At 43.6% G+C, this 144,179-nt stretch overlaps 2 protein-coding genes across 2 annotated transcripts; one reads left to right on the top strand and one right to left on the bottom strand.

Moving 5' to 3' along the window:
• Positions 1–31,256: 31,256 nt before the first annotated feature.
• Positions 31,257–96,243, top strand: TRPC5 (transient receptor potential cation channel subfamily C member 5). Its single transcript, XM_009977884.1, has 10 exons — positions 31,257–31,634; positions 48,008–48,529; positions 64,338–64,674; positions 67,847–67,986; positions 72,006–72,328; positions 76,534–76,729; positions 92,536–92,742; positions 92,918–92,959; positions 94,699–94,788; positions 95,509–96,243. Exons 1-10 carry the CDS (start codon positions 31,257–31,259, stop codon positions 96,241–96,243), a joined length of 2,970 nt encoding a protein of 989 aa, XP_009976186.1.
• A 15,756-nt stretch (positions 96,244–111,999) lies between these two features.
• ALG13 (ALG13 UDP-N-acetylglucosaminyltransferase subunit) lies at positions 112,000–141,997 on the bottom strand. The gene is made up of 28 exons (XM_086619913.1): positions 141,917–141,997; positions 141,426–141,588; positions 141,065–141,203; positions 139,269–139,362; positions 137,191–137,433; positions 136,744–136,827; positions 135,926–135,976; positions 135,120–135,166; positions 134,112–134,184; positions 132,200–132,281; positions 131,671–131,851; positions 130,708–130,783; positions 129,893–130,001; positions 128,637–128,701; positions 127,631–127,731; positions 126,728–126,855; positions 125,801–126,026; positions 125,523–125,636; positions 125,154–125,310; positions 123,054–123,186; positions 122,575–122,610; positions 122,387–122,442; positions 121,692–121,754; positions 121,165–121,336; positions 119,739–119,861; positions 114,452–114,492; positions 113,418–113,601; positions 112,000–112,265 (listed from the first exon to the last, which is right to left on the bottom strand). Exons 1-28 carry the CDS (start codon positions 141,995–141,997, stop codon positions 112,000–112,002), a joined length of 3,288 nt encoding a protein of 1,095 aa, XP_086476039.1.
• Positions 141,998–144,179: the final 2,182 nt, after the last annotated feature.

Raw genomic sequence — 144,179 nt, 5'->3', positions numbered from 1 at the left:
AGCTTTCCTGGCATGTGTGTGTGTGTGTGCCCGCGGTGTGCGGACCGTGCTGCGGGGCGCTGGTGCGGGGAGGGGTGTGCGGTGGGCGTGAGGGGAGCCTGCACCGTGTGCGCTCGCGTGTGAGGGGTGGGTGGGTGTACGTGCGCGTGTGAGACGGAGGAGGCGGTACGTGTGTGTGTGTGTGTGTGTGTGTGTGCGCGCCCGCGCGAGGGGCGGCTGTATCCGCGCGTGTGAGGAGCGGCGTGTGCCCGAGCGGGAGGGCGCGGGGCGCTGCGTGTGCCCGGGCGCGACGCTCCGCTTCGGCTGCGGGCCCGGCTGCCGCCGCGGGGCGGTGGGAGGCGGCGGGGGCGGCAGGGACCACCGCGCGGACCCGGCTTTTTTTTTTTTTTTTTTTTTTTTTGAGTCGCAGCCCTGCCCGGCGCCTGCCCGCTGCCCGGGCGAGGAGCGCGATGCCGCGCCCGCCCTGCCCTGCCCGCTGGCGGCCCCGCGGCTCCGCGCCGCCGGCGACGGCGTAGCGCGCCCGCCTCGGGCGCACCGGCTGGGCAGCGCGGGCGGGGCGGCAATGGGGGCTCCCGCCCCCCGCGGCGCTGGGCGCGGAGCGGATTACAAATGAGCGGCGCGGCCCGGCGCCCCGGGCCCGCGGGCACCCCGGCATGTAGAGCCTGACGGAGCGGCGCGGAGGTGAGCGGCCCCCGGGGCGGGAGGGCGACGGGGCGGCAGGCGGGCGCGCACCTCGCCGGGGGAGCGGCCCCTCGGCGGCGGGGCCAGGCGGGAGGACGGGGCGGAGAGCCCCCTCGGTGCCCTCCCGAACTTGGAGCCGCGGCTGCTAAATACTCTCCTCGCCCCGCGTCCTCACCGCGTGTGACAGGGGCCGCTCCGTTCCATCGCCCCCCACCCCCCCGCGGGCACAAGCACCCCCTGCCCCGGCTCGGCGGGTCTCTCCCGCCGAAGTTGGCAGCGCCGGAGCGGCCGCGGTGCAGCGGGGCCGGGGCGGGCGGGCGACGCGGCCGCGCTTCCCCCGCGGGAGTTGCCGGCACCGCCGGGACTCGCAGCCTGATGGACGGTGCCGAATTTTAGCCGCCCTTGCGCTAAATGACAGCACGAACGGCGCGCACCGTGCCGGCCACCTGCATCCTCGCAGGTACGGGTGAAACACAAATGTAAATGGTTATTAATTAGGGCATCTTTTGACCCGGTCGTGAGTCGTCTCGCTGACCCACGAGCCCGCAAAACGGGCAAGGTAACTGCGATATATATCGGGCGGGGGGGGGGGGGTGTTCTCTGCTGCGATGCTCGCAGAGGAAATGCCTCGTTTATCGTCCCCTCGGTCCGCAGACGATCGGGCATCTTGCAGTTTATAGTTTATCAAATTCGGCAGCCTAAAAAAAAAAAAAGTCAAGGGCTGATTTTCAAGACTTTTCCTAAGTTCATTTGTTTACTATGGAGCCGTGACTTCCATGGTCTGTTTGGTATAAAAACATTCTGCTTGTGTGATATTTTTGGTGGCATTGACAACAGATTTGTTAGTCACGGTTATGAATATGGTAATGTGCAAGTCTTCCATTAAATTCTCCATCCTCTAGGTAACATGGTTGAACAGCCACTTAGGAAGTCTTGCATTCTCACTGCTGCTGCAAGGGAGCAACATCGCTTTGAACTTCCAACCCGTTTGATCACTTCCTCTTAACTTGCCCACTGTATTATAAAAAATATTTCATCTTCCTGATGGTCAAACGTACACCCTAAGTTTTGTGTCAGGTGCACCTCCTTGCCAGCAAGCTTATGTAATGCGGCGCCCTGTGCAGAATGCCAGAGGAGATGGAAGGAAAGATTTTTGGAAAGAGGATGGTCCTGTGATTACAGTGCTTCTGTGTGCGTGTGTGCATGTCCCCGTGGGAGAAGAACTGAGGAGGGTTATTTAATTCTGTTCTGTGGACATCCTGCCTGATCCTGGGCAAGTCTGTCAGTCTTCTTCAGTGTTGCTTGCCTTCTCCGTAAAATATGGCTTATTCTGTGTTGCTGCTTCTCAGGGCTGTGTGGAGCTACTCAGAAGCCCTTGAAAACACTTTTCAGCCAGGGAGGTACTGTGTAAATGCAAATTACTAAATTGCTGTTTTAAAAATGCTTTGAGAAGTTAAAGTGGTATCTTTAGGCACTTTATTGAAACTGTAGCCAAATGTCTTTCCAGACAGCTCCCAAGCAGACTAAAGGAACTATTTTCTTGAGTAATACTTCCCTGAAAAGAATCTAGTGTCATTTCTCAAGAAAAGGGAAAAAAAAAAAAATCACATTTTGGTGTTATCAGACGTGTCCCTCTTTGTTCTGTCCATGAATATTTACCCCCGGTTCTCTGCATGTAACTTGGCAGTAATTATCAGCTGAAGAAACACTTCAGTCCTAGACTGTTAAAGCTGTAAGCGGTGGATGAAGACGTGAAAGAGCTTACCCTGACCATGACATCAAACTGGTCCACTGTGAGCCCACTGGTCTCTGTGGTGTGGCTTTGCTTTTCCATTTGGTTGGACTTTTACTCTGAGATACAGCAATGATCAGTACACTGTCAGCTAGGAGCAAGTCTTCCTGGGCAAGAACTATGCCTCGGATACTGCTACAGGGAACATTTCTAGCATTAAAAATAAAGGAAAAGATCCAGGTGCTGGCCTTTTTTTAAGCTGTGAAAAGAAACTAGATGGAAAAGGACTTGAGTTTGAGACTAACCTCTCATCAGCTTTAATTTATCTTGCAAGTACGTAGAACATTAACAGAATTCCTTATTTTTATTACTGGGATTCTGAGAGAATTCTTTATATTTTGATGTGCATTGCTTTCATTCTAGCATATTGAAATCTCGCTGGTTTTGTAATGTGTTTTTTAAAAGGCATTGTTATTTTTCCTAACCACCTTGTGCTTTGTTAGAGTCTCTGGATAGCTTCTACTCAGAATTGCATTTGAGTTAATGCAAGACACAAAATTAATTGATTAGCTTGCTTTTTGCAAAGGTTTATTTTCAGACAACCTTAAAAAATTATTAGAATGTCAATTCTGAGGTCTTTTCATGGTGTGGATTTAGTAGACAAGGTACTGTCAGCTGAGTTACGAGTCTTTCTAATAATATGATTATGGGGTTTTTTGAGAGGTATAGTTCTTGAAAACATACCTCAGAGGAGAAAATTCACAAAAGCTATGTGCAAATAATTTTTTTTTTCTACACCAGATGGAAGAGCTCGATAATCACCACTCAAGGGTGGCTAAAATTAGTTTGAAACAGAAAAGATTATTCCTACAAGTACAGTAGTATAATTTGTATGAAATGAGCCAAATCCTACTAATTGTTACACTGGTGTAAATACAGAGTAATTCCTTTGCCTGGAGTTTCTCCTTCTTTATGAAGTAATGTAGAACACAGGAGATCGTGATGCTGTTGAATTTTGACATGTCTGTAGGAAAGGTCAGTTCTTCTTGAAACCCAGTGGCAGGATACGGCCTGGAACTTAACAGCCCCCCCCGTTCTCATGTTCACATCAGCGTAATATTCCCTCCCTGAGACTCCAATTCAAAATTTGCTGTAATGTGATTGTGAGTAGAGGGTTGCTGAATGACTCAGATGAATGTAGCTCGGAGTAAACAAACATGTAAATCATTTCTGGCTAGAGAGAGACAAGGGAAAACACGAGAGAGAAGATAAAAGCCAACCTGAAGGATAAGACATTTCTAATGATACGATCATCAAGGATCACCAAGTTCAGCAGGATTCAACCATCAGGAACTCAGGAGTGGGTTTGCCACAGTCTTTTACCTTTGGTAATGAGAGGGACCTGTGTGAAGTGAGTGCCTAAATGCAAGTATTACAAGCAAGCAGAGTTTCCCGGTTGCTTGGGCTGATAGTCTGGTACAAAGGTGAGCAGACTCATGTCAAAAGCTGCATTTGGGCACGTTTAAACAGCCCACTATGAGAGCGGGGAATCAGGTGTACTGCCTGTCTCGGAGAGGCAGGATGCTGCCAGTGACTAATAGGTAGTCTCTGCAATGTCCAATTTGGGAAAAATACACGCTAGCAAGCGATTCCTGGAAGTTTCTGAACCCAAAACCCTGGACAGCAATGTGCTGTTGGTATGAGTAACTGCAGAAGGATCCAGACCCAGCTCGTGGTTCAGATTAAGAAGTACTAAAGCAAGTCAGTGGCTTTGAAGCAACTGTAGGTTTCTCCTTAGCTCCGTGAGTCTCGCACAAAATCAGATCAAGGCGAAGGCTATTTTCGTTTGTTTTTCCTGCCGAGGGAGATGACCAGTAGCACAAATCACTGCAACAAAGCATCTTGCCAGTTGTGTCCTCTTTTGAATGGCCAGGCCCAGTGCAGTTAAAAGACAGAGAAGATGGAGCTGTCTCTGTGTGTGGAAGACTGCAGTCACGGGAAAGCTGGGGCAGGGTTTTATCTCTTTCAGCTGTCTGAGCTATTACGCTTCAGTGTGTTTTCAGGGTAAGTTAGGGTAAGTTCCCTCTTGGGGAAGCAAGAAATGTGCTGGCATCCAGGGTTGAAATAAGGAGAGCTGGGGCTGGTCCCCTTCTGCTGCACAAGGATCCGTTTTCCAGAGCTCTGCCTCCCTGCTGACTAACCTGCCTCCTGTTTTGGCCCCTTTTACCATCATGGACAAAAGAAGATGCTGTGGTGTTGTGTGGAGTTGTTCAACTTGAAACCTGTGCTCTTCCTGAGATTTCCTGTCTAGGAAAGCAATGAGGAGTCCTTAGAGTGAAGTGTGGCCATAGGTACGGCATCCTTGCGGTGTTTTCTAGGAGATGATGGCTGTGAAGGGGAGGAACTGGAGAGACACGGTATATTTCCATATGTGTGCGAGTAGCAGGTAGACCTGAGTCCTCATTTCTCCATTTTTTACTGTCTTTAGAGTGCATCAGGTTTTATATAGTGTTGGTCACAGTGGACATGATAGAGACTTGACTTAGACAGCAGGATAATTTTGCTAATAGAAATTATGGGTGTTTGTGTTAGATCGTTAGACATGTATTATTATTTATTCTCAGCTCAGTCTCTGGATTCAAGCCAGGAAGCTACTTTGTCCTTATTCCCTTCTCCTTTCTCTCAGTCTCTCTCCCTCTTCATGTGCAGTGAACACGTTCCAGTGAGAACTGAAGCAATGTCTTGGCTCCTCTCATGTGTCCTGCATCCCTTTTGCATCCTTAGAGACGAATGTGATTCAATGTTTGGGGAAGACTGACTTAAGCACCTGAATAGAGTCAGATGTGTTTCCTATCATGTCTGCTAATTGAATTGTAATGCTCATTACCACAGGATGCTGTGGAGGGCAAAAGCATAAGCAGGTTGAAAAAAGATGAGACGAGTTCACAACGAGCAGAATGTGGATAGGAAACACGATGGTCTGGATGTAACCTCTGGCTCTCTACACTGTGAATTGCCTGATGCAGGGAGAGTGCAGAAGGGAACAGTCACTGTAAATGCAGTGGACACAGACTGCTCCCCATCACCAGAGATAACATCCTGGGATAGAAGAACCATGGGTCTAATCTGTTCCTGTGTTCTCCCAGCACCAACACACACAGCTTGCTAAAACAACAATTCATTTTCTTCTTGGTAAAATAAAAAAAAGAAGAACAGAGCTTATGGAATAGTGTTTACTGGGCATTTTGGTTCCAGAATGATAACCAGAGTAGAGATTTCAGCCTGCTCTCACAGGTATTAATGGATTAACATAGGAAGCTGCAAGAATTTCATTGTGTGAAGCCTTACTGGCAAAGCAGTGTGAGAGGATGAAGCCTTCTGGGGCTCAGGGCTCTGGCTGGGACAAGAAGATGAAATAATTCCACTCTCTCCGTCAGTCTTTGTGTCCTGTTTGTTCTGGTTTGTGCTGCATCATGAAATGGAGGTGGTGATCTCTTACTTAGCCCAGAGCCGCAGTTAATGGAAATATCTGCATTATGTGTATTGGGGTATTCGAAAGTTTCCAGGTGGAAACTTCCAGGTTTCTAAAATTGCCCTAATGCCCTAAAATTGTTCCTAATGGGAACAAGAGGAATAAAGATTCCTAAGATGCCAGCACCTCGTCACTGACTGTTCACTCATTTCTCTTGGGAGGTCGAGTTAGATGCAGGGACATGGTCACTGAATAAATGGACAAGGGGCTGTGAGATGGGCCCCCAGGGTACAGCTAGGAAGGCTATTTCAAAGAGAAGCATCTGCTGCAAGAGGGGGATTTTTTAACAGTAGAGGAGAGGTTACATTGGCAAAGGAAGTAAAGCCTGGGAAGAGGAAGAGGGCAGGAGAGCTCAGAGAACGTTTGAACGAAAGATGTGAAGCCTTGCAGTGTATTTAAGGCTACAGTGAAAATCCTTTACCCAGATCTTTCTTTCCATCAGGGGATCCTCATTTGGGAAGAGCAGACTGAGCCACTGAAGAATCCTAAGTGTCTTCCTAAGTTTGCTTCTCCTGCAATATCCTGTTTCTTCAGCAAGAAAACAAAGACTAACCTCCCTCTTGGGAGTCGGTGAGGGCCATATCTGGAGCTGACTGTGCCCAGTGGCTCCACAGGGGTTGCTGGAGAGAACAGGGCTGCCCAGCCAGCAGCTGTGTTCTCCACCAGCCTCCTGGCTCCTCAGCAGGGACAGCAGCTCCCAGGAGGTCCTGGCTGACACCCCATTGCCAGCTCCCACTGTCAGGGTGTGCACAACAGGAGATGGATACAACATGGCCATATCACTGTTCCTGACAGCCACTGAGTCCCAACTCTGTGCCATACATAAAAGAACCCAGACCAGGAGTGTGTAGGAAAGGGGCTTCAGGCTTCTCAGACTCAAGGTCTAAAACGAGTGTATGCCTTAAAAAGCACGTCTTTGTTTAAGCCTGGAGCTCTGTGTTTATGGAGTGTTAGGGCAAATGTTCTGACATTTGTCTGTGGGTTTCCCCTAATCTTGAAATCATGCCAAGTTTGAAGTGATACCTTTCCAGCTCTCCTTACTTCTTCACCATACACGGGGATCGATGCTGGTGTGCACACGTGCACGCTACTGCGATACGTTACAGTCCTGCAAGCACGCGCGCCTGTGCACGCACACAAAATGGCTCCACTTCCACGTTCTCTCCTGCAGTTTTCCCTCCACCCTGTCTATAACCTAATCAAACAGGCTGAGCAGCTGGTGAGTGGGCGCCTTGCCTGTCAAAGACATGGGTATGAATATCAGCAGTCAACAAGCCATCACATTAGCTATTGGCACAAAATGTAATCAGTGAGGGTAGACACCCCTCCCAAAAATAAACCCATTGCTGTCCGTAGAAGCCACATGAACCCCTGGTTGACTGGAATAGTTCGGGAAAAGAAAGAAGTTGAAGAGTGACTGAAAGTAATATATGTAGGATGCTGCAATGAATGTAAGGAAAAAGTGTTTTAGAAGTCTTCTAGCGCTTCATGCAAGGGTTTCTGACCAATCCTCAGTCAAAAATAGTTCATCTGCACTGGCCATACATCTATGGAGTGGGTCAGGCAGCACAAATGTTAGCAGATCTTTCTGGGTCGTCTTCTGATTTTGCCAAAGATTTGAATGTGCTCATCAATGGAACAGGACAGAAAATGGGGTGTTTCTTCTTACCAAAATCTTATAGATCATAGAATCATAGAATCATAGAATGGTTAGGGTTGGAAGAGACCTTAAAGATCATCTAGGTCCAACCCCCCTGCCATGGGCAGGGACACCCTCCACTACACCAGGTTGCCCAAAGCCTCGTCCAACCTGGCCTTGAACACTGCCAGGGATGGGGCATCCACAACTTCTCTGGGCAACCTGTTCCACTGCCTCACCACTCTCAGAGTGAAAAATTTCTTTCTTATATCCCAAAATGTCATTCCAGCCTACAAACCTGACAGTCACCAAGCCCCGAAAGTTTGTAATTATTTAGGCAAAATGGAGCATCTAGAGAAGCCAAGAGCCTGGTACTTAAATCACCCAGCAGAGGGCTGGGGAAAGAAGAGGAAAGGCTGGGATTCAGGCCACCAACACAAGGGTGGGCCTGGCCCAAGGTCGGTTTTATCTTTCTTCTGTGGAAGAAAGATCAGATTTGTCAGAGCTATTAGCTCTGTTTGGTCCCTGCTTGGAGACATTTCCAGTCCAAGGCTAAGCTCAATTCTCAGAATTCCCAATTCTTGCCTGGCTGAAGGGAAATGTGATTCTAATGGGCCTGTCCTCTTTCACCAGTCCTGGGACTGGCCATGGATCAAATTGTCGGTGAAATCCGAAGGGACTGTCTGGACTGATGAGGTGAGCACAGAAGCAACAGTGGGAAATGAAAAAATTCCCACCGACTTTATTGAGCTTCCGGTCTGGGCTTGAAGAACAATGTTTTATTTCAGATGGTTCTCACTGTCCTCTGAGTGGCTTATTTTCATTCTTTTTTAAGGACCAATAGCTGATGGTACCAAAATTCAGGGTGAAGTATTTGGGGTGTAATGAAGGACCAGGATGGCTGCCGTGACCTTCTCATGCACATTTGGATTAATCTTTCTCTCTTACAAAAATCAACTGGAAACAAAGCTCCTTCCCCTGTGTCACTGACCAATGCAGAGCAGGTCAGTTCAGGGCTGTTTTGTGTGTTTGCTTTTTTAGGATCAGAGCCTTTCTCTTTTTTCCTGCTTCTGCATCCAAAGCTTCTCTTCAGTGACCAGAGATGTGTACGTGGAGCAGGGACACCTGCCTTCACCAGCGTGGCAGGCAACTTGTGAAGGTGACCTCTTCAGAAGCATCTTTCTGTCCCTCCCAGAATGGGGGCTGACTCAGCCCAGGAGTTTGGGCTTGTGTTCAGGCTCAGCCCTCAGTAAGCATGGATAAAAACGGCTGGATAAAAGCTGAGTGCGTTGTTTTGCGCTGTGACAGGCTCAGGGGAAGGGAACTAAGAAGTTGCTCCAGATAGTGTCACAGAGATGTGATTCGTGCAGTCCTGCTACATAGCCCCTTTCATGGCAGTGCTCTTTTAGAGTCCGTTAATCTGGTTATTCTGCTTGGCTGAAGTCCTTTAGCTGCCAAACTTGCAGCACTGAGGCTGCGGTGCTGCGAGAGGATCCTGTGCCTGATTGTTCTTACGTTTGAACCAGGATAAAACCACAAACACCTGTCAAATCTCTGCTGCTGTCAGATTATTCACAGCAACTACATTGTTAGATGGATTTTGTTGTTTATGGACATTCCAAAACCTGATCTAGATTCTACAAATGGATCTGGTATTCCTGGATGTTTGGCCAAACACATTTTTGCCAGCAATGGCTTGTAGACTGGTCTCTCACTTTCTGTGATGCCTGTAGGAAAATTTGGGCAGCCACACGACGTGGCTGATCTTGATCCAGACACTGATGCTTGAGCCTGAGAGCCTGCTCTGTTGAAAAGCCCTCCAGTACTACTGGCAAAGCGAGTGCTGCTGCACACACTACGGCACGGGGTGTCCTCCCTTTCCAAGTGATAACCGTGCATGAGTGGGTACACGCTGGGGCGTACGGCAGCGTGCAGTCACAGAACAGTGAGGCTTGGTCCGTAGCGTGTTCCTGTGCTTAAATGTTGAAGTGTTACGAAGAGAATGCAGAGTTAAAAAGAAATCAAATTAGGCTTTTGGTCCTTATTCATTTCTAGAAAATCTGGAGTATGTTAAATGGCATTAGTACTGTGCCCATATTGCAGTTGCTGTTTAAATCGGCTTTATGGATTGAGCCTCTTAACGTGGAGTTAGGATAGATTAGCAGTATCGTCACCCATTTTACAGACAAGGAAGGAGAAACTCAGCAGCGTACCCATGATGATGCAAGATCGAGAAGTCAAAGCCAGGTCTTTCACTTCCATGGTGCTGTGCCACACAAAGCTGTCACTGAGTTCAGTTTATTAATTCAGAAGCAAAAGAACAGTGTGCTGCTAATAACATGGTTACACGGGGATACCAACATGCTGTATAGATTTTGTGATGAATGGATTCCCGTTCCAATCCTCTTTTATAGCCCCAACATATGCAATATGCCTTTGTGAGCATTACATGAGGAATCAAGTCATAAAGAACTGAGGCTTCACACTGGGGGGCACAAAGCTCAGCCCACTTCCCACAAAGAGTCCATTGGCAGGGGGGCAGTCGCACACACGCACGTCGTGTTGTTATGACCAGCTTAAACTCAATATTGAACATGTCCAGTGCTAAAATGGGACTGGCAGTTAGGAAGAAAGGACCATAAAGTAGGATATTTATGAAATAATTATGAAGCACTCTTAGATGGAAGATCCAAGCAAGAGAGTTTGTAGAAGGAGCTCCTGTAGAAGTTTGTTGAAGAAGTGTGCAGGTTGATTCTTTGTCTCTGTCTTGCTGGATGATGGGGAATGGGTCAAGCTGTGGGCAGTCTTTTTTTCTCCATTACATAGGTGTCAATCTCATTGCTGCTAAGGTCAGCCCAAAGCAAAGGTAAATGACTGAATTCTAATCTACAGCTATGAAAAGTGAAGAATATGGGCAGGTCTTCTCTTCAGTGGAAGTAAAGTCTTTTATAGGAAAGATCATTTATAAATACCATGGATAACTGATGCTATTCAAAAGTACTGGTTTGTTTCCAAATTAACCAACACATAAGTAGACCTACTCTTTTCTCATTTAAATTCATTCTTTTTTTATCTTGGTTTGGATCCAGAGGCCTGATCTACTGTTTTTTATCCAACACGCCTGTTGAATCCATATGGATCAATTCTCATTATCAAGAGCATCAAGTTGGTCCTAAAGAGAACCTCTTGCTCCTAGAAGATGAACCCTGGAAAGAGCCTTCTCAGTCTGCAGAATTTTTCTAGCCTAGATGGCCCACCTCTGTGCAATGGAGATGCTAGAGACACAGAGGAGTGTTCGAATACCAAAAGGTTTTTTAGTTCGACCATCTCCATTTTCATAGATGTTTGCAGAATGACTTGCACTTTGCAAGTCCATGGGAACTGATGACTAAACAAAGTAATGGACTGTTCCTGGTGGAAATCCAGTCATCTATTCACATTAGACCAGCCTAGTATGTGTTTGTACCACAACTGACAGTGCCTTTCATGTATGGGCGGATGAGGAGACTTTATGGGGCAGAAAAACATAGATTTAGCCCATAGGAAGTATTAGAAACCAACCGCATGTGATTGTTTCTATAAAGAATCCTATTTGTATTTGCTACAGCCCAGGAACATGCTGTAGCATGTTGAACATCTTCTTTACCCTCCTGAGTAATGTCAGTACAGTCTTTGCAGAGCACTCTCCAATGTTTCCTCTTGCCAAGACTCCGTACTTCTGCTTACAGATATATAAGGTGCCAGGAGATGGTCCTGCAAAGTTGTGCTTTATTTGGTCCTCAAGCTCCCCTGCTGCAGACATCCAAGCCTAGCAAAGCGCTGGTGACATACAGATAGTGACATACTCCTAAATTGCCACTTGGTCCCTTCTCTTGGCTTTTGGGGGTGCTGAGTAGGGAGGATAGAGCCCAAAAGTGAGAGCGACAGTAGACTGACTCAAAACACAGCAGGCTTTGGGGCCGAGAACTGAATTTCAGTAACAGCATGTGACAGACTACATCGGTGGGACATGAAACGAGAAGCAAAGCACGGAAATACTTTGATGTGCTACCAAAGCTTTGCAATGCCTTCCCTGCTGAGTTAGAGGAGAGTTTTAATTTGGTGAGTCTAGTCGATGGCCTCAGCCCAGCTGTAAGGAAGCAGAAAGGAGTCCAGAATAGTGGCTTCTCTTTCCAGTTTTACCTGTGCGATTAGGAGTTATATCACCGAAGTCAGCAAGACAAGTGAATCTGCATAAGCAGAATGAAATTCAGGGCGCATAAGACACATTTGAAACAATTTGGCTCTGCTTTGCCTGAAGTAATGGGAAGGAAGAGCATAGTAAATTAATAACACTAGAACGGAAAATAGAAAAGGAAGTTAAAAGAAAGGAGAGCTCTAAGTATTTTCTTGCACGAAAATGACATATAAATATATACAGACTTAATTAGGAGAAGGTTACTTGAAATCTCGAAGCCAGCTATCAGCTTCTCACTTTCTCACAATATTTTGTTACAGCCTACTATAAAAAAAAGCATTTAATTAAAACAGATCTATTCATCCAAGCGTGCAGGCGTTACGACGAGACACTTGTTTCCAGAACTTGGGTCTTTTTGTTCAACTTCACGGAAAGTAATAATATCCTGGAAAAGCTATCTCCCATGTTAATAGGCAATATTCATCCCTCGTACCTGAGCATTGGTTTGTTCTGTGTCTTTGCCCTGAGCCTAGCAGACTGCAAACACACTGTGAGATTTTGTCCCGTGTTTTATATGTGTAAAAGGGAGGATTTTCCCTGAGATATTTCCAGTTGCAATGCCATAGTTGCTTATAGTGCTTACTTAGACTTCTCGGTGTGCCCTGAGGATTTGCAGTCCTATGCTAATGTAATACATAAAGTAGAGTCACCTTGACTTCACATTTATCAGCTTATGCAAGTGCTAACCTTTTACTGCACTGCAACAGAAATGTCATTCCTGTTCAGCCTCGAGATGACAAACAAACAGCTTCATTGTCAATAACAGATTTAGGAGGCTGGTGGGCCCACTGGCTGGTGCAGTGGCTTTGGGAGCATCGTTCTTGTCAAACACTACACAAACCAGAGTGGGCAATCTTGGTTTTTTGCCCCAGGGAGGGATGATGTTTGTTTGTTTGAATGGTTTCACCTTTTTCAGGCTTTAAGGAGGACATACTTGAGGTATGCTGAACATTTCATGCCAGCTTTCCACTCGCTGTCTGTGGCATTACCTGGTGCAGCGTTTGTGCTTGTTCTGGGGCAGCTTGAGCTGCAGGATCCTTGGCAGGAATGCAGTATCCCTAGAGCTATCACTGCCCCTCATTTTCTCTTATAGAAAGCTGAAGTCCAGAATGAAATTTGGGAAACATATGGATAGCATTTGACTTTCTCAACCTGAAATGTCAGCCAGGTAACATTTGTGAAACCAGTACAGCCAGACATCAGGCAATAGTCACTGTGTAACAGCCTGGACCGTTCTGCTAAGGATTTACAAGGAGACTCAGTAGCTTGCCTGAAGTATAGGAGAATTCTTGGAGGAGTCCAGCTTCTTTCACCCAGACCACTCGCTCCTGTAGCAACCTTTGAAGGTGATGCATGGTATCTTGGCTAAGTCAGCAAGAGGTGTGGGACTGGCTTTATTGTTAGCATGATATGTTGAGCAGTTTTGTTGGCCTCAGAGGGCATCTCACTAACCGAGTGGGACACTGTTTGCTTTACCTGACCTAGCACATCCAGAGCAAGCTTTAGTGCTGCTGTCATTAAAAGCACCATTGAAAACTCAAAGCACAAATAAAGGGAAGCTGGGCAATAATTCTCACAGAAAAAAAAAAAAAGTATTTCAAGGCCCAGAATATGCCCTTAGCAAAACATTTTGATTTTGCCAAGGAAAATAAGTCATCCATGACTGAGCGAGGGTGGACTGTTCTGTGACACCTCAGGGATGAAAGAAAATCCAGAGTATAAGGAGGAAAAAGAAGCACTTGAGGTAGAAAAGCATCTGCAACTTGGAATCCCTCCAAATTGCAGACTCTGAATAAATGCCACTCGGAGCCTCAAGGCCTGACCTTGGGGAAAGGTGCAAGGACTGTAGTGCCTTCCTTCCTATCGCAAGAGCACGGGGGCAGGAGGCAAGCAGGCACCACGGGGACAAAAGAACAACAGTGACATGGCTAGCGCAGGGTGTGATGCACAACAGTGTGCCAGGGTCAGTCGGGTCAGCAGCAAGCAGTAACCTTTATTTATTTTAAGGTAGAGCTTGGAACAGAAGCAGGGCAGAGGGAGGAGCTGTAGTCACCATGATGCTATGGGTAGAGCCCAGGGCTTATAGCCCTCCTCCCCTTCATCATTCGTCTTCCCCATGGAGCTATAGAGACAACCAGTGGGAAAAAAGACAATCTGTGTGTTCAAGTAACTGATTTCTAACAACCACAAAAGTGCTTGGATTCATCCAGAGGGGACACTTACTAAGCTGACACGGAATGAATTAATTGCAGAAGACTTTGACTGTGTCTTTTAGGAGACAGGAGAAATTCCTGAGTGCGTAGGATTAAACTGAGACATTTAAGAGATGCACCAATTCTCAGTCCAGCTGAAACACCCCTCTTTGATGGAGAAAGGCTGACAAAGGAGTGGATGAGTTCCTTGCCCTGGGAACTGTAGGATGAGCAGTAGCAGCAGCAACATCCCTTGCTCATTGTGGGGAGAAAGGAGGTACTTGTGCCCACGTCTACAGAGCCAAATAGGTGAATAGCTAACATTGCCACTATCTACAGTCAGGGAACTCTTCGTGGGCATGGCTCATGCCCTATAGTTTTCCATGCTTGCATATGCCTGTATGAAAGCTGGAGAACACGTACGTGGCTCTACGCAGCTGTAGGCTGCTGTTCTGGCTGGGGATGCTGCACGGGAGAACAGTATTTTTGTGGTTGTCAGAGGTGCTTGCTGGTAGTAAGGTCTACCCTGCTATGTTTTGATCAGAAATCAGGAAAGATGGCCCTGAACTGTAGCTCTGAAAATAGCTCTGGAAGGAAAAAGCCAGACCTGCTGGGTCAAAGGTATGCAAACAAGAAAGCAAATAGCAAGCAACTGGTCTAATGCATTTTAGACAAAATTGAAAAGAGGTCTTTGCTGTCAGGCAAAATCCAGCTAAAAAAGAGAATTCAAGTGCTCCTCAGAGTGCTGGAGGGCACAGGAAAGTCGGTGCTGAACCTAGCTTCCCACTTGAGAGCTGTGCTGTGTATTTGATGGGCAGGGGATGAAAATCTCAGAGAAATAGGGCCTGAAGAAGCTGAGGAAGGATAGCTAGGCTACGAGTACTGTAACATTAAACAAAAAGATATCTCTGGTCCATCATGGCACTTCAGAACACAGGGCCCAGGAAATGTAACCTCAGTATGTTGAGAAGAATTTGGCCTTGGTTCATCAGTGTAAAAAATTCATCGTTTTATTTATTTTCTCATCCATGTGCTAGCTGAAACTAGCTACTAAATACAAACCCATTCCTTTATTACAGTTACGGAAAGGGACCTGAAAAATGAGAAAGTCTTGAGAAAATTGTGGACCTGACTCCTTTTGGTGAAGCCAAATGAAGTCCTGTAGCCAGTAGGGATGCAGGGTTATTCTAAAGAGTCAAAGAATTAATTTTAGATTTGTGACAATGTACCCCCAGGCAAAAGCAGGCTCATTAATTAACCATGCGGTCCACCCAGGAACAGCTCAGAATTTGAAGGAAGTCCCAATTTTCCCTCGTAATGATGCATGTAACATATCATGCCTTCCATAGATACACTTTTTGCCGTCATTTTTGCTATTCTGTTATGAAAACTTGATTGTGGGTAATAAAATTTAATGGACAGTGTACAAGAATGCTAATGGCTAATTAGATTAACAAAAAAAAAAAGTGTAAAATAGGATTGTTAGTAACCGTAGAGCTTGAAATTATAGAACTGTACATGGTCATTATGCCCATGTCGGTTGAAAGTGTAAGTGAAAAAAAATCCCCAGGTCTTCATTTAGTGCCTTTGCCAGTTGTTTGTTATACAAGCTGGGTTTAGCCTTTTGGATCTGTTTTTCAATCAGACGCTTTATCTGCTTTATGTGTCTGGAAAGAACAGTGCTGACAGTATCTTGAAAATGAGAGCTGTGCAGTGAAAGTTATCGAAGCTGGGAGGAAGGCAAACAATTAATTCTAGAAACAGAATACATTTCTGTAACAGCAGTCAAGACCAGGGCCACTTGGTGTCCTTATTGTAGCCACCAGTGATGCCATATACCTAAAAGCAAATGAGAGAAGCAAAGAGAAGTACAGACCTGAAAAACTACTTGCCCAAAGGTGCACCAAAAAGGCAGTGGAAAAATCCCCAATTTGCCGTGTCACTGGGATGTGGCTGTCAGATACATCAAATGCTGCTGCTAAAACTCCCAGCTAGAATCCTGATTTCTTTTCAACCCCAGAGAAGCTCTCAGGCACTTCAAGGATTTCACCCACCCTTATTTTGCCATGTTTGATGGAGTATACTTCATAACAGACAGACCCCATCCTGGTGGGAACCACCAGATCCTTCACATAACTGACATGAGAGGCCAAAGTCAGAGCAGAGCTGGGGACTAACCTCATTTCCCACACGTTAATTCTGCGGTTTCTGCAGTCATCCCTGAGGTCATCCCCCCGGAGAGCTTTGAAGGTTTGTGGAAAGCTGAGCCTCAGGTAGCTGGACAGTGGGGATCTTTGCTGCATACTCATTTCTCCAGTTAGTGTCAAAAGACCTGCTCCTCTGGAAATAACTCTCAGAAGGGGGGATTACATTGTGAACTCTGTGTCCACAGCAGGAGGTAGTTCTGAGTCCAGGACTGGGGTCAGACGGAGCAAGCAGAGCGTGGAAGTGCCTCTCCAGTCTTTACTCATTAAAGTAACACATGCCAGGTGAAACGGCATCTGAGTGATGTCTGACATCTGCAGTGGTCCCTCCAGCAGTTTGCATAGTTATTTAAATTCTCTGTCTGTGTGTTTCTTGTGTTTCAGTGAACACCTTGAACATAGCTCCCTTTCTGTTCACTTGTATAATTTTTGTTCATGCAGCCCCTTTTAGGTGGGGCAAAATACGTGAAGGTGTCTTCAGGTACCACCCAAGCATGGAGGTAGGAAAGATAAATAATGCAAACCGGTAACTTTCCATCTCCTCTCTTGTATAAGGACTGGAATTGCAATCAGCATTGATGCCTTGATGATCATGCCCCAGAATTGGCCCCCCACTGAGATGGACAGGACTGTTCAGACCTCCCTGAGCCTTTTGTTCCTTTCCCAGGCTCTCTGCTAGCTCCTGTAGCTGTCTAAGCATCAGATACCCACATTTGCAGAAATTCTTCACACCCGTTGTAGATGGAAGCTTTCAGATAAGAAATCAAGAGGGAAAAAAGCAAGAGGAAAGCAAAAGAAAACGAGGATTTGAGAGAACAGAGCCTGTCAGGAGAGACTAGCAGTGCATCATCACTGCACATCTGCTGCTCCAGCGCCTTGTTCTGGTGAAAGCATCAGTAGGGAAAACAACTGTGCTACATGAAGCCTTACTCTCCTCTGCAGTCTTCCACGTGTGGTTCAGTCAGTGGTGAAGATGTGAGCCTGGAGTGGCATGAGGTTCTTTGATGGCCCCAGGCTTCCTGTCGAAAGCTGATAGCGTCTCCTGCTTTTCTTTATTTAGAAAAGTGGGGCGATGATACTTTCTGTTTTGCAGGGAGGCCCAAGCAGACGTGCTAGCAAGCAAGGATTTGCAGGAGGAGAGCTCTTAGGCCTAGGGCTTTAAAGAAAAAGGAAAGAAATATGAAAATAGTGCCTATCTGGTAATACACATGCTGTTTGCATTTCTGTCGATAGCCACAGTTGTGACTGTGCTTAAATAAAGTTGACTAGTGTTAACATGTTTTCTCAGCTGATTTTAAGCTCTGCATGGCAGTAATAGAGGTGTCTTGGAGTAGAGAAGCTTCAGCAGGCCTTGGCTGTAAGTAGGCATGTATAGAAATGCATTTCTTCCCTGCCAAAAGTGGTGTTAAATTGGTGGCTGTTTTATCTGATTGAATCAAAGGGATCCTCTCCCGCTACATGTGAACAAGGGTGTCTGATATCTAGCTGGCATGGTTTAATGGCCTTACAGAACTGTCTTCATGGAGAATACCCAGTGATGCTTCTGCACTGTGTTGACTGAGTGATAACACCCTTTTATTTTTATAAATAGCAGAGCAGGCAGTCCTTAAACTGTGCGGGCGTGAGTCACTGTTCAAAATGCCACGGATGCCCTGACCTGCCTGGTACCAGAGCAGAGAACAAAGACATCCCTTGCTGCACAGACCATGCTGTTTGTTTTTTTTCCAGCCAGGAAAGGGCTTACGGAGAAGGTGGTGTCATGGCCTGCAGAGAAGGTCTGGCATGGCCAAATCAAGCAGCCATAGTACTGCTGAGTCCATGGGCTCCAAAGCCCCACTTCTCCCCTCTCTGCCCCATACCTCAGATCTGCAAACTTTGGCTTAAAGTTAATGAGCTTTTTAAACCTAGGGAATTTGGGACACTTTCTGTCTGGTTTCTGCATCAATGAAGTTCACTCAGTGACTCACACTCTTTACTTCACACCCTAGAGGCTAGAAACTTTTTTTTTTTTCCCCCCAGAAGAAGACATTCTCATGTAATTATTGAACTCCCAAAGCTCAGGGCTGAAAATAAACCCCAGCAAATGCGGCTAGACTCCCAAGAAAGTGACAAGTATGGCATGACTGTAATCTAGTGTAGTCTAGTCGTGCAGACTGTGAACAGTTATGGAGAGCACACAACCCTGGGGAAAACTGCTCTCCTGGGGTGAGACAACTCCTTGATGCGCTGCTAAGAGTGATACTGCTTGTGTGGCTTTCTCCTGGTGTGGTTTATCCTCAATCTCAATGGCAAAACAGTACCTTTCAGAGTCACTTTACAGATAGTGCATTGCTGCTCCATTGGCAGAGATAGGTATCTCGTAAGCCATCTGTACTGTAAGAAACAATGCTGTCTTGTCAGGGAGATGGTGAGAACCATATCCCACATGTTGGATATCTGCGATTTAGCAGCTCTGCGTAGACATCCAGGAAAGACAGGGGTATAAAAAGCACAGCTAAAGGTGCGTCAGGAATGCACATGTAGGAAGAAACCTCAAGAAGCCAAGAACAAAGACATTCTGCAGGTGGATGTTTGAGTAAGTTAAGCAATTAGTCACCTTCCTTTGCTTTCAGTGCTTGCTGTTCCGTTCATGTGCAGTAAATCACAATTGTGATGTCTGTCTACCATGATCTGGCCTACATTTTACGTAGAAGCCAGGAAAACATAAACCAATTCTGCAAAGCGACGTTCAGGGCAAGCAGAAGAGCAGGGCATTAAAATTGAAGGTGCATGGGGAGGACAGGGACCATGCATTGTCTCATGCCTCGTTCCTTTGCCAGAAATATAATTCTCCCGCCTGGCAGAGATATCTGAGAGATGCCCAAAGGATGGGAGGGGGACAGAGGTCTGTGGCACCCCAGTAACTCCCAGCAGGTTCCAGACACCAGTTACGAGGGATAGCTGGAAGACAGCAGAAGTAAAGAGCCTTTAGAGAGCCTTGGAGGGGAAAGGATATCAGTGTCAAGAGACGAAAAGAAAACTAGTAGAGACAGCCGTGGTAATTACCACTTCAGGGGTGATTTTCATTAACCTGCAAGATCTTCCTCTGAGCAGAGAGCAGACAGAAAAGGGAAAAGTGAAGCTGTGTCAGAAGAGACTGAGAGGGAGGAGGAGGAGGGAGAAAAGGAGGACAGGACACTCACTCGAGAGAACCTGGGAGAGAAAAAGTAAACCCCTGGACCAGTCTGTGAAGACAGACCCAGGGGCAAGGTGTTTGTTAAATATTTTCTTTTAAAAGTTTGCAAAACATTAATATTTTAAATAGTTTATTCCTCATTAGCATAATTAAGAATCCACAAGTCTAAACTCTCTGAAAACAGAATTAACAAATTAGCAGGTGCAGGAATGTGGAAGCAAGAGGTTTGGGAAAACAGAGCTTGCAAATCTTCAGCATTAAGGAGAGCAGTGAAATTGCGCCAAGCCTTATTTATGGATTTGTGCATTTCCTTTGCATCGGCCCACTCCTGCAGCCAGAGGAATACAGCTCATTTTAAACATGAACCCCCTGCAGTTATACTGTAGCTGAGCCTAAAACTGAGAGCATACAAAATAAATCTCTTCTGAAGAAAAACTGATGAGCCTCACCTCAGATGTCTCTTGAAAGCCAAGATATCTTGAATGAACACTTAACAGGGAAGCAAGCTGCAAAATTAAATCCAAAAGAAAATGGGAGAAAATTTTAGAATAATATCTTGAAGAAAGAAAAGACAAAAAAAAAAAAAAGCAGCGGCATTAAGTTATACTGCAGGCAAGAACGTGGGGAGGAAGAAAAAGCATCCTATGCCCATGTGAGAAGTTCTCCTTAGGAAGACCAGGGACTGACTTCCAATATAATGTCCTGCAGATTTTTCAGCATGTGACAGAGTAGCCTGAGGAATACTTTAAACAAGGTATTTCCCTAGAAAGGTGGGACATTTCCATTTTTTATCATCACTTCTTGTGCATCCTTTCATGGGACAGAACTACTGCCCCCTCATCAGGGCACGGGCCCAGGAGAGGGAAGGCACTGCCAAGAGGCTGGAAAAGGGTGCCAGGCGGCTTCCACTGCAAGATCATGGGGCAGGACCTGTCTGCAAACTTCAGACCTGAGCCCAAGGAAGAGAGACTGCAGCATTCCTGTTAACCACAGCGGCGGGCTGTAAGGTGAGGAGCAGCTGTGGGCAGAGGCGAAGCTCCTGCTTGGTTCTCTCTCTACAGAAGGCAACAGTAGGGCAGGGGAAGAGCATTGCGCATCCCTCTAAAGGGGCTCAGTGACTCAGCTCCCCAGGGGGCATTCCGACTCCAGATTGTTCTGGCACTGTGCTTGTCTCAGTAGACACCAAGGGATCTGTTACATACATTAAGCCAAACATACATATGTATGTGTATTTCTGGGCAGTTCTGGCCAATCATCACTTGCTGTCATGCAAGGATGAAGCAAGTCACTTCACTTCTGCTTGCTGCGGATTTCCTCTCCGTACGACGAGAGGATGAATGTTGTCTGTCCTTTGTCTGTCCTTTTAGATCTGGGGTTGAAAAGCTACATAAGAGATGGGTGGTTTTATTGTTGGTAGCCAAAGGGCACAAGGTAGGGCACGCAAAGATTAAGAAATAATATGGTTACTCCTACAAATCTCTGACCTGAATCTGTGACTTTGTAAGAATGATCTGGTAGTTGAGTAGGCAAGTTTTATACTGGAGACATTACTGAGGAACCTTATTAGGGCATTAATAGAAGCAAATATCTGTGTCCTCTGCATTTCTTACTTACAAGCAGTGTAACAGTGTTACTCCTCTTCCATGCTGCTTAATCTCTGTGCAGAATTTTTTTGTGTCTTTTAGATTCGCATGCTTAATTCTCTTGAGAACAACGTTTTTCCATTTTAAATGAATGTGTTTTTATCTCCTCCAGCCTTTCTATGTGTCTTCAAAAACCGTCCAGTTTGCAGTTCTAGGCTCTTTCCTGAGCTATCTTAATGAACTAGGATTTGGCTTTGCTGCTTTATTTTATCTGCAGACTGTTCTGTTTATTCTCATTGTCAGGGGGAGCTCCCTCTCATTTTCTTTCCATGAAGATTTCTCTTTTCTTCTTTTCAGTGTGGCATTTCCACCTCCCCATAAAATGCCCCACTTCACTGCACAGCCGAGGCAGTCATTTTGTCTCAACAGAAGTGGCAGTGAAGGATGCTGTGACCAAGCCTGACTTGTGCAAAAACATGACTGAGAGAAACTGTGATTGCACTACCATTGCCATCTGTAATGCTTAAGTCTCCATCATTTTAAAACAGCACATTCAGCAAGACCTTTTGCTTGTAGAAATGTTTCTCCTTCTCAGCCTTACAGCCATCCAGGTGGCTCAGACTGCAGGATTTGCAGGACCAGCCAGGGTCCAACGCGGTGGGGAAGCCGCAGGAGAGGGGACTGTTGCCTGCATCAGCTGGTGCTAGTGAAGGAGAGGTAATCCCCCCACGCCAAGTTGTGCTGCATTCAGATCAGTCACCTGCTCGAAGTACTTCAAGTACTTTGGATTTTTCAGAATTTTCTTCCTCTGTCTGGAAGCCCTCAAGAAATCTCTCTCCTGTGAAAGTTTTAGAAAGGAGAGATGTCTGAAAGCTGTTCCCTTTGCACAGAGTGCTGGCACACAGGCATCCCTGCCAGGCGCTAGCACCCTCAGGGGAGCAGGGCAGCAGCACCTTGCCCATCCGGAGCTCTCTCTTTGGTCCCATTTGTGCAAATGACTGCGAAATGCAAGTGGTGTGCTCGCTGCCCTTGGGGCACACATCCCTTGTGTTCCTGTCCCCAGTGTTCTGTTGCTGCAGGGAATTTGGGTTTTAATCTCTCCCTATCTACCATAGTTTGGAAATTAACTCAGGGAAGCAGTATTCATGGGTCTTGCACTTTTTCATCTCCAAAAGGTGCTGCAGGTGAATACAGTATTGTCTAAAACAGCTTTTCTTTTCAGTTGGGAAACATCTACGTAAGAACTGAGCACAGGATTTTTCTTTTTCCTTCCAAGAACCTCCAGTCTGGTTTGAATGACAAAATCAGGAGCAATACTAAAACACAGAGCTGGAGTTACTACTGCACAGTAACCCCAGAGACTGTCAGCGCAGGGTCTGCCGGTGACGGCTGCCGCATGTGCCGGGTCTTGGCTGTATTTTCACATGGATGCCACTGGAAACGGTTCCAGCAGAGCTTGTTCAGAAACAGTGACTGATAACCACTAATAAATCCACCCATTACTGGACAAGAAACAGAGCCTGAGCAACTGCCACTGTTAGCTGTTTTTAGCTTGCTGCAACTGCCCTGTCCCCATCCTGGCGACTGTGCCATCATCTTGTCTTTTCCTTTTGCGACGGAGCGGTTTCCTTGCGCTTTCGGGCAGGCTGAAGCAGGTCTAACAGTCCGTACTGCCATCAGCTCTCCTAGAGACCGTGTTCACAGATTATCTTGTTGATTGAAGAAACGATTACAACGCTCGTTGAGCCAGAGTGGGAACAGGCAAAAAAAAAAAAAAAAATTCTCTTCAGCAGCTACGGCAGCTGGAGATTGCACGTGGCAGAAACGGTGGACGTAGAGCACAGAGATGATAATGATGCCATGCCACATTAGTGCTGCATTAGCAGATAAGACGACGAGGTGGCTTGCTTGACAGTATTTCTCAGTTCAGTTGACATCTCTTTTTTGTTGTTAGATGGTGGAAAATGGATAGATAGCCCATCTCAAAAGAGTAGGGGACAGAGCAATGACGTCAGACAGACAAAATAAGCATTCTGTTCTGGCTGCATTTGCAAAGATACACACTATGAATATATTCCAGGCTTTTATTTTTATTTTTTTTTTAAGCTCCTCACAACGGTACCTTTTTATTTATTCACACCCGTGTGAGGTCTGTGTGGAAAGAAGTGGGAGAATTACAAACTGTAAGTACTTCATTGTAATAGTAGCTAAAAGCATGTGCTGCAGCCATTATCACCAGGAAGTCATTTTAATCACTTTAGTAGCCCAGACTGATTTTTGTTGAGGCAATACTGAAATATTCCAGGGATAGGTCAATACTCCCCCCTCCTTCTGCCTCCCAAATAGGAACTTTGCAGTTGGCTCTACACCAGAGGCTTTTTCTGTTACCCTTTCCGTGCTGGAAGTTGTGTGTTGCTTTCAGGACAGATGAAACCAAATCAGGGCTACCTAGACCCTGCAAAGACCACACTGGCAGAGCTGGAGATAGACAAGGATGACTACAGGCCCCTGTTCTGCATGGCTGCTTAGGCCATGTGCAAATCACAACGGCAAGGACTAGATGTCCTGTTTATTACTGTCCAGAGATCAGAGAAAGCACTCTGAAGCCAAACATACTAGCAACTTTCCTGGAATGCAAACACTATACATGTGTGCACAGAACAAATTTACTGATGGATAAATGCAGGCAAGCTTGATATTAGCTTTTGCTGTCATTTCCCACGAAAGGGTACTGTTTGTTGTTTGAATTCACTTGCAGAGTATAAGGCTGAGCAGTGTCACACCAGCTTGCTCACAGGCTGTAATGGATTCTTGTTTAAGCCCTTGTGTCTAGGGCTTGTCCAGATTAATATGAAATGCTGCAACTTGTTCTGTGCAACTAGACTGAAGCTAAGGAAGGTTATAACACAAACTAGGGGTTTCCTAATGCTGTTTCCGTGGTGACTTTCACCCTTAAATGACGCTAGTGCATCCTTTTCAGGCAAGAGGTCTTAAGATGCATGTGTGATGGAGGAGTAGGTAAAAGAAATATGTTGAGCTGAGCCTGGCAAGTACAAATCTTTTCCCTCCATGGCAAAGCAGAGTCTCCCAGAGGAGTGTTTTCCCATGCACTGTTAAAACTCGGGGCATTACTCATTTGGATGAATTAAGTAGCCTGCCCACAAAATGTAGTGACTGTGTATCTACTGAAATGTTGTTACATATATTTTAAAATATGGCTAAAATACGCTAAAATAAACATTTAAGAAGTTTCCCATTGAGGAAAAACTAGCTTATTTAAGTCCCAGATGTACAAAACTTAAATGTCTGAACAACACCTTTTTGTAATACAGTTCTGCTGAAGAGAACACAAGCTCAGCAGGTGGAGATGAAGGACAGAGAACCATTGGGGGAAAAGGAGAGAAGAATAACTTTTCTGGGTTGCTATAGATGATCATCACTAGCAGTGAATCAGTGGTAGCCCACCTCTGCAGCTCCCCAGAAAAAACCCTTTTGAGAATGTCCTGGTCCTGTGAAGCAATGGTCTGCTCCTGTCCCCAGTGTTAGGAAGGACTCAAGTGCTGAAGCAGTAGGTTCAATAGAGAAACCTAGCAAGAACAGAACAAAATTCACAGTTGGCTTGAAGAGGAAAGCAAGGAGTATCAAATGCCTCATCTTTTTAAATGGTTAGGCTTATGATGCGAGTTCTTCTCTATGGTCACATCAGTCAGATGGGAAGAAGGGCTTGTGTGCTTGCAAACTTGTCACTTTTGTTTCCAACTGCAGCAGTTAGATATAACAAATGCAAAAGGCTTTTCCTGCAAATTTTCCTTACTTACATCCGCAACAAGTATAGTTATAATGGAACTTTCCATCTCTCCAAAACTGAATCTTCCTTTTCCATCCTGAACACCGGCCCTGGCTACCAGCTAGCTGACTTTGATTCTGCAGAGATACGGCGAGGTGGAGCCTTGCATCTACAAACCCCCGTGCGAAACCTAAGGGATGTTTCAGGCCTGTGGAGAATGGGAGATGGAAAGTGGTAAATTTTGCAATGCTCCCTACTTCCTGGGCAAATTTGTGCTACAGAGTTACACTGGCTCTCAGTGAGGCTGTGTCAAGCATAGAGAGCTTATTCATCTAGTAGAGAATTCAGCTGTGCCAAGATTTCCATCCTCCAGCATTAGGCAGCCTTGTGGATGTCCTGGGCTGACATGATTGAGCACCCTAAAGCCAGAAGACTGGGAAGTGAGTTTGATTCTTAAGTTTTAGTTAAGACCACTGATTGCTCAGAGAGGAACAGGTGCTTTCTTAAGCCCAGCAGTATCTCCGAGTGTACTACACACACGATATCTTTTGTAATGATATTTTTACATATACATACATATATATCTACCCATATGTGGTTGGTCATGACTCATCGATTGATTATGCAGCGGAAGAGAATTATACCAAAGAGTTGGCCTTTCCAAATCAAACATACATATCTTTGATAATTGTCATCGTCTCTAGGAAGTTAAGAATTGCAGCTGGGACTTGAGTCAAATTATGACATTTTGAGTTACTGGCAAAGAATTTTCTTTTGGCTTCTGTAAATTTGTAATCTGAAGTTTGAGGTTGTCTTCTTTTACAAACACTTCTCAGATTAGAACGTTACATGCAGTACCCCAGTGACTGTATGTATTCTTAACTATACCTGAAGTGGTGATGAGTGAAGAACGTTCTAAGAAGAATTTTTCTCTGCATCTTCTAAGGACACATCCTCCAACATGAATCACGAATGACTGCAGCCTTGCGTTTTTATCGCATACTCTATTAGTGCTCTCCCTTTCACTCATCTTGGGCAGTGAAACTAGATTACTCATCTCCAATTTTATTAGCTGTCAGTTTTTCATTTTTGTGTTGTACTGCAACCCTGCAAGTTTTGGAAAGCACTTATTCCAGGGGAATGATGTATCTTATACAACTTATGAGCTGAATATAAACTTCCTGAGATCATGGAGCTTTTGCTAAAGGGAATTTACACAGCCATATATACCAGAAGGTCATTGCAATTTTATAATTTTAAAGTACTTCTGAGGGTATACATTTATTCAGTAGTGGGTCTTTTTGCATTTAAAAGCATCACAAAAAATTCCTGCTTCTGACCAAAAAGGTGATGAGGTGATGCAGAGACATCATGAGAAGCAGTGAGACTTAGGGTTGCAATCTGGTTCCCACTGAACTCCATGGAAAAAGCCATTTTCTGGAACAAGAGGGTATCTTTGCAGAAGAAAAGGAATTGCAGAATGTTACAAAGTCAGTTTTATTTCCTCAAACAGTAGGAGGTATAAGCTTAGTCAGGCATTGTTAGTAAATAAGATCTAGAGCACTTAAAAGAAGGATCCAATCACAAATTCAATTGGTCCATTAACTACATGTAATATTATTTACTTAAGCGGCCCTTCTGGACTATTTCATAATTCAGGTTTATAACCTTTTTAAAAAAGATCAATATTACGAAGCACACAGCCTCTGAGGATGGTGAAAGAGTCAGGCTGTTTTAGCGGTTATGGTCCATGATTGCCAGACCTGAAGCCCAGACTAGAAATGCAAAATGAGGAAAATATTCTCCTTGAAATAGTTAACAGAAGTACCCTTGGAGAGGAGGGTGGAGGGAAGCAGTGAAGGAAGATGTGTTGCAGCAGATCAGTTCTTTTATGGGGCAGATACAACTAGAAAATACAGGCAGGCTTTCCAGCACATAAACCCTCTGCAGATCTGAGAGAGAAGGTGTAGTGACATTTAAAGCCACACACAGAGTTTTGCCAACATGTGTCAGAGCGAATCTCCAGTAGGAGGGAACAACCAACCACTCTATTTGCAACTTGGCAGATGGGGTGTTTTGTTGTCTGCTCTAATGTGCGATGTGACTTGGCTGCTCGTACCAAGTCCCATCAAGTGGGAAAGGTGGCTCTCCTCTATTGGTCTTGTGTTCAAGACCCAGTATTTGGTTTGTTCCCCAGGTAGTCAGATGCTCACATCAGCTGGGAGCGATGAGCACCGATATCTCAGTTCAATACCCCTCCAAGTCTCTGCTGCTTCCATTGCACAGGGAGCGCAGCAATCGGGAGCGGTGGTGCTTTTCCACCTCTTAATCGGCGTTGTGAAAAGTCAGATGATGATAAAAGCAAATAAAAGCAAGGAAGACCCTATTTTATAATGGGCTGCGACTACATGGATGTAAACCAGCAGCAGCTCCCACCCTCTCAGTTATACTCATCCCATTTCATACAGGTCATTCTGATTCCCGTGAGACAGTGCATGTAAAGTGGGAAATGAGGGATGGTTCAACTGCTAACATATCCTAAAAAAATTTGTAGTGAAAACTCATGAAATTTTTAGTAGCAAAAGGCAGTGCTGCTGAGCGACCTTTGCCTGTATCTTCATTAACCATGTCTCTAACTAATGGCCACTATTCAGTGCTGCTCCCCTGCTCTTGTTTCTCCTTTCCCTCTCCCCACTCATTCTTGCACATCGCTCCTTTGCCTTTTCCTGTGCTACCACACCTCACTCGAAACTTTGGGCTGTTTTCATGGTGTTCTCTCTCCGACAAGAAACATGAGAAAAGAAAGGTAATTTTCATTCTTTCTGTTGTCTCCTCCCCCTTGGTGCTGCAGCGATCTCTGGTTCACCTGGGCATGATACATCAGTGTGATGAACTGACCATTTGGTACCAAGTCATGATCCAGGATGGGAGACATGCCAAGGTGTAGAGGACAGTGTCTGTAGAGAGTGCTGACTGTAGATTTCCCCTCGACTGAGGTAATACTATTCCCTTGTGATGGTAACATGTCCATCCCAAGAGTCCAGTCCAAAAGCAGGCAGCAGGAGATCCCAACAAACCCACCTGTGCAGCTGTGATGCCATTTCACTCTTCAGAGTGAAAAAAAATGGCCTTGTTGATGCAGGGGATAGATGGCGTCTGAACTGAGTGCTGGAAGACGCAGGCAAATTTTTGCAGGGATAGAAAAACCATTTGGTGTTATTAGACAAAGTAGTGTGGCTGGAAACCTTCCTTCTCCAACCCAGACAAGCTGTTTCTGCCAAGTGTGGCTGCTTTTCAGAGGCTAAAGCTCTCGTTTCTGTGCCAGGCAACATAGAAGTGGTGTCAGGCTGAAATGGCTTGAAGATTTGAACTAATAGTTCAGGCAGAAAGACGTCCCAACTGGAGAGAGGTGATAGAGTCCAAATTGAGTGGTAAGTCCTCTTCCCCTGACTTTGCATAGTTTGTTGTGTGGTTCTCAGTTTTTCTACACCTGTTTGTGCTGCAGGCATCACCATTGCATTAGCCAGTCGTTGGGTATTGTCTGATGCATCTGCAATCAGGCATAGTCTGGGAAAAATGTTCCTTGCCCCAAATATTAACTCAAGTAGCAGAAAATGCCACTCTATGAAGAGAATTCATATGGAAGACCTGCGTTTTCAGGCTCTCTGCACAGATTCCAAAATTGTAATGTGAATGTTTCTATTTTCACTACCTTTCAAGTACTTCATTGTTTCTCCTCTCTAAGCACCTATGCATTGCCTATCCCTTTTTTTACCTCGATTTAATCAATATTTTTGTCATTTTTTAACTGTTAAACAGGAGACAGTACCACTCTGAGACAGACAAGTAGTCTATGGTCTACCAGCATTGTCTCTTTCCTTCACCGAGAGATGCTGCCTCCAGGAGACTGGTGGTGTTGGGAAGAGACAGCTAGAGAGCAGTGATCCTTGGGCTCATTCGTTCCATCCACGTGTTTGACTGATGCTCTGTTAGCCAGTTTTGGAAGAGAAAGACATCAGGTTTGGAAGGTCCATCTGTAATTGTGCTGGATCTCAGGCTGCGGGGCCGTTTTGCTGAAATCTTCCATGTAATCCAGGCAGACATGTATTTGTTTTGATACTGCATGCTGTCATTTCCAAAGCCAGTCAAGAGTGTCTGTTTGTTAGGCTAGGTGAACGATGGCATGAGAAAAATTCAGGACAAATCATTCATTTTATGAGTCTCTCCTGTTTGGTTTTATTGCAGCTTCTTAAGTGCTTGAAGTAATAACAAAATGCTTTCTTGGACTGGGGTTGTACTGGGAGATGGGATCTCACTGAGAAGTTAAGATATCTGAAGCTTTCTTTTCTTTCTACAAAATTGTTGGAAAGGAAAGGGATCCAATTCTGGCATGATGTTTCATAAGGTGACATTTGTTATAACTCATTGCAAATGTTACTCACCATCTACAAAACATTCAATTAAACTGAAGAGCAGTGAAAAATATCCAGTTCCACTTTAGTAGCTGTACTTCTCACCAGAATCCCTCAGGTTTTTTGGAGCAAATGGATTCGCCATGGAAACCTCCACACAGTGGCTGCTGTCCTCTGCCACCAGTCCCACTGGTTGGCGTTCTCTGCTCCTGTGAGCTGGATTGTCACACGAGGACAAAATTTCTCTTCCCATTTGGGCTTATCCTTACTTTCCCAAAGATCTCTTTTGTCCTTGCTTGTTATCAGACCTGTTCTGCATCCTTTTGTGTCTTGTCAGCATTTCAGTGGGAATTGGCTGGACCCCGCAGGGATAACGTTTTCAAAAACAAAATCTGAAAAATGACCTGTGATCCTTAGTCCTTTTGAAAATCAGAGTAGTTGGTTATACCTGTAGTTTATTGAGACCTCAAGCTCCTAAGTCACTCGAGATTGTTCCTTAGTTCTAAAAGCTTTAGTGGCCTAACATTTCTGTAGAAAATAAGCCAATATATTTATGATGGTTTCTATTCAGATCATAGGTCCTTTGCCTCTAACGCCTTTGTGTGTGTGTCTTCTGGTTGAAGCATATGTGCAGAGGGAAATGTAGCAATTTCTCTGGAAGTGTAACAACCAAAAACTTTTCTCCTCCTTGTAGAAAACCAGGATGCTAAGCACATTTGTTGAGATGCCAAACGCGTCGTTACAAGCTCCCTGGCTCCCCAGGAAATTCGCAGATGTAACTTTGCGGTATGCTACAGCCACCCACTGTTTTGCAGTGTCAGCTGGGCTGGAGCTCAGATCCACCCACTCCCGCCACACTGGGCCCATTGCACTGGAGCTGAAGGCAAAACGCAAATTGGCTCCGCTGAAGACGGTTGCCTCATGGCATGCAGTGGGATGGTAATAACAGAACCCATGACGTCTCGCTCCTGGTTCGGCACCTGAACCACGAGATCCTCCTTCTCATTGTCTCTTTACCAAAACCTCCTCTTTCCCCTGGATAGAGCACTAAAATGGAGCAAAACTCTGGCTAATTTGCTGTAGGAAACCATTGAGCTTTGGGCAAGGAGGTGGAATAAGTCATCCAATTAGTTATAGCTGCTGGTGTCCCCTGGTCCTGATTTGGTGTGGTTTGTCGATGCCAAACAGAGGTAGATGAGCATAGATCCTTTTTTTTTCCTTCTATGTGAATACCTGCCCAGCCTATGTTTCCTACAACTTCAGTCACCTGCTAGGCTCTTCGAGCTGTGGGGAGGAACAGTAATTATGAAGTTTGCTACTTGTTCTGGGGCAGGATTTACTTCTCATTTTCCTAGACCCTAAGCAACATCCCTGTCTCTGGAGAGCAAGAGTGGTGGCTTTCTACATCAGCCTGTCTTTAGGTCCTATTTATAAATGTGGAGAGTGAGAAAATACATTTAAAAACATGCAAGCTTTAAAAATAAAACCGTGACCTAGTCAAACAGTAAACATTAGGGAAAAATAAAAACCTATTTTAAGAGATGGTAGCAGAGAAGCAGCAAAAATAATCAAAGTAAATCTTATTACTTTAAGTAGGAGGGTGTAAATTAGCAGCTCCCATCACTGACAGTTCAGAGATGCTGAGGACCTGGCTCAGCAGTGAAAAAGGAGGGAAGTGAAAAAACGTTGAGTGGGAAATAAAGAGGAGAAATCCATCTACTTGCACATGCAATAGATTATCCATAAACAACAAGATCATGCTTCTGACCAGATAAAAGAAATCAATGGCACAGTGTTTAAACCAGATTTTAAAATACCCTGAGTGTCTGTCATTCTGCATTCCTCTTCTGAGCAGCAGTGTAACCTTTATTTTTTCAGGTAGCCTTTTAATGTGAGGTTGCTCAGGGGGTGTTACAGTCACTGTGTTGAGAATAAAACAGCTTAAAAAGGAATCGGAAGCTTTTACCACGATGGACTTTTGGAAGTTTGTCCCTTGTGAGGAGCAGATGGAGGTTGCTCGTCTGTTTTGTCACTTAACACGTGCTGCTTCTTCCCCCATAGGTTGCCCGGTCACTATGAACAATGGCCCAGCTATACTACAAAAAGGTAAACTATTCACCGTACAGAGACCGGATCCCGTTGCAGATCGTGCGAGCGGAGGCAGAGCTCTCAGCGGAAGAGAAGGCCTACCTCAGCGCCGTGGAGAAGGGGGACTATGCCAGCGTGAAACATGCCTTGCAAGAGGCAGAGATCTACTACAACATCAACATTAACTGTATGGATCCTCTTGGTCGCAGTGCCCTTTTAATAGCCATAGAGAATGAAAATCTGGAGATCATGGAGCTGCTCTTGAGCCACAGTGTGTATGTGGGAGATGCTCTGCTGTATGCAATACGGAAAGAGGTGGTGGGAGCTGTGGAGCTGCTGCTGAATTACAGGAAGCCGAGTGGTGAAAAACAGGTTAGTCGAGTGTTGCAGTTCAGTTTCAAGCTATTGTCCTGCGTTAAGAAGTAGTACTGCAGGGAGAGGTGCTGTGCAGGAGTCATAAACAAAGTCTTTAATGTAGGTCCGTTGCCTTAAATGCCCGGAGCAGACGTGGGCAGTCCTGTTTGGATGATAACTTTCCAGACTGAGCAACCACGTTCTGCCTGACTTAAATACTCAGCATTTTCAGTGTCCCTCAGTGTTCTTTTCAGCCGTACGGTGGTTGTGAACGTACTGATTTATAGGTTGATTTATAGACGCGCACTTTGTAAAGGAATTTGAGGCTGACTGAAATTATATTACAATCTATAAATATGAACTATTGCCGTGCTGTTGTACTGCTATTAAGTGGAATTGCTTTTCATAAGTAAATCCTAAAAACACACAAGCTTATAAATAACCGTACGCAAGCAAACAATCTGCTGGGTTTCAGTACTTAGCCATAGTACAGACGTATCATCTCGGTCTCCATCTCCAGAGAGCTGCAGCTCAGAAATGCTGAGGCAGCACATAACGTTACAGCACGAGATAAGCTGCTATATATCTGAGCAGCGAGCAGCTAGGACTTGTAGGAAGGATCCTTAGCTATGAAGCCATCAGTAAGGTACATGAGGATCTTTGTGAACACCCACAAAGTCAGAATCCTGTCACTTCAAGTGTCACATATCACACTGTCCCTAACGTTTCTTTTTTTCCTTTTTTGCTTCTTTTCATTTGCAAGTACTACTGCCAATAACTCGAATAGTTTATATACATTACTGACCACAGACAATTTTTGCATGTTCACTGCCTAGAAAGGAACATTCAAAACTCGGATAATCCTTATATATCAAGCCTTGTTTTGAAGTCTACTTGAACACATCTCTCTGTGTGTGAAAGAAGAAAACAATTAATACCAGTCAATCATGGAAGAAAATGTTTTCAATTTTATGTAGCCAAAGCAAACAATAAATATCAACCCTGGGAACATTCAAGAGTGCTCTGCTTAATACTTAGAAACGGCAGCGTTCTGCATGCTGTAGCAATGTGATTCTAATGTGTGGTTTATGCATTAGAGAGATGAAGAATCTCTTCTATCAGACCTAAAAATTGAAATGTTAATACTAGGCTTTAGTCTGACAAAATGTAAGTAGCAAACTACAGACCATACATGGAGAATGAGACATTTTTTTTCTTGGTCTTCTAGAAAGTTTGACCATCATCTAGGCCAACAGGACAGAAAGTAGAACAGAAGAAAAGCTTTTTTCACTAGCATGAGGAACTGCCAGTAATTGCAGGTTAATGACAAGTTTCTCCTGAAATGTCATGGAAAGCAAGTGATGGGATTCATGTGGGTTTCTCTAAGAGCTCTTGAATACTGAAACTTGCGTCCACTCAAACTCACGGCCTTGCTGGTTTAACTGGACAGAGACAGAGGTCCATGAAATGAGGTTAATTTATTGCAGCTGAAATTCAGCTCCAACGTTTCTGGTTCAGTGACACATTTCATAGTAGATTTGTTTCATTTTTCTTTCTCTCTCTGCCAGTGTGCAGCTATCCTTCTGTAGCTAGGTTTGTATCTGCTGCGAAGTTTTACAACTTGAAGGAGAACATGTGTGTGGGAGAAGAGATGCAGTGCCAGTTTCAGCTTTATTTACAAGGTTTGTTACAAGACCAGATTTCATCAGTACGTTTTAGACTAGTACTGGCTTGATGCAAGATCCTAGGTACAAACTCGGATTAACTTCCCTGGCTGTGGTTCAGGCTCTTCTGTAGATCTCAGGAAGCATTTGGCAGTAGAGGGTAGCAGGACTGGACTTCCATTTCAGCATTTTCACTGATTGTTCATGCAGTGATGGTAATTAACATTTATTTCATGTACAGTGATATAACATTAAATGGAAAGAAGCGCTTAGTTAAGCAAAACTGGGACAAAGTCGATTAGCTTGTCAAATCACAAAGCTAATATAGGAAGGGTTTCTGAACACAAGTTCCTGATGCTAATTCCACAGCAGTATTGATATATGTTCAGTAATTATCTGTGCTGGACCCTTTCTCAGAGAGTCCTTTGGGAATGCCATACCTAATTGCTTTCACAAAAAGCACCTGACAAATCAGATCAGCACAGCTTTGTCCTAATCAGCTACGTATATGTTCCAAAACATATAGAAAACCTGCTTTTTCGGTTGAGTAGTAACAAAAATCCACACTTCATGGAATGGTTTCTGCCTGGCTGAGAAATTTGTAAGATAGTGTCACAACACTTCTTGTATATAAGGTTTAGTATGATCTGTTCATTAATTGTACACAAGGTTCAGTCTGCCTGAACGACCCTGTGTGAAGGCAGCGCCTTGACTCGCGTGTAGCAGCAGCCTGTTTCCAGGTAGGGGCTCTCTGTCTTTGCTGCACTCTGGGCAAAGGTGCAGAAGCAGCATCTTCTGCTTGCTCTCTCTTAAATGTTCCATACATGGTCTTTATTCATCTGAGCCCGGGGTCTGTGAAAACCTGTTAGTTCCCATTTTCCTGCTGTCTGCCTCTCAGAGGTTATTATTTGACTCTGTACCAAAGTCTCATTTCTCCAACTGCCAGGCATGAAGAGCTGTTGCTATTTGCGTCTGTTCACATCAGCTCAGTTAATTGTTGTCTTTGCGTCTCAAAAGCAGCTGAATAGCATCATGCAGCATAATCCATTTTATGAGCACGTATCTTCACTCATTCCCACAACCTTATCATCGTACCACCATCCTGACGGAAAACGTTACAGGTTGCATTACTTCAGCCTCTTGTGGGGTTGCAGTCACTGTATCTGGTTAGCAAAAGATACACTCAAGACAAGGTAGAAAACCATGGCCCCTTATACAGACTTGACCTGCAAACCAGTTTTGCTCCCCAGCCACGGTTTCTAAAAGGTGATGTGTCCTGGGTGCTCCATACCTGTCTCGAGAGCTGCCCAAGGGGAAGAGCTCTGCTTCTCCTCTGTATTATGACCTTTCCAGGGAGCAGAAGTAAAAAAAACCACGTTCAACTATAAGAAGTGACCTTTGTCATGTTCCTTATGTAAAAGAATCAGAGTCTCATTGACGATGTAAGGGACAGGGAGAAACGGATGAAAAGACTGGGCGGCAGAGATGCCCGTGTCCTGTTATTAAGTGAAGGCAGGCAGTCATTACTCTGCAAACCTTTGCTAGACTGCTGTTTAAGCGCCATTTACTGAAAATACCATGACAATGGCAGGGGTAAGTCATAGCCAGTAACTATAACAACACGCTTCTCCGCACTGCAGCCGTGCGTGTAAGGGGTGTCTCGGGAGAGGAAGAAATTACTCTGTTTACATGTGGAGCGTATGGGAGCCGGGAGCATGAACCACCTCTTGCTAGAGGCTGCTGCAAGGCACATGATAGATGAGTGTGCTGAACGGTGCTGTGTTCGAGTAGATGTATTTCCTTTTAGGTTTGTGTCCAGGCAAGGTTCACAGGCTATTTTAAGAACTTAACGTTTCTCCTAAAATCTGTTCTGCCCAGTCCTGACAACTTCCAGCCACGGTTTTGTGTACTGCTCTGAGAGTCTCTTGATAAAGCTGGGGAGAATGCTTCACCAGGTCCAGCCAGAATAACTCCATGGCTAATAAAGTTACAGCTCTTCTGAAAGATACTGTCACTTGTGGGAGATTTTGGATTCAGTGAGACAATCATCATGGTGCAAATGTCTTACTTTTGCCACCACGTGAAGACCATAGACGTGTGCTGGTGTGCTTCACTCCGAGCAAAGAGTAAAGCCCAGGCTTTAAATGACCCATTCTCTTCTTCAGATCAGAGCTAACCTCTCCTCAAATATGCCACACCATGCTCTGAGGTACACTCAGACTTTTTTTTTTTACTGTCAGCGTGCAAGTGTGGTCCAAAGTGCAATGGAAGATGCCTGCGTGCAGAGCACGTGATGCTGCACACCGTGACAGCCCTGCCCACCCATCCTAGTGTGGGTAGGAGCTTTGCTGACCCCAGCGGGACGTGGTCTGGATCTGGCACAGCACGAAGAGCTGAATTGTCAGGGAAATAAAGGAAAATTCAATTATCTACTCAAAATAGATTAAGTAACAAAAGAGCTTTTCTAGTTCTGTGGTTTTTACAAATTCATTTGTTATTTCTAAATGTGACGTAATTTACTCCAATTAATCCTCCCAGCTTTTTTTTTTAAACCATAGCTGGCTTTGGCCAGTCACTTTGTATTGCTGATTGGTCACTTGAATCATAGGATAGTTTGTTTTTCCCCAAATAGATGACAGACATTTGGAAAGCAAGGAGCCTGTTCATGTATATTAAGAGGAACAACAGAACAAACTAATATTCATGGAACCTGGAGGGTATGCAAGTGTTGCTTTTCCTGTGGAGATTAGTAGTCAGTGAGTATGTGTTCTCCAGGAAATCAAAGCGAGCCTTATCTGGTGCTTTGATAGTTACTGGTTGCTTTTCAGGACAGTGAAGAGGCTGATGCGGTACAGGTGTGCTGCAGCCTGCTTGGCATGGCAATCCTACTCAGGTCTTCCACACAATGAGTGTCATGTTTTCCAAATAAGACGACAGACCACTGAATAATCATCAGAAGGAGTGGGGATAGGTTAGAAACAGTAAAAATCAGCACACACACAAGCAGGGTTGACTTTGGCTCAGACTTGTTGAATCAAGTGGCTCATCTCTTTTGGGGTAGGAATGTTGAGCTGCCAGGTTGTCTGTGCACAGGACAGGTCCAATACATACAATGGCAAAACAAGACTTTTTGTACTATTCTATAGGTACACGTCAAAAGCAGAGATCTGGCTGGGGTCCTATGGGATTGGAATTAACAGAGAACTTGAAATTACTTCTCTCATTTTTTTGATTCAGTACTACCACAGGAGCAAGGCAATGTGTATATGAAGCCTGTTGGAACAAATTCTCTTTTCCAATAAAATCTTCTGTCTCCCAACCTATTGGATCTTTTGAGTTTTGGCATTTTTTTCCTAAAAGTCGTATCAGAATTTTTTTTACTATACAAATATCAATATAGTGGGTTATGTTTTCAGCCAGGCTGGAGTCTGTACCTAAACTGCACCAGCAAAGAGCAGGAAATATGTGTCTGAAAATTCACATTTTCCTACATACTTGATTCACTTACAATTTATCATTAGTAATAGTTGTACTTCCAGACAGTTTGAAGCCTGCTGAAATCAGTACAAATTTTCCCTTTGACTCCAGATGAGGTCTTCAGGGGCATCTTCTTAATGGCCTCTTGTGTGAATTTTGTGAAGTGGTCTCGGTTCTCTACTGAACGTGCATCATAGCTCACAGGGTAGCGCTGTCAGTTTGCACAGATCTCGCATCGTTTTTTCGCCTTGCTACAGTGGATGTGTTTGCAGCACAACAGACGCAGTCTGTGCTGACTGCTGAGCCCTCCTCCCGTTCTTTAAGAAGCTGTAATCAGTCATCTGAGCTACTACATGTTCATGGTGTAGCCATAAGCACCTTTACGGGTAGCTGTTTTCTTCACAACAATCAGAGCTGACATCAAATGTTTACATAAGGATGATACTAGCATCTCTCTGGTATCTGCCAAAATTAGCAATTTGCTCATGGCAGATGGCTCCAGATTAAGCTGGTTCACAGATGGGACTACAAATGCAATTCCTCAATAACGAGAATAAAAAGAAAAGAGATCTCAGTATTTATGGCTGTGATTCAGTTTGTTTCGACGGTCCAAAGGCCTTCTGAATCAATGAGATCTCAACAGATACCTATCCGTATGTCTTCCGAAAGAACGAGCTTTACAGAAATAAACCCTGGAAGAATATGGTTGTGAAGAGGAATCTATAAAGAATGAAAGGCAAGTTTTCAGTCTTAGCTGCTAATCCTCAGATACCTGCTGGTGGAAGGTTGCTGCACTTGATAGTATTAGTGAACTTAAAACGTGACCTCAAAAATCCTCTCTCAGCTGATGAGCTGATGAGTGAAAACGTGCCTTAATCTTTGCGTAAATATCATAGATCAACAGCCTAGAGACAATCTTTTGTGAACCGGAAATTATATGTCGCATTAAACCATTTTATTCTTGCCCAAATCCAGTAACTTTCTTGATACAATGTGGTTTAGCTTAATTTTCCTCCTGACAGAGGGTTTTGTCCTGTATGCAGAGTCCAGTGCAAAATTTAGCTCTTACCACCAACAGCCCTTGATTTCCGCAGACTTGCTGTCACTTACTGGCTGTAGAAGCTCATCGCTAGCGTTGTCAGCCCTGTGCTGTCACTGACAGGACTTCTGAAGTCCACGGAAGCAGATCAGTTGTCAGGTATCTTGTGACATAAAAGCTAGATTCTGCAGGCATTAGAAAGAGAAGAGTTGTAGAAGCAGCTGATGTTCCTCATGCCCTGGCTGAGTGGTTACTGTGGATCTGCCTCACCTGCAAGCAAAGTGCACAGAGGTACCCTGTGGCAGGACCAGAGGATCTGGGGTTTGCAGCTGTGAGAAGTGTTACCCTGCCTCCTTCAGCAAAAGGTTTGTGTTTCTTTTAAAGATGGAGAGATTTGTGGACTTCCCAGCTAAAATTGCTGAGCCTTGCAACACTACCTCCTAACCAGTAAGCTGAGGATGGACACGGGGAGATCTGCGTAGCCGTTTGGCAGTGTTAACCATTGCATACCAGCAATATTTGTGTTCTTCCTTGAGTTTAAAAAGTTCAGCTAATTCAGGAAGGTGTTGCTGAAACCTGGGCATATGTATCAAGAAAGTCTATAGGCATGACCTGTTCTCAGTGCGTTCTTGCTATTGAGCACTGAAACAGAGAGGGTGACAGGCTGTACAGATGCTGTGCCCTTTGGTATGACTCAAACGAGCCATTTTCATGTTAATGGGAGAGGTCCAAATTGAAAAAGGAAGGCTGAACCTGGTTAGATACACTCTGAGCAAGAGCAGGTTCTGAAGAATAGAAGCAGTTGAACTGGCCACCAGATCTCAGTGTGAAAATATTTGAAAGGCACAATAAGGAAGGAAGATTGTGTGTGAAAACAGAAAACTAGCTGTTACTGCTCCAAAGCCTAATGGCTCTGCTAGGATCCAAGCTTTTCATTATTTTTATTGATGCAGTAATAATTCACAGCTATAGTTAACTTGCCTTTGACATTGGCGGCTGCCTTCGAAATGAATTCCATCTAATTAAACTAAGCAACAGAGAAATCAAAGACCACTTCAGTTAATGATTACATTTAACTGGGAATTTCTTTCCTCCCTCCCTGCTGCCTTCCTCCCCAAATAATCTTAAATCTGTGAGGAGGAGATGTGAGGTAAAAGGAGGAACCCGGGTGATATATCGAATAAACCTAACAAGTAGCACTGGGGTTAGGGCTCACAGGCTGCAGTGCCAGCGACCAGACATCTGACAGTGGCAAATAAGTCACTGGCTCCTTCTCCTGGGCCAACATAAAGTCTGTTATTAGTTCCAAGGGGAGCCAGTGAGGTCAGGCCAAGAACTTGATCACAGCATGCACAAACATGTCATGCTTGTAATTTAACATACAGACAGGTGCAGAAGTTGGGAATGCACTGTTATAAGAGATGCTTCCCGGGGAATTATCTTTATTAATTTGTGGGAGTAAGCTTAGCACTTGCCTGCGTTCTGCACACTGTATTTTTAGTCAGGAGTGATGGGTGCATGGGATCCAGCTGAGTGGACTGCCTGCAACAAACTATTTGTAGGGGGAAGAATATCCTGTTTGTGTTCTTACACAAGTAAACTTTTGGTCTCTCTATAGATTTTTTGATTAAGGTGCTAAGTTTCAAAAAAACTTATTCCATTACCTCCCTAGCATCCATGAATGTGCCTAGTTTACTCACCACCCTTTACTCATAAGCCCTAATTACAGCATTAGCTGCTCCCTTACATCACACAAAACATGTTTTTGCCTCTGGTTTGTGTGACTTCTGAAACCCAGAAGGGGCTTTTGACATGGCTATCTAAATCCATTGGTACAAATATGCAAGAGAGTCTGCCTGGTGCAATAGTTGCAACACATCTTCCAAGGAAACAAAGCTCTTGGATCTATAAAGAACTGCAGGATGGTCTAGAAGGAGTCCCCTAGTCCTTATCTGGCTGTTGAACAGAGCTGTGCTTGGGTTTGCAAAGTAGGATGGCACTGTTATGGCATGTTTAGCCCTGTGATGGGTAGTCTTCTGGTGGCAACAGCAGTGCATGTGTGCGCATCAAAAGGGCATTAACTGAGAGGAATATTCTCGCTCTTTGTCTCCACATTGTTACAGCCAGGGAATGCTGTAATCCAAGGCCTGTGCTGTCATTGCCTTGGGAGAACACGTTGGAAAACCGCTCAAGCCTGCAAGAGGCTCAGGGTGATATGCATCGTCGGTGCTGAATTCACGGCAGCGCGAGAGGGCTTGTGTGCTCCTCTGAAATACTCTTCAGGCAGACAGATGAGTTCGAGCCAGTCTCTGAAGCATGAGTGGCATAGCACTGGCTAGATGTTCTGAACTACTGAGCATTAGAAATAACAAAGGAAGTCACTGCCTGAGTGGTAATAAAGGAAGATCACGACCACGCAGATTTTATTCTCGTGTGAGACCCTGCCACCTGTCTAGATTGTCATTTCTCTGCTATCACAAATTGAGGTCTTTTCAGAAGCCATAGTGTCTTCTTGGTTAGTATAACACCACCAAAAGCACAGCTTAATAGTCAAAATGGGGAGAAACGCAGCCTCCTGCTTTGTGAGCATCAAGAAGTGTTTTGTGCATCATACAGCACTGGGCTGGCTGCTGCTTCTTTTTTTTTTTCTTCCAAGGAATGTGATTGAATAGGAACACAACCTCACTCTCCCAAGCAAAAGGCCCTCCCTTTTCAAGCCCTGTTAGCAACATATTACCTCACCTAAACTTAATGAAACATCTCTCATCCGCACACAGTAATAAATTACAGGAAATAGGGACATTCTATGTACAAAGATGACATAAAAGGCTATAGATAGCATGGTTATTAGCCTATATTGGTACATCGTGTCCTTGTTACCACTAAGATTAGAAAATACAGAGACCAGATAAAATGAATTAAAAAACTGGATAACTCTTCCCTCCCAGAATAAATCTTGGAAAATATTAGAAAAAGAGTAGCCATAATAAAACAAAGATTGCCTTGAAGACAGAGCCTGCAAATTTCCAGCTAACCATGGACCGTATTTCAGCATGTTTGAGGTCAGGGGAAAGCTTATCCGTAAAATGAAAAAATATCTAAGGTACTGTGACGTTCAAGGCCTTTGGTGTAGTTCAGAAATTTACAGGACTGGATTAAGAAAGCTCTTTAACAAAATTCATTTTCAAACTTAAAAACAACATCAAAAATTGTTAGGGTTTAGTCTTTATTTTTTCCCAAAACAGCTGCTCCTATCACAGAATAATTCTTAAAACGATAATGAAGAAATGTGAAAAAAAACAATCAAACAGCATTTTATGTTTCCACATGGGGAGAAAACCCAACTTCAGGCACACATGAACTACTCTGCCTAGCTGAGCTTCAGGAGACAATTCAATTTACTCTCGTGTCAGCAATACTAGACTTCCACCCAAGTTGGTATCAGAGGATCTCAGGAGATGGACCTAGCAAGCAGCCAGGGAATCTCTGCATTTTGGCAAGGCTTTAGTAGACCCATAACATGCTGCGAGCCAGGTTCTGATGTCCCTTTATGCCACCTTCTCCAGCTGCTTCCTTAAAGCCTGGATTTGTAACAGTCCCAAACTTCTGTCTCTTGTTCATTTTAACTGGACAGTTTAACTGTAGACCCAGGCTACGTAAGCATATGATAAAACCAAGATTAATTTGATAGTTGGTCATATCATAGAGATAACGTGACATAGCATGTAAGTTGTGGCTACAGTGAACTTCTCAACCCTTCTTACACAGATGAGAAGTCATAACCAGGAGAGGGTGCAATTGCTCATGGCACAACACTGGTCTTACTGCTCTAAACTAGGGTAGGCACTCGCTAGCCCCTCTTCCTGCTGAATTCAGTCGTTCTTAGCTGGAGCAAGACACAGGAATAGAGGGTAAAGCAGACCTCAAGACTGCACTTCATTTACATACAAGAGGTTCAAACACAAGCGAACTCATTAACAGCATCCCTCTGCCACTTGGAGAATGAACTCCACACTGCCTGCACCCTTCATTTCATCAAGTGCCTTATCTTATTTGCTCCACCTGCATCCTAAAGGGAGAGTGGCTTAGAAGAGAGAGTGCTCTGTCTGCAATAAGTTGCCATAGGCCATTTAAATGCGTATTTGCAAAATCCTTTCCTTCTGGAGGCTTCCCTCTGGATTCCTTTTTTAATTCCCAACAAAAGAGAAGTAGTTATGTGGCATCAACCACAAATGGTGACATCTTTTGACAACCTTTTTGGCTGTGCTGCATTTCCTAAACACATGGCTGAACACAACAAGCTCTGATGCAGTTCTGCCACTGTCAAATGCACTAGGTTTCAGTTTAGCTCTGAAAACTAATCCCTTGGGTCTGTCTCCATTTTTAAACACATGCATAAGAAGCCAAATTAAAACTTGAAGAATCTAGAGCACATATGTCTGGATTAACGTATTTTGCTTTTGTTTATTGGTTGCAGGGGAAGAAGTTTGATTATACAAGTATCACAAATCTAATTTTTCACATTATTTCAGTAGTAATGCATTATATCATGCTATCTTTTAGTCAAAGATACCCATTTCAGTGTTAACATGTACCATCTAGTAACCTTGTATCAGCATTTGGCTTGCTAGGAGGCACTAAAAGGTACTAATTTTCTCTATTTTGCAGTTAAAAGTCTGAGGGACCTTACAGGCATGTAAGTCACTGCAGATTTTAGACCAGAAGCAGACTATTCTTCATCTGGATATTCCCAGACATCTGTATTGATCACTGGAATACTTGAATAACAGTAGCAGAGCTTGCCCAAAAGTACATCTACAACCCTGTGTGCTTTATGCCAGAGTTACGAACTTGTTCATAACCAGTACAAAAGCCCTGAAAGTACATTACTTTTTTTTGTTATCAGTTTGTGTTGTTCATGATATTTCATTAACTAAATTACATCATTTCATTCAGTGAATTGCTCTTCAGAGAAAAAACAGCCTCCCTATTAACACAGATACTGTCATCGCTCTGATACAAGATGCCTCTCAAGACATCTCCGATTAAGATACTCAGTTATTGAAAGCAGCACCACTGCATCACCTAAAATGAATGCTTAAATTTATAGAAGCATGTAACATTTTTCCAGAGTCCCACATAAGGAAACAAAAGGCCATAGGGTTCTGTCAATGAAAGAATTTGTTTATGGGTTCAGGCAAGGAGGAGGATTCAATTGGTCCTGCCAGTCACAATATGCATTTTTTTTTTTCAGGACCCTTTGGCTGGTGCCATGGCTGATTGGCAGTCTAGCAACACTGACTCTGTCTCTCATTCTCTATTTATAGAGCTGCAGCTAGAAGTACCACAGGACTGCAATTCTGAACAAAATCACAGTCACTGCTAAAGCTCCTTTGACCGCTGAGCCTTGCACTAAATTGATGTAGTACAAAAATCTTCCTTTCAGGATGACAGAAATTGGCTGTGCCTGTTACCGTGCTTGTGGATGGCATAGGCACTTCCCCCATAGGGCTGCACGCAGAAAAACAAACTAGAAACAGGAAATCCTTGCTCAATAAGTTACCCAAGCTTCCATTTCTGTGTTTCATCTGAAGTTTTCCAGTGAGGTTTAGTAAAATATTGTTCTGGCAATTGGAAAATCTTTTATAACATATAGTGGTATCAAAAAGTTACGCAAGCTGAAAATAATGCAGACTAATATATTTATAGTTTGTCATGGTTATACTTACGATTTGTTACACTGGTCCAGGTGAAGAGCTAGTTTATGGAATGGAGATGGCTTGAAAATGTGACAATTCCACCTGTAACAGGCAAAAGGATAATTAGTTATTTTCAAACAAAAGTGGCAGCATTCTCAATGCCAGGCAGGATGCATATTTAGACAGTCTCTGACCCAAGAAGCTTACAATTAGAGATTGATGGAACTGAGAAAGTAAAGGATTTTGTAGTTAGGTTTTGCTTTACTTTCCAGATACTCGGTTTGCAGTTCAGGTCTGAAGCACAGAAGGGTTATCTGGAGAGAACACAGCTGAGAGCACCAGTAAAGGCAAACACCGAGACCTGAACACGAAGGGAGACTGGTGGCTGGTAGGGTGACCTGACCCTAATCAGGAGGACTGTCAGTGTAGAGGTGCAGAAAATCATAAGATGCAGAAAAAGAAACAGAAAAGCATCCCCAAATAGCACAAATAGTCATTAGACAGAACCAGGCTCTTTCAACATTTTGCACTTGACTGGCAAGTTCCTTTGCTGCAAAACAGCTTTTTTTTTCTCCACCTAGATGTCCTTTTTTATATGCACAGATAGATGACAGATGCTGTAGAAACAGTATAGCTTGCTTTGAAATCATCTAGTGTTTAAACCTGGGTATTAGCTTCCCTGGTCTGTGAAAGGTGCATTGTATCAGTCTTTCAGTTTGGTTGAGGAGCATGCTTTTGAGGTGGATCTCCATCATCTCCCCATTTACTGTGCTCTGGTTCCATTGCTGAGCAGTTTCACAGCACTTGAGCTGGATTGCTTTTACACAACACTGAAGCCGAAGATGTGCTCCAAGGGCACTCAGATACCAGACTAGAGTAAGTCCAAAGTAAAACTCCTAGAAGACCTACAACGAGGCCATCGGGTCTTCAGTGCCAGGTTTTGATTGCTCTGTAGTTCTCCTTCCCTTGCACTGTGCTGGTTGATAGCATCAGCAGAGATTCCTACTCTTCCTATCCAGAGCTGCTTTCCAGCAGTGCACTTTTTACCAGAAAACTTGTTTTTCCATTCAGAGGAAAGCTTAGCTATACTGAGCAGTGCTGTGCTTTTATGTGCACTAATCCTCCATGTTCTTCTCGAATGAATTAAGCTTGTTTCTCCCCCACCACCACCTTTTAAAAATACAGGAGATTTCTCACTCGCTGCAGTATCCTTCCAAGAAGCAGCAGTACAGTGGTAAGCAGCCTGCCTTTATGAGAATTAAGCCTGGAAAGACAGTAACGAGCATTCCGTCACTTGTTGTTAATGACAGCATTAATTTCTTAACCGAACATTACCAGGATGAAACACAGACAAGGCACTCACTCCTGCCCACGTAGTGACAATAAGGTTCTGAAGGACTCGGCTTAACAGCTTGTGTCAGGTGATGAGGTTAATGGAAAAGAATTTGTTATTCAGGTCACTTAATGAAAGTAACCTTGGAAGAGCTTAGCAGAGCCCTTGGGGTAGAATAATTTATTCTTTTTCTGCTTCCATCACTGTAAGTTAACCCAAGACAGAGAAGAAGCTGATCTAAACGTGAACTTAACCTGTCAGAGTAGTGCAGGAGGAACATCAGCAATTACGATGCATTAGTGTAATCTCTGCTGCCCCTCCTGTGCCAATACATAGAGCCCAGCCTTCGGAGCAAAGGCTTGCTTTGCATAGCCCCATCTTTAAAACAAGGCATTTAGCTAAGATGCAAGTTACCAAAACACTGTGCAAGAAGACAACAACAATATTCACAACAAGACATCCAAAGACCACGCATTGGCTAAAAATTGTTATCAGCCAGGCACAGAAAAGAGAGGCCACAGCAGCCATCATTCACACCAGTCCTGTTCTCTGGTGTTTTGCTGCTCAGCTATAATCAGAAATAAGCTTCAGCTCCTGTGATTTGAGGCCTTCCACTGATCTGTTCCCAGACCCCAGGGAGCCTCTATGTCTCTGCACCACCATTTCCCTTCTTATCCCTTAATTAAAAGTGCTGCAAGCTGCCCAGGAAAACATGCCTTCCACACAGCAGCTGCCAGAGACCTGACAAAGCAGAGCTGCATTTTTGGGGTGGGGGCTTGTGATACCAGCCAGAATAAGGGATGGGAGATCTCTTGATAGATATCAAGAGATATCTATCTGATTTTATCCCAAACCTTGGCACAACCATTTTGAGAGCCCTAGATCCAGATTTAGAAAAATCTTAGGAGTAGACAGAAGCAGACAAGATTAGCACCATCCCCACCTGTACCATTACTACCTTGTCTGCAAGTGCCCATTTCATGTTTTCAGCAACATGAATAGCTCATCTGCATAAAGCTGAAAATCCTTTTCACAGCCCTGGGTACAATAACTTCCATATAGAAAAACAAGATTAAACTTGACAGTAATAGGAGTGATAGAGGGGGAAAGCGTTCTTCCTTTGAGGCAGAGCATACAGCAGCCAATGACTGACTGAAAAAGGAGAAGAAGAAGGATAAATGCAGTTATTCAAGTATCAGGGCTTTAAAAAAAATGCTTCTGAGAGAGAGAAAAAAGAAAAACACGTACCTTTCTCTTGACATTTAACAAACCACCTAAACAAAGGAAAAGAAAGTAAGTCAAAGACCTTACAAAGAGAGCTGCTTTCAGCAGTTTATCACTATATACCTTAAAATACATTTATCCAACCTTGCTAAGAGACACCAAGCCCTCCATGACCCACGGCAAATCCTCACTACCATTCTTTCTCCTTCCCCATGAGCCATATTTATAGGCTCCCTCCTGGCTGCCTCTGTGGGGACCAGCCTTGTTAGCAAAGCCTCTTTACACCTGTGTGTCTGCAGGCTGCCAGAGATTTAACTCCTCCCATGCTGCGCCCAGGGTAGCAGACTTGTATTATTCCCAAAAATACCTCTTGCCACGCAGCGAGCTGCAGGACATGACCCTGCATCTCCGTGCGGCGCCGACCTTTGGGAGAGCGTTGTGTATTGTTGCAGCTGGGTTATGTATGTGTATATATGTATATATATATGGGTTATGCAGAGGTTTATCAATCAACTACAGCCCAGGAGGCTTTAGATCGTTAGTGCTATGGAGGCATTTAACTCCCAGAGAACTCAGATTCAGCGGTTGGAGGTTTCACTGTCTCATAACCCATCTCAGGTATATCATAGAATCACGGAACGGTTTGGGTTGGAAGGGACCTTAAAGATCATCCAGTTCCAACCCCCTGCCATGGGCAGGGACACCCTCCACTACACCAGGTTGCCCAAAGCCCCATCCAACCTGGCCTTGAACACTTCCAGGGATGGGGCATCCACACTTCTCTGGGCAACCCGTTCCAGTACCTCACCACCCTCAATGTAAAGAATTTCTTTCTTATATCCTACAGAAGGATTTCTAACCGGTTACTTCATGCTACTTTATCGCTGCTTTACTTTTGGATTTCTACACTCAGTAATGTTTCCTGTCATTAGGACTCTTTGACAACAGCTTCTCTGAAATTCTCTGACATTTGCAAGGGGAAACAGGCCTACTGCTCACCAAAACCAGCAATCACCCCCCTTGAGCAGCAGGATGCCAACTGCCAGGGCAAGAGTGGTGGGCACACGAAGTACAGTATGCTTGAGTAATGATTAACACACAACAAAGAGAGCTGTCTGTGCTGCAAATGGAAACACACTGCGTGCTTGGGATGTAAGAGCGTTTTGGTCTAATTTTGCACTCTGCATATAGTAATAAGACACAACAGGGTGTGCATTAAGCTCATCTTTTGAGAAGTGCAGCAGTAGCTGAATAATGCACACCCTGGAGTGTCTTATTTGTAGTGGACTATGGCTCATTAATTTTACATTTAAATTTTTTCAAAACCATTAAAAAAAAACCCCAACCAATCTATTCTGAGGGCAGTTATGTAACGTATCCTTCCAGTGAAAAGTATTTTCAAATAAAAACAGTAGGGAAAAGGTGAGGAAGAGCTTTGCTCAACTGCAGACCAGTGTTTGGTTTGGTTTGTGTAGGGCCTGCTACGAGCAGGTTCTTGGCCTGCTATTGCAGATATAGAATGCAAATAGTGTTAGTTATGGAAATCTATTCAGTGTTCACTCTTTGCTAGGCTTTCCTTTCTTTTTGTGTGATTACTCATGCCTTTCGTCTTCCCTTTTTCCTACAAAAGTCAACCTTTTGGTATAAGAACCAATACCCACTTCAGAAGAGGTTCACGTACAAAGCATTCAGATGGGCCTGTGACTGACTTTTACACCAGACTGGGAACTGAAGGGTCAGAAGTTCCTGCTTGGGAGGCAGACAGGCACGATTTGGGGAAAGATGGTTTTGCCAGAATAGCAGGGGGTGTGTGTGCATGGATACAATAAGATTTAAAGAACAGAAGGTGTTACAAAAACTGTTTTGTTATGACATCACTTCAAAAGTATGAAGGGGAAACATCTGAGTTCTGCTGTTCCACATGAAATATGACTATGGTTTATCCCTTTATATAGGTTCCAACCTTGATGATGGACACTCAGTTTTCGGAATTCACTCCAGATATCACCCCAATAATGCTGGCGGCTCACACCAACAACTATGAAATCATCAAACTGCTTGTCCAAAGACGGGTAACAATTCCACGCCCACACCAGATCAGATGCAACTGTGTGGAATGTGTCTCCAGTTCAGAGGTGGACAGCCTGAGGCATTCCAGGTCAAGGCTGAACATCTACAAAGCCTTAGCCAGCCCTTCGTTGATTGCCTTATCAAGTGAGGATCCCATCTTGACGGCCTTCCGACTGGGCTGGGAGCTGAAGGAGCTCAGCAAAGTGGAAAATGAGTTCAAGGCTGAATATGAAGAGCTTTCACAGCAGTGCAAGCGTTTTGCTAAGGACCTTTTGGATCAAGCACGGAGTTCCCGAGAATTGGAGATCATTCTCAATCACAGAGATGATCAAAGCGAAGAGCTGGATCCCCAAAAATGTCATGATTTGGCAAAGCTAAAGGTAGCAATAAAGTATCACCAGAAAGAGGTAAGAGTCATCTAAATGCAAAGGCGTGTGAAGGCTTCATGTATTGGGTGAAGTGATTCCTTTCTCTAGTCTCCATGGGTTTGTTCAGGGTGGCTCGCTGAGAGCCAGCAGGGTTGAGTTTGGATGGAGTGGAGAACAAAGTGCAAACAAGTTGGCCACAAACCAGGAGGTTCAGTGCATCATAGTCACAGTGTGAATCTGATGATAGTTGAGGGCAGCAGGACTGAGACTTGCTGCAGTGGGTTATGGCTTCTATGGCACCAACGCTTTCAAAGATACTTGAATCCCATTTCGTTGTAACCCATCCCCCTGCAGAGAACATCTTTCAGAGATTTCCAGGTTTGTTACCTCTGAAAGCTTTTCCAAGTAGCTGTTTTTATACAGGAACCAAAAGCTAGAAGGGGTTACCTGGCTCATGAAGATCGTGACTGCAGGAAATAATATAATATACGATTCACATCCTTCAGCCACCAGACACTACCTAGCACCTATTCAGCACTATTCATAAGGGGCAGAGAAACGACAGCAGCAAAAGAGAGCAGGAGAGATCAAGAACACTGACACTGTTCCAGTTCTCCATGTTACCAGCAGTTTTGTTAGGTGAAAATGCTCATGTCATGCTAGGAAGTGAATCACATCATGCAAATACTTCTTCACACCTGAGACACCTCAGATTCATTCTTGCTCCTTGATTCATCCATGTTTTAGGAACTGGGAAGTAATTCCCAGAAATTCAAACTCCTGCCCATACCAAAAGAAAGGAAAGACAAACTTCAGCTAAAGGGCAGAGAGCCTTTCAGAAGCCCTGCAAGTCAAAGATTTATAAGTTGATTCAATGAAGGCCACAAACCTGAGGAGAATGCAGACAACACTTTCATTCGTTGGCTCTGGATTTTCCTTTCCAAACTTGGAAAGAATTTAGTAGATGATATATTACTGTTGGCCAGTGATGTTCCGGGTTATCTGAAGGAGGAATTTAGCTTGCTTGGTTGAGGAACTGAACTGCAATGTCTATTACATTCTTCTGTGTCCAGAGAGTGACAGGAGTGGTGGAAAATCCTGCCGCATTGCTCTCTTCACTGCATTCCCCACATTTGACGCTTTGTTTTATGCGTTGACCCAGATGAGGACAGCCTGATACGATACATTCCACCTTCCTTAATGGCTGCTCATGTCATCCGACGTACAAGAGGCAAGAAGCGAAAGATGCAGATTTTCCTTTCTTCCCTTTGGTCTGTCACGCCTCCCGAGTATCAGCCCCTTGATGCAACAAGCTGGAGCCAAAGCCTGAAGCTTTCAGGGATCTAGCATGTGGTCACTTACTGCTCCTCCTGGGCTGCTCCAGTGAAGTGTCAGCACGGTTCAGTGGCTTCATGTCAGGTTGTGTTTCTTCTGCCAGCTGACAGGGTTAGGTAACACCATAAGTGCCTTAGGGACATGAACAAGTCTGGAGAAGGGTAGTACAGTATATCAGGTCAAATGTTCCTTGAAGCTAAGAAGGGCCACAAGCTCTACTGTTTCTTTTTACTGGCCTGATAGCCGCAGCCACCGCAGCCACGTACACCCTTCAGGAGCCAGGACATCACTGGCACTGCATATGTAGACCACTGCTGATTTCCATGACTTGTCATGGTTCAGGCTCACTGTTGACATCCAGGCACAAATCTGTGGCTGCCCTTACCTTGTGTTCACATTGAGAAACTGCAAGTTTGAAGGTGTTTGCTGTGTTTGAAAGGTAGTGCTGAACAGTCCTGAAGCTCTTTTAATTCAAAGTAACAAATTTTAATCTTTACTTGCTTGCTTGACAGTTTTTATCTCGTTTTTTTTAGGCATATTTGACTGAATTCCAAGCATATGGACAAACTCCATGTTTTGTGACATATTCATGACAGTTCCAGCATATAAGGGATAGCAAATATGCTCTGTGTTGCCAGCTAAAGTCAGTGCTGTTTCCAGGTAGAATACTGGTGGGCAGAGACAGAAAGAGTGAGTTTGGGAAACCAGCACAATTGAACCCCCTCATCCTCCCTGGTTATTCACAAATACCTGATGCATCCTGCAGGATGGTGTTTGTATGCAATAAAATATTGCAGTGGTTTTCTTACCATGATAATTAGTCCAATATAAAACACCAAGCAAGATGCAAACATCATTGCCAGCTTCTGAAAGAAATGAGTAGGAACATTTGTCAGGGAGACACTGAGAAATGCCTTTTAATCAAGATAAAAGAGTATCAGACGGAGAGAATTTTTGTAGGGACAGGAAGGAAAATAGAAACAAGTTTGATTTTGTGAAAGACAGTTCTGCAGAGAGAAACAGAAGCTTTTAAAAAGTAGATCATCTTGTTCCACTGAAGCTTTTTATGTCTTAATGTTGAATGGGATTGGATTGGATTGGATTGGATTGGATTGGATTGGATTGGATCGAGAAACTTTTTATATCTTAATGTTGACAAAGCTACAAGTCAGATCTCTGGTAGCCTAAGAAAAAAACCCAAAGTGGACCTTAGTTATCTTCTGAGGCTGTAAATTGTTACCCCAGTTGTTAGTTCTTTATATTCAGCATGAAGAATGCATAATCTCACATGAATTTTAGACTAATTGCTAGACAAATTTCCTGCAGTTTTTTTCTTTTTGAGTGAAATAAACCTCAAAATTTCCCCCCATATATGAAATTGTTCCATTTCAGCTTAATCGTGCAGATATGGTCAAGATTCTTTCTAGAGAAGTTGTTAAGAGGGAATTGGTAAAGAGATCATTCCCTTAGGATGGAGGGGCAGTACTGTGTGTTTGAGTAGGAAGATCTTACTTTTTCTTTGCACCAGCATAAGTGATCTGGGAATTCAAGAGTACTCTTCATCGGACCAATTATTCAGTGTTCTTCTCTCCAAGGCATTTCAGATGAACTCACTGTGCCTTTTCTTTTTGCCCCCATTGCACTCTCATACTGAAGAGTAGGTGCTGGTTTGTTCCAGGTATGGAAAAGTAACAGCATTCAAATTTCTAGTCTAGGTTGACGATCTCCGGCAGTGAACGTACAGGACTGAAAAAAAGTCCTGATAGGAAAAGACAGACATCTATGGGCAGTTCTTGCTCCAAACTGGGCCCTTGGAGGAGAGCTTTTTAAAGCTAGTTAGGCTGCTAAATATGCAGGTAAATAGACAATAAGTTTTTAAACAGAGTATAATGTAGTTAAGTGCCTAAATACTGTTGGAGATTAGACACTTATCTTGCTGAAGCATTTTGAAATTCCAGGGCTGAATTAGCTGCATTTTTTGGCACCTAGCTACTGGAGAGAAATCTGATCCTGTACATTAAGTTTTAGCAAACAATTAGCAATCAGCCTTACCACGGACACAAATCCCTGTTCTCTGCACTGAATCCAGTAAACGTACTCATGGTATACACAACTTCATCTTTTGATCTGGCCTGCGTGCCTCGGTCTTCACAGTGAGCAACCTGGACGAGGGCTGGATTAGCGAGGGAACCACCTCAGTTCAGTCCTACCTCCAGAGGAACAGCAGCCTCATCACAAAGGCTCCAGCTCAGTCTGTGTCCCCAGGTAAATCCCACTGTCACTGCATTTCTGCCTCTTGACACAGGTATGGGTTTCGTCTTTACAAAGGTAGAAGAATCTCCCATTTTTTTTTTTTTCTACAAAAAAGCCTGGGAGGTACAAGTGTTGATTTCTCCCAAATGTTACATGTGTTAAGTATTTTATAAACTGACTAATGTGTCGCTCATGAGGAAGAAGACTTTTTTCCTTTGGAGGAGGGCCAAAGCAATGGAGAAGAAATTTCTTGCTTTTCGTGTTTGTTTTTAATAAGCCCATATATCCTAGAAGGTAAATTACTGTTTACAGAGAAGAAAAAATTTCAATTATACAGGAAAGATTAAAATGTGCCCTAAGGGAGCTTTGTAGTATATTTTATGGTAGTAAATGTTAAAACTATGCTGTGCCATGCTCACAAGCTCCCTCTCCATCTCATCTTTAAGTGTAGAATGGTTGTGTCCTCAGTTTCAAATTACAAAAAGGCCTTGATCATTTCTTTAGAAGACAAGAAGGATTTAATAGTTGTAATTGCTGTTTGCATGGCAGTCACAAAATATTAGAAAAAAATGAGGACAGCTCTAGTACTCTGCAAAACATGATGAGTTGGATTCAGCACAGGCATGTTGGCTTTCTCCAAGTCCACTTTAGAAATAAATTTTTTGTAGGATCACAGGAATTCAGGGTCTAAGAGACAAGTAGGCTTTTCATAAATACTCTGTAGTATAGCACATTTGTCTTCTTATTATTACTTTTCAAATTCTTTTATTCATGACTAATTTTGGAAGGAGAAAGCTGCTGAAGACTTAATACAAAAAGGCACAGCTCAGCTGTTGAGGATCAGTCTTCACTGTGCTGTTCTGGCACCAAATTAGCTCTGCATTTGTTAATTTGTTTGCATTTCTAAGAAAAGATGGGGAAAAGTCATCTCTTAGGATCTTGCCAGTCACGTAAAGCACACTTGTATGTACAGTGTACCATCGCTGTATTAGAGAATCAGAGCTTAGGCTGAGTGCAAATATAATTTTTATGTCCTTTAAGGTTTTTTTATGTTGCCAAAATAATGTAAAGCAACCACAATGTAGCAGTGAATCGGGTCTAAAAGGGCAGATTTCCCCTTGCATGTAACATTCTGCTAAGCCATAAGAATAGCAATATAGACTCAGCCTGTTGCTGCTGTCCTGCTCTCCATCACAGGTCGTTCACATCTTCAGAATGAAGTGAAACATCACAGTAGTGGGTTTTTAGTGCTTTGCATTTTTCTGGTACTGGTCGTTGCAGATGGCTGTGCAGGTTTGGTTTGTATGTCTGTAAGAAACACGCACAATGCAAGGCACTCCGAAAAAAAATGCATTTTACCTATGATTATATTGCTTAGCACTTCCACTGAATTAGATCAAAGGACTACATGAAATTCCTTCTCAGAAATCTAAGTCTCTCTTACTCACTGTACTCTGAATCAATGACAGAAAAGGAGAGAAGTAGAATGTTTGCTTTTCTAATTTAAAACCAGTGCTCTTTGCTGTTCTCTCTTCAGGATGAAACTTCAAAAATTTTAGTTCTTTTTTTCTAAGACATTTACATAGACAAGTACCTCCTGAGATACAGTACTGGAGCGAATGAATAATCATTCCTGCCACGCCACGTATTTTTCAGCTGTGTCTTGACTCTTGTCAACTGCGTGGCTGCAGTTAGAAGCACAGCATCATTCTCCAGGGAGCATCCATAAACCTGGCAAATTTCTAAGGGCACTTCAGTTAGTGTACAAAAAGAGCTTTTAAAAATATCAGAGATGCCTGAAAAATGAAGTGCGAGGTCTGTGAAAATCAAAGCTCATCTCCTGCACCTTGTTCACCTGTTTTGAAAGCCACTCAGGTGGTATCTTGATGGACAGCCAGCGATCTTTGCTTGCAGGCAGTGCTAAGTTATTCTGCTCTGGTTTTGTCTGTTTTCTTGCCACACTGCCTGGAGGTACAATGATACAGGGCTGAATATTTGTATTATGCTCTTTAAAGGCACAATAAAAAGCTAGTTTTTTGGTGAGGCTGCACAGCTCAGAAGATTAATAAACATGCTTTTACTTTCAGGTTTCTAGAATGAAATCATACCATGTCATGAAAATATTTTTATTGGGACTAGATGAGGGAAGCAGAGCTGCTCCTTGTGGAAGCTTTTTTGCTTTCTAGTGACCTGAAACATCCGTATCCCCTAGGGTATTAGATGGTGAGGATGGTGTGGTTACGCTACCTCCAGATCTGTCCTACACCACAAACCTGAATGTAAGTTTAGGGATTTCAAAAGCACTCAATGTCCAAATGTCACCTTTCCTTTTCCAACAGCATTCATTCATTTATTATTGCATGCAGCAAAGTTACCATCTGATATGTGACCAGTGGCCTATGCTAAATGAAGCTGGTTTTTCTCAGACTCAATCCCAGCAGGCAGATGACCACATTACAAAATCTTCCATGCATGTGGTGCTAGCTGAGCTGTTACCAACAGTCCCAGCAGCAGGACTTTGGGGTGGCAGGTGGGGAGACTTATCTGCATTTTCACCCTTAGGACAGCCTTTCCTGGTGGGAATTTCGGTGGGGTAGGAGGGCGAGTGGTGCAAATTAGCATGGAAATTCAACTTGTACAGCTGCGTTGTGTTACAAAAATGAGGACAAGTGGCATTTAAGTGTAACTTCTCTCCAAACTTGGAAGAAGAAATATTCAGAGAATTGATGGTCCATCAGTTTGACAAAGTGGACTTGAATATTTATTTGAGGAAACAGTATTATTTGGTATATTATTCACGTAACACCAAAATGTTCTAACTTGATGAAGGTTAGCCACATATTGCAGCTGTCACAGAACAGAACTGCAGCAGACTATCTTTTGACAGCAAAATCATCTCTGACTAATCTTGCCATGCACAAATTTGAAAAAACAACATAAGACCAGTATGTCAGTCAAGGACAAGGACTCTGCTTGTGTTAGTGTAATGCCTGGATCATTCTTTAAGTCATTTTTGGTGCCTTGTGCCTCTGACTTAAATGATCTCTTGGACAAAGACAGGAAATATGTTGAAAGCTAAAGGGATTGTCACTGTTTTAAGAACATTCACGAGTGATTTAGTGAGTTTGTCAGTTCCCTTAAGTTCATGTATCACATCAGTCTTCTTGCCAGCAAGAGAAGAGGCTTGGGAAATCAAAGGTAAAGTACAGGACATGATTGATTGGCTTTCTATAGACAACAGAAACTGGAAAGGAGAAGTGACGCCTTGTATATTGTATAAGCCAAGTGTTCAGTCTCACTGTGTCTGAAGCTATAGAGTGCCTTTCAGAGTCGGCTTTACATCAGGAGTGAAGAATATTTCATGTTATTTCATACTTCACTTCGAATGATACCCTGAAATAATAAAACTCTGTGGAAAAAAATATTCATAGAAGCATAGAATGGTTTGGGTTGGAAGGGACCTCAAAGATCATCCAGTTCCAACCCCTCTGCCATGGGCAGGGAAACCCTCCACTACACCAGGTTGCTCAAAGCTGCTCATATTGCTATGGATTCTCCCTTTTGGGTATCGAAGTGGGCATTGTTATTTATCCGATTTCTGTGAATTTCAGCTTTACTTCTGTCCCTTAGTGAAGAGTGTTATGAAACTCTATAGAGAAAAGAACTGAGATTCCACTCCCCTTACACCTTTTATGTATACATCAGATCCATCAGCATCCAGACGAGCCATTTAGGTGTCTCACGATTGAGAACAGTTACCTCACAGTTCTTCACTCCAAGAAAAGTGAGATGGGTTAATCATAAACCTCCCCCCCCAAATGGAGATCTTGTGCAGGATGGCATTTAAAAGCTGTGACTGCAGTTTTTGTGTTCGTATTCTTTCTCTACAAACCCCAGCTGGCTGAGTAAACATCCTTCAGCAAATCATATGTCCTTCTCACCCTACAACAGTGATATTACTCAGAACCAGAGGCAGCCTTTAGAAGTTCCCAAGAATGAGAGAATTGTTTATAGTATGCTGGTCTATTCTTTCCTGGATAGAATGAATCATAGACTCATAGAATGGTTTGAGATGGAAGGGACCTCAAAGATATCTAGTTCCAGCCCCCCTGCCATGGGCAGGGACACCCTCCACTACACCAGGTTGCTCAAAGCCTCATCCAACCTGGCCTTGAACACTGCCAGGGATGGGGCAGCCACAGCTTCTCTGGGCAACCTGTGCCAGTGCCTCACCACCCTCTGAGTGAAAAATTTCTTCCTTAGATCTAATCAAAATCTCCCCTCTTTCAGTTTAAATCCATTGCCCCTTGTCCTGTCACTACACACCCTTGTGAGAAGCCCCTCTCCAGCTTTCTTGTAGCCCCTTTAGGTACTGGAAGGCTGCAATAAGATCACCCCGGAGCCTTCTCTTCTCCAGGCTGAACAGCCCCAACTCTCTCAGCCTGTCTCCATAGCAGAGGTGCTCCAGCCCTCGGATCATTTTCGTGGCCTTCTCTGGACCCGCTCCAATGGCTCCATGTCCTTCCTTTTTTTAACACTAATAGGGTAAAGTAGGAATGTACTTAAAAACACTTGTGAATGACTTTTAAAATTCTCATGTTTGCTTTACTTATCACTTATTTAATGTAAATGTTAGAAATTCACTAGGGAGAATAAACCCAGCCTTTCACTTAAAAGTCAATACCTTCTCCACTTCAGCTAAAGCCTGTGAGAGCTCCAGATATTCATTTGCAAGATTTGTAACTCCTGAAGTGCTGACTGCAAGAGGACTTAGGAAACTCTACCAGATTTGTCTCTAAACAGTTTTTAGCCTGAGTGTTTTTTCAGTAGGATGTGTCCGGTATTCCCTGTTCAGCTCTTGGAAACTAGTTGGTGTGTTGTGAAATCACTGACTCTTAGGTCTATGGCTCGTGTTCAGCACTTGCTGGCACTGCAGCACTCTGCCTTTGGAAACCCAGTCTATACCTACTTAATCTTTGTAACAGAACTATATCCTGGAATGTTTGCTGAAAGACATCCTACAGGAATTTATTTATCAACTGTAGTCTGCTGTCTGCTAAAATAAATGCTGAAAAGTTTTGCTTATGTCTGGAGTCTTGCTCAGGGTCTTACCCAGGGAACGCGTGTTCCGGCGGAGCGTTTGCTCCCAGAGGATGGCTTCCAGAAGCACCGTTCAGCAGCTTGCCTTTGTTCAGTGCAGAATTTATTCCTGCACTTAAATCCTGCTGACACAGGCCATAAATGCAAACCTATAGCTAAACACATGTTTAAGTGCTCTCAGTGAAGATGGATTTAATGTCAAGCTTAAATACTTTGTTAATTGCTTCTTCCATGGGTGGGTACCCAGGATTTGCAAGCCTCTACCTTTGTCCTACAATATGTGGGACCGCTTTTATTGAAATATTTAAGCCAATCCAACTTAAACTTGTGAAAACTATGAATTTTGGTCAAACTGTAGCAGGCTTTTAGGGGTTATTCAGTTTCCTTTTGTCAGCGTTCACGTCACTGGTGATTTTAAGAACAGATTAGACAAAATTCAATCAATTGCTACTGCTTAAGCTGCGTTCATGTCTGCTGCCATCAAGAGATGTGTTATGGATAGGAGATCTTTAGTTAAGATTCATATGTCATCATCACTTAAACTATTTTAAGAACAGATTAGACAAAATTCTGCATAATTTGAGGCCATATGTTCATCTGTGGAGGATCTGGAGTTTGTTTTATTCACCAGCAGAGGGATTGAACAATTTGGGTAGAACCTGGCTTTCCTGAAGGACTCTTCCAGCTCAGCTAGTGTTCTTCTTAATGGCTGGAATGACTGCCATTTGGATTTGCATCAGTGCTTCACTGTTAGTAGTAACAGGCATGTGAGTAGCAGCTGTTTTTGATAGGATGTTCATCCTCTATTTTCCTGAGAAAAAACTATGATCTCTTGGAAGTGCCTGATGAGGAATGTTGAGTTGTAGTCCCTTTTCTCCAAGTTACACAGCCTCTCCTCCAACTTCATTGTCTCATTTCTTCCTTTCTTTTTCCTTTTGCAGAAAGTACTTAATTAACAGGATGAACAACCATTAGGTGTTTACCCTCTGCAACTCACACTTCAGCAGCAGAATGTAAATAACTTTGCAGTCATTAACAAGGTTGAGCTTTAAAAAGAACTGTGCTACAAAAGAGGATTTTCTTATTCATCTCACTGTTTGCAACACTGCAGACTTGAGGAGGCTGGTATTTCTTATGTAGAATATCTGATCTCAGAGGGCTTACTGGCTCTCTGCAGCAGACATCAAATTAGGCCACAGATAGTTTCTCTCTTCTGTTTTGGGCTAACTTAGAAACGTAGCTCTTTGAGTATTGCCCACTGGAATTTCCTTTAAGAGTAATCAAACTGATAGAACAACTGCATTTCCATTCTTCCTCAGAAGATCCTGTCCTTGGTACAAAACAGAGGCAGAGTGGTTTGTCTGTTGCTCTGGAAGTGTGTTGTGCTACTTGGTTCTGAGCAGGAGCATCTGCAGGATTTGGGAGGACAGGAAGAAGATGGATTTTAAAAGTTCATTTCTTTGCATGCCATTTCACGTTCCTGAAGTCCAAGTTAAAGAGAATCATTTCACTGAACAGCGTGGTCCATCCGCCTGCTGACATTGTGCCAAGTGTTACACCACGTTTGGGCTATTGGGCAGCGTGTATTAAACTTTGTGGCATAAGACATAAAAACTTGGCATTGATTGATAAACCCAAGCCTGTGGTAGGACTGACAGTGTAGGAATTTCCTGTATCTTCATGGGAGGAAAGACATTCTAGTCAATTGATTCTGAAAACTCAAGTAGAAAAGGCTGTGCTCTCCCCAGTCCACCTGCAGTTGTAGTGATGTGTGTGGGGTAGGTACTTCTGTGCCAGGGTAGGTCACCCCTCGGAGGAGCGTAGTCCTGCTGCTCCCAGCCCTGCCTGGGCACACTGGGCTTGCCAGCCCCAAGGGCAGACGTGTCTTCGGAGACATCTCCCTCCAGCCGGGCAGAGAGAGGCTGCAAGGCAGCACCTCTGCAGGATGGGACAGGGCTTTCTACCGAGTGGAGGATGGCAATGGCATTTATCCTTCTAATGACAGAATCGGATTCTCAGGAAATCTACCTTCTTTACAGATCTAGCTAAAATATATACTTGTGCTACTACATCAGGCCCTGCAGTTGCCCACTTGTCAGACAGACTGCAAAATCTAGCTTAGTTCATGTGAAAATCTGCCTTTCCAAAGCCAAAATACCTTTAATTGTAGAGGGCAGCAGCATGTAATAATACCCTCAAACCCAGTAACCTCGCAGGTATTCAGCTGCCATGTTTTAGGTGCTGTGGGATACAGTGCTGTTGGCGAGATCTAACCCGTTGAAATGAGTGTCAGGCGGGAACTAAAGCTAATTCCATGGCTCCCACGCCACATTTGGCTCTCATTGGGAGCTGACGTAGCTGACTGATAGAAGAACTCGGTCCTGCTTATTAACACAGAGCTCTGCAGTTACAAATTAGTGCTTATTCATCTATGAAGAGCATTCGCTATCACCATCCGCAGCGAGAGTAGAGAAAAGAACTCCAACAAACTCCCAGCAGAAGAGCCTGTTGGCAGCCTTCACCATAATCAGAATAAACGCAGAGATACTGTGCTCAGCCCCTGTGATGTCTATCAGGGAGCTATTTCAGTTGCTCCCTGAGGCATTCACATCTCAGCCCATCTGTGTCTGATCCTAAATTACTTATGACTGCGAGAGATAAGGGATTTCCCCATAGATAAGGGGAGGGAGGGTGGAACATAATTTCTGCATTTGATATTTATATTAATGGCAGAGCATGCAGAAAGCATGAGAGGTAGAATTTAGGTGACATAAAAATATCAGTAAAGATTAGATATTAAGAAAAAGACACTCATCCAGCAGCTGCTTTTTTCCCTTAAAAATTTTCCCTTTGGTAGAGGATCAGGTGACAATGAGTATGATGAACATTGAAAATGAAATTTTCTAATAGCACAATTCAGCTGCAAGCCAAATGTTACACAAAGACCCTGGCAAGACTGAAAGAAGAAAGAGAGAACATAAAAGACTTTGCATTGCAGTAGTTTCTACTCTCAAAGCACTTCCCAACCATGATTGAAGTTGCTGATCTCACTTCTTGGAAAGGCAGAGATACTTATCCCCATTTTCAGAAGCCAGGAGACTGAGCATCTCGCCCACTGGTGACACAGTGGTGTTGTCCTCGCAAGATGGTACTGAGTTGCATCTTATCTCCTAGTCATTAAGTGAACTGCATCGTCTGCTAGGGACAGGTTCTGTTCAATAGCTAATGGAGAAGGAGCTTGCTCTTTGAATTACCTCCCCCAGAAATGCATCTACAGGCTTTGTCTACAGGTAGGGACGATCCTGGAAAAAGTTATGCCAGCACTACCACAGGCTTCATAGCACTGAATGTTTAGTTCATACATTAGTTGAACTGGGTATAAATGCCAGCTTTTGGAAGCATTTCTTGTCATTAATGCAGCTGTCAGAACGTTCTCCATCATGTCTGTGGGATGATGTCTTGTGCTGCTGTTTGTAACAGAGATTGGAAGCTCCTGTAATGCAGCAGTCCTTGAAAAACATGCTCGACTCTGGGCTTGTTGTGTCGGAGAAATACACTGCTGGCAAGTCATATGCTCATCTTCTTAAACAAATAGAGAGCTTCTAGTACAGCACATCTGCCTCTGATTCCGGACCATCTACAGCACTGCAGTCTTTTACAGGATCACGATCTCTCCTTTTCATTGTGCAGAAACTTTAACTGATACCAAATCCTGTCACATACAGTATGGTCATGTGAAGTGATAAAAGACTCTCATACACACATGTGCTCTTTCTATCTACGGCAAGTGAAAGGCTTTGCAAAAAGGTGAAAAAACATATTTAGGACTCTCCTTACGTGGAAACTGAACTTGTACTGAGGAAAGGACTTGACATAAATAGTGTTGGAGAAGTCAGCCTGCTTTTCCAGATCTCAGTTCTGCCTATTTGCAAAGTAGAAATAAGATTGTTTCCTTAACTTTAGGAAGAAATTTGAAATTATGGATGATAACAAAAGTTCCACGATATTGTTACAGTTTCAGGCTACTTCACACTTAAAAGGGCTTAAGCTGAGCTTTTTCATGTTTTGATATTTTATGTGCATTGATTTAGCAGTATTAATCCTAGACAATCTTTAATGAGTTGAGCATTCAGTGGTTTGGTCTAGTCAATGAATTTGATGGTTTAGTCTAGGTGACAACACCTAGAAGTAAAAATGAGACGACCATTCACAAGATTACTTAGGGAAATAGCTAATTTCTGGATTCTTTCAAGTTACCATGAAGCTACTGAAAAGCAATTGGTTCTTTAGGCAGCACACCGAGGGCTTAATTGACTTTCATTATTATTCAGAATTCCAGTGCTTCTGCACACTGGAAATTTTGGTTTTCAGCCAGCTGTAGTCCTTGCATTACTTGAGATCTAAGCTGCGGTATTTACTAATTTTAAATCTGTGATTAATAAGTTGGACTAATAGGAGTTAGTAAAAGCTTACATTGGTAAGTGGTTAGCCTTACCTTTAATAAAGACAGCATTTGATGGTTTGTGACATTAGGGAGAGTTTTTCTCTGTGGTGTGCTTTAATTTCCCTTAGGCCATTTTCAGTGAGGTTAGGATGGGCTTGATTGGAAAATTTAATGGCTTTTTCCGTTTCCATTCCCGTTTGCCAAGCTGGTCTTTAAAGCTGCTCTTTCATGATGTGTGAATTTCTCTCCATTTGAAGAACTAACATCAGATACAACACAGAAAGCAGATTTTAGAAATGAGCTATTAGGCAGAGAAAGGGCACTTTTAAGACGCTTGCAAGTTGCACAGCAACCAGAGGAACATGTAGTCATTTGATTTCTCAAATGACTCTGACTTTGACTCAAGGGAAAAACAGTTTTATTCTCCCCTTAGAGCTTTCTATCATATGTGATAAAGAGAAAATGTGTTCATACATTTTCCCCTAAAAAAAAAGTTGTACCTCATCTCTGAGAAACAGCAGCATCTATTACCATGTAAATTGCTGCAAAACACATCTGGTCACAGCTCCTGTTTGTGATCTTAAATGAGAAAATAGAGCAGTGTAACTTTCCGTTTCTTCCAGCTTTTAGACGTAATGCGCTGACCCTTCTGAAATCATAGCTTGAAACCCAACCAAATGACAATTGAAACTTGATGTTTTTTCAGTTTCTGTAGAATTGTTTCTTTCATCACTGTCCCCAGACTTGGAATTTTACAGTAACATTTTCTGATCATTACAGGCAACCAGGTACTGGCTTTTTCTGGAGATCATCACCATATCAACTATTGTCTAGTTTCTGCTGCGTGCATGTGTCTGTTGATTCCAAAGCAGACACATTTCTGATTTTCTTTTCTAGTGCCCTCTGGAGCACAGTCCTCTCAATATTGGGTCGTTTTGGTGTGAATGAATAGTTAAAAGATACTGGTGCGTGCTAAAGCTTTTATTAAGAAGTTGTCTCTTTCACATTGAATCTGATCTCCTGGTGACAAAGACCTCTGGGAAGTCGTAGATGATGAGAAGAGCCTTGTAACTGTCTCATAAATGCACATGTGATGGCTGATGCAGTATTAACCCAGGCCATGTCTACACTGAGGGCAGTGGTGTCTCCACAGGAGCTTCTGCCACGGTTGAAAAAATCATATCAGTTTGGGGTGGCAAAACAGTAAGACTCTTGTATTCAGAAGCTGGTCCCTGTGCTACCATGGCATATCCTTCCAAGAGCTGGTTTAAATTGTAGTGGTGAAAGCGTGCTTTGCCTGATAACATCTTCGCTGAGGGCGAAGAAGATCCTGGTGGGACTACATCCCTCCCAGAGATCCCTTTTAAATACAGACGAGCCAAGTGTAATAAGCAGTACTGTCATCTTCAGGTTACTTGCCGCTTTGAGTCTCCTTTAAAAGAGGACTTTTCTCCTTGATAAATGCTGCCAGTACTACTGTGTCCATTGGAAGTGTGATTCTTTCTGGTACAGCTGTGTCTGATCATACATGCAGTTGTATTGCTACAGGAGTATGTTTATCGATAACTATATCCATACTAGGACAGTTTTTCTGGTTTAACTACAGCAAAGTAAGTATAACAAGCATCCTCAGAACAAGAGTTGAGATTTTGAGATTTCCTTCTGAACTTGCAGAACCCAGTTAGAAATCTGAATTTAGTAGATCAGAAGTATATCTTCATTAGGATGGATCAGAAATCAAATACATAAAGAAAAACACAGTTGTCTTGGTCTAGCTATGGGTCTGAAAAGTTTTGAAAACCATGGGGCTGACCAAGTATGATCAGGAACATAAAATCTTGTGGCATAGACCAGAAATATCGTGGCTTGAGTTTGAAATTCAAAAGACTGTTAGGTATTAGAACAGTCTGAAGTAGTTGCACCCTGAGCATGACTGGTATGAAGCCACCAAGATGCAGTAAATCACCATCACAATCCCATTTTTTACGGAGTGAAAGTAAACTTCCAAGTGTCACTTTTGGTACTGTGATCAAAGATTTCCTTTTGCCTCCGCTTAATCTCTTACATTTTACAAGCGCTCTCTTCCGTAACGGCGAGGCACGTTGACAAATGTGCTGCCCTGCTTCCCAACAGACGTCACCTGGTTGAACCCCACATTCCTGCATGCTTTCTCGTGCCCAGCCCATCCCACACACACATATGTTGGCCTCCTTGCACTGAACCACGTGCAGCACCCCACACACTTCTGGAGCCTCCCTCTCTCTCACACACACACTCTCAGAGCTTTACACCTTTTCCCTCCTGTCTCATCTTTCAGTCACTTCTTAAAGATGCTGACAGTGATTTGTTTGAGGCAGCTGAAACCTGAAACATTCTGAAAAGAAACGTGCTGAAAGAGAAACTCATGGGAAGAGAAAAAGCTCATAGTAATTTTCGTTGTATCACTTTTACACGAGGCTTCATGTGTGGTGAGTGATCTACATAAGGATGCTTCAAAAAGAAAAAACCTCGGAGAAGAAATCTTAAATCCTTGTAGGAAAAATAAGAGCGAAATCTCCCTCCTTTCTTCCCTCTGTCTCCAAAATATGCTTTTCCACCCCATAGCCAGCCCCAAACTTAATTTGAGAGTCTGTGTGGGCTCTAACACATACATGAGGGGGAGTGCACATGAAGTACCAGTCAGTAATAATATTTCTTTTTTTTTTTCCTCCTCAGTTTGTTGCTCAGCCAAACTGCCAGCAGCTACTAGCAACGCTTTGGTATGATGGTTTTCCAGGATGGAGGCGGAAACACTGGGCAGTGAAACTCTTGACCTGTGTCACCATTGGACTGCTATTTCCTGTGCTATCCGTGGCATATCTGATTGCACCGAAGAGCAGGCTGGGACTGTTCATTAAAAAGCCATTTATAAAGTTTATCTGCCACACCGGCTCTTACCTAACCTTCCTCTTCATGCTCCTGCTGGCGTCGCAGCACATCGTCAGGACCGACCTTCACATGCAGGGACCACCTCCCACCATCGTGGAGTGGATGATCCTGCCCTGGGTTCTAGGTAAATCACAAACACCGAAGTGCCTGAGCCACAGTCGCCTGACTCGCACCCACGGCAACTGTGCGGAGACTCATTCCTGATCCCAGCATCATCAGCATGTAAAGAGATTTGGCAGCCAGCTTCAGAAACTGCATGGAACAGCTGGGCTCCTTCTGGAACAACAGATCCTGTTGGCCTAGGGCTTTTCTGCTGTTCATATTGCCATCTGACATGCCTTTAGACATGACCCTGAGTAATCCGCAGCAGACACAGCTCTCTCCCTGCTTCCCCCGTGCTCTGTGTGAGGAACGGGTCAGGAATTAGCTTCTGGGTCATGCCAGTAACAAATAGTGTCACTTCTGCTGGCTTAGTTCTGCCGGCTGGTGCATGGCAGGAGGCAGCGCCAAGAGCTTGCCTCTTCTTCACCTTCTCCCTGATCTGCTCCCGAGCCAGTGTGCAGGTACCAAGGCTGTTTATTCCTGGGCTGCCAGGCTCCCAAATAGCCTGCAGGAAGGCAGCAAAGGGAAAACAAATCTCACTGCGCCTTACGCCTCTGTGCTGATAAACACTGACCAAATCAATATCAGGAGCTCCAATATAAGGAGAAGGAGGGAGCAGTTATTATCAGAAGGTTAAACGTGAGGCTGTTACCCGAGGGAGAAGAGCAGAGAAGCATAGTTGGATATATTTTTGATGAGAGAGAAGTATTTACCCTCTCAAACTGAGCTCCAACACAACAGGAGGACTCCATCAGAAGCAGGATCTCCTCTAATTAAGCTCCCATCTCCCTTGCTGTGCCGTTAACACGTAGCACCACTGTGAACTGGTTTGTTACTAGGAGGCCTTGCTCATGAGCAGTGTTTCTCACACCTTTCTAGCTCTCCTCCAAGCCTCTGTCCGTGCAGCCCAGGTCATTTCAGTGCAAAAGCCCAGAGGTCAGGGAACAGTGAATTGCAGCTCTCTAGTAGGGGTCAGTGGCGCGGAAAGCCACACTGATGGGCTTTCTGAGGACATCTCTCACAAACTCTCTGAGTCTCTGGAGCTCTCCTTACGGCTCCTCAATGCTTCCCACGGGTCCACCTCTGCTTTCCTGTGCCTGCTGGCTCCTCTCCTGGTTAACACTGCGCCCCAGCTCCTCGTCTCTGTGCTGACTCTGGGTCAGGCTGGTTCTGTGCTGGATGAACATAGCTGTTCCCCCCTGCCAAACCTAAAATTGCTGATGGAAAACAAGGAAAGAAAGTAAAAGTTGCAGAAATGTTCACAAATCACTTTCCATCGTGACCCAGGGCACTTTGCTCCTTGCATAGCTTTACCACAACTTACAAACAGTAACTCAAGCCTCATTATCTTGTTAAACTGATTTATGGCATTGAAATGCATGTGTTGGTAGAAACTTCAGAGTGAGCTGGGAAGGGTAAATGTCTTTTCTGAGCTTAGGTGATCTCTTCCCTTTATCCTTAACTTCATGGTTAAAATTGAGGGAAATGGAAGGCATTTGAGCAAAATTGATTTGCAGATGAAAGGGATAATCCATTAAAAAACCCTTTCAAAATCACCTCTTACAGCTCTCTGCTCTTCTTTTTGAGTTCCTTTGTTTCGGATAAATAGGGATATTGTGGGACTGTTTATTAAGTGGAGAAATTAGAACAGTTTCACCAGATTAAAGGTTATTATTTAAGAAATATCTTCCACTATAAAAGGAGAGAACAGGCACGCACAGCATTGCCGTAACTATAGTAACGAGCAATGATAACTCACTATAAATACAGTGTATGAGTTCTTCAACAGGCTTCTCTCCATTGATTTATTTTATTTTATGTTTTTGTAGGCATGCAAAGATTTGGAGACAGCTGTAATAAAATTACCTTATTGGCCTTGACATTATGCTTGCCTGACCACTGACCTGCTGGCTGGCAGCTGAAGAGCTAAGATTGATATTTGGATGCTTGCAGCAGTTCATTTTAACATTATCTGCTCTTCAGATTGAACTTTCAGGTCCTAAAACTTGAGTTGCAAGTAGCATTCCAGTGACCACTGCAGTATCCTGTGGTTAGGCATGGGTAGCAATTTGGGTCACTATATTGGTAATGCACCTGGAGGTGTATTTTGTTGGTTTGTTTTTCTTTTCACACGTTTCAGGTCTTCATTCAAGGATAATGTTGTAAACTGGGTAATTCAAAATATCTGGAGGCTCTAAAGGCATTCTCAGAAGCATGTATGTGATGAAGGAGCTGAGCTGCCATTTGCTTTTTAATGGGACTTAGGCTCTCAAAAATACTTGAACAGTTCTACAGTAAAGGCCATGTAAGTTACTTAAAGTTAGAATTGTATGCCAGGTGAGTTTAGCAGTCTGGTAATGAACTTCAGAAGCTGCCCCTCACCCCTCCAGCTGCAAGGAGGTATAGCGAAGGTTAGCAAGTGCCAAAAATTATTAGCAGAAGGCATTTCAGAGTTGAGATGATGGGCTCTGGCTGTATCCTCGGGAACAAACATTCACCTCGCAAAACCCATAGCCATATTTGACATTAGGTGAGTCACTGCTGAGAGATGCGATGCCAGGCTGCAGTGCCCTTTTTCATGCTGAGTCCTACCTTTTTTCACAAATAGTCCCTATGGGCTTCTTGTGCAGCAAGATGCATAAATACAGTGACTGAGCATAGAGAATGAATTCACTTCTTCCTGCTTTGGTGTGATATTTCCAGGTCAGAGAGGAAATGTACTGGCACGCAGAAGTTGGTACTGGTGTTGCATGTTTTGCAGAGAAAGTCAGGAAATACCAGTACTGTCCAACTGAGCAATGAATTACTTACAGTTTCTATACGAGCAGACAATCTATTAGAAACTAAACCAAATACAGTTGCTTAAATAGTATATTCGTGTAGAACAAATTTCATCTGGGCCAATCCACTCATACGAGTTATAATTAACATCTGTTTCAAGCAGTCTCCTTGTGTGTATATCTGGAGTCCTGGATAGGAAACATAGGTCTTTTCCATATCTCTCTAGACTACCTTCCCCACAGAGTTGTAAAATGTCTCATAATCAGCAGTATTATACTTTGTAGAAGACAGGAGAGATGAGACATTTTTTCCAAGCTGTTAATTATAATTGTCTTTTATTGCACCAGATACACACAGTGCTTTAATAGCAAATAATACCTCGTCACGACAACGAACTCTCTTTCTCTCTACAGGTTTTATCTGGGGAGAAATCAAGGAAATGTGGGATGGTGGATTCAATGAGTACGTACATGACTGGTGGAATCTGATGGATTTTGCAATGAACTCCCTTTATCTTGCAACCATCTCCCTTAAAATTGTTGCCTACGTCAAGGTACAGTAACTTGAGAGAGAGAATTTGTAACTTGCTTGTGAGAACTGTAGTACACAGGGTAGAAACTGTCAAAAACAAAATTACAGATCAAATAGAAGAGCTGCTTTTCAAGCGGTCTAGTTTTGAAAATTCCCCTGGAAAGCTTATTAATTTGTTTGGAGAATGATCATCCTTCTCTTTCCTGACTCTTTGATTAAGACTGAAGTAGATTGTTTGGGCATTGGGTACAATTTTCCCCACTTGCTGTCTGTTTTGTAGCTACTCAGTTGGCAAATATATGTTTTGTTTTCCATACTGACACACTGGACCTCTTTCAACGATGCTACACATAGTGAGAATGTGATTTATAAATAAACCAGTAAAGGGAAAACAAGAACAGGGTTATCTGAAAACATCTACAGGCAAGACTTACAATCCGTAGTCCTAGATCTGTGGATTACTAATCAGAAGTTTGTGAAAAGTCTACTAAGAAAAGCAAGCCTGCTATATAAAGGAGTCAACATACTCTCTTCAATATATAGTTCTAACCTATAGGCAAGGAAATTACAAAGGAGCATGCTGGAGCTTTAACACCGTGTAGATTCTTCACTGTCATGTTCCATTTATGGTGAGAACACACATCAGAGCTCATCCTCAAAAGCACCTTCCACATTTATAAACTTCTGATGCTCTCAGTTAGCGTATGCACGTTTTGAAGCCAGAGGATGGCCTGAAGCACTTTCCTTCTGTCTCTTTTTTTTCAAAGCCACAGACAAGACACAAATGGCCTCCTGCAAACTTCCTTATGCAATGGCTCTCTGACTTCAGCTGGAGCTGCGTGCTTGGCCTGATTCTTTTCTTGGTATGAATCAGCAGTAACTTCACAACCGTTCTAATGTAATTACACAGGTGTAAATCAAGTAACTGGAGTCTGCTCCTTGGCCACTTTGTAGTTTTGCTGTGCTACTGTGTTGGTTTTGCCCTGGTAGAAGGGTACTACTTCTTTTAGCCCAGCTCCTAATAACTAGGACAAGCACTTCCCCAAAGCAACCTTGTTTAGTCCTGCCCAAGCCCAAGCATGCATGCAGGCAGAGAGGAGAAAAAAAAAAAAAAAAAGAAAATTTCACAAAGCTCATTGACTCCAGAATGGCAAAGCTTTTATAAAAAACTCTTTAACGAGCAGTCCTGCTATGGGGCCTTTTTAAAATCCAGACGGCTGCATAGTGGTGAGTTAGTTTTTCAAAAGGAAAAGCTTTAAGATAGTTGCTGCTCCCTGAAGAGGCAGCTCTTTAACAGCATCAAAGCAGGAACAGATTACATCTTTTTTCTCCCAACATTCAGAACCAGTGAGGAAGTTACAAGCTTGAAAGGTTGGTCTTTAAACTGTGAGCAATACAAAAAAATGCTGGAAATCGTTAAGATTCATGAGCAAATCTTAAAATGTTAACAATCTCGTTCTTTCTCACACACAAATTACTAGAAGAGCTGTGCATCCACTGCTTTCTAGTCGCACACTGAGATTTAAACTCATAGCCAAACCACACGCGCAAAGGAAGGCCAGCTTTGTTTATGTACTCTGAAAGAACTACAGAAGCAGGCTAACTACAAAGACCTATATGCCAGCACACAAAAGATTGCCTACAGGAATACATCTCCTTGAGTATGGATCAGACCACTTGGATTAAACCTGCTCTAAGGTCTGCTCCTGTCAAGGACCAATGTCAGACAATTGAGAGGTGCAGAAAATCTTATACAGGAGTATAGCTCTGAACCAGTGTGCTTACAGAAGTTCTCTTCTGACCTATGTCACTTAGAGGTTGCAATATGCTCAGAAACATGAGGATTTATAACGTCGATAATGGCTTCAAAACCTTTTGCAACATGACTTATAAAGGTTTTCGTTATTTATAGAACAGCCCTGAGCTGGAAAAAGCTGGTATATACGCCAATATGCCATATTCTAACACTTCTTAGAACTTCAAAAGGACTACATGGACATTTAGCTCTCTGCCAAATATCAGAAAAATAAATTGCATACTGACACTAATGTTTTCCATCCTTGTTTTTATATGGATACTTTTTTTTTCTTGATTTGACTGGTTCCAAGACCTGGCCCTAATACTGTTCAATACCGATGAAATCTTCAGGCTAATTATAGGTTAAAAATACTTTCTTAACTGTTTTTCATTTGCTGCGTTGAATTATCATGTAATGATGAAGGGTAAATGTGACTGCTTGGTGTAACCTAGTTGTACTACTCTGTCTACATCTGTGCTGTGTTTCACCCAAACAACTCCAGCCTTCCCAGAGACCCAGCCTCGTTAGATACCTCTGAAATCTTCTGTTTCTCTATTAGCTCTGATGCTAGGCTGCTCTGAAGAGACTACTGTTTTCCAAGCAAGGATATACCATCAGTTTATAAAGGGCCAAAATATGACCCTAACAAGTTGCTTTTAAAATAGATGTGAGATGAAGATGACCTTTTCACATACCTTTAAATGCAGTCTGTGCTAAACCCTAGCAGAGACCCTGGGCTGCTGTGTCCAGCCAGCATGCAGAACAGAATTGTGAAGAACCGTGCAAATCTGCTGTCTAGGCAGGGGAAGCTTTCCCATCCCAACCATCCGCCTCCACTGCTGGATACTGGCAAAAAGTTAACGTCTGCCATGTGAACATGTAAACATTTTAAGTAAACAGTAAACATTTTGAGACCCATCTTCAAATCAAGTTAACAGACTCAAGCCGTGACGTTCATGGAGTAAAGAAGAGTTTGGAAATGTCAGAAGCAATCAGAGGTCATGCTGAAACGCCTTTGTATCATGTCTCAGCTCCTTCTTACAGAGGAATAGTTCAAAATACCAACTTGCTTTTAGCTGTGTCCTTGAAAAAATTGTGAGCTGGTATCTTGGACCTTCAGGTTTAAATAGAAAGTCCGTGCAAACTCAGCTGTTGGTATGATATTGATACCATTTCCTTTTAAAAGGGACAAAAATTATTTTCAGAGTCCTAAACACGCTGGCTACTAATTATTTTCAGAGTCCTAAACACGCTGGCTAATATTAGCTATATTATTCTAAGTACATTTTTACCTTTTATACATGTTAAATGAGCAGAGACAAATGTTAAAAGGACAATTATTCCTTGATGTTAAAATGTCTTTGACTCCATTCTGTTGTGCCAGTGTAGTTAAGCCAGGGGAGTCACATTTATACAACCAGCTCTTCTGTGTAACCTGTTTGCATCTGGCTGCACTTTGCTCAGAAATGCTGCTGCTTTTACGGTTACATTACGAACCATGTTAATGTTATAATTGATGCACTCAGATGTATCCAGTATTTCAGCTGTAATTATGACCTCTGCTTTAGCAACTCTCCTAAAATTGCCATGACAAATTAACTAATAAGAAAATTAATATGAAGAAAGCATTTTGGTTCTGGGCTGTTGGCACTTTTTTTGAGATTACTAGGGAAGGAAAGCATCCATTTCTTACACTCAATAGTTCATTGCTTTCCTTCTTCCCTCCCTTCTCCCTCCCTCGCATTATTCCTCGAATGTACAGTGCTTTTAATGTGCCGTCATATTTAGGAAGAAAAACAGGTAATTGGAAATTTCTGACCTGAACCTGCTAAAGGGCAGTCTGAACCCCTTTAAATGTTGAAAGAGAAGGAGATTGGGTATGAACCCATGGACCTGAAGAACCCACAAACAGTGAAAAGGTCTGTTTTCTAAATTTAAGCTAAGAATAGCCAACATACCATAAGCCTCTCAAGAAAAACTGGTCCCACAAGTACCCATATTGGGGTCATAATCTCAGAGAGATAGTTCATAAGTTCATTAAACCTAAGCCTCTGCCTTGATGAAGTCAGCTTCAATCCTGAATCCCGAATGTTAGTCTAAGACTTAAGAGTTTAAAAGCATTTCCTGTGTCACCAGAACCTGGTTAGAATTTACATGTGAAGCATTAGTAGCAGCAGGTGTGACTTTTCGAGTTAGAGTAATTGCAACATAACTCACTTTTATACCCTTGTTATTTCTTGCAGTATAACGGTTCTCGTCCGAGGGAGGAATGGGAAATGTGGCATCCGACTCTCATTGCAGAAGCCCTCTTTGCAATATCCAACATTTTAAGTTCCTTGCGTCTCATATCCCTGTTTACAGCAAATTCACACCTGGGACCCTTGCAGATTTCTCTGGGACGCATGCTGCTAGACATCCTTAAATTCCTTTTTATCTACTGTCTGGTGCTTCTGGCTTTTGCCAATGGACTGAACCAGCTTTATTTTTATTACGAGACCAGTGCCTCGGAGGAACCCAACAACTGCAAGGGGATCCGATGTGAGAAACAGAACAATGCCTTCTCCACGTAAGACGTCCTTTCCTTTCTGTTCTTAAGGTTGACTCCCACAGTCTTACCTGCCTTTGCCTGTTGTCTGTCAGTGCACTGAAAGTGCCTTTATTTATTCATTTGCAAATATCACATGAACTGGTTGACTCTGCAGGGAAGGTGTGAGTTAACTGGGGCAGATATTCTGCTGAGCTTTGCTGTCAGAAAGACTCTTGCTTAAGTCTGGGAGTGGGAGACAATTGTTTTAGTTCTGGACCAAACTCCCTGCATGATCTTGCAACTTAAATTTTATTATGGCTGCGTAGATGGCTACTTACAATTTCAGTATATTTGAGAAAGCAAGTATCCTTTTGCCATAATAATTGTTTTGTCTGATTCCAGAGGAAAGGAGAGGAAGTTAAACAAAATGTAGAAAACGAGGAATAAACCTATGAAAAAAAAGGTATTAATAAATAATGTTATACAGCAACAACAACAGTCTCACCTAGGCCATTTTTATGCACATGTGATGTCGCAGGCTTCTGTGATTTCCTTGCAGCGGATGAGATTAAAATACCAGCAAAATCCTTTTTGCTGGAAATGCTGGTACTTTACTGAGATGTTGGCATGGAAATTGCTGTGATGACAGCTGGCAGGGCTGAAAGAGATAGCACATGCTGAAATAACTTGAATTGTCTTTCTGATGTATTTGTTTTAATTACTAATAGTGGAAATAATTATAATAATCAGCCCCCACCCGATTGTTCTTGCTGCTTGCACAGTACTTAAAACACAATGGGAAGAGAAATAAATAAAGCACGGTCTAGAAAAAGGCCTACGCCCTGCAAACAAGCAACACAAAACTGTTGTCCACCACTTTATGCTAAATTAAAGAAAACTTGTCATAATGCCCAATAATTCTCCACCCTTCCTCAGCTGAAGCCTTGAGGTTAAGAAAGGACTTGTGACATGTTTGCACTGTTATCAAAAGCAGATGATGGCTGAGGCCACATGACTGGGTTGGAAGAGGAAAGGCTCCAATATTGTCCTTAAAAGAAGTGGGGGATTTTAATGGGAGAGAGTCCAGCCTTACAAGAGCATCATGACCTGGTAGACCAGACGCGCTGCCGTTTGCCACTGCAGAGCAGGAACACCATGGGCTTGATTAATTTTCTCATTAAACCCATCTGTATCTGGAGGAAGTGAATGGAACTGTACTGTGCTAATGAAAAACAGAATTAAAGACTTGAGTCTTTTCTCTCTTTTAATTGCTTCGCATGCCCCAGAAATGTGTTGTGCTGCCCTTGCAAAGGAATTAAATAACAAATGCTATTCCTTGATCTACGTCCATATTGATGCAGCAGCCAGAGGCAGAAATGTTTGGCAAGCACAATGTTTGTTAAGTGGCAACTTCTAGCTCATGAAGGGTCAAAACCACAAAGCTCAGGACTAGAGCCTGCCTTTCCCTGGAGCTACGGGGAAGAGATGTATTCAGTCCCACATTCTGGTTTGGACCTGTCTCCCTTGCAAACCAGTTGTTTTATAGATTTCATTGTCAGCAGGTTAGTGGAGAAAAACAGCAGCAGGATTTGACTCAAGAAAAAGAGTGTTGGGACAGCAGGAAAAAAAAAAAGATCCTCAAGTCTGTAAGAAGGTGTAATATCTTGGGAACTAGAAATGATGCAGAACCACTTAACAGAAAGTGTACAGATCAGCTTAAATACAGACCACAATCTCTCCCACCCTAAACATTCAGTTTAAACCCCCTGCCTAGGAGAATGTAGCACAGAAAGGAAATTGAGGGGGCTCAGCCTTTATGGCAGAGGTTTGTTTAAAACAAAATCGCAGTGGGAGGGGATCCATTAGGACTGAGGTCTCCTGGCAGGGGACAGAATGCTCTGCAGTTACTTTTTGTTTGAGACTTGCTTAAGAAAGTTATTTCACATGGTCTTAAAAGTTTAAATAGTCGTTATTAACACCCCCAGTACAAGCTGACATTTGGCCCTCGAGCAGATGCACAGCATGGGTGACTGGCTAAGAACGAGCAACCTGCAAAATGGAAAATTAGACTGTTGGGCTGGGGAGAGCATGAGGTGCTGGAGCGGGTTCTAATCGGAGCTGGTGTTAACCTCAGGTTTGCTCCCAGTCATCCCTAATGAAAGAATAAATGTAAAGAGCTTTCAATCAGCACCCTTTGATTCCTACCAGCGTTTCTAGGCAGTCACACAATAAGATCTAATTTTGTAAGGGAAGGAAAAGCAGGACGCCACTCGCGTTTGTACAGCTTGTTTACAATGTGACACCTATTTACTGGTGCATTATTTCCTATTACTCCCAGAGGATGGGTTTAATGTTTTCTTGGTGAGGAAATTTTCTGCATCGCAGACACAGATCATGGAAAAGTAATATTCCTGTGTGACAGCAGTGAGGTGAAGTCATGAATAATTTAAGGTTTTATGCTTTGGCCTCACCATCCCTTAGAAAGTGGAGTGTCTACTGCTTAGGCAGATAATTTGAAAATATGTTTATTGCTGTGGTTCTGGCAACTGAAGGAGGGAGAAGAGAGAGAGGAAGAGGAGGAAGGGGTGGAGGAAGTCACGCCTTACAGCCTGCAGTGTTGTTCCCACTGGAGGGTCACGCTGATGGCTGGGGCCGTTTCTCTAGGGGCTTCAGGAGGGTTCCTATGGCAGAGGGGAACACTCGCTTTCTCTAAGCTGCCGTGGCGCGTGGTGGAGCTTTGAGATTTCTCCTGTTTGCTTAAGATCCAAAATATACTCAGCAGGAGGGGATAGTCTCTCAATCACCATTTCCAAAATTCTTTTTTTAAAGCTGCTTCTCCAAAGTAGTGTGAGCCCCACCTGAAACACTTACTGTAAAAAGAGATTGTGCTTCTGGCCTGTCATTAGACACTGAGGAAAGAGTAACTAAGGCTTATTCTGTGCAAAGCTGCAGAAACCAGTTGCTGACTTTTTCAAGGGGGACTGCGTGTCTGCATGTAAATATATTTGCCTTAATCTGGGCCCAAACCATACTCCTGGCTAATACTGTGAATTCAGAGCAATGTACTGATCACTTCTAAGACTGATTTCAGTTTCATGACAGCAACCTCTGAACCTAATCAGTATTTTTACTGCTAATAGTTAAAATACATTAGAAGATAGCTAGCACTCCACCATTTTTAGTAGAGGAATGCTTAGCATTCGTTGATTAATCCTTATTTTACCATCTCTCTTATTTAATAAATCTAACAAACAGCCTGACCTTTGGGAGAAAGAATTTTTGCATTAAAGAGTCTTTATCATTTTAGCCAGTGAAATAAGATACATCCACAAAATGTAAAGGAACTAAATCCCCACAAAGAGCACAGGGGTACATGTGGAACAGATGGCTGGAGAGCCAGGAGAACAGGTTCCTGGTATGTCAAGTAAAGTATCTGAATTATTTGTGTTGATTTTTCTAGTAGGAGTATTTGAAAATATCTACTGACCTCAAGCCAAAATGGAAACTCTTAAACAGGCATATAAATGTCATTTTTTGATGATATAAATGCCATATTGTGGAAAGCCAAAACAAAGATGCCCAAATAGAGCAATTATTTAGATTGCTGATTATGTAGTTGACGTGATTGTGAAAGGTCACTTGTCTCTGGCTGAGGCAAATACAGACCTGGGATGATCTCATCAGCTGTAAAGCACGGTGAGGTCAGGTCTAGTTCATCTATGGAAAGAAGGCTTCAGAAGAAGAAAACCTCTCGAGCTGAATTAATGTGATGACTCTCTTTCATCTGAGTCATTACTGATCAATTGTTGCAGCATGCTGTTGAGGGCACTGCACCCTGGTGGGTGGGAGCTGCGGCACAAACAAGCACCAGCATTTTTGGCCATGTGCGTTGTTGACAGATGGGGTCTTGGCCCACTGGCCTGGTTCAGTTGCGCCCGAAGTAATTGCAAGCTCTCAGCCTGTACGAGAGCAGGTGCAAGTGGACGTGATTTCTCACATCTCCCACCTCGCGGTGCCTCGTTGTTCACTATTTAGCTACTACAGTCATGTTGCACTTGGAGATGGGTTCCCTGAACATTTAGTCTGCAGACGTGTTAATGATGCAGGCACTGATTAAACAGGAGAGTTTATATCCATAGGCTCCCGATGTTCATGTGTCCCCGATCTGAACGCTGCCTGAACTGGGCATTGTTTTCCATTCCCCAGAGTCAGGTAGCCAAGTAAAAATCTGGTTTTATTTGCAGACTTTTCGAGACCCTCCAGTCACTCTTCTGGTCTGTGTTCGGTCTGCTGAATCTCTACGTCACCAACGTGAAAGCCAGGCATGAGTTCACAGAGTTCGTTGGGGCCACTATGTTTGGGACCTACAATGTCATCTCCCTTGTTGTGCTGCTGAACATGCTCATAGCCATGATGAACAACTCCTACCAGCTCATTGCCGTAAGTTATCTCATTTTCTCTCTTTTTGCTTTTATTTTTCTCCGTGTGCCTCATCTGTTTGGCTTATAAGCAAGTGTGTATCTTCTGGGATGCTAGAGACTGCTGCCCCCAGTTTTTGACAGCAGATAGTTGGGATTTCTACTCACCAGCCTGAATCATGCTTGTGGAGGAGGTTTTGCTCTGGTTGTAATGCTTCATAGCTGGAAAAGGCTTATCAGCTGTGATCTGCCCTTGTCTTCTCCTGTAGAGTAACCTCACTGATCACCTTGTCATTAGCAGCTGATATACTTGGTAGCAGAGAGGGGATATACAGGGAAACCTTCCCACTGCTTCCTGATGTTTGGCGTTAACCTGGGGGGTGGGTGTATGTGGTGGGGTTTTTTTTTCTCTCTCCTATTACTGTTTTCTCATTTGAAGCCGTGTGTGTTGGAAGCCCAGTCCTGTAATCTCTTATTCCACAGTCTTCCCACTGAAATTAGATCATTTCCATCTGTAATACCAGCTCGTCTCCTGGCTGCTGACTCTATAGACCATAATCTCAGATTCCTGAGTAACCTCAGTGCAGGATGGATCTGAGCTGAGGCAGTTCAAGGATGCCAGTTGGCTGTAGAGCCAGTTTTAAGTTTAACTTTATCTTCATTTGAATTTTCCAAACTGGTCTCTCTACTGTAATCTCATTCTGTGTACCTAAAAGCCAATCTGTACATTGATGATTAAGTTTGTCAACAGATTGAAAACTAAAGCATTTTAGTTTTTACCTCTGCATTTTAAAGCTCTTCAGGTAAACGACACAGAAACAGTATGGAAGGAAGCTAAATCTTGTGTGCACAGTACTTAAGGTAAACCAGTGGGCACTTACCTTCCAGTTCTGACGCCTGGGTTTAGAGATAGTGACGTGATGGAAGTGTTACATCATCTGTGAACAGAAACAGGAGTTAGGAAAGTCATTTGTGTCCTCAGCTGGTCACTCAGAAGTACAGAGATGACTCTTGGATTTACTCTACAAGATATAGGGTAAAATAGAGGAAAAAAGAACCAGCACCAGCTCCCCTACTATTTCCATTCCCAACTTCCTGGATAAATCTCTGGGGAAATGTATGGGTGAGCTCCTTTCTTGGCCAAAGCACGCAGAGAGTATCGAGTTGTCTGCTTTGAACAGGTTCCACGACCGCTGTTGATCATCTGCTGATTCAAGTGGCTCCTAAATTTAGTTCTCCAGACAAACTGAGCACAGACCCAGTCAAACTGGTGATACTTTAGGACATCTGATCTTTATCACGTTAAAAAGTATGAGAAAAACTGGACCATTGACCTTCCAAATGAGCAGAAAAGCAGCTTATCACAAAGGCATCGCTGCTTTATCAGTCTACTTCAATGCTTTAAGTGCTTTCTCTTTGTTCAGTGCTACTCCTCACATTCCAGGGAGACTGGAATGAGGGGCAGAAAACAAAAAGATACTCTCCTTGGCCATTTTCTCCCATTCCCCTTCCTTTATTGTCATCAAATAGGCTTGTCACTGCCACAAAGCCCAAACCTAAGATTGGCATAAGAATAGCAGTATTTGCTATTCACAGGGATACAAACCACTCATCATTCTTTCCCTGAATAATTTGAGTGATGCAATGACACATTACGAACAATCCCACATGACTTAGAGAGACCCATCATAACAATTCACTGTAGTGAATGGGCCAGAGCAGGCTGTTGTATTCATGTTTTTGTGTACGGAGCAGTTGGAACAGTGAATTGCTCCATCAGAAAGTACCCTTGTGAGAGACCTGAGGGTGAAGGACTGAACTCACCAGGTAACCCAGGCTAACACACGATTCAGCATGCAGCTTGGTTTTTGAAGCTAATATTTCTGCATTGCTCACAGCATTCTCTCAGGGAGAAGTTTTCTTCATGTGTCTTCTAAGGGTGAACATCAACTAATCTCTTCCCTGAAGAAAACAACTCATTCATAAATGTTGAGCATTACAGCTGTGGGTCATTTTTTAACCTCCTGTACTCAGGTCTACCCCTTTCTGAATCACAGTAGACTGGTTGTTACACTGAGCATTTTTTACCTTGAATACACATGGAATGACTGTTCCAGGGAGGGAGGAGAGGAAAGGAGGGCCAAGAAGCCCTTGGAGTAGGGAGGAGGTCTTCTTCTCAAATACATCAATAGGACATCTTGTGCCATGTGCAGGACTCCGCAGAGAAATAAAATGAGCCAGACATCAGGGACGAGAGTGTGTCTCTGCTTTTTGATTTCCCTGCAGTGGAGTGGTCCGGACTTCTTAATTAATTCCACTTGTTAATGAGCCAGTGGCACTGCTGCAATGCAAACAGTCTTTCTCCCCTCCTTTCTTCCAGGGAAAAATACGTTAATGCATTTGTAGCCGTTATTCTTCAGGTCAGCTTCTCTCCGTTGTCTCATACATACAGGAATTTCTGCTGTGAGGTCAGGGAAAGGAGACCCTATGCTGCTCTTTCTTCCCTCTTCCTTGTGTCACCCAGCGTGGGGGTAGGGTCTGGGAGTTCCTGAAGCACTGCAGGCACACAGCGTGGAGCCACAGGGGATCCGTGGAAGGCTGAGCAAGGCAAGCAAAGAGTAAAACCTCCGCACAGCTTGGAGTGATTCCTGACTCAGAGAAGGAAGAACTTTTCTGGCATAATTTTTTTTTTTTTTTTTTACTAAGCTATTTCAGACTTCAATAAATACGTTTTTCTAGGGGTACCCTGAAGCAGTTTCAATATTGATTTTTTTTATACATCCCATTTTTCTTTTTTGCCAAACCACTGTCAAGAGCTGCTTATGGGAGACACTATGTTTCACTGACAAAGCAAACAAAATCCAAATGCACACCAAAATTTCCATATGCTTTGCACTGTTTCAATATGTGAAGAGCAGAATATTCTATGCAAGCAGCACAGAATGCAACTGGATGTTATCCACCGCTGGGTCTCTCATCATAATACCTTCCCAGATGTGACAGAAATACCATCACCTGATGAACAGCAGAGGAATATGTCTCCATGACAAGAGGAAGGACAATGGAATTTATTTGAGAGTGGCCAGTGGCTCCATCATTTTTTAGTGGCAGAAAGTAACAGGGAGGCTAATGAGGACAGTTTATGTGATAGACTGTTTCTCACTGGATTGCTACTTGGCTGCATCTGAATTTATACAATCCTTCTGCCAGTTGGTAATTTTTTCAAAACAACGTGATAGTGGGTGTTCCTGGGGCTCCTAGGGCACAGGTACGTTTTGGCCTTTCTGGTGCCCTAGGGCGCAGGTCCATTTTGCAGAGAATTAGCAATCTGTGCATATTTTCTAAAAGCACGTTTCTTGCGGATACATCCATGATATTCTGGGAAGTCATGCAGGAATTAGTCACTGGAACTGTACCAACAGTTCTGACTCTGCAGCCGCAGGAGCAATGGGAAGTGAGATTGATGGAGGAACAGCAACTAAGACCCACCTGCAGGAGGAAAACCGTAGGGCTGCGAGCTCCTAATCCCAGTTCCAGGTGAGCTGGAGCGATAAGCGGCGCACAACAGCACTGCAGCACTAGGCATCCCACGGACATCTTAAGGAGAGATGTAAGCACCTGCAGCTTTCAGATGCTTTAGGAAAGTACAACGATGCTTAATACCTCAGGGACAGCGTCGCATCAAAGTAGGGCTGAGAAAAATTACTTCTTCCTACTGTGCATGAAAGTGCAGGAGTTACAGCTCCAAGCGTGTGATACATGGTGTACCTGTGATGTTGGAATATTGTCTTCACTCTAGCAGGATGTATTAAGTGACAAAATTGTTTTGTACATTGTATTTTGCATCCTCCTGTTGGTTCGTATGCCTGTTATTTCAAGCTTCTTCGCCTCAGACGGCGGTTGCTGCAAAAGAGAGCAGCGTATTTGATTTTTTTAAGTGTATTTCTGCCAGTAAAGTGAATGACCACATTGAAACATAGCTGCCAGTGTTCAGCTGGGATAAATTAGGGCAGTGGACAGCAAACTAGGTGTGCAGTTTTAAATGATGGAATGAAATAGAGTGGATTAGCACATATTGTGGAGGACAAGAATGAAAACGATAAAGATTTTGAATAGCAAAACAAAAGCTGTACAGTAAACAGTTAGTATGTGCAGCTAAAATATGTGATCACTTTCAGGAAATTTTGCCTGTAAGTGTAGGGATGTTGTACGTGAAATTTTCTCAATTTTTTGCAGAGTAGAGAGCTTAAAAATTAAAGCATGGAGGAATATAAAGATTTTTTCCAGCTCCCTATTACATTGTTTCCAAGATGACTTTAGATTTCCCCCAGGAAATAGTATCAAACTTTTCTTGATCTACAAAGAACGAGAATTCTTCTAGTTTTCTGCGCCAGTTGAACTCCCTCAGCACCATGGCAGTCATTGCTACCCAGTTTAATTCACAACGGCAGTAGAAATTCTCTTCCCTACTGTGATCTATGACCCTTAGGACTGTCAAAAAAATGTTGCACCTCCTCTGCTTGCATGACCTGCACAGTTATTACTTGGTGGTTTTGCTAAGGAAGAATTTTATGAATCTATAAACTTAGATCAAGATACACAGCTGGACAGCCCCTGCGTGTGGCAGGTTTTGGGTGGCAGATTGTCACGCTATGGAAGTAAGGCCAGCTCCAAATCCTGGACTCAAATCTAAGCTATTGTAAAGCATCAGGAAGCGTTCATCTCACAAGCCTCATTTCAGAACCGCTGATTTGAATTTCTTAGGAGAAATTGAGATGTGTTTGTTTTTTAACTCTGTCATACAGCAGAAAATGAAATTATGCTCTTGTTATACTCTTGTTGCCAATATGAGCTGGGATTAACGTCTCTTGAAGCTTTTTGTGGTGTAGCAAAACAACTAGGCTCGAGGAAGGGGATGAAAGGGCTCTTTGGTTTGCCGGCTGAATGAAATATCACCGTTTGTCCCCTGGTTTTATGGCCCTCAGGGGCTCCAGCTGACCAGCACACACATCCTGCTGGTCACTGCCCATGTGCAGAACCCACGTTCTGGGGGCAGGTAACGTGCTCAAGTCTTTTCTTCATTCTACAATGCAACTGTAATTACCCAGATCTCAATTACTGCACTCTCAAAACTCATCTGTGTCATCAGTGATAATTAATTGAAATGGCAAATTATCCTGAACTTTCTCGGTACCTTTTGTGACATTTGGACAGGCAGATTTCTGTTACATTTCCCCATGGAGTGTGATACGCGTGAAGAAAGGCTGGACCCCTGCTCTCTCATTCCCTCTTGGATAGCTGTAGCACATCTCTAGAGGAGCAGGATTGATTCCCAAGGCTGGGTGCTCTCTCCAGGGCTTGTGACTGGCTGTGGGGGACTCCCAGCAGATTTTCATTTGAAAGTGAAGGGAAATACACTGCAGCAGTGGTGTGCCGTGATGCTACCATACAGCGAGAGGCCTTTGTGTGAAATTAGCCCCGGAGCCTCGCTCTAGACTGGCAGGCAGCTTAATTGCTTTTTGTTAGCAAGCTAAAGTATTCATTTGAAGGTGTAGAACTGTTTGTCTTTTTGCTGGCTTTGGCCTAATTACATATAACCCATGGACTTGAATCAAGTTGTTAATATTCATCTGGTGTTTGCAGAGCCTCTAAATGGAAGCACTCGATGTGCTCTGACTTCACATGCTGCATCTTTCTGCTGTTGTTAGACTAGACAAAGCTAATTCTCCAGCCTAGGGTCCAATCCTGCAAACCCCTGCTCATAGGAGTATTGTCAGCAGGATCAGAAGGCTAATCCTTTCTGTTGTTTTTAATCTTTGAAAACCCAGATCTTTATCTGACCCTGTGTACCACCATGGCCAGACCACTCTGGGGCTTATTCAGAAGAGCAGAAACATTACATTTAAGTAAAAAACAAGACGAGCTTGTAATCTGTAGACGACCTCTGGCTGATTTAAGATATTACAGGGAATTTGCTGGCATTTATATGGGTGGGTTCTGTTTTCTGGGGTGTAGTTAACACACCAGTGCCTCGCATGACAGGTCAATAATTCTCTGCCCATTACGTGCGAAGCAGCGCAGCAAGGTTTGCTCTTGCTACATGATAGAAGTTGAAGTATCCAGATGGAACCACATAGGTTGCAGCCCCCTGTGTTATCCCATCTTTTATTTAGGCCTGACAAGCTCAATTAGCATTATCTTGTGCTTCTGCATCGAGAAGACCTCTGTTAAAATGGCAGAAGAAAGGAGGAAAAGTGAAAGACAAAGGAAAAATACTACTGAGGAAAAAGCAGTGAAAGACTAAAAGGGATTTATCTGGGAAGAGCTTTCACCTGATATTGAGCAATGGGAACAGCTATATTAAGAATCCTCTGAAAAGTGACTTTTTAGATGCCAGTGCTTCACAGATTTGCTTTTCAACAAGCTGCTATCTAGCAAATAAGTTGATTCTGATTATATAGGTGAAACAGGATACATAAAACTCCATCTAATTAAGTGGGAAGACGTTTAATAACCTGGATGCTATGCTGTGGCTCCTTGTCTGCGTTTCTGTTCCCTGCCCTCAGCTGCAGACCCTGCTTTCAGAATCTGGGAAGAAACGGGGGCTTCATCTCCTGAATCAGTGCTGTCTGCACGGCTCACGATTCACCTGGAGACTTGAGCGATCTCATACATTCATAATGGTTCCCTTTCTTTTGGCTCAAGGATATATTTAAACGATCGGGATGTTTGGCAAAGATTTTTCATTTTTGAGCAATTTTTCAATTTTTGGCAGCTAAACTCGTGCGCAGCATTTAAGTGACTGTGCAAGCAGGGCGACTTCCAGAGGGGTCAGGCACCTGCTTCTCCCACTGGTGCTGTGACCTTTACAGGCTCAGTAACAGCCATAGTCCAGCTCCGCTCCGGCGCTGAGGAAAGGCAGTTTATGACCAGTCATAAAAGAGCAAAACACTAAAGCATTTGGTACCTGAATACATGTGCATGGTTTCATTGCTTAACTATGGAAGCTTGGGAATGATCGTGTTATTCTTTTGGTTACTTGAGGGAGGGATATAAGGGCTGTGTATATAAGTGCATTAAAAGGTTGTAAAGCCTGAGGAGATACAGTGAGGCTCAGAGCTTTGATTCAGGGAAATTGCAGTGACACATGAGAACAGCTCCCAGGGTCAGACCAGTAATGAATTTACTGTGTTACTACCCTTCTGGTCAGCTCGATGTGATCAGATATTCCGGTAAACATTTTTGTAGCAGAGGAGTCAGTGGCAGAGACCATCAAACGTGCTTTGTGGTTATTCATAATCAGAGATCAGATCTAAAAGTTACAAATGGCCATAAGTAACAAGTTAAATAAACTGTTAGACCTTTAAATACCTTTGTCGCAGCTGACATCACATTTCCCAGCTGAAATCACATCCTTGTACTGGCACAGACCGGATCCTGGATCTGAAATTCACACGTGGATCCAAACTGGGGGTTTTCTTCTTGGGACTAATTTCTTTTGGGGAATAAAAAAAAAAAAACAAACAAAAAAAACCCCGAAGAAATAAATAAGGAGGGGTACAGAAAAGTACCTGATTCTCCTTCATATCTGGCTCCCACCAATCCAGCAATAAATTTCAAGGCATTTCTTCTTCCTTGGAAGAGTCAAATCCCAGGCTGACCAGCTATACAGAAAAAAAATCAAAGATATTATTCTGGAAATAGTGCAAGTAGGAATGAGGCAAAATTCTTTTTTTGCCGTGGTAAAACATGGGTTAGACATACCTTCTCACTTCTGTACAGGCATGTGTGAATTACTTGATTTTGACCTGGCTGGAGGTAGTTAACATTATCAGCACAGATGCACCTTATCTCCCTGACTTTCAGCATGAAAAGATGCTCTTATCAGGCAGCGATAAAGGAGGGAGAATGGATGGCAGGAAGAACAAAGCCTTAGTGATATCTTTCTCATTGTTTCTTCCTGCTGGGGCTTTTTTAGAGAACTATTTGTCTGCATGACCTTTCTACTGCTCTGATTTATTTGACTATTACAATAAAAACTGAACTTTGTTGGAATATGAGTGAAGGAGGAAAAAAAAAGGTGTCAGTTCAAAGAATTTAACTGCACTAAACCCAGCACAATCCACAGTTCTCTGGGTTTTCTCAAATGTAATATTCCCTGGCCTTCTCATTAGCTCTCGTTGTTTCCATCCAGTATGCTGGTGGGAGATGAAAGGTAATTGATATCTATAACCTGAATGCTTGGTGCAGTGTGGTGCACTGCGAGCTATAGTACAAATTTTAATTATGAATATATTCTGTACATGGAAGATATAAATAGCAGAGATGCTAAAGCATGCATTTCCCAAGTGCAAACAAACTGATTCCCCAGAGCTGGGAAAATCAGCCCGCTCGCCGTACGGAGGTCCGTTTGGGGAGGCGATGGTCAGAGCAACAGCTCATCCGAGAGGTCTGCTGTGGTGTCGCCCAGGAGATCGCTTCATCTTGTGTGTTCAGAAGCCATTAGTGGGTTTCTGTTCCACTGCAAGCAGAGACTTACCGCATTTCCATGATTTCCAAGCCTCTGGCTATGCTCCAGAGATGGAGTCCTTATTATAAACTGTGCTCACCGTGCTGTATGTCTTGTTGACACTGAACTGGCCACTTCCTTGATCTGTTTGAAGTGATGGACCTGGGACACTGCAAAATTAAGGAAGCTCTTCCTGACTTCCTCTGTTACACTGTGTTCTTTATGGGCTCTATCATGACTGGGATCTTCATCCAGCTTTCAAGTTTTTAAGCCTCACAATCCCATTGATGGCTTATATGAAATGTCTGCTATGTGAAAATTTTGATTTGGGGTTTTTTATCTCTTGTGCTCTGTTTGATTTCCTCGCCTAAGGGTCCTGCTGCCTCCTGCCTTTTACCAGATCAGGATAGCTCTTTCCTGAAATCAAATCTTCACCTGTATCCTGGCCTGAGAATTCACTTTTCTTGTATCCCAGTGCTGGTATTTATATATGAGTATTTGCTTCATGAACATCCTTTTCCCTTCCTGTTCTGGAGCCAGGAAACGCCACACACCCCTGGCTGCCCGCACCGCACGCCCTGCCCTTGCCCGTTTGCCCATGTCGGGTGCTCATGCACGGGCATCGCTTCGTGGCTCTCTGGGCATTCCCTCACATCTGGCTGCTCCTTCGCTTCGTGGCTCTCTGGGCATTCCCTCACATCTGGCTGCTCCTTCGCTTCGTGCCTGCTGGTTTGTGTCTGCCGGGGGCTTGTTCTCCGCAGGGCACTGCCACACGCTCCTCTTGGAAGCCACGTGGGGCCCCCGCAGCGTCCCCGGTGTGACGGTCTGGGTGCTGGTCAGGACCCCGTCTGCTCTGCCAGTGCAGCGTGTGATTTTGTGCTAGAGAGCACTTTCCTCTCTTCTCTGGCTGTCTCGTTGCCTGACTGCTCCAATTGCTTTTCCTAATGCTAGATTGTCCTCCTTTAGTAATTTTTCTTGTATCATTTTTGAGATTGATCCTATTAAGTTCTTATCCTTCAGCATGTCATCCCCAGCTTTGAAAGCAAAGTCATTTGTTGTCAGCTGCAGCTGTGTTACCTATGCAATTAATTGCCTTTGTAGGTTCCTGATTTTTCTGATAGACTTTTTTTTTTCTATGACATATTTTTCTTTGAAACCATTTACTTCAAATAGGCTGCTTGGATTTTTGCTGCTCGATTCTCTGAGCTTGTCATTAAACCCCCAAGCTCTGCTGATGTTATTACCAGTTTGCCCAACGCATATTACAAAATTAACAGCTTTGAAACTGCACAAGAGTTGTCTGTGTCAGGTTCTGTAAAGATTAACTTTCTCCTGACCCTTTTTCTGCAGTGCTTTCTGTCCAGGGGACACAAGGGTATATTTCTTGTGCTTGAAAGCCATTGCTGATGTACTTTCTGTGCTGTTTCCTGCTCTGGGTTTAGCAAAGAGCAATAAAGAGGCACGTGAGATAGAAATATACTAAATACAGTTTAATGACTTCTCCTACACTTCCCCACAGAGCTAATTACACAGCCAAAAAGCACCTTTGAAGTTCCTGTGCCTCTCAGGCAACGAGTCTCCCTTACCCAATAGGCTGCAAATAGGATACGTGAACGCTGCATCTCCACCTTCCTTCCTAGAGGAAAGTACTAGAGCTTGGGCACTTCCTACTCTTGTGGGGCTGTTGCTGGCACCTCCTGGGACAGCAGCAGAGAGCAGTCCTGCTGCTCCTGATGCAGAAATCACGCCAGCTTCTGCCAGCATTCCTGACACAACGGGAAAGCTTCCCGTGCCTCCTTCCGAGGCGCTCAGCCACAGCCAGACAGCCTGGTCCTGGGGGCATTGTCACAGCCATCTATATCTGCATCTGACAGGCAGCAGCCTGATTTCCAGCTTAGCCCACTGACTTGTATAATAAAACACAAGAAAGGCACACACAGCCCTTTTTGTGCCGGCTGGGAACACGCGAGATATCTTTATATATTATTCCTTCCAAACGGGCGTGGGGAGGATTTGCATCCCAGCAACGCACTTAGAGGAAGGGGCAGAAGCCCTTGTGCACCTCTGTGTAGCACAGAGGAGCTTAAGTAATTGATTATCTTGTGATTGTTTTCCAGTGGAAGAGTTTGCAGATCTCAGAGTGCCAGCTGCCGAGCGGTGCCATCGTCCCAGCACTGTTTTAGCTGAGTGTTTGTGCCGTGGCTCTGCACCAGCCTAATCCAGAGCTGACCACAGTGTGCAACAGCAGGGAGCTGCCATAATCCATTCCAGCCTATCAGCCCTGAGCTAATGTAGCCTCAGGACTATCCCAGTGCTTCCAGGGATGCTAATTCAAGAGTCACGAGATGCCGCAGGCTTCCCATGGGACAGCCCTGTGCTTCAGCTCCCATGTGCTACGCTAAAAGTAACAGCGTTTTCCTCCATCAGCTTTCCAGCCACAAGGCAGATGAAATCCCAAACACGTGAAGAGGTTGAGGAATCCAGAGGCTGCAGCAGTGGTAACCATCTCATACAGAGACCTGAAACAGTCTCCCATTGCGGGCTGGGTCAGTACCGGCTGAGAAGCTGGCCGTTATTTGGCAAACTATGATCTAAACCATATGGCTCAGCAAGGAGATGGTGATGGAAATCTTTATGGAAAACATTTCACAAAATGTAAACAACAGCTTTCCTACACAGAGATAAAGATGGAGATTAATGCTTGAATTATCCTGGATAATTAGTGTAGCAGGTAATTATTTAAAATCTGGCACATCTGTGAATACATCACTTTAACTGAATTAGAAAATCCTCGCAACTGCTACAGTAAGATGGCTGCAGCGATCCCGCGGGGAAATCTTTATGGGAGATTAATTCTCACTTCAAATGGCAGAGATTTGCAAGAGGATTTTGTGGCCAGTATGACACATTCGCATTGTGATAGTAAGTGATACAGGCTTTTTTTCTTACAGAGAAGCACCGAGGGCTGGTTTCTTTGAGCTCATGTGTTCTTTGAGCTTGAGGGTTCAGCCCTCTTAAGAAGTAGAGCGTTTTATAGCTGAAATTATGAGAAATGCTTAAAAGAAAATGGTGACAAGAACAAAGGCAAGAGCAACAGAAGCTCAAAAAGAGGACAGTGAAATCCAAACTTGGATTTAAATTCCTAAAGCAACGAGGTCACACTTGCAAAGCTAGTGGATGCGTTTTCTTTAGCTTATTATAAATGTTACCAAGAAGTTGTCATCTAAGAGCACTGTATGAGACAGCAGAGGTCTGTGAGGATCCTGTCCTTGCTGCACAGCGGGTCTGCTCGAAGCTCCTCGCCACGGCGCAGCGCTGCAGGGCGCATGCATGCTGGCTGTGCTGGCTGTCCCTAGGAGCGGGCTCCAACGCACCATCTCCTGTGGTCATCTCTGTAACAATCAGTGGCTTAGTGCAGCATCACCTCGCAGCAGGCCTGGGCTCATCCCTCGCTGTGAAGCTTTGCCTGGTGCGTGGTGGCCAGGCTCGGGCTGAGCAAGGGAAGGGCCCTCGGGTTGGCCTCTCCCTGCACTGGTACTCAGAAGCTCGCTTTGGGTTTTCACCTACGTGCAATCCTTGCAACAGCTTTGATGCAAAGCAGGCTCAGACTCAGGCAGCTCCCAAAAATGTCACTGGGGAGATGCACCAAAAACCTGGAGGGCGTCTGGTGGCCCACTGGGTCACGTTCACAGCCAACACAACAACTTAAGTGTTCAAGGCCAGGTTGGATGAGGCTTTGGGCAACCTGGTGTAGTGGAGGGTGTCCCTGCCCATGGCAGGGGGGTTGGAACTAGATGATTTTTAAGGTCCCTTCCAACCCAAACCATTCTGTGATTCTATGACTGATGCACTGGCTGTAACTCAGGAGTGCTTCAGGTTGGATTGGGTATCGAAAGATTGCTGATGGTACTCTTGGTGCTCAACACAGGGAGGGGAGTGAGGAAGGCTGTAGTTTTGTGTGCAGATTTCACTGCTTACAGCACTAAAGAGAGCTCTAACCAAGAACATGGTGGTTTCCTGGCACACAAAGACATTCTCAGTAAAATTGAAATGTCTCTTTGCTTTGTATTTCCAACACAAAACTGCTGCCAGGAGCTCTCATCTGATTTGCTCAGGTTCTGAAAACATCACGGTGAATAATTGAGAGGCTGAGTTTGTAAACCCTGGGGAATTCACGGCAGCAGAAAAGAGAGAGAAAGAAAAGATAGTTTTGTACAGAGGGTCTGTCTTTTAAGAGGGGTGATATTGCACTTGTTGACTGAGACTGCACAGGAAGAACACAGGTGGGGCAGAAGGCAGCATCCACCAGCCTCACCCACAGACACTCTGAGATCAACAGGGATTTGTTCAGACCAACAGCAAAACTTCCCCAATAAGAAACTAAGTTTCGCAGCGCTGCCCTGCGCCTGCGTTCAGCCCCCAGTTGAGCCCACGTAGTCCCCTTAAGCTATTTCAAAATGAAAGAACAAAAAGAAAACCCTCTGTGCAGAAAAACTTTTTAGCTCTTTTCTTCCTTTCCTTCCCAGAAACTAATTTGCAATCCCCAAGCTATAGATTTGCCTTCTCCTCCTCTGCAAACAGCATCCAACATTCACTGCTAAATCACCTCTGCCCAGAACATGCCCTCTTTATAAAACGCTGCCAAGTCATTACACCTGATCCTACCCCACCACTGACACTGGACCTTTGATGGACCTTTGCAGAAGGGAAGGGTGGATTTATAACCTTCTCCAAACTACCCTCTCCCTTCTGACTCCTCAATAGGACATTTATGCCTACTTCTGTATAGACAAAAAACTTAAAATATACACGTTTCTATCCAAAACAGTGGTCTTTGCACTCTCCTTCAGCTACTGCCTTACTCTAAACTCTCCAGCTGCCCCAGATAGTGCTCTCGGTGTTGCCTGCACATCCTGAGAAAGGCTTACTCACAGCAGGGCTGGCTAACTCAGCACTGGTCTCATGCAGGTATTCCCCTACGGAATGCTTTAGATGCTTGAACCAGCAACACACCTCTTGTCTGCATCCTTTTGAGATGAAGCCACCATTGGGTTTTCCCTGGCAGTGAGCATGTCCAGAGGGAGCACAGAAAGCTGCAGCTCAGGCCCCTTTTCTACCCAGAGATAACTGATCTCCTGCCTGCCCCGTGGGCAGCGTGTCCTCCCCAGCCACCCGTGGCTCACCTGGCTTGTGACGCTCCTCGTTCTTCTGAGGACTGCTTCAACTGAAGTTGCCCAGGCCAGGAAATGTTGAGGTAGAAAGATGGGCAGGAGTGAGCCTTTAGGACTGAGCAGGGAGCAGCCAGCCCTGCCTCTGGAAGAGGCTGGGACAGCTCTGCCTCTGAGCAGCTCTTAGACAGGAGTCGTCCTGTGGGCTGGTTGTGGAGCTGGAAGCACTAACCCAGAGTCTGGGAAGAAGGAACGGCAGCTGCATGCCACCAGCTTGTCCTGCTCTCCCCTGGCTCTGCTGAGCTTGCTGCAGTCTGCGGGCAGAAAGAAATTAGGAAAAAATGAGCGGGATTTTTTGTTGTTGTTTTTGGTGGCAATTATTTCTACTGCAGCAAACTGCATTTTTTTACCACCCAGAACTTCATTTCCACCAGCATCAGCTTCTAACGCTTCACGGCGATGCTGCGATTTCCCTGCTTACGGGGTCTGATAATGCATGAGGCAAAAAGGGGCACTGCAGGCTGCTTCTCTGAGTCTACCTACGGCTTGAAAACAGCCCTTTCGGTGAGCTGGCAGGGGGTAGTAGTGTTCTGGGCTGATTCAGACCATCTGCAGAGACTAATGTGCTCCTGGGCCACTGAGGCAGTCGTTTGAAATGGAGAACTGCACATAATTTGAATACACAACTAAAATGGAGTTTAGCTGCACCTCACTGTCAAAATGTGAGCATATCTTACCCGTGTCAGAGCACTGGAGCGCAGCCGGAAAGCCAGTGGAGTAATTTTTTGGGCATGATGCTCAGCCATGTTTTATTAAACTCCCTGTCCTACACTTCAGTGCCTGTTTCTGCGAGCTGCTGCCCTGCAGCTCAGCATCCCTCACTCAAGAAGACTGCTTGTTCCAACCTGGTTGAAATCTCCTCGGAAACCTAAAATCCCTCATTGTTCTTTTCACCTACCTTCTGCTGTTTCTTAGCCTAGATCACCACGGCTTTGGTTTAATCTCATGGCAGATACTGGTAACGTAAATGCTGAACAGCTAAAACATCATCAGCTTAGCACTATATTCTGCAATGATAACAATGCACAAATTTACCATTTAAATTCAGTGTATTACTGTAAGCTGTGTTCAGCACTTCTTGGCTCGACGGCTTCAAACTATTTCCTTCCTTTTCTGTCTAATGTCAGAATTTCTGCAGAACGTACAAAACAGTGGCATTTTTTTTTTAACTTTAAAACTAGCACAAAACAGCCTGAAATCCATTTTGAATAGCTGCAGTATCTCTCTGAATCCAAGCTGTAGGTAGATGTCTCTGCCCTGATGTTGAAGGGAATATGAAACTTGTTCCTGGGCAGAACAGCCTGTTGACTCCACAGACTAGACTGGGGATTTGGGGATCACCATTTTGCAGGCTGTAAGGTCCATGTCTTGCACAGACTCAGTTTTCCTTTCCTGGTGACTGTATGGACCATGTACCTATCTGTGCAGCTGTAAAACGATGCTATCAACTTTCTACCTTTACTTTGTTGAGATGAAAAACACTAAAGCACAGCAAGCTAGCATGGTGATAACATAAATGAAAAAAACTCAAAAAACCAAACAGTAAAATCTCTCCCGTTTTGTGTAAGGATAATGCAGAGGCAAAATTTAAAATACAGCACACATAAAATGTGTCACTTTCTTATAAGAGCTGAACTAATGGATGCTTTAAAAACCAAATGAATCAAAAAACACTACGAAAGATCTTTTTCCAGGGAAGAATGTGAGAATTCATTGGATTTGGACATGGGAAACAACGGTTTGTGATGCTAAAAGCGCTAGCAAAAAAGCAAAATAAGAAATGTGTTTTCTTGCATCTTGTGTTGGTGAATAAGCACAGCCTCTGAAGGACGAAGCCAGGCTTTAGCATGTGAAATTCTTTTTGCTGAATATTGCTATCATCTCATTTCTCAGTGGCTGGTATTTTTACACTCTAGCTACATTTCACACTGGTTTTTAAGTACACCCCCAGCAAAGGAGATGGAAGAAGCGATACTGCTTTGCCTGCAGCTGGAGAAATCCTTTACTGCTCACATCACCTCCTCAGCCGTGGGCATTTGCTCCAGGAAAGCCTGCCTGGAGCTGTTGATAGTCTCTTTCCTTCTCTTGTAGGACCATGCAGATATTGAGTGGAAGTTTGCAAGGACGAAGCTCTGGATGAGTTACTTCGATGAAGGTGCCACTCTGCCCCCTCCTTTTAACATTGTCCCAAGTCCCAAGTCAGTCTGGTACCTTTGCAAGTGGATTCACAATCAGCTGTGCCCAGGCAATGACTCTGACAATGAAAAGAAGAGACACGAAAACCTCAAAACATTCACGGTAAGGAGCTACATGGTTTCATACTTCGTTTTTTGAGGTGCTTGTGTGTGTTCAGGATGGTGAGAGCCACTGCTGGGGCAGTGGAAGGTTGATGGATTGGAACTTTCCAAGAGCCCTCAGGAGCTCTAAAAGACAGGACTAACCAGGTAACATATCTCTGCCTTTCTCTTTCCAGGAACGGCACGCTGACAACCTGATTCAGAATCAACATTACCAGGTAAACTCTTAAGCACATAAAGTTTTTACTTGCTGTTTCTTCTTCCTGCTAATTTTCTAATACCTCGATTCTTGCTTGCTTCTAGAATGTGTCTTGGTTCCTCTAAGAGGATTTTGCTTGTCATGGATTAAAACATTTCCTCATTAGGGGTGGGATGGTTCATTAAATCACTCTTAGCCTTTCACCCCCTCTGAAGTAGTGGAAAACTTGCCAGGTATCAGTCTGGCTGCTGGAGTCAAAGGTGACATCCCCATTGCCATCAGAGGGACCAGGCTGTCACACCATCCTGATTAAAACTGTTTCTGCAGCATTTTTACACACTCTTGAATTGTTCCTCCCTGCTCTTTCTTGTAAAGCATCTCTAACTCAAACAGTGGTTGGGTTTTTCTTTTGTTTCGGACAGCTCAGGAAGGACAAATGGTTCCTGTTTTGAATTTTGCTGGTTTTGCTTATTCTCAGCCTGCCTGTCATCAAGTACTCAATAAAGCCAACCTACAAAGGGATGCAATTGTATTAAAACCACCAGTTTCAGAACTTGAATTCAGTGTGCTGTATTACATGAGCATAGAATCATAGAATGGTTGGAAGGGACCTTAAAGATCATCTAGATCCAAACCACCTGCCATGGGCATGCTGGAAGGAAAAAATATTCTCCAGAACGTTACGTGGTACATTCAGCTATACTGTTAAAAGCCATTAGTAATTTGTCATCCTTAAGACATCTCCTGCTTTTTAGAGAGTATTTTTATCTGAAGTTGATGTTTAACATATTTAGCCACCTTTGACAACAGACATTTGGTACTTTCTGACTTCACAGCACAGCTTATGGGTACCAACAGTGGTAGCTCTTAAAAAACCTCCCAGTAAAACCTTGGTGCAGAGACCATCTTCATGCTTGGTGCTGCTCAGACTTGTTATCCCTGTTTATGAAATGGGAAGATGAAGGGAAGGTCTGAAGTAGTCTCTTCTGCATGTAGAGATCAACCTCTGTGTATGTTGGCCGGCACAGATAGAAGCACAAGCTCAAAAGTACCAGTTTGCTAATATAAAGCCAGCAAGGAGGTACAGAAACACAGAGCAAAACATCTCATCTTACCAAAAATCTGTACGGTAACAACGAGGAGGGAGAGCCCTTAGAGAAGTCACTGAGGGTGCGATTCAGTCCTTCCAGCATTGCCCTCAGACGCTGCAGCAGCTTTGAAAGGAGTTTCTAACCTGCTGTTAGGGAACGCCCAGGCAGCTGGCAGCTCTGGTTTAATGGGAATGTGCATTGCCCCATGGAGTCCTGGCTATTCTTCAGGTAATTTGTTGTCAGCAGACCCTCCTTAGCTTTCAACTCCTCGATAAAAAAATCTTCAAACGGCAAACTCGGCCTATCAGGACACCCAGCATATACACATGAGATGGGTCATCTTAAAAACTTTCAGCAGCTGAGATTAAATACCTTGAGGACATTTAAGAACATCAAGAATTTTTTCTCAATGACTTCTACGTACGCAAAACCAGTACAAAATACCAGCTTGCTGTAGTTAACAACTGAGCATTCAAGATGGAAGGTGTATAACCCTTTTCAAAGGTTTGTTCTGTTTAAAAGAATTTTTAATGTTAATGCTGAGTGATTTTCTTTTTAGACAGCAGTGTCAGGACAGCCACTGTCGGTAAGAAGTGGGTGAAAGGCAGTAAGAGCAGAGTTTGGTCTGAGCCAGCAGTTGAATCACTCTTATTATTTCCTATTCCAGGAAGTGATAAGAAATCTTGTGAAAAGATACGTCGCAGCAATGATAAGAACTTCCAAAACCAATGAAGGTTTAACTGAAGAAAATTTCAAGGTAATTTATTATTCCTTAATAATAATTTATTATATTTACTCAAGTAGCCACTTGCAGAGTTTGCACTAACTTAAGATGATTTGTAACCTGCTGTGGAAATAGGACTATTACTGGAGCTGGGAATATGATGTGCATGTGGGCGTTTTTTGAGCAAAGAATGTTATTATTTGACTGTCTTCTCATATGATCACGTCCCAGATTTTAATATACAACATGTTACGTAGACAAAACCGTTGGAAAATGGTAGGAATGAAGCATCTGATTTAAGTCAGCATCACATTCCTAATCCTAACCCAGACAGAGCCAAAGGATGAGTCTGGATTCCTGGATACGAAGAACACTTACCAACAAAGTTAAAGTTGGGCCTATCAGCTAAACCAGATTCCTGCCATATTTCTAAATTTCTGCAGTGTTTTCTCTGTTCTATAACTGTCTGATTTGACTTTTTTTGGGGGGACTGGGCAGAGGGGGTTAGTCAAGAGGGCCAGTTCCACAGCCTTTGGAGACAAAGATCTTGCAAGGTCTCCCAATTCTCAGGATTACCAATACATTTGGGTTTTGTGTCTCCCTGAATAATGAAGATGTATGCGATATTCTTCTAAGTGTGATTTGGTATCAGCCATTTGCATAACTCTGACCAGCTCTCCCAAGGGAATGTGATCACTCTTTCATGTCCCGGATAAAGCTGCTGAGTGTAACTCATTTCTCCTCTTGCCCTAGGAATTAAAACAGGACATCTCAAGTTTTCGCTATGAAGTTCTTGACCTCTTAGGAAACAGGAAGCCCCAGCGGAGAAGTTATTCTACCAGCAGCACAGAGGTGTCCCAAAAGGATGAAACAACTGAGGATGGTGCTGGAGAAAAATGCAAAGCCAAGAGCGTGTCTTTCAATGTAGCCAACAAAAAAAAGGACTTCAATGTATCTGCGCTAATTAAAACGATGTCTGGGATCGATATGGTGGAGGAGAAGCCAAAAAGCAATGGGATCAGTAAGCGCTCCTTTGTCCGAAATGGAAATAGAGTTCAGAGACTTTCCAGCTCCAAGAAGGAGTCCTTTAAGAGACTGGGCCTGCTTTTCTCCAAGATGAACGGACACGTACCTGAACCAAATTCAGAACCCATGTACACTATTTCAGATGGAATTATTCAGCCACACTACATGTGGAAAGACATTAAATATTCTCAGATTGATAAAGAGAAAGAAGAGAATTGTTCCAAAAGTGAAATTAACCTCAATGAGGTGGACTACAGTGGGAACAGAAGACTTATGGGACAGAGCAAGGAGTGCCCTATGGTTTGTACCAGCTCCCTTCACTGTGCTTCCAGTATTTGTTCCTCTAATTCCAAACTTATAGACTCGTCAGAGGATGTGTTTGATTCCTGGGGAGAGGCTTGTGACTTGTTTATGAACCAGTGGAAGGACGGGCAGGAGGATCACGTTACAACTCGACTATAAGTAAAACTATCTTAACACTCGCTGGAAAACTTAGCCAATTATTTGTAATTGTTTGCTCTCATCTGATTCAGCGTTACTATTTCCTTTCTGTCCACAGGTGAAAAAAAAAACAACAGTGTAAAACTACGTACATTAGCCTATTTTATAGCCATTTGCACCTATTTACTTTTTTTTTTTTTTTTTACACTCACAAACACTAAAGGTTTCACCATTTTTAAGGTCACTATAAACCACAGGAATCCCTTTGGATGCAGCCTTAGTCTTCAAACCCCACAGATGTCAGACATGCTGGTGGCCAAATAAAGGATTTCTCTAGTGCTCCCATCATCATCATCCCATCACCTCTGGGTTATCGCTGCTGCTACCCACCACGAGCGGCTCTGCGTCCTGCTCAGTTTTCCTCATCAACACAACCAGCTGGTGAGCAGTAGCTTAGCAGGAGGCTGAGAATCATATTTAGAATCTTTTTAGAAAGGTTTTCGACTTACAACTGGCTTTTCATTTTCTTTAAGCAATATGACTTCTGATTCTTTTAGTTGTGTGTGTCTTTTTCAGGTGGTTTATTATATTAATACTGTAAACTGCAACTGAATGAGACCCCTTTGATCATCCAGCTACAATATATTACAAATTGCTTATTTACCTAATTCCTGTAAGAAATTCCCCCAGTAGGAATGAGAATGACCTTCCAGTTAGGCTGACAGTGGAAGTCGGCACCTGGCCTTGGTACCAGCTCCTGTGTAGATGAACTGATCCATAACCAGTTGTGGCTGCTTGAAACACAAACCTCAGTGTGGTTCTCATTTCTAATGGGCTGAACCAAAACCCAGCCCTGAGCCTTGCCCTTGCACTTCACCCCTCGAGCTCTGGTTTTTTTTTTATATTCCTAATCTTACTTCCACTGCTGCATTCATTTTTTGCTGCCTCTCTGATGGATGTCAGGCTTCAGGAAGAAACCCATCCTCCTGGTATATGGCAGGTGCTAAGAGAGATCGTCTTCCCTGGGCCTGAGCTGCGTTTCTGAGAAGCAGCCGAAGCAAGAGCAGCTCAAACTGCACCTGGCAGCCTGGAAAGTCTCTGCAGTTCCTTTTCTAAGGTGCAACAAAAAGGAGTGCAGCAGTGGATGTTCTCTTTTATTTCCCCATTGTGGTAGTGTCTGGACAGGGATAGCGATGTCACTGCTTTTGTCCTATCAGAGACAGCAGAAGATAACCCCAGCAAGGGCAAAATGGTTGAATTTTTAACAGTGATTTTTTTTTTTTAATTATTTTTTTTAAACAATGTGATACTTGAACTTTCTTCTGTGATGTTGCTAAGAAACACAGATGATTGGCACTTACTTACCACGACTTCAGAGCTGTTTCTAGTCAGCTGCTTTGTTGGAGGAAGCAAGTCCTGACCGGGAGCTCAGAAATGGCCTTCCCCTATGACAGAGCTGTGCAGTCACGCTTAAGGCTCTGTTCCCAGGAGAGGTTACATGAGCTGGAGTGTATCCCAAGGGTGGTTCCAAAGTCACTTCTTCTGTGAACTGGGTTGTGAACTGCATTTGTAAAAGCATAACGCTGGAAAATCTGCACCTACCATCGGCACTGGTCAGATTCTACCAGGGGCAGGAGCCGCTCTCATGGCAGCACAGAGGGTCAGGAAAGGGATTTCTCACTACAGCAGTGCCCCAGAGAAGAGATGCTGGGACACCTGCAGCTGGATACTCTGCCTGAGTTTTAAACCTGGCTCCCTCCTCTTGCTAAGGAAAACCACCTTGTGGGTTTTCCCTTTGGGCACTTACACAGCATTGCGTGAAGGTCATGATGGAGCACACCTACATCAGGGGGATCAACATGAAGGATGCAGCCAGCTCCTGTAGCAGAGTTGCAGATGCCAACACATGGGACTCACGGGAAGTTTTCAGTACAGACCTCAAGGTGGGGACCGGGGCTCCAGACCAGCTCTGGTGTCAAGAAAAATCAGCAACTGGGAGCAGAGACTCAAAAACGTTTCTGTATTCCTTGCTTATAAACACCACCAGTGTTGTTACCAACATGAGTATAAAAGCCCAAAGTGTTTAAGCCTCTAGCTGTGTTAGTTAAGGCAGAGTGAAAAGCAGTTTTGTATCAACAGATTTCAGGCTTTCATACTAATTGCAGGGTTAGAGTGGTCTTTGAAAACTGCATCTCTTCCTCCTTTATGAAAGGCTGAGCAAGCTGACATTGGCACTACACAAGACTTGCAAAATCTGAGGGTCAGAAGCACCTTGCTGATCATTCATGAAGAAATCCAGACCCCTGTCTCTGAAGGGGCACATCCATCGATAAGCGAGAGCTGCAGTCAGAACCAACTGACAGCAATTCTCAAAGCAGCTCACAGTAAGAGTCCTGCAGTGTCATAAACCAAATGGAGCACTTTTCAGGAAAGATGGAACATTAGCAAGAGCTGCTACGGGGGATAAAGGAAAGGGTTTGAATCATTTTATGCCTCACCTAACCACACTGCAGTTTATGAACTCTACTTGACATGGGGCCAGCAAATCTGTGTGGTATTTCCTGCGTAACGAGGAAGAATGAAAACAATTCAAGTAGGGTTATGCAGATTACATCAACTGAGTTTGAGGCTGGGCTAGAAGCAGGGCTCATATCCTTGGACAGTTTTCCAGGAGAGCAAGGATGCTGCTACTGGTGACGATTATGTTGTGTCATTCAAATGCAGCACGGCGTTAACAGGTACAAATAACAAAGTGAAACGCAATCAACTCCGCAGTGGTGCCCCCAAAAATGTAAGAACGACACCGGGCAGCATAAATCTCTCCTGTGCAGACTGCGTTGAGTCATGTTCCCCTGCTGCATCCCGAAAGGGCAGGGGTGGGAACTGCCACGCTGGAACGGCATGAGGGATGCAGCAGGCTGCAAAAATCTCTCCATAATATGTAAAGGCGAGAGGTACGTCACGTGGCTGCTTGGCTGGGGCTCCCCTGGGATTTGTTTCATGACTCAGATACTTCCCAGCTCTGAGCTGGTTTGAGCTGACTTTGGAATTTAACACAAATATTCGATTTGGCTGTGACTAATACATGTGTCCAGGAGTCTGCAAAACTGTCAAATTGGTCCCCAAAAGGCAAAATTCTGTATGATTGCATCTATGCATCCACTTCGGTAGCAACAGACTTTATAGCAGCTAGAGAATTATTATTATTACTTTAAAACAGAGGAGCTTCAGGGGAGGGAAATTAAAGTATCTTGTGAAAAATACATTTCATAAGCAAAACCTGTTGTTTTTTTTTTAATTCACTTGCAGTCCCAGAATTTGGGATTTCACTAGCATTTTTCCATTTTCAATTGCTCAAAAAGGAAACATGTTTTAGTGGAAGTTATTCTTTCCTTCAGAGAAACCAGTGAACTACCCCGTGCTGTCTGTGCAGGCAACCAGGGTAGGAGCTGATGGGACACTTCGAGCTTCTCCTATGAGGAGTTAAACTTTTCCTTGGCTTGGGTTCAAGATGCACAGCTGTGTCCCAGCTGGTACATGTCTGGCCTTTATTCTGTGGGCTTCAATAATAATCCTTATACATACGCAAGGAATTTGAAATTAGGAATAGTAAGAAATCTCAATGCCCATTCTTTAGGTTTCTTGATCTTGAAGTTGCTTTATTTCTCACCTCCCATCCCCAGTGTCATTTTCACCTGGCTTTTTAAAGCAGCACATCAACAAAGGATCACCAGTTCAAGAGGTAACAAGTAACATCCAGGGATAAGAATATGACGTAGAGCTAGGAGGTGTTTGTACTCAGGTCAGAGATTAGAGAAGTTGTTTCAGAAACAAGAAATTAACTGACATATCTCTGCAGATTATTTGGATAATTGCATTTGTATATTGTTCACTTACTGGTATATATGTAAATACTCGAGTATTTCTATAGGGGGTCCCTACAGAGGAAGCATGCGCAGCGGTCAGAGCACAGGATTAGAGAACAGGACTGCTGAGGTCTGTTCCCAGCTCTGCCACTGACTCACCCGTGACCTTGGGCAAGTCACTTAACCTCTCTAATGCCTCAGTTTCCCCATCTGTAAAACAGGGATAATAATACTTACCTACCTCGCAGGGGGGGTTAGTTCATTATTTATAAGCACTTTCAGATCTTCAAATTAAAGGCGCTATATACAGTAAGTAGTTCATATTCGTAGCAGTAGTATGTACTTTTATTTTCTTACAACTAATTCAGGTTAGGATTTAAATCTGTGTCTGTTACAACAGTTTTCCATGTAGAAAACTAGTATGGTTTCCCCACAAAGGGAATTTAGGGGACTTCTGCAGTAGACAGAGCAGGAGCAGCATACCTTGGAAGCCCAAACTCTTAACACCCTTGCTTTTGTGATTTTTGTCTCACCTTTAATGTCACCTCACTGTATTTGTTTCATCCTTTTTCTGATGGTACATGTAATATAATTTTTAGCAGAAACAGCCACTGTAAATATTAAGAGTATTTAAATAAATATATTGATGGATAAATATAAACCCTTACCTTTTAAAGAGATTCAAATTAGTTGATGCAACAGGCTTCCAAGCACGGGAGGTTCCACAGGCAGCCCAGCACTGATGCACACGGCAGGATGCTAGAGTAGGGCTATAGGAAAATTTCACCACTTGTCATCACCTCCTCACTTTTCACCCCATCCCTGGCAAAGGCAGCAAGACATGCAGGTGACAAGGTGTCCCAGGAGGGTGGGCAATGCCCTGGGGCAAAGTGAGCCCCGGCTGGAGCTGCCTGGTTGGTTTTTTGCCTGTGTGCCTACGAGGGGGCTTTTCACCCCCGATTTCTCTGTAGGTACAATTTGTTTTTCTTCAGTGCTTACTCAGGATACAGGTCTCTGGTTTGAGTTACCGGAGCTCTAAGGTTTGACTTGCAGAGTGAGGGCACTACAGGCACGCTGAGCTCCCTTCCGGGAACGCGGGCAGTTGCAGGGTACCTGCACCAGATAGTTGGACAGTTACTAATAGTGTAAGCAAGGATCTGATTTCCTGCTGGGTTTTCTAGCAGTTAGAAAACTACATGAACACCTGCTGCTCTCACATCATTAAGTGTATTGCCCCAGTTCCCCTGGGACTTCTCAGCTTTGCTTTGGTATTTCTACTTTCCTTTTCCAAAGGCCAAAATCCCAAGGAAAAGCATATTTCGGTCAACCAGGAAGAGGTGCAATCTTGGTTTAATTTCTGGCTGAGTTCTCCTTCAACCAGTTAACTTGTCCTGCAGTGTGCTAACACTTTTCCCACAGACCTGTCCATGAGGAAGCTCTGTGCAGCCTCAAGGGCTGTGATCCGAAGGAACAGGATCACCCTCCCACCTCCGTTGCAATTCCACAGTCAAAGAGAATGGCAAAAAATAAGCGAGAACATCCAAACCACCAGGGCTGCCTGGAATTAATGAAAATTCTAACTGAACTAGAAACTATCAGGGGCTGGTTTTGGGGTGGGTGCACTGCAAGGACCCTTCCTCACCAGAGGGACTTCCCTGGCCATCCCGCACCGCAGCCTGGCCGGGGCCAGGTGTGCTGGAGGCATCAGTGACTCCTTCATGTAACGGTGAAATGAACTGGAATAGGTGAGACTACAGTGAATAATAAATCAGCTTACTGGAAGAGCATCCAAAATAAACTGTTACCAAAATAACCTGTAGTTTTCAGTTATAAAACTAGCAACTAGAAAGGCAATCCCGTACTGGATTTTTATTTTTTTTGGAGGCGGGGAGCACTCTGGGCTAGCCACATTAGCCTATTTTCTAAAAATCTGTCATTCGATTCAATTTCATTTCACACTACTTCCTTCCCCATTTCAGGCCATTAGACTTTTACAAACAAGTCATTTATATACTATTCACATAATTGCCTCCACCCAGAACTGCTCTGGAGTAAATTCATGACCAAGAACAATTGTTTTAAAAGGGAAACTTGTTTTATCTAAAAAGTATATTTAAAAGGCAGAAGCATTTGACCCTTATCTTCTGAATGTTTGATAGTATTTTATGCTTCAGGGAAACACTTTTATCTGCTCTGTTTTTAAGATGTGCAAAACAAAGCAAAAACCCCAACCATAACAGCAATAGAAACCCCCTAACATAGCTCAAACCACTCACGATTTGAAAAGCCAAATTGCTCTTGCAGTTCTCTTCTTTCTCTACACCCAGACCCTTCTCAGTCGATGGCTCACCGACCATGGAAATAAGCACAGCCCATTCCTCTTGCCTAGCATGGCCTCCTTCAGCATGGCTTATTTTGTTTATTTGGGGGATATTTTTTTCCCTCTCCCATTTAAAGCGTCTCCATATCCGCAGTAACTCCTAAGCCAGAAGAAACGATGTGCTTCGGACAAGAGGTGAGCAATCGAGGAGCTGCCCTTCTAGCACATCAGCCAACAGAACACTGTGATACCCTCAGCCACCAGAGTGAAATAAATGCCTTTTGACTATAAATAGCTGCTTTTGAGCAAGGGGGCACTTTTTGGTCTAGCTATTTTTTGGGTATTGTACAGTCTTGTTTAAAAACTAGTGAATGTGTTTATAAGGTGGGTCTGGGAATTAGAGGACTAGGGATCTTCGAGAAGCAAAGGATAGCAGCGGATGTTTAAGTCCTCTATTTTCTATACGGCAAGCCCTGGAGACCTGGGCTTACTCTGCAAACAGTTTTTTTAGCAATCGGGTTTTAATGGCAAATTAAATCTTCATTAAGAAAAAAAAAAGCTACCACAGAAACAGCTTCATACCTGAGCATGTTTTAAAATGCCATTTTACTTCATGGGATAGAAAAGGTGAGGGTTGTGGGTGGTTGTTTTTTTTCTTTTTCTTCTTTGTTTTTGTTTTGGTCAAAAACTTGATGGCCTTTTCCAGGCAAAAGAGCTTTTAGATGTTTTAAGAATTTTGCATATGTAAAGACGGAGCAGGGACCTCAGCATTTGCCAGTTGCTACCCCTACAGAAAGGGGGGGAGAAAAAAAAAAGAGCAAAAAGCAAAAACGACTGCTTAGTTTTATGTACTTTTCTACTTGCATCTCTTCTGTCCATAGTGCAGACTCCATGTCATACCCTCGTATAACATGTAAAAATGAAACTATGTACATAATAAATAAAATTATTTATTTTATGTGTATTTTTAGCTTAACTGTAAACTGAAAAAAAATAAAAAGCATTTAATTTTTTTTCCCAAAAATGTAAGCCTATTGAAATTCAAGGTGTTTCTACCTTTTCAGATGTAACATTTCCAGCTGCCTATTGATAATAAACAGTTATGAACAGCAACGGATCTGACAATTTATAGTTTTTTTTAAATCATGTTCAGCACAAACTTCCCAAGGGCTGTCAGAGGAGCACTGACGGGCCCCAATTCTGTAGAGGCTTATACTGATATTTACATAAAAAAGACATGGCACAGCCCTGCTTACCTACAATGAAGTCAGCCACCCAAACCTGAGCAAGTGTTCATGGGAGAGAGCTGAACACCTAGCTGTGGAAAAAAAAAAAAAATAATCCAAAAACATTCATTCTATCCGGTCTACAACAGAAAACAGCAAACCACTGGAAGCGCTGGTAAATAAAACGCACCGCATGAGCGCAATTACTCTGTACAAAGGAGTGTGAGTAAGTGTAATTCCATTTCAATTTCATCCCCAAATTTCTTCCCTTCCATCAGCACCACTACGCCAGCCACGCTGGAATATACAGCGGGAGTGTAAGAGAGACATCAAGCAACAGTGTGCATCTGTATTAGCATTATTAGCTCATGTAAAGCTGTCCTCCAAGCAAATCTCATTAAAGTACTGGAGGCACACAGATACATTTCAAAAGGTTTCCATCAACTACCAGATGCTCTTGGTCAAGCCTCCAGCCAAACAAGACTTTCCTCATGTTAAACAATGGCAATATTCCTTTCCTGGAGTTGCAGGAGATTCCTGCTCAAGGGAGATAATGTGGACACACACAGAAATAAGTCTGTGCCGAAAGCTCTAGCAAAGCCCAGGACTGCAGAGATCCACAGCTACAGAATTTTAAACACCTACATAAAGACAGAAGGCTACTTTTTTCTTGTTGTTTTTAATAGAAAAGGACATTTCTAAGTTGGATGTGCACATTCCCACTCACATTGGAAAGCCCAGAAGTTCAAAGTTAAGGCACCCTCAATCATGCTTCCTGTTCCAGAAACGGGAACCCAACTGCACCTGAAAATGACTTCCATCCCCTCAGCCGTCCCTGCAGAGGGAGACAGATGTGCTGCAGCAGAAAATACCAGATTTGACCAAGGAAGGAGACAGGAGGCAGGGAAAGAAGTTGTGCAGTATGTTTTATCCCCTCTTACATGTGCTTCCTGAAAAGTAACAAACGACGTTTTCACATAATCACCGCAAACATTAACACACCTTTTGCTTTCAACTATGACAAATATTAATAAAGTACTGGTTTGAAAAGACTCAGAAACCACAGTTTTAGATTTGATTAGAAAATGCAAATAGGAAGGAAACAGGAAAAATATATAAAGAAGAGGGTAGAGGGAGATAGATGTTCATTAATTTCAACATTAGAGGATATTTCACTTCCTCTTAAAACACCGTTTTCTCCAAAACAACAAAGTCAAGCAGTCATCACAGCGGTGAGAACAGCAGGACCCTTATCTCGGGGTAAACGCCTGCACCCTGAAGCTAGTGGCAAAACGTTCACCTGCTCCAGGGAAGGCAAGATTTTGCATCCAGAATAAAAGTATTGCCATAAACTGAGCCTAACGGATGACTAAATTGCAGCAGCTGCCTGTGTACGTGCTCCGAGCCCGTGGCTTGTACCGGCACAGCTATTTCATACTGGCCACAACTCAGCTGACTGCAAAATCTGGTCAGCAGCAGTGACTTGATCATGTGTAGGAGTTTCTAGATACAGGCCTGCCTTGCAAGATATAAACCCTGATCTTATTCCAAAGCTATAAAGTTCTGGTCTAAGAGTTTTATCTTTCTCCCTTATGAAAAAAAAAAAAAGCAGTTACTTGGAAGTCTGGGTCTGGATTTATATGCTGAGTATCTTCCCTACATAGTGCAGTCTTTGATGGTGTAATTTTATAAAAGAGAAAGGTTTCCAGCAGCACTGCAGAGAGAACTTGACGCAAAGAGTAAAACAACTGAGCTAAAAACCACTTTGCTGTAGGAACTGGTTTGGTGTTCTTACGTGACAAAGCGGAAATCAGAGCACAGGAGCGATAGCCAGCTACAGCCCAGCAGGCAAATGCTGCTGGCAGGCAGAATCAGCGTGTTTCTTCTCTACAGTATTTATAATAATCATCTTCAATAACAGATGGATTTTGCAATTCAAAGGACTTCAGAAAGAGACTCGTGCCTCTGGCGACCCGCAGTGATGCAACGGATGTCAACGCAGACAGATTAAAAGCAGGACTGGCATCGCTCCGCTGCAGAGAAGGGCTGCAGGGCGTGGGACAGAGGAGGGGGAGCGGGGCACGCAGCAGGAGGGCAGCACTCCTGACTCCCTCCTGGCTGCAGCAGGGCGCAGGCTTGGTGCATGTGTTGGTGCAAGACCCAGGCACCTCTGCCAAAATCCCATGCTGCTACCTTACTGTGCAGGGAGCGGTGCTCAGAGCACGGAAGGGCACTCGGGTGTCTGGCAACCTGCAAGCAAACGCAGTCAGATCAAAGCCTGCTTGCTCCTTCCAAGGGCAGAAGACTTGCAGCAGTTCAGAAGGACTGACAGACTTGAACACATGAAGCTCCCACCCCAAAGCACAGCAACTACGGTTGATGACTGCTTCTTCCATCCTGCACCTTCAGAAGAGAAGAGGCTTGGCTCCGACGCTGTTTATAAGGGCTATGAAATCAGAACTGCTCCCCTCTAAAGAGAGCACTCCGTGGCGCTGCCAGCTCATGGATCCTTCCTGCACAACCTTCAGGTGTTAATTTAATTTGAGCCCCTGCCTTTCATACATAAAAACATGGTGTGGAAAAGGAGGGGCAAGCATGACTAGCACAGACTTGGCTGCAGGACTCTGCTGTTCTCCCTTTTAAAGGCTGAAAACCCATCTACAAAAAAATGAAAAAGTATTTCAGGATCAAATTCTTGCTTTAAAAATTTGTTACTGTACAACGTACTTCAAAAAGCCCAATAAGGACATGAAAAAAACCCCCACAAAACCAAATCAATCTGAAGGAAAATAATTGTTCCCAATAGAAATCCATACTCATGGATTTTTCTGTGCTTCTATTTAAAGATAAAATACACTTATGGCTGCAAGCTATATCCCCTGTTCACAGCAATTCTGTGATTCTGCTCGGCGTGAAAAACCGAGAGCACTGGTGTGGTACCAAGCTGTAAGAGAGACTCAAACAGTGTGCCAAAGTAAACAAGTCTGAGTGATCACCAGGCTGACACTGGGTTCCCCACAAAAAAAGACGCTGAGCCTGTATCTTGGCACCTGCAGACCACACATATACACACCCCTGAACAAAAAAAAACTCCTCTCAAACAAACCCCCAGAATTCTACGTAATTTTGACGTGAATTATCTTATAGCCTCTGAACAGGCAACTGTTTTGTAGCAATTAGCCAGTGGAACACTGAACCACAAAACTCAGATTATTATTAGTACAGGGATGCTGCAGCCAGGCCAAGACATCTCCAGATGAGGAAACACCTGAAGTACAGAGCAGGTTAGCTGTGTTTCAGGTAGAGCTGTAGCTTTTTTGGCAGCTGTTCTAATAAGTGATGTAGAGCTATTGTAGTGCAACACAATTCTGGAAAGCAGAACTGAAGATAAAAGACTCCAGCATTCACTTAAATTTCTGTACTGTTCTAAGCTCTTTTGCTGTTAATAAAAGGTATTTCCTGACGTACGGAGAGCGTCCATCAACCAGCTCCAGGACACGCTGCTGACTGCTCCCCACAGCCCCTGCTTGCTAGTTCAAACAGTTCATTTTGAGTCTAAACAGAACTGGCAAAAACGTACGTATCAAGCCACAGAGGTACCTCTGTATATCAAATCTATAAACTGGCCACATATTACATATATTATTATATTAATTAATGTATATTTCATGTCCAACATGGACACGATAGCCATGGCTAATGCAAAGTAATTCAGCTACTAGAAGGGTAAGCAAAAACATGCAAAAAACTTGACTCCATACCAGAATTATCAGTCAGTGTTTCTAATTAAAAAAAACAAAAGTTGGCTTCAGGAGACATACTAATACCAGAAGATAAAACACCAACACTTAGCGATGATGACCATTTGTGTAGAAGAAAGCAAGGCTGTCTCGGTGACAGCAGAAGAAAGGAGGCATTATTCACAGCTAAAGCCTGAAAGTGGAAGATACTCACTTCGGTGCTCGACAGCAACTGTTTGGGATATGACAGATGGCACTCGTGACCGAGGTGGAAACACGCTTGATGACTCCATCATAGAGATTGTACTGCTTAAGTCTATTCCAGTTTTAAGTTCATAAAATAAGACACATGCTTTACAGGTTCCTTTAAGAGGTTGGTCTAGTAAACGCTTTTTCAGAGAAAGGAGGAAAAAATCCTGTGGTATCTTCTCCCTTTTCCAAGAAAAGTCTGGGCAAGTCGAGTGTTCCTCCAGAGGCCAAGGTCCTAACTGCCACCAATTACTTTGTAAAACCGTTTTGTGGGCATGTTTTGTTCATTTGGGTTTTTTAGAACAGCACAGCAGCTCATAATTAAATTAGCTATTCAGGGATCATTTCCATCATGCTTTGACTTTTCACCTGGCTCCTCCATCCTCAAAAGCCGTTATTAAATTGTCAAATGTACAGCAATTAGAGATTCGAGGAAACACACCAAGAGCCAAGCTTGCAACTCTCACGACAGAGGATTATGTTACCATCTTCTCTCAAGGAAGGAAGGAAGGAAAAAAAGTCTTTAAGAGTTTTAAGGAAATAGCATCAACACCAAAAGTGCTCCACAAATTTAAGATAAAACCGTGAGGAGTCACTTTTTCCTACTATGTTTTTGCTTCCTTCCATGGTTATTTAAAAGGGATACTGAAGGAAGCACTCTTTTTCTCCCTCCCAATTCTGCAGTCAATCCCCTTTTTATCACCACTTAGGTACGTACAAAGAGGAAAAAAAAAAAAAATCACTGAAGAGTAGCACGGGCCCATAAGTTGGTTTCAACTTGGCAAATGGCAACTGTGGCACTGTTTGAAGCTACTGCCTTCATCTCCTTCCCTAAAGCAGGCTGTTTGAATTTGGAAGACTCAAACTCTGTACACGACCTGGCAGCTACGGCTTTCAGAACTCAGCTCAGAGACACAAATGCTTGAGAGATGTGAAAGTCAAAAAGGTTTATTTAATAAGAGTCTTTTACTGCTTCAACACAGTAAAAAAATTAAAATCTAACAGTTGTGGGGTTTTTGTAAAAAAATATCTGCTTTCCTATTCAGATACCTAAATATCAATTCATTTTTCACAGCATATAAGTAAAAAGGTTTATTTTTAAGTTTAAGAATACACTGTGCCACTTCATCCACAACCTCGCAGAAAGACTGTTTTAAGAGAAGTCCAGATTGGGAACATTCTCCTGTTTCTGTAGCAGATGAAACTGTTTCAGGAACAACACGCCAGCCCAAAACATCACAACTGTAAATCCACAGCAACAATCCAGGCTATCACTATACAGTTTCTGCATCTAGTTACAGAAACAGTAAGTTACAGTGTGGCAAACAAGCGAAAAGCTTGTTTCTCCCACAGCATTTAGAGCTACAGACACCCACACTAGGGAGGGATTTGTTTTGTTTGCAAAGTGCAATAGAAACACCCTACTCTTATGAAAAGATCCTAGAGAGAAAACAAGTGCTGCTGGTGAGAGCAGCCATCTTCTAGAAAAAAATCGAGGTTTTAAGCAGGTTTTACAGGATCTAGACTCATGTCAGCCTTCCTCTCTCAAAAACACATTCACTGCTAAAGCTTACTCCAAAGGCAAAAAAAGCAGCTGTATGTTTAGGTAAAGAAGGGCTGTGCATTGGTGCAGCTTCCCTCTCCTCCCTCCCTTCTCTCGGACAGGTTTAACATAGCCTTTGTCCACGACTTACTGGTAAAGTAGGAAAAGCAGTGTCATCTTCTCCTTCAATTTCATAGAAAGTTATTGTTTCTTCTGGTCCTTGAGGCTCCTCTCCGCTCCCCGGTACAAACCCATACTGACTTTCCTTATTCACACACTGCATCTGGCGGCGGCTACGGCTGTAGGAGCTTTCAAAACAAGAAAGGAGGTTAGGAATCACCACCATCCAGAGCTTCACCTCCGTTCCATGGCCCAATTTTAACGCTGTTCTTTTTGGAGAGGCACAACGAACCCACCGTCGTAGGCTGCGTCACTAACAGCCAGCTCAGCCCTCCGCACACCACCATCCTCCCCAACTCTTCGAGAGCAACGGTTTGTAAAGAGGTTTATATGCACTTACCAGGACCTGCAGGAGAAATTGTCATAGCTCTGATAGCATCTCTCTCCTGGACTGGGGTAGAATGCTATTTGAGGGCCAACCATGTTGTGCCTGTTTATAAATCGGGCAGATCCCCTAAGTTTGAAGGGCAAAAGGTGCAATTACCAGGAAGTGCCTCTCAGATGGAACTCAGTTGTAGTTTTACCTATTAAAGAGCACAAACTCTCCCCTAACTAGTCTGCAGCAAGAATGAATAGAAAATGAGTGGAGATCTCAGGTTTGCAAGGCTTCATACCTTAGCACCCCAAATCCACCGTTGCGTCTCTGAGGATTGGGTTTGTAAGGTCCCTCACTACTGCCAAAAATAACTTCCCTTCGTGCTCCCTACCAGAGAAGGCAGAAATAGCTGATGCTGTTGTACATGATGCAGTGGCAACACAGGTAACCATACCTGAACTCCAACTCACATCCAGAGCACTTCTGCTCCAGTATGAGCACTACATACCAGGACAACCTGAAGCCTGCTATCAAGAGGACAAGTAGACTGAATAATCAAGTTTTCTTTTACAGCCCTAACCAATATGTCAGCTTCAGATGAAAATTAACTCCTCTTAGGAAAAAGGGGCAGAAGGGAGCTGCCATGAACTTCTGCCATCTGAAAAGAACTTTCTAATGAAACGCTGGGTGTTGACAGCTGAAGGTGGCACAGGGGAAATCCAGAGCAGAGACCTCCAATTCCCATGCAAATTCAGGGGCAACTGTCCCCTTCAAAACATGAAAGCGAGAAGTCAACAGTAGCTGTAAATTCACTGCTAAGTCATTTTAAGCCAAAGCAATGATTTTTTTTTTTTAAAGCCTTTTAACATTTGTCTTGGATAGGTAGAAAAAAAAAGGGAGATGAAGATGTAACTGAAAATTTAGACATCCAAGTCCACAGCCATAGTATGTACACTACCTGGCCTCCCTACAGAAAGGGGAAATACTACGACTGGCTGAACTGCTGTTTGTGGGGGAACTGCTGTTGTGACACTGGCTGGAGAGGAGGCAGCAGAATTTGAGGAGATGCCTGTAGCTGGAGCAGCATAAACACCTGTTGAGGTTGAGATTGCTGCAGAGTTCACCATCACCTGGAAAAGAGTCAGAGTATTCAGTAGGCTGTCTCTGCAAAGTAGTAACAGGTATGTTAAATACGTGTCTTTGCTGGTTTTCAGGGCCTCCAGCACTGAGCCAGCATAACCCACACTTGTGCCCTTGTTTGTTACTCAGGATAGGGCTATGCCACTGTGATGCCCCCAGGGCTGTGGGCAGGGCCCAACTCACACCCACTTGTGTTGGTTTTGCACTCACAGTGCAAGTTTCCATCAGAGACAGAGCCTGTGCAGAGAGTCACTTGAAAGAACTGCAGTTCACATGCACAGACTATTCAATGTTTTCTTCCTAAACTTATCAACCAAAACACTGCCAGAGCTTTCCACCGCACTTCATTCTCATGCTGAAAGCTTTTGCTACGTTCTTATGGAAGGGTGGAGCAGCCTTATCCCACACAAGACAACTACACACTTCTTCCATCCAGGCTGCTGGATGACCAATTGTCAGGAACATAACCTGCCAGTGATAAATGACCACTCATTTTCATGTGTTCAATGCTTTTATTTTGTGCTATCAGTGCAAATTAAACACCAAGACTACCACCATTTGTGCAACAGCTTTCACAAAACAAATCTTACAAACATGTAGTAATATACAACAGATGAAAACAGTATTCTTATGCTTTCAAGAGACATGAAACCTACGCAGAATAAAATTAGACAGAAGAAATACAGTTATTACAAATACGTGACCGCTAGTGGCAAAGAAGTTTTGTTTTGCGAAATCTGAGAAAGCCAACCTATTTCAAACATTTTCATCCTCTAACGACCCTGTGCCCAATTTTTATCTGTAGTTGTAATGACAGCCTACTTCAGTGCTTCAACAACAACCAGGTGTCTAAGTGTTCCAGTGTAAACCCTCACAGAGGTACATGATGCAACATTCTTTTAGTGATAGCGGATGTCTTTACATATACTTTATGTAGTCAAATTAAAGCTTTGTATCCCCTGCATTGTAGTTTATGTATACTCGTTTCCTATGCTTTCCTACATAATCGACTAAAACATCATCTTGTCAACTATCACTAGCATAAACCTAAAGACAAACATGAACTTTGAATGCAGTTTAACCAACTGACCCAGCCCACTAAGACAGGATAACATTTACGAAACAATATTAACGAATAGTTGACAAACAAGAACCGAGAGAAACTAAGGGCAAGAAGTGAGCTTGTAGCTCCCAGATTTACATTCCTTGAGGCACGTCATGAGGTGCAGGGTTAGGTGAGGCAATATAGCTGACTTGGTGCAGCGGTCCAGAACTTACAGCATTAGCAATTTGTGGAGAATTGCCATATGGTGGATTTACTGGATGCCAGGAACTAACATAGCAATAGGCAGGTACTAAAGAATCAAACCCAGGGAGAGATTGCTGGCTGAAGGGGTCCGACACGACTGGGTAATATACTGGCCCGTAGGACAGGGGTGGAGGCTCTGCATTTTGAAAGTTACCTTAAAAAACAGAACAAAACACACACACTTACCATATTTTACCATATCTATAGCTTATTTACACAGGATTTCATTACTACAAACACAGCATTATTTTGGTCGTCAAAAGGGAAAAATCCGTTCAGATGACAATTTTATGCCCATATATGTCTATCCTATTATGTCACAATAATTTTTGGGTCCTAACTTAGACTAGAGGACAACTTGCTCATCTCCTCACCAAACTCTGTTCAAGAATTGCTTAGCAGTATCCTGCTTTGGAGCAGCAGCTGCTTTTCAAGAGGGACTTGGGCAGAGAGCTACCATGTTCTACCTCTATTTGATCTCTGGCCATATGACACTAACCTATGCAAAAGCACCACCCCAGCTGAAGAGGCTGAAGCACTATCAGAGCAATAAATCCGCATGCCTCCAAGCAACAGTTTTGTTATGAGGTGCTCCCTTCCAACACTGACCATTTGCCATGTTCCATAGATTTTAATGAGCCAGGCATCTGACCTTTCTGACACGTTTTTCCTCATTTAATACAATCCTCCTACTTACTACCAAGTGCATCTACAAGCTTGTTAAAAAGCTGTCAGGTGAAACTTAAGTTTTGCTGTAAACTTTACGCAAAGTAAGAGACACAGCTAGCAATAAGGGCTACTCAAGGGATAACAGCTCAGCATGCTGAGCCTACAAGCAAGGTTTGCAACATCTTCCTTTTAAAAATTCCCACAGAGTTGAAGTATCGATGCTCAGTGCTTGCTAAAACTCAACTGTCTCTTTTACTTTAAATGCAGGCATTCTGTTTTGATACCATGACTATTGGCTTATCAGTAAGCGAAGAGATTCCTTCACAGTTTTAGAAAAAGTTCTCCCAAGTTAAAGTTAGGGTACCTAGTACAGGCCTGGAAATGATTATTTCTTCCTCTTTATGGCTTTAGGAAGTCCTTGACACACTGGTGACTATACCAGTGACTCTGACATACTTTAAGCAGTACCACAAACGGCAGAGAAACTTGGGATAACCCCCTACAAGGCTTACTCTAAGTCCTCCCAACCTCACACTTCCTACAGGATAGAAAAGATGTAGGCGAGCAGTCATGTTCTGGAAACCTATTCCCTCACTTCTCATCAGTTGTGTACGCGGTCTTATACTCAAATACTAACCATTTGGAGGTGCTTCCAAGGGAACCTGGTGGACTTCAGTTCGCCCACCATCAGTGTAGAGCTGAGGTACTGACTGATCTAGGACAGGAGCTGGCTCAGCATATGCTGGATAAACTTCCACAGGTGATGGTGGCAGCACTGGCTGTACATACATCATGGAAGGCCAATAGCTCTGATGATAATACTTTGAGAAAAGGAAAAAAATACAAGGTTGTGCATACAACCATATATCTCCATCCCTCCCTCCAAATCACTACTAATTTCAGATCTAAAGTTAGGAAGAAATGCATTTTTTCCTTCCTAGCCCCTTAAGATACTACATTTACCAAAAAAAACACCACAACAATCTAGCCAACCAGAAAAGATACTGCAATACCTGCAGCAATAGCCACCTCAGTTCCACACTGCTGTGTGTCAGAAATCTTTACAGAGAAATGAGATTCTCACCTATCAACTTTGTCATAATCAAAGAGATTTTTCCTATTTCTTCAGTTGAAGCAGCTGACATTACTACTTCTACTCTTCTGAGCAGCAGCAGTGACACTGCATACGACTGCTGGTGCAGAGACAGCTCCTCAGCAGAGGAAGAGTTCCCAGAACACAGAGAAATGGTGCTAACTAGTCTGAACACAGCTGTGCAAGCCCTAGAAGACTCAAACCACCCATGTCCAGATGGTCTTTCATGTCTTGCCTAAGTACACAAATGTTCTTAAAAATGGCTCAGGTTCCTCCCCTTATCTTCACAAGAAGAATATTCATCCACCATCCTCCCAAAAGCAAAACCAAAAAAGCCACCACCGCAACTCAAAGTAAACCAACTAAACATACATACTAGTGTGCTTCACATTTTGAGTCAGAACTTCACTTCCTGATCTATACTTTAGTCTCCACCAAGCAAGCCTGTAGGTATTTATAGTTAAGTGCACAGGATGCACATTTTGCACACCTGGAAGTCTTAAATCCATCAGTACATTTGTCAAGAAAACCAGCAGGTTTTACAGGCAATTTACTATGCTCGTTTTAAAAGCACTTACTTGCAGTCCCAGATTAAAATAATACCGCAAGACCTTTGTATCTGAAATTAAAAAGGGTATGACATTAAAGAGCAGAAGAGTACAAACCGAGAATCAAAAGGAATTCACACACATTAAGACCGTTTTAAGTTACTCTTACTTAATGAGTAAGAGTATTTTAGCACTACTTTTTCCTTTAAAGTTTTGAGAGTAAAGAGTATATCTTAAATATAAAAAGATAAACTAGTTTAACAACTATTTAAGTTAGGTATTTGTGAAATATTAGAGCATTTGTCTGACCAACTTATTATCAAACTTCAACAATTACATTAGCTTTAATTTTGGTTTATTCGTCTTGATTACTCTAGTGATAATTGTTAGTGTTGTTACCAGTCTTCACTATTTCAGCAACTTGGACTTAAGCAATTCTGGCTTCCTATCAAGGCTAGGTTTTTAGAGGAAAAACTATTTTATCAAATAAGAATTTGATTATGAGCGCCTAAGTCAAGTGGGCCACTAAGAGCACTCCCTCCCTTCCTCACTACAGGAATCAAAGGGTTTGGAAGCACACAGGCAGGCAGGAGCAGCCTCCTCATGCACCAGTGACAATTCACCCTCAATACACACCCATTACAAACACACTCTGCACACATATTGCAAATACCCATACTGGGCTGGCACATGAGACAATAGGCCAGCTCCACAGAGACTCCAGCTTCACACTGCTCCCACCCAGTGCTAAGGCTGGCTCTGCCACTATCTCCATCTCCAGAGCTTTGTTGAGCAATGATCACAAAGACATGTCAATGAGGACAACGCACACAGCAATCCTAAGACCTGCAGACCTCATTTTGAGGGTCTCCCCAATTGTTTCATCAAGTCAGAAAACGGAAGGGGGGGAGCGTTAGAGTAAGGAATATGTTCCTTCCTTCCTTCCCCTTCATCACAAGGGTACTCAGTTCCTCAGTTTCTTGCAAGTGGTCTTTTACTTCTGTCTTCCATGTACTGAATAATTTTCCCCCAGGCAAATACATGATACGCTGAGAAGCAATACCAGATGTGCGGAAGAACTTTGAAACCACTCTCCAAAAACAACAGGGTTTCGAACTTGGAAACACATTTCCCACTGTCCAAAAACAGTGAAGCAGTTTTAAACCTTTAAAGTTGACCACTGAAAGGAAAAAAAGAAAGCGCATGTTTTAATCTTATCATACAGCTCTGGAACTGCACGTAAAAGAAAAATTGTTTATTTCTCAGATTCAAACACATATTTGTTTCAAAGGCTCGGGAAGAGCAAGTCACCTGTTTCACAGCAGTAGGTTTGCATGTGTGTGCTCACACGAAGATTTTGCTTTAGTTCTGCTGGGAGCTGAAAGGGAAAGCAGGGAGACAACTCGGGAGGAGTGAGCCACTAAGGGCTTCAACGTAGCAACGCCTCGGAGTTACCACGTATACCATCTTCTTGCCACCTACCACCTTCCCCCGAGACCAGGGCCTTGGCTCCACATTGCTTCCCCGTCCACCCACCGACCCCAACTGCACGCCTTCCCAGCCCTGCACGTCGTACTTGGCTGCAGACAGGCACAGTGTCAGAAATGCAAACCCCAGCCTTGAAATGCAGGAGCATTTGTTCCCCTCTTGCCATTCCCAATTCTCAACTCTTTTACCGTTCGGCATATTTGATCAGGGCAACAGTCCACGCAGCTGTTTTAGGAACTGCACATGGATCCTTCCCTACATCTAACAGCTGCAAGCTTACTCCTGAAAGTGCTGGTGATTTGGCTGTGACTTGACCAGAGTCAGTAAAATATTAAAAATAATCCAAAGGCTCACGTAAATGCCAGCTTTTTAGTATCTAGCTGAAACCGCATCCACATTTGGAACAAGTTGTTGTTGGGTTTTTTTAAAATCTGATTTTGTTCTTCAATAGTTTATGTAAATCTATGCAAAACAAGCATAAGAGCTGAATGAAACAGCTGCTTCGTAGCAGCGATAAGAGTACAAAGGAAGAGCCGGGCAACTGAAGAGACAAACTGATACGTGAAATACTGTTGTCTGTGGAATGCTGGAACAGAAGCCAGTACAGTAGGAGACCAGCTTTTGTTTATATTCCTCTTTTAGATGTCTAGAAATCAAGTCAATCTTCAGTAGAACATGACTACCTTATGAAGCAATAGCTAAGCCAAACAAAAAGTTAACCACCCATATAAAGATCCTGTTGATTACTGATTAAAGTCTCATCTTACAATGCATCAGGACAACAACAACGATGAAATTTTTACTGTGTTGATGGGATGCTCTGATCAATCCTGAACACTACTGCAGTGTCTGGAACACAGTAATATCAAGCAGACTTTCATCAACAGAAGGGAGCAGGCAAGGGTGGGACACCTAAGGTCACCACGTTAACAGACATGTTTCACAAGACCTGAGCTCCATTAAAAAAAACATCCAAGAGACTCTGAAAACTGGAACAAATGCAGACATACTAAGTAATACTAAGGCACATGGCAGGTTTTCCTCCCAAGTCCAGGACTTCAGTCTGTTGACAAGTCACACTCCCAATCTATACCAGGCCTGGAGGTATCTTTAGCAAAGTGCACAGAACTCTAGGTCAAGTATACCCACGTACTTTACCATGCACTACTTCAAAACTTCTGGATTTCTTAACTTAAAGGCCACATAGATGACACTACAGCAGCGTGACAAGAAAAATGCTACATGCAATTCCTTACTAACTACCAACCTTAAAATCCTTAAAAAAATTTTTAAGGTCTACGCCAAGAAGGACATGGCCAATATTATGTGGAGTGACTCAGCTGAAGAGCTACAGGCAGAGTCTGAAGAGGTTATTAATCCACATCCACTCCAGATTCTTGTCAGCACACTTAACACCCAATCCTCCCAAGTGCTGAAAGCCTCAGCTAAGGGCGTTCAACTAAAGCCAAAAACCATTAACTCTGATGCGTGCACAGTACCATCTAGAGTGATACTACTGCAGCAGGGCAGTGGAAAACTGAATATCCAAGATTAACAGAAGGAGGAAATGAGAACACCTGTGAAAGCAGCAGGCCTGTGAGCAGCCATGCCATGGTGTTTTGGAACCTGTCTTTTTCCAGATCAACTTCTGACAAGATAAGCATGTCACACGACAAATGCAACTGAAAGAATCCATAGCATTTCAGCCCAAAGCTGTTCTGCAACCTACCAGACATAGCTACCTGAACTGTAGATATCAAGAGCAGCTCTCTATCTTATCTGAAATGAACTCTCCAGGATTAGTACATTGAGAAAAGTCCCACACAGAGACAGAGCTACTTTAGATGGCAACACTGAACCAAGCATGAAAACAATTTGTATTACTAAAACATTTTATGCTCCATGTTCAACTAATACATTTTGGAATAAAAGCCAAAAGCTTTACATTCTGATGCACTGAAAGCTACAACTGCCATATACCTGAAATACAGCCAGTTCCAAGGATGTTTTTTTCTTTTTTTAAGGGGGAAGGTGAGGAGGAAAACAAGTCAGTTAGACTGAAACGACACTTTTCAAAACAGTGCAAAAAGGAACACTTGTATTTCACAGACCCTACATACAGGCAGCCAGTTCTTCCCCTCACTCACTCCTCTAAATGAAAAGCTACTCTCCACACCAACAGAGAACATGGGAGATTGAAGAACTTGAACTAAAGGTAGTAAGTCTGCTAAAATCATGCTGTCTGCTCTATCTGTAGATGGCTATTAAAGTAAGCCAGCTAAGATGCACAGATGTTCAACATAACCAGTGTATGTGGGGATATTTAAAAAGCTGATGTACTGCAGCCAACATGCACAGATATACCCACTACTTGAACAACAAAAATGTAAACGGCCAGCCAGTTTTGCACTGCCACTCTTCAGAGCAGGCTACAGCTTACCTCTAGCTTGGCCCCACTGCTGCCAAAAATAACTACCCCCCCATGCTCCCTGCCAGAGAAGGCAGAAATAGCTGATGCTGTTGTACATGATGCAGTGGCAACACAGGTAACCATACCTGAACTCCAACTCGCATCCAGAGCACTTCTGCTCCAGTATGAGCACTACACATTACGACAATCTGAATCTTGCTATCAAGAGGACAAGCAGGCTGAATAATTTTATAACCCTTCCACATTTTTAACCCTTAGTACAGTTTGAGCCAATGCACTGTCAAAAGGCTGAGCACGGGCACATGCACAATGCAGATACTTTCTACAGCTGTCCACAGCTACACACAACCAACAATCCTTTTCAGCTAAGGCAAGACACCGCATCACAGAATAGTTTCATCTGCCCGAGATGTGTGCAGTGACGCAAACGGTGCCGTGCTTGGGCCTCACAAGATTCCCCACCTAGAAAAAAACAAGTTTGCAGCATAACAGCAAACAGTACTCTTACTCCTGCAGCTGAGAGGCACTTGGCTTGTGATAAGGACGTCAGACAGCCTGATCTTTGGGCTATTCAACAAAGCTCTGCGAATTACAGGCTCTATTTATGCCTTGTAAGCCATAAACATGGCAGAAGGAAGGGATATATTAATTTAAAAAAAAATTAAATACGTATATGCCTGTTGCAAGCTCGCCAAGCTTGGCTGCCTGATGCAACCTTGCACGGCATGCTGATATTTTCAAATTGTAAGAGCAAGTTGACTAAAGATTACGGCTTTCTAAACGAAGTCTACATTCAGCTGACAAAGCTGAAAGCTGCTTCTGAGCTCTCTGCTGGCAGGTACTATGTTGGTCTTTGCACGCTTGTTGCTTAAGAGCTGAAATGTACCTTAAACGCTGTCACAACTGATTAAAGTATGCAAAAAGGCACCCAAGGAACAAGGTGACCCTACACTTTATCCCCAGTCTATAGTACCACAAAACAACATCTGGGAGTCATACAGGAAACCACCACAATATCCCACTGAACTGTGCAATACCATGACTTTATAAATTTTATAAAGATTTTATCTTTTTTTTTTAATCCGTTATCAGAAAAAACAATCCACCAAGAACCAGTAGGATACAGGCCAAGCACGTTCTCCCTTGGTATTAATTTCTTTAAGATGCTGTTTAAAGCTGCAGTAATCATGTATTTTGAGTCAGATATGAACTCACTATTCAGAATTGGGAATTAAAACATTTTTAGCACAAGCATCCATAATACTATTTCTCACTCCCTGCGAGCTGCAAAGAGCCACTTCTTCTCACTATAGGTATTCTGTTAAGTTTCCATGGAGAACACAAGTCAGAAGTGTGCCAAAGAGCAGCAGCAGGAAAAGCACAAAATACTGTCATTACCTCGAGGCAGATCACTGCCACTGGGATCGCAAGAGTAAGGTGGAAGAACGGCACCAGCTTCTCCCACCTCACTGACTGGAGGAAGAGGAGCTGAATAAATTGGGAATGGCACCGAAGAAACCGCTACAATTAGAAGGAAACAAAAGTCAAGTCAAATTTCCAATGGCAAGTCAAATGAGCAAAATGCTAAGTTACACAATTATGCATGAACTTTGCCATCTCAGTGCATCTAAATAAAAGCTTTAACAAAGTTCTTTAAAGAAGTCCAGAAGAAACTTTAAAACCAGAAGGTAAGGGTCCAATCTCACAAGCCTTACGCGTATGTCTATCTGCAAGATTCATATTCCAGTTAAGAGGAAGTCTTTTTCCATCATTTCTCCATACTAGCAGGCAGGCCAGACCTTTCTTACCCAACTCTGTCCTAGAACAACAGGGAACTGACTAGCCACTTCACATCATCAGAAGTATGACAACAAGCCCACAAATCAGGGGAAGATTCGAGACACATCAAGCCAAAAATATTTTGGACAGATTACTGTTAAATATTTGTTAGCTGGCCCACACCTCTTAACACACCAGCAGTTCATCCGTAATGGCAACAGTGAGTAGACAGGTTAGAGAACTGTGCTGACTCAACTCGCACACAGACTGCGGGGATAAAAAAAAAAAAAATAAAATCAAGGAGAAAAACAGAGAAGGGAAACGGAACTGAGTAGAATTGAAGATGAAGGTTTTTTTGGATACTAAATGAGTTACAGAAGACAAGAAAAGTCCTCTTTATAAGAAGGGAAAAACTGTATTTTCTTAATAGAAATTTCACAAGAACAAAGTGGATACAGCATTTCAGGTGGTAGGTGCAGCACACGGCAAATCACAAACTGCATCGCCTTGCACAGAAATAACTACGTGAAGGAGCGAAGGGCAACAGAAATGAATTGCACATTTGTGTGGATCCTGAACCATCACAGCCAGTGACTCTTTTGGAAGGGACAGTAAAGCCTCAGGACCAACCTCTCAACTCAATATGAAAATTAACTCCTCTTAGGAAAAAGGGGGAGAAGGGAGCTGCCATGAACTTCTGCCATCTGAAAACAACTTTCTAGTGAAACGCTGGGTGTTGACAGCTGAAGGTGGCACGGGGGAAACCCGGAGCAGAGACCTCCAATTCCCATGCAAATTCAGGGGCAACTGTCCCCTTCAAAACATGAAAGCAAGAAGTCAGCAGTGAAGCTACAACTACTAAGTCAAAATATTAAGTCACTTTAAGCCAAAGCAATGATCCTTTTTTTTTTTAAAAAAAAACCCACACAACACAAAAATCACCTTTTAACATTTGTCTTGGATAGGTAGAAAAAAAAGGGGGAGGAGAGGAAGACATAACTGAAAATTTAGACATCCAAGTCCACAGCCGTAGTATGTACACTACCTGGCCTCCCTACAGAAAGGGGAGATACTACGACTGGCTGAACTGCTGTTTGTGGGGGAACTGCTGTTGTGGCACTGGCTGGAGAGGAGGCAGCAGAATTTGAGGAGAAGCCTGTAGCTGGAGCAGCATAAACACCTGTTGAAGCTGAAATTGCTGCAGAGTTCACCATCACCTGGAAAAGAGTCAGAGTATTCAGTAGACTGCTTCTACGACTGGCTTTGACAAAGACTATGGAAATATCACAGTTGAAAAATTTCTCACTTCACATAAACATATTCTGGAAATTCTAGCTGTAAAGGCAGCTAACTAGCAGAGTTCTCTGAAAATTCACTTGAATATACCAGTTTAGAGTTGCAGACAACTGCAAGGCATCTTCTCACCCTTCTGTTTTGCTTGTATTTATAGGGAATTGTATTCTTTGCTAAAGATGCTGCAAGGGGCAGGTACAGGGACCTCACAGACAGACACTAACCAAGCAGAGTGGTCACCTCTCCAGAGGGCTATCACAATAAAGTACTAGATACTACCTTCTGAGTATAGCTGTAGGAAGCCACACCATCTTGAGGTGACACAGGAACTGGACCTTCTTCCTAAAGGGATTTAAAAAAAAAAGCATGGCCTATTTAAGAGGCAAAGAAGTCACAGGCACACACAACACCCCCCTGAATTTTATTTATTTATGGACTATACACACACACAGGATCTTTTGTAACTCAGCTAAAAGCAATTTTATTTCTACATGCACAGGACTAGCTTTCACACCCACTGTAGATGAGTAGGCGACTAAAGATTTGGTTTCGGATAAAAAAAAAAAAATTCCATAAAGTCAGTTCTATCATAGGTGAGATCTCTCCAGTCCCACAGCAGAGGAATAAGACTAACTGGAATAGGACTTGAAGGGTAGCATGATAAAAGCAAGTACTATCTGGAGCAGAAAAAGAGGAAGAGTAAACGGCACTCAAATACTTTCTCTTTGCAGAGAAGGTGGAAAATCATTCATGTACCTAGCACAATTCAGACTGACTGTACTTTCAGACTCGGATAAAAACCTCACCATTTAGGGAGAAAAAGAGGGATGAATATATAAATGAAACCATCATTCCTTTCTTCCCAAAAAAGTCTCTGACCTACTCTGTTAAGCCTGCATCCAAGGACAGCTTCTATAAAGAATGCCACACACTTCAAGGATTCCTAATCTGAACAGACAGTGACTAAAGCTTACCAAGCTTGCTGTAGGTTCTGCTGAACTAAACACTGCTGCAGTTTCGCAGTCAGGATCTGGAGGGCATAGGCAAAATTAATTGAAAAAAGTAGCATTAAATCTAATCCTTCAGAAACTTATAAAAAGGTCATAATGAGTGCATTACATTCACTGAGTGTTCCACCAGTAAAGACTGAAGTTTTCCTTACCTGGAGGTGCATAGATATATTCTTCATGAAATTTCCCTACAAAGGGGAGAACAGGAAGTTTTGATTCAGGGAGGGAGGTGGAGGGGAAGGCTTAAAGCTGAAGTTACCACAATTACATTTCAGTGCATCCATTAACGAGCTGCTTTCAGTATCACCTTGTTTTGTGCAGAAAAGGCAGAGAAACACTCAAGATACGTTCATTTTGTTATTCCACCAAGTATCAAAGTCGTCATTATCAAATTTACACCGCGTGTTTTTAAGCAGCAACTTGGCTTGCTACAGACCTACCCAATCACAAGGGTGACGGTGTAGCAAGTGACACGTTTCTATCAGACAACAGAGAAAAACGTGTTCACACAAATGTTCAAAGCTCACAATAAACAGATAGTCAGGAGATGTAAGGAACCTACTTGGACAATCACAACCACACTGAACATCTTCTAAATCTCTCTTCACCCCCTAATCCTTTAAGAACTCACCATCTTCACTTGTTTCTTCCTCCTCCTCTGAGGAATTCAGGGTCTGCTTGTTAGGTGGGACAGAGTTTGGGCCTCTCCTTGCTACCCAAAATCCTGCTGGACCATGGACAATGGGAGCAGGGCTACCCTGGCTCTAAAAAGCAAAGTCAGAAGTGTGCATTTAGAAATAGTTTAAAGCCTTTCCATGCTCTACACTCACACAGAGTAGAAACAGGCTGGCAGACCAAGCTTGCTGCAACCAAAACTTACTGGAATTACCATTTTTGTGTCTGTTCCTATGCACCTTGATTGCAGCGAAACAGTTGCGAACACATTTCTTTCCTTTACCTTTTGTTCTGCCTAGCATACTTAAGGCAATTTATTTGTGAAGGCCCACCACTGTCCTACACAATATGGTCAAGTTGCTTCCTTCTAGAACTTAGCCAGCTTTATCTCAAGCTCAAAAGAAGGGAGCTGACCCCAGACGACACCCAAGACTGCCCCAGCATGAGGAAAGCAGGAGCGTATGTTGGGAATAGCATTCTCACCACAGCAAGAGCAGATCAGTTCATCCAAATACTACCAAATTATTATCTTTAGTCAAAATTAGTGAAACCCAGGTGTGGCTGCTGGCATAGACAGTCTTCCCTAACATGACCCACACATGCAAGCCTGACCCTCCAGAGAGCAGCACCCATCAAGGTTTCCCACAGGACTCCTTTAACACTTCACATGCCCTTTGTCTTTGCACTGAAGTCAGTCCTTAGCTGCACCACAATTTAAAATACAGAGTTCTCTGAAGCAGGAATATAGGAATGAGATGCTGGAATAAAATAAGTTGATTCACTCTTTGTGATGGCTAAGGTGACACTCAAAATTCTCCTCAGAAGACATGGTGACTATGAGATCGATAAAGTACTCAGAGAGGCTTGCAAGATTTCCAAGGTTGAAGCAGAGGTGGTAAGTCAGAAGATTCTCCCACCAGGCCTCTAGTAGAATGGCAGAGTTTTCTGCAAGATGCATCTTTCCCCAGGAAATGATATATTCTTTTACTAAACAAGACAAGGAAGAGACAGAGAAAAGGCTTTGGCATTGACAATCACAAAGGCACTGAATGAACATGAAAAACTATTCATTAGGAGCTGCAGGTATGAAGTCTAGCAATGGGGAGGAAAAGCTGGTAAGCTGTATTGATTTCATGCAAGAAAAAAAAACAAATGGTAGGATAATCTGTCCTTAATCCTTGACACTCTTGGAGGAAAATCAGAGCAAAGATTACAGATCTAGCACATGAGGACAAATTAAAAAATGGTTGCTGCTGAAACAGCCTTGAGCAGATTCTTTTCTCTCTCATTTAAATGCAAGTCTAACATTTGTCAAGTTCAATGCTTCAACACAGTAAAAAAATTCTACTTTTTTTTTTTTTAAAATCTGCTTTCCTATTCAGATACCTAAATATCAATTGATTTTTGGTAGCATATCCAGCTTTGTACAAGGCCTAGCCTACAAATAAAAACGGTTATTTTTAAGTTTAAGAATACACTGTGCCACTTCATCCACAACCTCGCAGAAAGACTGTTTTAAGAGAAGTCCAGATTGGGAACATTCTCCTGTTTCTGTAGCAGATGAAACTGTTTCAGGAACAACACGCCAGCCCAAAACATCACAACTGTAAATCCACAGCAACAATCCAGGCTATCACTATACAGTTTCTGCATCTAGTTACAGAAACAGTAAGTTACAGTGTGGCAAACAAGCGAAAAGCTTGTTTCTCCCACAGCATTTAGAGCTACAGACACCCACACTAGGGAGGGATTTGTTTTGTTTGCAAAGTGCAATAGAAACACCCTACTCTTATGAAAAGATCCTAGAGAGAAAACAAGTGCTGCTGGTGAGAGCAGCCATCTTCTAGAAAAAAATCAAGGTTTTAAGCAGGTTTTACAGGATCTAGACTCATGTCAGCCTTCCTCTCTCAAAAACACATTCACTGCTAAAGCTTACTCCAAAGGCAAAAAAAGCAGCTGTATGTTTAGGTAAAGAAGGGCTGTGCATTGGTGCAGCTTCCCTCTCCTCCCTCCCTTCTCTCGGACAGGTTTAACATAGCCTTTGTCCACGACTTACTGGTAAAGTAGGAAAAGCAGTGTCATCTTCTCCTTCAATTTCATAGAAAGTTATTGTTTCTTCTGGTCCTTGAGGCTCCTCTCCGCTCCCCGGTACAAACCCATACTGACTTTCCTTATTCACACACTGCATCTGGCGGCGGCTACGGCTGTAGGAGCTTTCAAAACAAGAAAGGAGGTTAGGAATCGCCACCATCCAGAGCTTCACCTCCGTTCCATGGCCCAATTTTAACGCTGTTCTTTTTGGAGAGGCACAACGAACCCACCGTCGTAGGCTGCGTCACTAACAGCCAGCTCAGCCCTCCGCACACCACCATCCTCCCCAACTCTTCGAGAGCAACGGTTTGTAAAGAGGTTTATATGCACTTACCAGGACCTGCAGGAGAAATTGTCATAGCTCTGATAGCATCTCTCTCCTGGACTGGGGTAGAATGCTATTTGAGGGCCAACCATGTTGTGCCTGTTTATAAATCGGGCAGATCCCCTAAGTTTGAAGGGCAAAAGGTGCAATTACCAGGAAGTGCCTCTCAGATGGAACTCAGTTGTAGTTTTACCTATTAAAGAGCACAAACTCTCCCCTAACTAGTCTGCAGCAAGAATGAACAGAAAACGAGTGGAAATCTCGGACAGGTTTACAAGGCTTCATACCTTGGCACCCCAAATCCACGGTTATGTCTCTGAGGATGATGGGGTCCGTAAGGTGCCATGTTTCCACCACTCTGTGAGCACTGAACTGGAGGAGAGCGCCCAGAAGGAACACTGTGCTGTAGCCGAGGTGGAAGAACTGGCTGACCCCTGCTATAAGCCACAGTCATAAAGACCTCCTTTCCACGAACTCTCTTAAGCATTCTCTTCCGTGTTTTCATATCCATTTCTGCAGGTTCAGTTGAGGGCAGAAAAGACAGATTTACACATTAAACAACTGACTCCAGAGCTATGTTCTTTTTATCATTCAAGAAGAGTTAATATATGAAAAAGAAAGAACCAATGGCCTATTCCAGAAAAAGTGCATTTTAATTATGCAAACTTCATACCCTGATTTTGAAGGCTCAAGTGGTCACCGTAAATTATGAAGAGAATACAAGCACCTCACATTTGAGCACCTCCCCAACTTCAGCTGCCCAAACCAGTACTCTCAGTGTTAAAATATCTTTATGAAGGCTGCATTTAGTTATTTAAAAAAAAAATTCTCCAAATTAATCACATACAATCCGTATTTAATTGGCTGGGAAAGCCCTAGTCCATCCATGCATCTCTGCTAAGGCCAAATCAGACAAGCTTTTTGGTTCACAGACCCAGTCCTTATACATGGTTCTCAAGTGCTAAACTACTTCTTGGTAATCTTGAGCAACACTGACTTTGCTATGGATTTGCTCTTTTGCAAAGGCAAATTCATCCCTCTGTCTGAAGGGTCGCTTTACATCAAACCCCTGTAATTACCAAGTTTTATACCACAGGCTGAATTAAGTCACTTCCAATATCCAAAGACTGCTACTGTTAAAACTGTCAAGAGTGTCTCCCCCTCCTCCCCTCCATCCCCATGGGAAGGAATGCTTCTGGAAAACTTGTACAAACCTATTCCTGAGAAGTATCCACCTGTTATTTTCTGATAGGTTCCTCCTTTTCGGCTAGGAACCACATTCCAAGCAATGACAGGCGCCACTTGTGTCACTGGTTTTAAGTTTGCCAAAGGAACTGTATGCCTACACCAAGAGTACTGACGTTAGCACTGCCACGAGGATACACTGTGCATAACTGCAGAACAATATCAGCTGAAGCAACAATACGACAGAAGAAAACAGAAAACCCCACAAACTTAAAAGTGTAGTGAGTCTGTGGAAATAAAAAGAAAAAAATCATCTGTTTCTCTGACATCAAGCACACATTACTTTTACTTCTTTATTAAAAAAGGCAAACTAGGATTTAGCCTCAACACTGTTGACTTTCTAGGTCAAGTCTGTCTTCCCTGCATTCGCGTGCCTTCAGAGGTACACCTGAAAGCATCTGACAGAACAGAATTTTTGCAGCATGTCATCTAGTTGAATTCTAGCTTTGGAGAAGGGTGAATGCTTTGAATAGTAAGGTGGAAAAAGCGATTAGACTCACCAGAAGTGCCAATTATTTAGTTGTTTTGGTACAACATAAAAACTCCAGAGAAACCAACAAAAGATAATTTGCTATCTGTGAATTAAGCCCAACTGCAAAGATCACTTCCACATTACAGAGAAGAAAGAGCAACAAGATTTTACAGAAAGCATTACAATAACGGTCCTTAGAAACCCAAGAGAAAAAATTTCCTGCAACATTCTATTTGAAGAGTGATAGCCAACATGGAAGCAAAGCCTCGCTTTATATTTAAAAGCCTGGCTTCTCTTTTCTTTTCAAAGCATCTTAACAATCCTATTTTGAGCAGCACCTGTTAATATAAAAACTCAACCAGAGAGAGCAGAAACATGAAGTTGTCACCAGACCGCTTACTTTTCCGCCAGCTCCTCAACAAACACCGTCAGCGCGTTGCCATCCTGTCCGACTTCCTGGATATGAGCATTGTAATACTTACCTCCAGGCTCCAGACGTACCTGGAGAGAGAACAAGCGAATTGCTAAAAAAAGCCAAATTATACCAGGGGATTCAGAATAATACCCACAAACCACTAAGCAGCAAAAGCTGCTCCTAGTTGATCCTATGTTACTGGGCTGGCTCAGGAGTCTCAAATAGTTCTTCAAAATAGTAGGCAAAATAAAAAGCACTGTACTAACTTCAGGGAGGAAGGAAAAAAACATTATCAGTCTTGTGAGCGACTGAGACGTAAGAAGAAACCTTCTTTTTAACTTATTTTTATACACTGTGCCAAGCAGATAAGTACCAAGAAAGATCGTTATTTAAGAACTTGAGGAGAACAGAGGATAAAACAGGAAATTGGAAAGGAAAGCTCTGCTCAGCTAGAAACAAGTCACTGAGTGAATCATCAGCAGTACCTCAACGAGTGATAAAAAATAAGCCCTCACTACATACAACATTGGCATACAAAGAAAGCCGACCTTCCTTTCAGCATCTTCTGGCCAGATCGTGCTATTCCTCCCTTTTTAGCTCTTCCCTTTCTATTCTATAAAAATATTTGCTATGTTTCTGTTGAGAAACAGAAGATTGTCCAGACTTGTTGCTGACCCCCATTGAAAAATCTAACAGACAACTACCTCAAATGCACAGCCTGTGCATTTTGAGCCCTCGGTCTGGAACTTCCACACTCACAGAACATGCATCACTGGTTCACTATGAATTTCCAAGCAGCTTTTCCTTCGCACTACTCAATGTTTAAAGGTAGATTTTAGAAAAGTTAAATTAAAATCAGATTAACAGCTACGAGGAACAATGAGAAAAGTCTTGGAAAATTCCATAAAGTCAAATGATTTTATGGTTTACCATACTCCATTTAAAGCAGTTTTATTAGTTTATCATAACTGAGTCTCCTTTGAGTACTAACCTGACACTTGTCTCCTAAATAGTACTGTCTCCCAGCAAACACCATGTAGTCAGTTTTTTGAAGCTCTAAAAATAAATGAATAAATAAATAAAAAGGAAAAAGCCTTTAAACTACTGTTCTTTCTTCATGTATCCTACAAGTACTTCATGACAGCATCCAACTACAAATTATAGGTCAATTGAGTTAAATATTTCCTATGCATATCTGAACATTCCCCATAGTAATGGTGAAGTAACTGTAGATGTTCTTATAAGAGACCATAACCAGGCTCAGTCACAGGAGATCAATAATATCCAGATAATGCCAAAAGCAGCACTATTGCTTCCATACCACAATGTCTTTTGTGACGTTATCGACTTAACTCTGCATTTAATACAGATCCCGATTATTAATAATGTTGGATGTGTCTTGTCTTGCCAGAGCACTGGTGGCACCTTGCAAAAATGAGATGTTATCCAGGAAAAACTAACATCACCTGATGTCTCCTTGCTGCTAGATTTCGGTACTTTTTTTTCGTTCCTCACCTGGATTCTCTGCACATCAGTACTCTACATAGATAATTAGTTACTATACTCTGTTCCAAAAATTTTCATGACCTTCATTATTACCTACGCAGTTGTAAAATGCTGGAGTTCTTCAGTATGCAAAGCACTTCAGGTCAGACATCAAACACCACTTTGAAACTTAATTTTCTTGATAACTCCTTGCTTTACAGATCAGCCATAGCGTATACCAAAAAGCAGCAATCTATCCCAAGCCACAGAGATCATGAAATCTCTCCAGAATATTCAAGTCCAGGAGAGCTGGGAAGCAAGAGAAAACTCATCTTATTTGACAGATGTCAATGCTAAATTTGAGGTCTTCATTATTATACCACTCTGAAGCCAAAATCGTGCTTTAAAAGCAGAAGTCCTTGCACATAGACTGCAATAAAAAACTCTCAAGTCGGAATGACTTCCAGCACAACAGAATGGTAACAGAGTTCTGTACTCTGCTTTGAGTCCTCCTATTTCCTATACTGCAGTCAATAAGTAGCAGAGGTCAGATTTTTAGCCAACATCACCACTATACAGTGTCAGAAGCCAAGTAACCATCTACTAGCAAGAATATGTACTACCTACAAGCATCTGCGGGGTTAACCAGGAGCCTTCACATTTCAGCTGTGAAGAAACAGGTGACATAAGCCTCAGATTCAGAAATTTTAACACTGAGCCTAGCACAGAGAGAGTTATTTGGTTTTCCCTTTTTAAAGATACCTTTTCTGCTGTCCAGCCAAACATCAAACTCCACATTTCGAAAGATCTCAGGGTCCAGTGCCTTCAGCACTTTATAAGGAACTGGCAACTTTGATGGAATTTCTGGAGGCTAAAAACAAAGAATTGAAACACAGCATTAACAAGTGCATTTAACGTGTTCAGCACAGACTCTATCCTTCCAGCATCTGTGGACCATTTTAAGATGTACACACGCTATTTTCCAAAATGTTCACTTCCACTATATTTGCCTAAAAACTAAAGCTCAAGAATATGAAAACACATTTAGACATTCAGAAGCTGAGCAAACAGACTTTGGAAAGGTTAGAAACAGGCTCAAGAGTATCGCTTGGCATGTTCTTCACTCAAAAAGAATTGAGAGAAGCTAACCAGACCAATGAAGCCATGGCTTCAAAAGCTGGTGAGAATTTCTATTAATATATCCCAAAACAGCTTTCTGTAGTTTCTAAAACTGTTCCAAACTGATTTACACTGTGTTCAAAACAAAAGTGAACCGATTTAAATCATTTATGGGAAAAACAAACAGCAGACCAGAAAACATCTGCTAAGCTCCACCTTTGGGGAGAAAAAAAAAAATTAACTAGAACAAGAGAATCTCAGAAAATAAAAAGGCTTACCCAATTTAATAGAAATTCAAGGGCAAAACCAAAAGACAAGCAGATGAAAGAAATAAGCCACCCACTTCCCAAAAAGTCATTTTTAAGAAAGTAGAAAAGATAGTTTAGCCCTAACAAGGGTAACATCATACAACAACAAAAAATAAACCACCATAAGGAATTCTTCCCTAACTGACAAACCTTTTCTTCTTCAATGCCTTGTTTGAACTTATCTTCCTGTGGATTGTCAGTATCATTGCCTTCCCAGTCATCCACTCTAAGTAATTGAAAATAAGATTACAAAAGATACAATGCATAACTTCTAGCCAGGATTAAAATCAACCAGCTGTTCATACAATCTGAAAAAGCACCATGGTGCCATCAAGTGGTAGATTTTGCATTAAAAACTAGTCATAGCTGCGATGCAGTGCAGGACAACCCTTTTCTTAGTTTCAAAAACACGACCTTTACTTGTTCCAACACCCACCTCTGAAGAGGGCTACAGCTTGCATTAGGAAAGGATGAAGCTGATCCCACTGATCTTGCACTGTCAAGTACAATAAGACACCGTGTTCTAAGTCCTACCAAACCAAAGTCATCTGCAGGCATTCAGTAATGGTCAATGGTGTCTCTCAAGCCTTTCTAGTGACTTGAACAACATGGGACATGAGGGTTTCTATAAGTACATTCTGTCCGTTCCCCTCATCCCCAGTGATCCAATAGACTTGAATAATACCACCGTTTAATTGTCTACTTGGGGTACAAGTTCATTAAAAAAAGGACAGATAAAAAAGCAGAGCTCATTTTCTCAATACACTATTGCCCCTGCAGAGCTATAGAGGCTTAGAAGAGTAATAACAGTTTCTTACTTAAAAAAAAAGGAACAATTTTACTTACAAATAAGCTGCCATTTTAGAGCAACATGCAACTATAACATAACAGTCAGTAGCAGAGGACGTTCAATCACGTGACACTTTTCAGCTCCAAAGAAAACACACTCTTCCACAATATACTTTAGGTTTGTGCTTGCATCATGAGATAGGAAGAAGAGTTAACATCTCATGAACATTCGAAGAAACTTGGAAAAGTTGCTCTTTGCGAGGTTTTTGTTTTATTTATTTATTTTGCTTCCCTTTTAACCACATCCCCTTCCCAAAATACTACCTCTTTTCTGATGGATTTCTGGATACTTTTTCATGAAGACAATCAAAGTTTGCATCCTCACTTCCTACAGAGCCACTGTTTCTGTTCTTCTTGGATCCACTTCGAAACACCTCAACTGCAGACCTTAATTCTTCCTCATCCATGCCAAACACATCTTTGTACAGGATCTCATATAATACAGCTGAACAAATCAACACAAAGCTCAAACCAAATTAAGGTAATACCAGTTCCATAAGAACTGCTGCAATTTTCAAAGTAACCATATCTTCAGATGTTATCTACTATTACAAGGCACTAGTTATATTAAATTCAATTAAAGAGAGGATCATAAAATAATTCAGGTGGGAAGAAGCGACCTCTGGAAGTCATTTGGTCCAACATCTCACTCAACAGAATAATGCATATATTAATATACAATAAACGAGCTTCCATCTCTCTCCTCCCCACCCCTAAAAACCAAAGCAAACATTGCCTTTAAACATATAAAACCACATAATTCTCTTCCATAGAAAAATTATTTCAAGTTTACCCTGGCAAATAGCAGCATTTTCCTGGAATTGTTTTGTATACACAGAGTCATAATGGCCGTTGCCGGAACAACACAGTAAAATCTGGGAAAATAATAGAAAAAAAAAAGGCTTTAAGGCTGCAATGATGTAAAACCTAAGTCTTTCTATTTGATATCCTAGCTCAAGACTACATTATTCTTTTGTTTTACAGTTTACACCAACTCATCAAGGAAACAATAAGTATTCTCAATATAAATATGAAAAAGCTGTAGAATCAGCTTAAAACGGAATCCTAGGTAAAGTCTCCAAGTAAGTTTGTCTATTATACAAAGAAAAACCATCAATTTGTACATCATGCTGTATTAAACATGAAATTAGAGTTTGCTTCCAGCTTACCTCTGAAACCAGCAATTGCTCAAGAGATAAATTAGACACAAGGCATGAAACGCAGTATCCCCGAGACACACTGCACAAGTATCCCAGGCACATTTCACCCCTCCCTACCCCAGGGACTAGAAGAGCATCTCCTCCTCCAGCTCTCCACAAAGCCTTGCTTTTACCAAGCAGGATTACACTGCCTTTTGAAAAGATGCGTGCTTTCTGCAACACGCACACCGATACACCAAGTAAACACACACCATCAAACCCATCCTGGCACGTGACCACAGCCAACTGCAACCAGCAGAAGCCCGTAGGAGCTATCAGCACATGGCCAGCGAGGAAGCTTCCCAGTGAACCAGCAGAAGCTGGGATGCCAGGGCTCTTAATTCAGCATGCACTGTATCTTCTGCCAACACGAGCTCTCATCTCTTGGTGAGAACGAGCAACAGCAGCAAGAGCTGCTGCCTGGACGTGCAGCCTAACGACAGACAGCTGCCAACACTTAACGAGAGCGCTGGTGGTAAAGCCTTTGAGGACGAACACACATTTAGACCACACTGCTCCATTTTTAAAGTTAGCTCACTTTGAAATTAGATTAAGCTACACAGAAAACTACATCAAAAAGGACAGAAGCACATGTAAACAAAGACAGAAATACTGACCAACAGAGAAGAACAGCTGCAGCACCACAGATTTCAGAGCAGACTAGCCACTTTGGCAAACATAATAGCCCATACTGAAATCCATACCACAGCAACTACACTAGCGCTGTGCCTGAGCTAGCCACATAATTGTGTGGGCACATCTACATGACTGCAGAAAAAACACGAGGGGTCAGATGGGAGGTAATACACATTATTTCTCCTTTATGTTCCCTCTTTTTGCCTCCAGCAGTAATTTTTGTGTCGATAAGCTGTTCCATTAGCTCCCATTCTTAACTGGGCTCAATTTGTGTCTCATAGAAATGAACCAGTTTGTTAGATTAATCCATTCCCATTAACGTCCCCTTTTTAGGAAAAAAAAAAAACACACCTGCACACCTCATCCGACTACAGGAAGAGTGGCACTGGGGGTAGGGGAGAACACCTGCTCTTCCCCAGTACAATAAAACTATCTTGTTCCGCTCTTCAACTCAACCCAGATACTTCATTCTACCCTGTCAGATCAGCCAAATTCCCACTGGTGTTTTTACCCAAAGAGATTTCAGAAACAGCAAAAGAACATTCTGGAATTGTGATGTTACCTCTTCCTGCCAAAATTAAACTTCTTACCAATAACGAGCTGGGGTAACAAAAAAGACTGGCAGAGGAACAGCACACAACCAATCCCTCAGATGGGAAGCAAAGCTACTATAATTGCATTAAATGTTGTGCAAATACTGTGTTTTTCCCACGAGCTGAAGTCAGCTCTGGGGTTTTGTGCAGGTATGCAAGAGCACTAGGGTTACAAGAGCCCAATCCCAGTGGCAAGTTTTTGTAACTAAGCAGGACTGGAGGTAACTAGGATTCAGGGGCAGGAGTAGGAGTAGGAAACTGCCTCACTACTTCTCACCTTGTCTTCAAAGCCATTGTCTGTAGCATACGTGGGTGGCTTTCCAGGGTACCGGTACAATATAAAGTCTTGCCTAGGTAAGCAGAGGAAAAACAAGTCTCTAAAGGGCACACTTTTAGTAGAACCATGTTATGAAGAAGTTTGCAGGGAGCTGTTTAGAGAATCTGCCGTTGGTTTATGGAAAAATCAAGTAGAATACTTTTCCTGATAAATAAATGCTACCATGCAGCAATAGTTACATGAGCAAAAAACATGTCTTAGAGGAAAAAAAAATTTATCTGGGAAAGATCATTTAGTCACAGATTAGGTCAAGCACTTACGCTTACAGCAGAGCGCTTACACACTGACAATTAAGTCTAAGTGATTTAGTCACCCTGCAAAAGGATTGGAGCCTCAGTACGAGGAAACCAGTAACTCTTGCAAAACTTCAATCTGTTCCTTTAGTACTGGAACGGACCAAGCCTGCAAAGAGAGGGTTTCTTCCTTCCACCACCGGAGAGCCAGACTGCTTGTTACAGGACAGCAGCATTTTCAGCAAGACAGCAACACCTGCGCAGGCTCACGTCACCTCTGAAATAAGTATCAGGGTTTACACACCAAGTAGGGCAAATACTCCTCACTGCTGGAGCTTTCAAGAACATCTGCATGAGTTTTAGTCATGCTTGTAACTACCAGACAGTGTTTCCACTACACACAGCTCCTTGGGTTTTTTTTCCCCGTTTTCCATCCTTCAGCCACTAGAAGGAAACACTTGACTTCAGAGTTTGACACTAGCTAAAAGATAACAAATAAACATTCCTGGAAACCGACCCTCCCCTTAATCCACACTCCAAGAACAGGGGCTGTGATGGCAGCTGTTCACATGTTAGTTTAAGCAACTTTGTTAGGGTAGCATTTCTCACCATGTTTCACACATTAGTGAGCAACAAACAAATAAAAGGCTCTGGGGCTAGAACCCAAACATGATCAAGTTCAAAACAACGTGAAACTTGAGAAAGAGACACTTACTTGTACATCACTGATAAAGCACTCATTTCCAGCTGGCCAGCACTTTCCTAGGCAAGATTATGAGTGACATGAGATAGAACCAGAACACTCGAGAACTCTAGTCCAGTTCTCTGTAGTATTAATATTACCTAACCAAATTAACACCTAACCAAACTCATCAGTTAGTTAAAACAATCAATCAATGCATTTGAGAGTTGAGATATTAGGATTTCCAGGAAGGGAAAAAAAAAGCCTGCAACACAGGATGGCCATGATTACCAAGCTGAATAACATGGAGCTAGTTCTGGCAGTGACTCTTAAACGCATCACTCATGAAACATTTTTTTAAATTAGAACCACTAGATTTGTTTCAGAGACTGCTGTGTTACCATACTTATTGGTTAAAGTCTAAAGAAATAGAAGTTTGAACTCTAGTATTCAAACCTGGGGTAAAGAAAGAAGCAAGGGATTGGAAAGCCTGATAAACATATGACATGAGGTACACTCCACATATTTTGCTTTTTCCTTCTTAAAAAAGAATTGCAATTATGAATAAAGCCCACAAGAGGCCTCAGCTTTACTGTCCAGTCTGTATAGATTGCTCTTTTGCAGCAACACAAATACCTCACTGGAATCGATATTGTTTATGTATGTGAATATTCAGTACAAACCCATAGTATTACCTATGCAAATGAGACCCCAGCATCAGGGTCTATCTAAAAAAAACCCCAACCCCAAACCACCACATTTTAAACCATCATCTAATTACTTTCCTATTCTAGTCTCCTCAAATTTCAATTTCTTGACAAGCATTAGATCAGTCTTACCTTTGGATCTCCCAGTCGTTCAAGGTATTTCTCAAATGATCCTTCCACGTACTTTCAACAAAACAAAACAAAACAAAAATATAAAAAAACCTTAGCCAATTGAAAAGCAAAGTTAAACCTCAACACTATGCCATATGTTACTACCTGTTGAACAGGACAGGGAATAGGGACATGGACACCAAATTTGGGACTAGTTAGTAACAGTGACTCATCTCCCTCTTAGATTAGATGAAGCATTTAACTGCAATTACGGGGAGGGACGGACGGGGACACACACACCAAAACCCACCCCCAAAAAAAGCAAACCAAAAAACCCCCAAACACATCCCAGTGCCACACAAAACTGCGCCATGCACGCTCCCGCACAAACTGCCACACACAAAACCAACCCAAAATCTATCTCTTTATGCAACATTTAAACGCACTTTGAAGTTTTCCACCATCTTTTGATGCTAGTGTCCTACTCTAAAAATCCTACATACTCCCTACCTACTAAGTTCTGCAACAGTTGCTCCACAGAGAATATGGCACACAAATAACTGTCACCTTACTGGTTACTTGAGTATTAGAAACTTGCTTGTTGGAGCTCAGGAACTTCAAAAACATGAAGTCAGATAAAACTCGTGCGATTGCAACTCAGAGCAAGCAAGCCATCGCCCTGCCACTGCTCTTCTCTGACACGCACCAAGCCTGGCAAAGCGCGACATGCTTTCAGTTCCTATGTTTATGTGGGAATGTTTATGGCTAAACCACTCACCCCCTACCCACACCACTGCGGAACTACGTCTGCAAACCCGCCTGGCACACGCGTTACTTACAGATTCAAACTTCTGCTGGTGGTGCCTCATGAACGAGACACAAGCTTTCCGAACTTCCACGTGATGAATTTGAGATGAGAACAGCTAAAAAAAAAAACCACAAAAGTTGTGAAAGAGCGAAGGGGAAAACTGCAGACAGAGTTTGGTTTACGCTCCACACGAGGCTTATTTTACCCGTAAAGACTAACGGCACCACGACGCGCTTCCCAAAGCGCCCGGGGGAAAGCGGCTGAGGAGAGTCCAAGGGACGCAGGCGCCCGCCTGCCCGAGCGCCCCGGGGCTGATCGCCCCCGCCTCCCGCGACACCCCACTCCGGGCACCCCGGAGGGGTCTCCGGAGGCACCCCCGGCCCACCCCCGGCAGCCTGCCTGCAGCGGACGCCGCCCGCCGCGGGCCTGAGGCGCCTCGGCTCCCCCCAAACCGCCACCGGTGCCGCCCGCCGCCCACCTGCTCCGAGACGGCTCGGAAGAGGCAAGAAGCGTCCTTGGCCGTCATCTTGCGGTACAGCCCCAGGCTGCCCAGGTACTCGTCCATGGCCACCTCGCTGAAGGACTTCTGCCCGAAGTACTTCTTCCAGCCCTTCTGCATCTTCCCCGGGCGGCGACGGCTCCAGCGGCAGCGGCTGAAGGGGGAGGCGGCGGCTCCGCGCGGGGCGCTGCGCTGCGCGGCGCGTGGCGGCGGGGCGCGCGGCTGCGGCTAATGAGGGGCCGCGCCCAGCGCGCCCACCTGCGCCGGGCGGCGCGGAACGGAACGGAACGGCCCGGCATGGCACAGCATGGCATGGCCCGGCCCGACAACCAGCATCCCCCCCCCTTCCCGGCGGGGCCGGGCGCTGCCACTCACGGAGCGCGCCTCAAAGGCGCAGCTGGTGCCGGTTCCCGGTGCCTGCGAACTGCCCAAGAGGCAGCGGCGAGCGGGTGCCCTCCCGGTGAGCCCGCGGACCGCCCGCAGGGGCTGCCTCCCGCAGCAGCCATTTTAAGGTGCCCGCGAAGAACCCCAAATCCCTGTCCCGCTCTCCCGCGTAACGACCGCAGGGGCTGTCCGAGCGCGGAGGGGTCGTTTTCCTCCAGCTCCCCCCCCCCCCCCCCGCGACCCTCGGCGGAAAACCGCGGTAAGCCCCAGCAGACGCCGTCTCTTCCCGGACCTGCCTCGGGAAGAGAAGGGAGTCTTTGCCAAGTTAACTCCTTCCAGCTTCATTGCTTGATGCGCCCGTGGCTGCAAGTAACAGCGAACACCACTAGTCACGCCTGTGACTGCTAGTTACTGCAAGTAACTAGCGAAAAATCAACTGGTTATTCGAAATTTCCTGTGGCGTTCCTGCGTGCTCTCCAGACTGGAGACAAGCTGCTAGCGGTAACCTTGAAATTTCAACAGCAGCTCTCATTAAGTGAAAAATCTTAGTTGCTCCTAATAAAGTATCTGGGGAAAACTTTGGGGATCGGTAAAAATCACTCTTGCACAACTGTGCAGCACGATTCATTGCACGGAGAGCCCTTGTGCTTGAATTGATCACGAGAATGCCTCTACGCACATTTAACTTGCTAGTAAAAATTGCACCCGGACGTCAGATGCACCCATTCAGGTGTTTCTTTTTCTTAAGCAACAACAAAAAAAAGCCCACACAAATAATGTACTTGCAGGAAGGGCCATTAGCACCAACTATGCCCTTACACAATTCTAGAGTATTACAGACCACATAGCCTGCATCGACATTTTTAAGTTAAAACTCCCTGTGGTTTTCAAAATATTTACTTTAACAAATTGGTGGTAGCATCAGCACAGTTGACGATTTCAGTATTTCGAACAGGGAGCTCCAATCGGCATCAAATAGAAGCCCAGACTAAGTAATGACAGCACCGTGTAAATGGATTGTTTATTACCAACCCTGTCCCTTTCCACGTTTAATTTGGGAGTAAATCACCCAAAACCAGGTGAGTCAGTCGGTGGACAGTTTGGCAGCAGGTTTGCAGCTCTTGACTTTTCCCACTCAGATTCACCACATGCCCCTTTCCCTTTAAACAGGCTTAAATCTCTCTCTTTTCAAATTCTCTTTTCAGTGCTACTGTAAACACATGAAATGAGCGCTGGAGGCATCTGCTTATTTGCAGAACATCACAGGAACATCGACAAGGACAACTTCTTTCGGTTAGTACTAGCCAAATACGGTCAAGAGACCACTATGTATATGACATGCCGGTGAAGAAGTAATTCAGCTTGTCCTCCTCACTGGAATTACCAACCCAGTGCAGATTTTGTGATGTAAATATCCGTCTGACCGAGAAATTCGGTAGTTCATACTCCTCCACCCCCCTTGTTGGCACTGTGCTCTTTTAAGCACAAAACTGGATGACTTTAAACTGGCACTAAAAAGAAAACCACTTAATTTCATTTAATATTAATAGATATTTTCTTTGAGTGTTTGTCCCAGTTGGTAGACTCTTAAGTATGGAAGGCCTCACTAGGAGAGGAGAAAGGTTTTATTCTGACATTTTTATTCCTCTGTATTGTTATTGAAACCCAAAAACTTTATCCAAGAACAAAGCAAACTTTTCTGGCTGTCCAGGAGGAAAAGGTTTCAAAGTTGACAAGTCCATCGACTGCAGTGTCTCCACAAGAGTGCTGTAAAAACAGACCAAAACCAAAAATTAAAAAAAAAAAAATAAAATCAATCCCAAAGGGAATTTTTTTCTTCACAGAATTTTCTTTCTATTCATACATACATAATTCTTTAGCGTGGAAACAAAATTAAGGACACATTGAAAGGAAGACGAGACCCCACAAACCAGCGGGCCCCAACCATCACTGGCTCATAGGCAGCGTTGCTGAGAACACACTTCGACAGCTTTGAGAGACCACCTCAACTCTTAACTTTTTAATCTTCTGCGGTTGCCATGTTGGGAGACTGCACAAGATCTGAAGATCTTCCCCATAAACCTATCTGAACGCATGGCACAGTTCTCTGCTTAACACATAGCCAGAAAGAACAGCTAAATCAATGTTGGCTTGCTGTTATCAGACTGCAAATAAGGCTCAAATGCTAGGCACTTTTCAACAAAAATAAATAAAAATTCCTTCCTGTTTCCGCAGCTGTCAGAAGCACTGAGGTAGTAAGTTTAAGGAACTTGCACAATACAAATGAATCGGGTCTAGTCTTTTCAGAAGGCTCTTCTGAAACATACAAAAATCCTACTTGCAGGGCAAGGGAACAAGATGCAGACTAAATAATAGGAGTTGTATTTCCTCTGCCTTCAATTAAGAGGTCATTTGTTAATTACAGAGTGCAATCAATCACAAATAATCATAAATAGAAAACAGTAAGATACAGTCAAAACAAGAGAGCAGATGTAACTAACAGGAGCCAGGATGAACAAAAACAAAAGGAGCTGGTTTTTTTTGCTGTTGGGTGGTGGGTTTTTTGGGGGAGTTGTTTGTTTGGTGAGTTAGTTGGGTTTTCCTGAAGCGACAGGCACTAGATCTCTGAAACTCCTTGTCAGAGGATGTGGTGGATTCAGGAAGTTTGGTTAAAAGGGCAGCCTGGTAAGTACTTGGAAGACAGAGGTATGCAAAGTTGCTAACTGGACAGCATCTGATTTAAGAATCCCCCTGAATCAAAGTACTTAAGAGCATTAGAAGGAAAGTAATACAAGTACCTTATGCTCTTGCCCTGTTTCCACTTTTGGCTGGGCATCTGCATATGGCCACTCAAATAGGGTACTGAGCTACTTGGACTCCTGATCTGTATCAGCAAGGCCATTCTTACGTTTCGTTCTAAATACTCCAGATACTGACGTAATAAAATTGAAAGTGTATCTATAAAGTCAACTTTAGTGCCCTTTACTAGGAAAATCCACATAGTAAAATGATGAATGGAGTCGTAAGTCTGCAGGGAGCAATTTATATCTTCTGCCTTATAGTTACAAACTGATGGTCTGGGTTATATTATTTCCAGACTTCAAAAAATAATCCAACAACTAGTGAGAAAGAGCAGAGTAGAAGCTGTTAGGTGCCTCTGGGACGCTACCTGACTGCTCCAAATTCAACCACTTCTACTTGGTATAAAGTGCTTTGCTTCCAATCCGAATACACGTTCCCTCAAAAAAAAAAATTAAAAGGAGTCATGGTCAAAAGGCCAAATCCTAATAAATTTGGTAAATTAGCACCTAATGTTAATCTATCCACTATGGAAAATCTACCTTGCAAACAAATGGCTGTTACAGAGGAGGATGCAAGTTTCCTTGCTATGTTCTCAGTACTGTGGTAACACTGAGCGACGGTGCTGAACACTGCTTGTTGAGTCAGGTCAGCTACAGCTGCTCCGTACCTGCAGTTACAGCAGAAGACGTGTCCTTCTCTGTGGAGCTGCTTTGCCAGTTCAAGCTGATGGTTGTTCATCAGCTTTTCGTTTATTACTACTATGAGTGGTTTTCCTTCTTCTAGAGTCTCCAGACAGCTACCCGCACCTGCAGGAGAAACAGAAAGCACGATGAGTTTTTGCCCTGACAGGTGAAATATCATCCCGCTTGCTCCTGAGACACAGGAGGCTCCCGAAGGTGAACATTTAACCGTTCGGCTCCAGCTGTGGACCCCAACATTCCCTCCCCGCCCTCCCCCGAGCTGTACGGAGCCAGACTTCGCCCAGCCGACCTCCCCTCCCGCAGACCCGGCAAACGATGCGGCTCTACCTGCGTGGCTGATGACCAGGTCCGCCCTCCGCAGGTCCTCGGCCAGCGAGTCCTTGAAGCGGAAGGCTTCCACCGCCAGGGCCGGGCTGCTGCACAGCTCCGGCTTCAGCTCGCCCCGCCCGACCTGCAGCACCAGCCTCTCGTAGCCGCGGCTCCGCAGCACCTGCGGCGGAAGGCGGGCGGTGGGCCGGGGGTGTCTGTGCAGGTCGGACACGGCCCCGCTCTCGGTTACCTCAGTGCGGCGCGGGGGCCGCCGCCGCTTCCCGCCACTCGCCACGGCCCCGCCTGGCGCCCCCCGACAACCGCCTCCGGTAGCCCCCGCGCCTCCCCCCCCCCCCCCCCCCCGGACATCCCCGGCAGCCGCCGGCGGAACCGGTGGGGGAGAGAGGGCGGGACTGCTCGCAGCGCGCAGGCGCTCCATGGAGGCGCTGCGGGCAGGCCGGGGAGCCCCGGGACGGCTGCGGGCAGAGCCGAGCTCCCCGCCGCCTCACCTGTAGGGCCGCCAGGGAGCAGACGGTCGCGATTAGGTCGTCGAAGCTGGTGGTGCCCACGGTGACGAACACGGACTTCATGGCCGGCGGCAGCCCGCGCGGAGCCGCCAGAGGGCGCCGCTCGCCGCCGCGTTCCCTGCAGAGGCTGCCGGGACACGCCCGCTTCCGGACGCGCCGCCTCCGGCCGGGCGGGCAGGAGATGGCGGCCGGGCCCTCCCGCTGTCACGGCGCGGCGGGGTTCCGCTCTGCAGTGCCGCGCTGGTCGGGACAGCGACCGCTCTGACTTAACGGGCCCATTCGCTGTCAGCGTTCAGCGAGGTAGCCGCCAGCGCCTCCATTTTTCAAACTTTCCGCGAGGAAAATAAAACCCCAACCTGCTGCTGAGTCCTGTAATGGCAGCCCGGGAGCGAGGGGCTGCCGCTCCCCTGGAGTGCTGGGTCTCACCGAGGGACACGCTTTGCTTCTGGTCAGAGCGTGCCCTGGGGACACGTCGTAGCACTGCAGAGCAGGATGCAGGCCTCCCTTCGAACGAGCAAAGGCGGGAGAAGATGGCGTGTGTTTCTGTCAGTAGGGAGCTTGGGTGGCTGTGCCACGTGGATATCCTTCTGCTGATACCACAAGGATTAGGGAAGATGGGAGACAGCAGGAAAAAAGACCAAACTGAAGTGTGCGTTCTGTGTTTTGTTAGAGAACTTTAATAATTCTGCCTATGTACATGCACTGTGTCCACCCCCAAAAAAATCCCAGAAGTGCTGCAAAATCCAATAGAAACCGCTGTCTGCTGACTCTCTGTTGGTTCCTGAAAGTCCGACATGAAAGTTATTTAGCTTAAATAGATGAATGTGTCACAGGAGCTGAGACTGCAAGTCAAGCAAAACCCTGGAAGTGAGACTGAAAGCAAAGCTAGGAGCTGGATCCTCCTGGTTTCTTTTCCTTGCTTTGCCGCTGACCAGTGTTAGCACCTTGAGGAGGTGCTCATCTTTTCTGTTTCTCCACCTGCAAGGCAGCATTTGAAAATTTGTCCTCTAAAGCTTTCTGTGGAGGTGATTATATTAATATGCAGAGAACTGAGTGTTTTAAAAATCTTCCAATTTTTAAAGACACTTTTTTTTTTTTTGCCTACCCTCCTTCTCTTGGCCTTTTGAAAGATACATTCTCAGTATCATTGAGTACAGGTAGATTTCCCCTCCTGCCTATTGCCCTTTCTCTAAGTACATATATTTCTGGTGCTGTTTCAGGCTGGTCTTACTACCTTGTTACAAGGACTGAGGAAAAGTACTCCTTTGAGCCAAAGCACGTCAGCTCCCTGTGGAACGTGATCCTAAGAGCCAAGGGACAGGAAATCAGGCAGGAGCTGAGGCTGGAGATGAAGGCACTTTTTGAAAAGTAAAATGCTATTCAGAGCGTGCAAAAATCAAGTGCAAAGATGAATTCACCAGTACATTTATTACTTCAGGTACATTTCCCCTTTGTGATGAAAACCCATGGCGGGCACAGGAGGGATAACATTTTAGTGTAAAAAAAAATCTGAACAATAAATCTGTTAACAGTTTTGTCCACTGAAGGCTAAGAACAACCCCTTAGCAGTTGCACAAACTGAACTAGCAGTTTTCTTTCTTAATTACAAGTGTAACACAGTGTACAATTCTGCAAAAAGAAACTACTGAAGTTAGACATCTAAATCTATTTATTCCCTGAATTAAATTTAATAGATGAGGTCACATCTGTGTGCACTACAGAGTGTTCCAAGAAAGATGCAGAAAAGATGTAGTTATCTTGAGGATACCTCTGATTGCCACGTTAATGGCTTATTCACAATGCTCATTAGACCCCTGTTGCTTTCATTTAGCATAATGAGCCACACTGAAATGTATTTATTTTTTGATTAAAGCAAATGATGCTGACAGCAGACATGGCCAGGGGGAGGGTGGCACTTCATCTTGGGAAACGTGCTGTAGAGCAAAACAATATGAGTCCTGAGTGCACAGGGCTTTAGTGGCCCTGACCAGCCTCACCCAGCTCTTACTGCTCTCCCTCAGGACAAGAAAGCCAGGAACTGAGGTTGACCACAACAGAAGCCATGCAAAGACCTCACCAACAGAGCATGGTCTGACCACAGCAGAGAAAAGCAAGCAGAGCAGGGGCAGCAATAGGTCCAGCAGTTCAGTGACCATCAGGCAAAGACAAGGTAACAAGCCATTTCCAAAGTCCATCCAGGAAACCCAAACAGCAATTCAAGAGCAAAAATAGCAAGGACACCTTC

Source organism: Tauraco erythrolophus, chromosome 13, assembly GCF_009769465.1.
Source record: "Tauraco erythrolophus isolate bTauEry1 chromosome 13, bTauEry1.pri, whole genome shotgun sequence".
NCBI lineage: Eukaryota > Metazoa > Chordata > Aves > Musophagiformes > Musophagidae > Tauraco > Tauraco erythrolophus.
This window is presented reverse-complemented; position numbering and strand designations above follow the sequence as displayed.

Excerpts from the sequence above, each read along its gene's own strand:
- TRPC5 (XM_009977884.1), top strand. The coding sequence starts at position 31,257 with ATGGCCCAGCTATACTACAAAAAGGTAAACTATTCACCGTACAGAGAC. Across the intron at positions 67,987-72,005 it reads AAATTGTTGCCTACGTCAAG|TATAACGGTTCTCGTCCGAG; the intron begins GTACAGTAACTT and ends TATTTCTTGCAG. Across the intron at positions 76,730-92,535 it reads ACTCCTACCAGCTCATTGCC|GACCATGCAGATATTGAGTG; the intron begins GTAAGTTATCTC and ends CTTCTCTTGTAG.
- ALG13 (XM_086619913.1), bottom strand. The coding sequence starts at position 141,997 with ATGAAGTCCGTGTTCGTCACCGTGGGCACCACCAGCTTCGACGACCTA. Across the intron at positions 141,204-141,425 it reads CCTGGTCATCAGCCACGCAG|GTGCGGGTAGCTGTCTGGAG; the intron begins GTAGAGCCGCAT and ends TTTCTCCTGCAG. Across the intron at positions 127,732-128,636 it reads ATTTAGGAGACAAGTGTCAG|GTACGTCTGGAGCCTGGAGG; the intron begins GTTAGTACTCAA and ends TTCTCTCTCCAG.